The sequence below is a fragment of the Monodelphis domestica genome, chromosome 3, assembly GCF_027887165.1.
Source record: "Monodelphis domestica isolate mMonDom1 chromosome 3, mMonDom1.pri, whole genome shotgun sequence".
NCBI classification, from domain to species: Eukaryota; Metazoa; Chordata; class Mammalia; order Didelphimorphia; family Didelphidae; genus Monodelphis; species Monodelphis domestica.
Window position 1 is genome coordinate 70,984,207 of NC_077229.1, and position 142,091 is coordinate 71,126,297.

The 142,091-nt window shown below is 45.9% G+C and overlaps 3 protein-coding genes across 5 annotated transcripts; 1 reads left to right on the forward strand and 2 right to left on the reverse strand.

Moving 5' to 3' along the window:
* Positions 1 to 8,213: 8,213 nt before the first annotated feature.
* FGF22 (fibroblast growth factor 22) lies at positions 8,214 to 17,969 on the reverse strand. 2 transcript variants are annotated; one of them, XM_056822079.1, is made up of 4 exons: positions 17,194 to 17,969; positions 12,592 to 12,695; positions 11,409 to 11,622; positions 8,402 to 8,529 (listed from the first exon to the last, which is right to left on the reverse strand). In XM_056822079.1, the coding sequence occupies exons 1-3, from the start codon at positions 17,453 to 17,455 to the stop codon at positions 11,428 to 11,430; spliced, it is 561 nt and encodes a 186-aa protein (XP_056678057.1). In that variant the 5' UTR covers positions 17,456 to 17,969; the 3' UTR covers positions 8,402 to 8,529; positions 11,409 to 11,427. The 2 variants fall into 2 exon arrangements, with proteins under 2 accessions (XP_001375846.2, XP_056678057.1); XM_001375809.5 differs by having other exon boundaries at positions 8,214 to 11,622; positions 17,194 to 17,965.
* A 3,640-nt stretch (positions 17,970 to 21,609) lies between these two features.
* Positions 21,610 to 64,076, forward strand: POLRMT (RNA polymerase mitochondrial). 2 transcript variants are annotated; one of them, XM_056822080.1, is made up of 21 exons: positions 21,610 to 21,858; positions 23,380 to 23,469; positions 30,123 to 30,778; positions 31,678 to 31,808; positions 35,771 to 35,966; positions 36,644 to 36,790; positions 42,441 to 42,599; positions 53,086 to 53,256; positions 53,784 to 54,023; positions 54,538 to 55,326; positions 55,516 to 55,638; positions 57,579 to 57,701; positions 57,792 to 57,971; positions 59,648 to 59,734; positions 60,703 to 60,816; positions 60,922 to 60,974; positions 61,320 to 61,418; positions 61,869 to 61,941; positions 62,379 to 62,470; positions 62,926 to 62,999; positions 63,490 to 64,076. In XM_056822080.1, the coding sequence occupies exons 1-21, from the start codon at positions 21,756 to 21,758 to the stop codon at positions 63,537 to 63,539; spliced, it is 3,750 nt and encodes a 1,249-aa protein (XP_056678058.1). In that variant the 5' UTR covers positions 21,610 to 21,755; the 3' UTR covers positions 63,540 to 64,076. The 2 variants fall into 2 exon arrangements, with proteins under 2 accessions (XP_056678058.1, XP_056678059.1); XM_056822081.1 differs by lacking the exons at positions 62,926 to 62,999; positions 63,490 to 64,076 and having other exon boundaries at positions 62,335 to 62,451.
* Positions 64,077 to 65,769: 1,693 nt separating this feature from the next.
* HCN2 (hyperpolarization activated cyclic nucleotide gated potassium and sodium channel 2) lies at positions 65,770 to 87,971 on the reverse strand. The gene is made up of 8 exons (XM_056822082.1): positions 87,117 to 87,971; positions 77,832 to 78,255; positions 75,171 to 75,332; positions 72,098 to 72,316; positions 70,562 to 70,708; positions 69,742 to 69,982; positions 68,672 to 68,836; positions 65,770 to 68,472 (listed from the first exon to the last, which is right to left on the reverse strand). The coding sequence occupies exons 1-8, from the start codon at positions 87,884 to 87,886 to the stop codon at positions 67,658 to 67,660; spliced, it is 2,943 nt and encodes a 980-aa protein (XP_056678060.1). The 5' UTR covers positions 87,887 to 87,971; the 3' UTR covers positions 65,770 to 67,657.
* Positions 87,972 to 142,091: the final 54,120 nt, after the last annotated feature.

The following is a 142,091-nucleotide window of genomic DNA, read 5'->3' on the forward strand; positions in this document are numbered from 1 at the left end:
AGGTAAGGAAATTAAAGCTAGGAGAGGGAAAGTTAACTTGCCTCTGCCTTGCAATAGAACTTGTATTTTCTTAGTTCCCAGGTTTGACCCTGGTGATCTTATCAGATCTGGCCTACAACCATATAGTCAACACTTTACCCTCTCTCCTTTCCTGCCCTCCCCATGCCCCCCAACTTCTCCAGGATACACTGGGGTTTGGGAGGAGGGAAGCTCCTAAAGTTAGCAATTGCTCCTTCAGAGATTACAGGTGGAACTTTGAGATGAGGCTTCTTTTTCTAGAGACTCAAAAGTCTTGGAGATGTACTGGCTGCTGGTTGCTCTAGCCGATAACCAGGCCCCATCATCAAGACCCCCTGTCATTATCATACTTGAGAAGAAATCCCTCCCACCCACCCCCTGCTCCCTTTGTTGTCAGGTCTCCGGCTCTGCCTTCTCCCTCCCAGGTCCTGCCTTCCACCTGAACCCAGTATCCAGGCCTGGAAGCTGTCGGTATGGGTGTGTGTGTGTTACTTTGGGTGCCCTCTGTGTGCCATTTATAAAGAGCATCGACTTGATTTCTCTCTTGAGCTTCACAACAGTGCAAGTTATACAACCCTGCTTTATCCATAACTTATTTGAGGTTCAGTTTAAATGACTTGGCCAAGTTTGCAGAGCCTCACTCCTAAGTCCATTGCTTCTCGTGTTGTCTACAGCATTTGAGAATAGTCCAGCCAACCTGTCCATGAAAGGACATGCCTCCTGACACGTGTTTGGCAGGCAGCCACTCCAGGATTTCTAAATTTGGGGAGCCACCACCCCCTCCACTTTGGGGCAGTTCTCGTCTGACATCCATCCAGCTCTGCAGCTTCTCCCATTGCTCTTGGTTCAGCTCTCTGTGACCAAATAAATTCAGTATGAATTCTGGTCAATTGAAGGGCTTCTTCTAGTAACCCTTAGGGAAGCAGGCCTTATCCACATGATTCCAAGATTGACTGAGAACTTCTGTGCCACAGAGGAGGGCCCAACGTGGGCCCTAGAAATAATCGGGTGAATCGCGGTTCCCCCTTGTGTTCAATAAGGCTCTGACAATTACTAAATTCAGATGGAAAGGAGTTTGTCTCAACTCTTACACAAGAGCAAACTGAAGGAACTTGCCCAGGGTCCCATTTAGCCCACCGCACACGCCCTCTAGGAATGTCAGTTAGGATCGGAGACATGGAAGTCTGGGAACTGACAAACCCAATTCTCAGTCTCTCAGCAGACCTCTCACTGCATTTGATGGGCATGCTTTTTATTAAACGAGGGCCATAAGAAGATTGATCGAGGCAACTCATGCTGAGCTTGAAGATTTGTGAGCACTGGAGTGAGGAAACCAAATATGTGTTAAAGTTAGATTTTTAACACCCCCCCCCCCAAGATTTGGGATTAATGGGGTGGAATTAAAGGGGGCACGTCTAATGACTGTGAGGATACAAAAACCACCCAGTTCCTGCTTTCAAAGGGCTCCGTGTCTGTTGGGGACAGATTCCAAGATCTACAGAGGGCTGAAATCAAGGATGTAAGGGAACAGCTGCTGACTCCTTACATGGGTGCTCTCCCCATTATAGCCCCTCATGTGGGAGCTCTGTGGCTTTCCCACTCCCACACAAAAAAGAAATGAAAATGACTAAAAGTGAAAGAAGGGGCCCCTCCTGACCCCACATCTGGCTCCACGGCCACACTAACCACTGCTGCTCAAAATTGCAGCAGGGGTGTTGCTTCTGGGAATCCCAAAAGGTGGAACCTCAGAGAAGGGCGCCCTACTGTATAGTGGGATGGAGACAACTGGAAAACATCAAGAGAGATTCAAGCTGTATTCAGAATAAACAGACATCCTCTGCAGAAGCTCCATCTGGGAGGAATCGGTGAGAAGGCTGGGAAGCAGGAATGGGTCAGGGTACGAGGAGCTTTAAACGCCAAAAGAAAGGTTATGTTCCATCCTAGAGTTAATAGGAAACTATATGCATTTTGGGGGTGAAGGGGTGGGGATGATCAGACCTACACCTTAAAAAAGTCGCTGATTGTGCTCGTGCATCCCTGATGACACTCCTGCCTAGCTTAAGCTTGGGGATTCAGAGTTGTAGCAAGCAGAGCCTATTAATCGCCTGCTAGCACTAAGTCTAGCCCCAACATAATGAGCCCCCAGGGAAGAGAGGGCAACCAGGCTGCCCAAAGAGAGATGAATGTCCCAGCTCTGAAAAGGAGCAGGTGGCCATCCGAAGTGGGATTAGGCCTGTTAGGAGTAGCCACTCAACCCCATCCTGGATGAGATGGGGAGATCCAGCCTCAAAGGAAGAGGAAAATCATCTGGAGAGTGGAGTGGAGGATGATTTGGAGGGGGAAGAAGTTCAGGCAGGGAAACCAGTTATAAAAGGCAATTGGGGGGGGGCAGCAAGGTGGCAGAGTGGATAATGTGCCAGGTGTGGAACCTGCGCTCAAATCCAATCGCAGGCACTTCCTAGCTATATGACCCTAGGCAAGTCACCTAGCCCCATTTGCCTAGCCCTTGCCCTTCTGTCTTAGAATTGTTACTACGACAGTAAGGGTTTGTGTTTTGTTTTTTTAATGGCTATCACCCTAGTGCAGACGAGATGATGGGGGCCCAAACTAACAGCCAGGTGTTCCACAGCAGAATGAATTGCCTCATCCCTAGAGGTTTGCAGAGAGATGATAGAATCCTTACATAGTGGGGGGTGGGGTGAGGGGAAGAGGCTACAGTGGATGACTGAGGATCTGAGATGCTCGGATTATACTCTGGGGCCACCTCTAGGTGGCACCAGGCAGCTATAGGTGCCTTCCAGAGCACCATTTGGTCCTGGGGACTAGGAGGGGAGTCACCCAGTCAGTACTGGATGGGATTTTAGAATCCAAGTCGTCCAACTTTTCCTTCCCCCCCAAGTCTGCTCTTCAGATGTAAAGTCCCCAGATCTTTGTGTCGGTGCTCATCTGGCTTAGTTTTTAAGGCTCCTCATCTTCTGATACGATTCAGCTTGTCCATGTCCTTAAAGCACCCCCCAGGACCAAAGCTGCTTAGAGCGGGGCTCCTGTGTTCTCTCCCATCTCCCTCTTGGGGGGCACTAGGTTCCTCTCATCAGCAAGAGGGCTGCTTTTTTGGATGGTGTGGCTCCTCTTAATTCCCATTACTTTTTCACACTGCAGCCCCTACATCTTTTTTTACCCAAAACTCACCTAGTCAAGCTTATCCCCCCCATCTTGCACTTTCTTAAACCTTAATTCCACATTAAATTTGGCTCGCATTTTTAGTCCTTCAGTGCCTTTATAATCCACTCTATTAGCTGTCTGTCCCAACTCAGTCATCCACAGCTCTGCTAGGCACATTGCCCTCTTCTTTCATCCCAGTCATTGATAAAAGTGCTAAAATAACAGCGACAAAGACAGATCCCTGGTGCGCTCCACTCAAGAACCTCCGTGTTGGGGGCAGCTGGGTGGCTCACTGGATGGAGAGCCAGGCCTAGAGATGGGAGGTCCTGGGTTCAAATTTGACCTCAGACACTTCCCAGCTGTGTGACCCTGGGCAAGTCACTTGACCCCCATTGCCTAGCCCTTACCACTCGTCTGCCTTGGAACCAATGCATAGTATTGACTCCAAGACGGAAGGTAAGGGTTTAAAAAAGAAAAAAACCTCCGCGTTAACCCCCATCCATAGCTGCTCCTCTTTGGCCACTGTAGAGATCATCGGTGTTCCTGGATCCATCTACCCTGGCGTCATCTAGTCCCCAAACCTCTTCATCTTCTCCACAACGAGAACGTGCGAGATGCCTTACTAAAGTCGAGGTCAAACAATATCTACAATATTTCACTTAATGTCCCTGTTGAAGAAGTGAGTTGGGAAAAGCAGACGATGCTAGCTGGTCGAGAGGATTGCTTCTTTCTGAAAGGGTGGCTGGCCATCCTGATGCATTCAGAAGCCACAACCATTTCCCTACTGCCCTTTTTTAAAAGCCTGGAGATTCGTCTCTCATCCGTCATGTCACCCAAATTATGGGCTGTGAATGGCTCCCAAGTCACACGGAGAATCCTGTAACCGTGGGAAATGAAATTTTATTTAATTTAATTAAATTAAAATTTTCAAGAAAAAAAAAAGTTACCTGGAGCAGCTATTTAAGTAACGTGCAGTATTGATTGGCCCAAGTCACTTGGATTCATTGCAGGCAGTTGGGTAATGTAAAACTTAAATTAATATCCAATAACTCCAAGTATTCTATTTTATAAAGTGTATTAATAATCACTTGAAGTAGAAGAAATACAAGAAACAAAATTAGAAAGCCTAAGTAAAGAACACGTGGGTAAACTTCTCCTGCCTCTCACCTCATCCCACCTCCACAGCCGCCTTTCTGGGAGAAGAGAGAGAGAGAGGGCGGAGCTACACAAAAATATAACCTCCCTACGTGAGCACGTCATGTGAGAAGGAACATGGGAAGCTGGGAAAGAGAGTTTGGGGGAGCAAAATTCTAATTATACAGTGAGTGCTGTCTTGAGCTCCAAGCACGCTGATGATGAATTAATTTATTTTTGTTCTGTTCTTGAAAGGTTATTCTTGCCAGAAGAAAAGAGAAGCAAAAGACTTGCTATCCTCTATTAGTATTGTCCAGTCCATCCCGCGGAGCTTTCTTTGATCTATTTTTTTCTCAGTATCACTAAAAAGATACATTTTCCCCCTACCTTAGCTCGTTCTAAGCTTTCTCCTCCCTGCTGCTCTCCTTTGAAAATGGTGCCACACTTTACATTTGGCCTCCACAACCTGGCCTCGCTTCCACGTTTGTCTTTTACAGAATCTATTTTGGTCCATGAGCTAGTTCCTCATTGGGATCCTCGGCTGGCATCCTCCATGAGGAGCCTCGTAGCCACCCTCCTCCCTCTCACCATAATCGTGCCAATGCCGCTCAGAACTCATTACAAGAGATCTGCCCGCCTCGACCTCCCCCTTGGTAGCTGGCGTTGTGCTTGGCCATCAGAACTTCCTTCTCCCAGTCCGAGGCCGCCGGTAGACCTGTGTGCTTGGGATCCGCTCTGCCCTTTCTGCCAGCCCTTTGAAACCTGTGCTCCCCGAGAGGAAGGGCCCGGCCTTCCTAGGCTCCACTTCTGCTCCCTCACACACTACGGATGGGGAAGCTGACTGAAGCCAGAAGGGGCTGAGCAGTAACACAGCGGATAGTTCTGGGCTTGGAGTCAGGAGTCCGGCGTTGAAATCCTGCCTCAAGACACTTTTTGGCAGTGTTAAAAAGCAAGTCAGTTATTTCTCTCTCAGCCTCAGCTTCCTCATCTATAAAAGTATATAATATACATATTATAAACTATAAAAGTAGGGATAATAACTGCACCGAAATGAGATGATATACGCACACCTTAGAGAACTGTGTTAGACCTTATTAGCCCAATGCTAATGGGCCCTGCAATCCCAGCAGTGGGAGGGTGTCTTCCTCTCCTCCCCTCCTTCCTTCCCTTGCTTGCTCCATGGAAGAAGCATTAAACTTGTCCTGTTTGGGGGCAGCTGGGTGGCTCAGGGGATGGAGAGCCAGGCCTAGAGATGGGAGGTCCTGGGTTCAAATGTGACCTCAGACCCTTCCCAGCTGTGTGACCCTGGGCAAGTCACGTGACCCCCATGGCCTAGCCCTGACCACTCTTCTGCCCTAGAACTGATTTTTAGTATCCATTCTAAGACAGAAGGTAAGAATGAATAAAGCCCCCCAACTTGCCCCGTTTGTGGAGGGGAGAGGGTAGCGGTGGCAAAGCCATTTCAGACAGGGACTCTGGACCTGCTATTCTGTTGCCATGGTATCTCTGCTGGGTCTAACTGTGAAGTCTTGTTTCCTCCCTTAGGACAGATGAACAAAATGTCTGTGACCCGATTTAGTGCCCTGATCCAGGAGATTCACATCTAAGCTAGCGAACGGTCAAGAATTAAAGTCCAGAACAAAAAGAGCAAAAGACTCAGGAGCCCAAAGTCCTTGCTTTGTAATCTTGGGCAGACCTCTCCTTCTCTGAACCTCAATTTCCTTCTCCATACAAGGACAGAATTGGATTGAATGGTCTCTGAGAACCTTCCCTGGGCCGGCTAGATGGCACACTGGGTAGAGTGCTGTGCCTGGAGGAAGGAAGGTCTGAATTCAAATGTGCCCTCACAGGCTTCCTAGCAGTGTGACCCTGGACAAGTCATTTAACCCCTTTTGCCTCAGTTTCCTCATTTGGAAAATGAGCCAGAAAAGGAAATGACTAACTAGTCCAGGATCTTAAAACAACAAGGACCACCTAATACCTTCTGACTTACTCTCAGTTCTTCTAAGACAGAAGAGCAGCAAGGGCTAGGCAGTTGGGGTTAAGTGACTTGCCCAGGGTCACACAGCTAAGTTAGTGTCTGAAGCTATATTTGAACTGAGGTTCTCCCCTGTGCTACCTAGCTACCCCACCACTCCAGGATCTTTGCCAAGAAAACCTCAAATGAGGTCATGAAAAATTGGACGTGACTGAAATGACTCAACAACAAAAGAGATCCTTTCCAGCTGTTCTCCTCACATCCAGCTATACATCCTCTTGCTTTAAATAAGCAATTTATAGCGTGTTTATATAACACCCACTAGGTGCCGGGCCTGGGTTAACCTCTTTAATTATCCCTGGATATGTAATATAGTGGCTCACAACAAAACTTCAGATTCTTGAAGAGAAAGGCTTATTTCCCCTTAATCCTTTCTGGGCTGAACAACCTCATTTTGCTCAATTATTTCTTATCAGAACCTATGTTTTACCCCCTCAGAATAATTTTAGTTCATTCTTTACATTTTCTGATTTTTCACAGTTTTTTTTTTCAACTCTCACCTTCCATCTTGGAATCACTACTGTGTATTGGCTCCAAGGCAGAAGAGTGGTAAGGGCTAGGCAATGGGGGTCAAGTGACTTGCCCAGGGTCACACAGCTGGGAAGTGTCTGAGGCCAGATTTGAACCTAGGACCTCCCATCTCTAGGCCTGGCTCTCAATCCACTGAGCCGCCCAGCTGCCCCCTTCACAGATTTTTTTTTTAAACCCTCACCTTCCATCTTGGAGTCAATACTGTGTATTGGCTCCAAGGCAGAAGAGTGGTAAGGGCTAGGCAATGGGGGTCAAGTGACTTGCCCAGGGTCACACAGCTAGGAAGTGGCTGAGACCGGATTTGAACTTAGGACCTCCCGTCTCTAGGCCTGGCTCTCAATCCACTGAGCCGCCCAGCTGCCCCCTTCACAAATTTTTTAAAAATATACTTTACTGCTCTGATACAGAAGTGAGAAAAGTGATCATCTCTTTTCAAAGGCTCTGACAGGCCAATGATAACAGAATAATACAATTTTATATAGCTCTTAAGATTTGTGAAGAACTTTACATTCATCATCTCATTTGAGTCTTATGACAACCCTGGGAGGTGGATGCTGTTCTCCATTTTACAGATGAGGAAACTGAGGCTGAGTTTAAGTGACTTTCCTAGAGTCATCCCACCACTAAGTAGGTAAAGCAACATTTGATTTCATAATTTTCCAACTCCAAGTCCAGTGTTCTAGCTCTCTTTCTGCCTTCAGATACTATTCTAACCCATTTTGAAGAGAAAGGCTGAGTGAGTTGGTCATTTGTACCCAGGGCTTCCTAATACCCAAGTCCAACACCCTGTCTGCTCCCCACAACTTTCCGAGACAAGGAGTGACTCACCCAAGGTCTTGCAGTTTATTCAGCAACAGCACCAACAACAATAAGGCCCATGTCCCTGCCCACCGTTTCCATCATGCCTCCCACACTAGTAGACCAGCTACACTCATCACCAGAGACAGAGATAATAGAAGCAGCAGAGGGCTGGGTTCCAGAATGAGGATGAGCCCCACATAGGACTGGCTTCTTCAGTATCCGAAGGGTCCTTCCACCTCAGGGCCATTCCCTCCCCTCTGTCTCAGCTCACAGTGGATCCTAGGAGCCCAGGGACCCAAGAGGCCCGTCCGAGCTTGGAAACCTGTTCCCCCATTCCCTGTGGCTGAGCATTGGAGCCCCAGGAGTTCAGTCTCCAAAAGGGGGATGAGAACCTTCCAGGAGTCAGTATCAGAGGAAGCTTCCTGGCTTCCAAGACACTCATACATTATACCAATTCCGTCCAATTCCCAATCTGGTCTCCATAGCGAACACCCCTACCTTCAACAGGCTGCCTAGAATTAGGAATAAATCAATCGATCCATCAACATTTATTAAGCATCCACTGTGCTGGAAATACAAAAAGAGACAAGATGGTTTCTGCCCTCAAGGAGTTTACAATCTAATGGAAATGTGTGTGCTCGAGTCCTGAGTGCCAGTCAGACCTGCTGTTCCCAGAAGAATGGCTCCTCTTGGGCTCTTGCCACATGCTGCCATTCTCTCCTTGGGAAGGGCCTTGGCTTCTTGGTGATTCAGGCCCCAGGTACCCAAGCGCATGTCCTAGTCTTAATATAGGGTGTTTCCCTTTGGACAGAGTAGAGGAAAAAAAACATTCCCTTGGCCTCTCCCTTGAAGAGAGGAGAACAGAGTTTGAATTTAGAATTGAGGTAACGTATGGCCGAGTTCCTTCCTCCCTGCTAGCCTGAGCTCGATGTAGCTAAAGGGTAGGAAGGAAGGAGAAATGGGGGTGTGGAGGACCTTCCTGTCAATATCTCTTCCTGTTCAAAAACACTAATACAGATATCTTACCTGAAACCAAGAGCCACCATTCCCTGTATTGGCAATAAACTAGAAGCCTTTCCAATAAGATTAGGGGTAAAGCAAGGATGTCCATTATCCTCCTTTACTATTTGATTGATAAGAGTGCTAGAAACGCTTACTATAGAAATAAGGCAATAAAAGAAATTAGGGGAATAAGTATAGGTAAAGTGGAAATAAAATTACCTCTTGGGTTCTCCATTCCCCAGCTCCCTTCATTTGAATAGGCAAGAACTCCCAAAGGCATGTAAGCTCTTTGTGAAAAGGTTTTATTTTGGTTTTTGCCATGTATCCTTTGTGTCAAACTTTCCTTTGCACATAGTCAGCACTTAATAAATGTTTCTTGAAACTGAACTGAATAAGACCTATGGTTTTACTCAGATATGAGAAATAAGTAGTCTCTTGGATGAAAAAGGCCCTAGACTGGGAACTGAGTCTGAGGTTCTAGCATGAGGTCACAGTATGGCCATGGGTAGGTCCCTTCCCCTCTGTGGGCCTCAGTTTCTTCCTCTGTAAAATGAGCCAGACAATAATTCCTCTAAGGATTCTTCTTGTTTTAACATTCTTTTTCCTGTTCATCTTTCCCAACTTTCAGTAGCATCATGGAAGAGTAGTAGAAAGAGTCATGAATGTGTAATAGCCACCCATGTTTCTCTCATGAGCCCTTTAGAAAAATCACAACAACCATGTGAGGTTGGTTGGACTAGTTTTATCTCACACACACATTCCTTTAATGGAGAAAAAACTGGAGGCATAGAAAAGAGAAAATGGCATGGAAATAAGTGATGGAAGCAGGACTAGGAACCAATCCTAATTCTTGACTTGCCTCTTTTCTAGAAAATAAGACTCCTTAGTATTGTCTCTGCCACTAACTTTGACATGTGACTCCTTGGGCAAGTCCCTTCCCCGCTCTGGGTCCTCGGTTTACCTGTCTGTAAAATGAGGATAATCATCCATGTCCTGCCCCCCTCTGCAGGGCACTATAAGCATTTGGGAATAGAAGAGATAGCCTTTATTAAACTCCTATAGAGAAGGCCATTCTTACTCATCTGAGCATCTGACAATGGCAAACTCCCTTTGAGAAGGTATCTTTCAGGAAGGAGAACTTCTTATCCTAGGATGGCATCAGCTTACTACGTGAAGAGGGCTTAGCAGGGCTAAGGACCCCTCTAGCTCTGGTATTCTTTCTCCTATCCATCCCTTCCAAATTTCAGGAGCATTAGAGAAGTAGAGGAAACTCAAAGGAAAAAGCATTAGTATCTCCAACAAGGAGGACTATATATATTCACTGCATAGCTTGCCTTAGGGCCAATCTATCTCCTTGCCTGGGCCCAGCCTTCTTCTGGTACCTGGCATGGTGCAGAGGAAGCCAGGAGGCACCTCATTCTCAGCGCTTTGAGTCAAGTCCAGCCAGACGTGTGTTAAAGCTAGTTCAGCTCTCAAGAGCCGATTGTTAAATTTTAGAAATTGCCTATGACTACGTCAGCATTTGATTTATTGTTTTGCTGATTGTCTAGACTTAACAAAATGATGAAAAAAAGGTTAATAATGCAGACTAAACTTAAAAGCCCCCCTCGAAAGCTGGCTGTTAAACATTTACCACCATTTACTCTGGCCCTGTTCCAGATCTAGCCTGGGCAAGGGCCACTGAGAACTGACTGAGCTTGGGATTCTTTTTGGCAGATAGAGAGGAAATTGAATTTCTTTCAATTCAATTGAAATCTTTAAATTAAAGTCCTATTTCAAAGTTCCAAAGATCTTTTTATAAAGCATTATGCCCTCGTTTTCTTTTATGAATCTGGCTTTTCGTCTATTGGGTTTGCTCTCAATGCCATCTTCTCCTTAGAACGCCAGAGCTGGAGAGGACCTTAGAACCTAGGTCAGAGCAGGGACAGTTACAGAAAAGCAGAGTTAGGAGAGTTCAGCAAACAAAGGGTACAGAGTGTCTGAACCGCAAGGCCAGTAGAATAGAGACGGTCAACGCTGGAAGGTTTTTTTTTCGAAGAGAGACTATAGAATGTCAAGAACTAGAATGGCCCATAGAATAAAGAACGTCAACAACCACTGAGTCCAACATCTTTCACTGTACAGAAGGGAAAACTGAGGTCCGCAGTGGGGAAGGGCACAGTTCCATTTGTGAACTAGAGACAAAGTGAGCCTCCCAACCCATTGTGCCTCCACTGTGAAGCCCAGAGCCCTCTTGGGGGCTGGGCAGACGTATAAATGGAGATTAGGGTTTCCGTCCTGACTCAGCCATCTATAGCAGTGTGTGCCTAGGCACTTCACTTCCTTTTTCTGACCTCAGTTTTGTCCTCTGTAAAATGGAAATGATTTTACTTGTCCTTCCTACTCCACAGGTTTGTTGTGAGGAAAATACTTAGTAAGTCTTAAAGCACTGTAGAAATGCAAGTTAACAGGACTGCCCCCTGAACCTTGACTTTGTGTTCTCAGATAAACACAGGCCTTCTCAGAGGCCTGGATCTAGCAGCGGCTCCCCCTTCACTGGGAGCTGAGCATCCCAGAATCTTCGGGGGCCTCACATTCTCCAGCCAGACTTGGAGGATTCCCATAAGGCGCCAGGCATTTTCCCCAGGTCTGTGAAAGGAGGGCATCTTCCCCTCCCCTACTTGTCTTTTAAAAAATAATAAATAGAGAAAAAATATATATCTATATGTATATATCTACACACAGGGGCCCTTTGTCCAGGCTTAGGAGACCAAGATGGGCAGAAAGTGAGTGGAAAGGTGCTGCCGGCGTGTCCGGCCACCCTGCCGAGGGGCCCCCCGTCCATCCAGGGCCAGGAACATCTGCCGGCCTTCGTGCCTCCAGCGAAGGGAAGCGTACGTATTGTAGCCATTCTCCTCAATCCGTTCCATGAACTTGCAGTTGGGGCTGTACTCCCTCTGCAGGAGACAAAGACAGGATGGAAGCAGGAAGCCTGGAAGGGCTCCTTGGAATCCCCAGAGGGGAACAGAGTCAGGGCCATACCAGGACTCACCCTTCAAGGCTCATCTCCTCAGTGACCCAGTGCCTCAACATGAAAGGGTTCTAGAACAAGGTGTTTAAGGGCCACCCAGGAAGAACGAGGGCAGTTTGGGAATTCCATAAAGAGCCAGGTTTGGAGACAGGAGGTTCTGGGTTCAAATGTGACCTCAGATACTTCCTAGCTGTGTGACCCTGGGCAAGTCACTTAATCCCCCATTGCCCGGCCCTTATTGCAATGATATTTAGTACCAATTCTGACTGAAGGGTTTTTGTTGTGTGTTTTTTTAAAGACTAGTGATAATGCATGTATAACCCAGCTCTGGGAGGGGAGAGGAAAGAAGGGAGAAAGACAATATGGATCATATGATTTTGGAAAACTTATGTGGAAATGTGTTATTAAAATTAAAAAATAAAAGAATGGTGAAAAGGGCAGCTAGGTAGCACAGTGGATAGAGCATCAGGAATGAAGTCAGGAGTAGTGGTCTCAAGACACCCTCAAAATGCTGTGTGACCCTGGAAAAGTCCCTTAACTCCCATTGCCTAACTCTGGCTTTCAGTTAATTAACTTATTTATAAAAAACCCTCACCTTCTATCTTAGAATTCATACTGTGATTGGTTCTGGGGCTTCAGAAGAGTGGTAAGGGCTAGGCCATGGGGGTGAAGTGACTTGCCCAGGGTCACACCGCTGGGGAGTGTCTGAGGTCACATTTGAAGCCAGGACCTCCCATCTCTAGGCCTGGCTCTCCATCCACTGAGTCACCCAACTGCCCCCCTTTGCTGCTTTTAGCACCCATTCTAGGACAGAAGGTAAGGATTTCAAAAGAATGGGGAGACCTCTATTTACCCTGGGGCCATGTCTTGCCTGGCCCCCCAGAGGAGGACTCACCGTGCCATAAAGTCTTCCCCTGCGGTTCATGGCCAAGTAGAAGCCGGTGTAGACGGCTTTGATGGCCACCACGCCCACTCGGACTGAGCGGATCTCCACGATACCTGAGGAGAAAAGCACTGGGCTGGAGCTCGGCCGCGGGCCTCTCTCTCCCCCTGGGCGGCCCTGCTCGGCCCGGGACGCCTGTGGGATCTCGGGAAAGCCTTTCCCTTCTCCAATGGGGTCCTCCAGGGCCCTCCCATCCCCACAAGGCCCTCTGGCCCGGGCAGGCCATCCCTCCACGGGGGACAGTGACACCCTCCCCTCCTTAGGGAGAAAGGCACTCGGTAGACCTTCGTGGGAGCTCCTCCTAACAACAGGAAGGAGCCATTTCCTGGGGGCACCCGGCGGGGCAGGAAGCTCTCCCAAGGGGCTTCCGCCTCGTCCCAGCGCTCGGCTCCTGGGCTGGGGCAGGATGCAGGGAGGAGGCCAAAGCCGGCAGCCCATAGGGCAGGTTCTGGGAGAGCCCAGCTCCCACAGGAATGCGGGCAGGCCAGCAGGGCCGGACAGCCGGACCCAGGGCGTGGGAGCACGCTGGAATGCGGAGGGAGCACCGCGGGAGTCCGCTTGGGGGTGGCGGAGTCCCTCGACGTGGGGCGGGGGTCGCTGGGCGGAAGGGCTGCGGGGGGGCGTGACCTCCTCCCTGACCTTCCTTCCGCCTCTCCAACTCCTCTACTTGGCAGCTTTCCTATCAGATCGGGTCGAGCCCGAGGCTTTTATCCTGATAGGAAAGCCCAGGACCCGGTGAAGAGGCGTGGCTTGTCATCTTGGCCCCTCCTCTGTGAGCTGGAGGAAGCCCCTTCTCCCTTCTGGGCTCAGGTTCCTCCTCTGTCAAGTAAGTTCTGTTCAATTCCGCTGAAGCTGCGAGTGGGCCCAGCGGACCGACTGTCCTGAATTCAAATTCAGCCTCAGACACTTTGTGTGACCTTGGACCGTCACTTAAGTTTCCTCAACTGTAAAACGGAGATCACACCTCCCTCCTAGGATTGTTGTGAGGATCAAATATCAAATGAGATAGTTCAAAAGTGCAATAGAAATGCTATTATTATTACAACTTATTTTATAGCCCCTAAAGTATCTTCTGGGGCATAGTGGATAGAGCACTGGGCTTGGAATCAGGAAGACCCTGCCTTAGGGACTTCCTAGCTTTGTGACCCTGGACAAGTCACTTTACCCTGTTTGCCTCCTTTCCTCATCTGCAAAATGAATTGGAGAAGGAAATGGCAAACCACTCCAGTTGTCTTTGCCAAGAAAACCTGAGGCAGGATTTGAACCCGGACCTTTCTGACTCCAAATTTGGTTCTCTATCCACGAATATTTCTCTCCCTCTTCATCTGCCTATCTCAGGCCCAGAGAATCTGTCAGTCTACTCAGCAGAGCAAGATGGCCCAAAGAAGCAATGGGAGAAGGCGCCCCTGGGAAGTAGAACCCTGGAAGCCAGTACATCCTTCCTCAAGGGAGCATCACAGCTTTAAAGAGTCTCCGAGACCAGCATGGCTAACCTCTTCATGCCAGAGATGGGGAAACTGAGGCCAGGGAGGAGGAAGAACTAGGACTGAAGCTTGGGCCCGCTGACACGTCTACCTTCTTTTCCCCCTGAATCAAAAATTAGCAGCCACCATCCGCAGTAGGAAAGGACGGCCTCAATGACCTGCTTGCCTTGGTGGGAGATGGCTGTGTGCCAGTGAGGCAAAGGGACAAATCTCTAATAGAAAACACAAAATCCACTTGAATCCTCGCTTCCCCAGCTGCACGCTCACCACTGAATCGCTTCGGAACAGGACGCTGGAGTGTTTTCCTAAAGCTCTCGGGCATCTTGTAGGCGTCTCTACATCCCCCAGGAGGAAGTCCAAACTTGGCATTTTGGGGGTCCTGCACAGCTGGGCCTAATGCCCTTTTTCCTGCTCCCCTGTAGAGTGGCTGTACGCAGACCCTTTGTCCCACTGGGCTCGCTTCACGGTCCCCGAAAATACCCTGCGTCTTTCTGTGGCGTTACATCGCCCAAAGTCACCCAATCCGTGGGGAGCGAGTGCTCAAACCTTGGTCTTAAGAGGCAGCCACTGGACTGTCTCGGAGACCTTTTCCGCCCTGTATTTGTATTGGAAGGGGGCCTGGAACTTCCTAGCGAGGTGGCCTTGGGCAATCACTTCCTCTCCATGGCTCTCCGTTTTCCCCATCAGTAAGAGGAGATGCTGCTTTCCAGCTCTAAAGCCTACTCATCCAGGACCATAACCTCCCTATGGGCTCTGACATTCTGAGTCTCTTTGGGGAAGAGCTGTGGGGTGGAGGGCCTTCCTGGACGGGCCTTCCCTCCCCTCCTGGCCCCTGATCTCTCTCTCCCCTTCTCTGCCTCGTACACACCCAGCCACACCCTGTGGTATCTCTTCTGGAAGACATCAGCGGCCTTGACACCCAGGTCTGCCGGCACCAAAGTACCCTGTTTGCCCTCGCTCCGCTCCCAGGATGAAGAGATAGAGCCTGTTATCGGGGAAGTTTATCGGACTCCCCAGATTATCAGACTTGACAGGGCCCATAGAGAATATCATCTGGCAGAGGAGGAAGGCGCAGGGGCTTCAGGGGCAGGCCGAGAACTCATTTCGCCCTGCCTTGGCTCGTCCTGCCGTCCATTGCTGGTCTTCCCTAGAGATCACGGCAGGCATGGGGACTGGACAGAGCTTGGAGCTTTGGCTCGCAGAGCCCCGCTGGACGGCCCGTGCTGAGGGGTCACAAAGTACAGCCACCCTCGGCGGCCTCTGGCCTCTGCCCATTTCTGGAGTCCCGAGTCTCAGGGCAAACCTATCCTTTCCCCCAGGACTTGGCCCCCCTCCTCGGCCAGGGACACAGGCACTCTCTGCTGGCCGTGGCAGGCCAGGGCAGCCCTGAGCTTCCTGACCAGCTCCCAGTTCTCCACACGCCCTCAGCAGACGCACAGAACCTCGGCTCAGAGGGCACCCTGTCCAGCCTACACTGGGCAGAAAGTGGTCATTGAGCTCCAGCTGAAGAACAGCCGTGAGAAGGCATTCCCTACTGATGATTAGAGAATCGGGCTGGCTCTAGAGCAGAACAGGACAAGGCTTGTCCCTCTCCCCATGACCTGTGATCTCTGGCTCTCTCAAACTTTCCTGGACTGAAATTCCAGGTTCCTCCTGACCTCCTACGGCTCGGCCCTGGGTCCCATCCGCTTCCCCTGCCCTTCTCTGGGTACCTGCGATGTCCCTCCCAAGCAGTGTCTCCAGGACCGAGCATAGTACTGTAGGGGTGCCCTGAGCAGCGACGGTCTTGGTCAAACTTCACTGTATTTCTCTTCGGATGTGTGTAAGGGCAGAGATAATTAAAGGAGCCAGAAGTCTGGGGCCACCGGATGGACTTAAAGGTGTCCCTCCAGTCAGAGTTGACCAGCGGTCCCAGGGGTAGAGAAGGCTGGTTCTGGGAAAGCACAGCCAGAAGAGAACCCAATTCCCATCTCTGTGTCCTGGGGTGGGGGGAACTGCCCACCCCACCCCAGAAGTCAGGCTTGAATTTAAAAGCTTCCTGGCCAGATGTCCAGAGCATGAATGCCAGGTCAGCATCCATCTAGGGAAAGCCGAGGGCGTGTGGAAGGGCCCAGGACTCCAGTTCCCAAATCCCCTCAAATCCCTAGAGAGGGACCCCTCACAATGCTGACTGTCCAGGGAACCTTTCTCTTCGATCCAAGGGAAGCCAGATGCTTGGGTGCCAGCCACTGAGCCCACCACTGAGTCATCTGGTGAGCAAGTTGCCCCTGTCCTCTGTCCTCACCCAAGGAGGCACATAGGCTAATAAGTGCTTTGAGATCCCCAGATGAAAGGGGCCGGGAAGGGCAGAGGGTTATTATCCTCCTTAATTACGGTGATTACTCACTGGGTTCTCATTAAGCTCAGCAGCAGGTGATTAGCCTGGAGTCCAGTGATGGGGGTACTCCAATCCCCCAATCTAGGGCTGCTGGGTCTGGGGATTTCCCCCTCCCTCCTCACCACCATCCATCCCAAAGACCTAGGGGCCTCCTTTCCCTCCAGTTCACCCTTCAAGGACTGGTCCTTCTACAGTCCTCTTCGGTCTACAGATAAGGTTAGGGTGGCAACAAGTTCACCATCGCTGAAAACAAGGACACACGCCAATGCCTTGCCCAAGTTCTAGCCCAGGCTGGACAAATGCTCCCTCCTCTCTTAGCCTCCGTGTCTTCCTCCATAAAAAGGTCTCTTTTTAGATAAGGTAGTCTAAAAACATATGAAGGTGGAAGGACACCAACCCACCAAACACTTAGACCAAAGCGCCTCCATCCTTGGACTTGGGCTCTCTTCTGGCCACCCCTCAGGGCTTCCATGATCCATTCTTGCTCCCAGCAGAGACCCCCCACCCCCTTCCTCAGGCCAGCCACTGACATTGCCTTTGGTCCCTTCTCCACTTCTTTCTTCCCTTCTGGACTTGGTCCCTCTATTCATCCTTTTCTAAGGACTCCAGCACCCCTGGAAATCTCTGGCCCCCCTGTCATTCGGGACTGGCTACCCCATCCAGGCCAGGCCTCCTCCAGGCTGCCCTACTCACTGTTGGGGCAGTGGGGCTGCCGTGTGCCTTCGACCCTGCCACTGGGCCCAATGTGCAAGAAGAAGTGGGTGGATGAGTAGAGCCTCCGCCATCGGACGTCACCTTCCAGGTGATGGTAGCTCCTAGCACGTCGGGCACTGCTGACACCAATGGCCAGGTCACTGGGCCATGGGCGCTGGGTCCTCCTGGGCCAGGTACCCCAAGAGCTCTGGGCCCGGGCTGCAAGGAGCAAGGCCAAGCAAAGCCAGGGCCCTGGGGGCATGGTAGAGACTCGGTGGTTGGCTCACTCCTGTTCACTGACCAGGCCACAGGGCCTGGCTGCCCTTTGCTGGTGCTCCATGGCCCGGCCAGCTGGGGAGGTATCAAGTACAAGACAGATGAAGATTGGGCCCTGGGGAGCCCACGTTCAGCCTCTCAGTGTCCTCCCAGGCCCTGGCACCCTAAAGACTTCACATCCAGGAGGCTTGTGTTCTATTCTCCACTCACCATGGGTGACCATAGGCAAGTCCCTTTCCTCTTTCTGGCCCTCAGTTTCCTCCTCTATAAAATGGGCAGGTTGGACCCTCCGGGAGGTTATCTTCTGGCTCAGCAAGTATAGACAGATTTTTCTGGGAAGGTCCCACAAGGGTCCCCTGGTCTCAGACAACCACAAGGAACATAAGAGGGGTGTGTCTGGATCCCCAGCTTCTGCTGTCCCCACTTCCCGGTGGCTCCAGTGGCACCTCAGGCTTCTTCAGAGGCTTGTAACCTCCCAGGTTGGACTCAAACCAGTCCCTCCCAGGAGGGCAGGGCTTTCCCCACTGGGCCAATGGAGGGGAAGAGGGACGGGCCACACCACGCTGCGGGGAGGAGGGCCACTCATTCACAAAATTCTTGGGACTTTACTGGCCTGCCTTTCTTCCCTGAGGGTCCTGGTGAAGTGGGGGGTGGAAGTGGGGCAGCAAAGTGGATGGGAATTTGTGAGAATGAAAGAGGAAGATGGAGAGATCCAGGCACAGGCAGAGAGAGGGACACTGGTCAGAACAATGGGAATGGGGACTGAGAAAGGGACCAAACCAGGAATGGGGAGAGAAAGGAGGGAGGGAGGGAGGAAAGAGAGAAGAGAGAGGGATGGAAACAGACAAAGAAGGAGAGAGGGAGGGTGGGAAAGAGCAGAGACAGAAGAAACAGAGGGGGAAAAGGAAGGAGGGAAGAAGAGGAAGGGAGAGGGAGAGAGGGAGAAAAAGAGGGAAGGAGCGATAGAGGCAGAAGGAGACAGAGAGAGAGAGACCCCCAAGGCCATCCGGGTCAGAATGCAAAAAGGATGAGGGTGGGCTTCTATTAAGTGGGTGTCTCTGAACAACAGTGTATTTATGTGTGGGTGGGTGTGTTTGTGTGTGCGTGTGCCCAGCTGCAGGTGTGGCTGCCCAGTAGTTATGTAGGTGTGATGTGATCCTCTGGCGGGGGTGGGGGTGTGTGTGTGTCCCTCTCTGTCTGTTGGGCCATGTGTGTCCAAGACCGAATCTATCAGGAAGCGAGAGTCACGCATGTGTGCAGGATGTGTGTGTGGTGGGTATATCCGTAGTTAGAAGGAGCCATCTCCCCTCTACTTCTTCCCTTGGACTAGAGTCCAGAAAGTTCCCCCACAATCTCACAGGGCTGTGACCTCCTCACTCATTTTGCAGGGAGGGGAGCAGAGGCCTCAAAAAGGAGGGGCCCGGGCCAGGGTCAATGAGTGAGTCAGTGGCAGAGTGAGGGCTAGACTCCAACTTTCTTGGAGTGCAGATCTGGCCTCTTTCTATCAAGCCCATCATACCTCTTCTCTCACAGACAGGGAAATGGAATCCTGGCTCAGAGGCTTCCTGTGATCTTAAGAGAGCCTTGTCTGGCCTCTGGGTCTTGGTTTCCTCGTCTATAAAACGGACACGGTGATATCTGTGGTCCTCTTCGTAGGTCCAGATTCTTCTAAGCCCGGAGGAGAGTGAAGTATATAAGAAGGCTATTTGGGAGTCCTGGGTAGAGGGCTAGGGGACCTTGGGCAAGTTCCTTCTCTCAGCCTCATTTTAAAATTCTTTTTAAAATGGGTGGGAGTCATTAGATTAGAAGATGATATAGAGGGCAGTTAAGTGGCTCAGTGAATTGAAAGCCAGGCCTGGAGATAGGAAGTCCTCTGTTCAAATGTGACCTCAGCCACTTCCTAGCTTTATGACTCTGGGCAAGTCATTTAACCCCCTTGGCCTAGCTCTTACTGCTCCTCTGCCCTGGAACCAATATACAGACGAAGTGGTTCTAAGTTGGAAGGTAAGGGTTTAAAAAAAAATGACACAGAAGTGTTGCATAGTGGGAAAAACCCTGGATTTGGGAGGAGTCATCCATTCTGAATCCTGATTGATCTTCTTCCTGTATGGCTACAGACAAGTCCCTTCTGTTTCCTCGTCTGACATATTTGAGGATCGGACTAGATGCTCTCTAAACTCCCGGCACAGATGCTTCAGTTGCCTGTTTGTGATTCACACTGGCTAGCTCTGGGACCCAGGGGTGGGGCAAGTGCTAGGGACCATGAAAGGTCTGGGCTGCCCACTCCCCCCTCTTTGGGGGAGGTCCTTTAAATAGCAAAGAGGTGAAGGCATGGGTGACACCCATGAGTAGCCCAACCGGCAGAGTGGGATGGCAGGAGAACATCTCAGCAGCCCCAGGGAAGGTACCTCAGCTTTGGTGCCCAAGGCTCAGACAGTCTGGTACCAGGCCCAGAGGAGGAAACCAAGATGAGTTTAGGTGGAATAAGAAGCAATGCTAAAGGCAAAGCCTAGGGCTAAAAGTCCAGAGGCTTGTGGTCCCATCCTCCTTCCAGGCTCTTGGTACAGATTCCTGCACCTTTTTGGGTCCTCAGTTTTTCCATCTGTAAAATAGGATTAGCAATCTCTTAGATTTTCCATATCTCCAACAAGAGAAAGAATCAAAGGGAAGAGCTGAGGGCTGGACGTTGGTGTTAGTCTAAATGGGGAAGACCTCAGGCAATTGGGATATCTGGCCCAGGCAGTTTGGAGCTCTGCCCCATCTAGCCTTGTGGGAAACACTGGTCATTTGTTTATGTCTCTGATTATCTCTGCTCTGGGAGTTCCCGGTCTCCCCTCCCACCTGGGCTTATCTGTGAGTCCAGCATAATGATGGAATCCTTTTCCTTTCCCTGTCCCCACAAAAAACATGGAAGATACTGTGGCTTGTTTACTCACCCACTCATTCATCCTTTAGTGAGCACCTACTGTGTACTAGGAACTGTGCTCCATACTATCCATAGATATGAAAAATAAGTCCCTGTTCAAGGTGATTTCAGTCTAATAAACATGAACATTAGCTAAGTATAATTAGGACAAGATTGGTTGGGGCAGAAAGACCCAAAGTTCCTTAGGAATATTGGAGAACTAAGAGAACTCTCTTCATTTGCATTTATGAGGTAGTTTTATGTAGACTTTAAGCCCCTTAATCATTTGGTCCTCAGAACAACCTCATGAGGTAAGAGGAACTATTTAGTCCCACTTGACAGATAAGGAAACTGAGGCAGATTGTCACTCAGAGTGGAGTGTTTGAGTCAGGATTCAAATTCTTATCTTCCTGATTCCTAGTGCCACAAGCTATCTATCTTCAAGTCACCTAACTACCTTAAGATTTTCTGCCTGAGTTAAATTTTGAAGAGAAAAAGATGTATATTGCAGGTTCTGTGCAAATACACAGGGTCTGGAGCTGACATGTCTTTAAGAAACAACTAGTTTGATTGAATCATACTATGTAAAGAGTAAGTCATATGAGCTATTTGAAATGTTTAGTCCCAGACTGAAAAGCTTGTATTGTGTCCTAGATCATCTAATCGGAGTCTGTGAACTCACTCTCTCTCTCTGCCCTTTTCACTACTTTTTCTTTCCTTTGCCTCTTTTCTTTTACTCTCTTCTCTAACATTTTGATATTCATTTAATTGTATTTCAATATAACTACTCATTTTTGGTAATCCTATCTTTTATGTAATGCATTTAAGAACCGTATTCAGGAGAGAAGGGATTACCGCACTCCGACCAACCTAAAAACTCCGAGGCTAGAGGCACTCGGAAGCCCTTAGGGTACCTGAGTAGGGGAGTAACCAGGTCAGCCCCCCGCCCCAGGGAGATGACTGGCAGCTGTGTGGAGTTTAGGAGTACAGAGGCCCCAGAGAAAGCATAGAGACCACTTCAGGGACCTAGGAGTAACCCAGGGAGGAAGACAGAACTAGCAAGACGTCATAGGTGCGGAAATGGACTCTTCCGAAACAGACTTCCTAGTCTACGTCGCTCTCCTACTGCGAGCAGGATAAGCAGCCCAGCTAATCAGAAGCCGTTTTTCGCAACCTCCGCCCCGCCCCTTGCATGACCTTTCGGGATTTGTAGTGTGAGCTATCCCCGGCGTGCCTGAAAGTCGGGCTTCCTTACAGTAGCTGAGACCACGACTCCCAGCAGCCAGCGCAAAGCTCTGGCTTCGGCGTACTAGAGGCCGGTCGGTGGGGAGGGAGGCCTGGCAGGTCCTCGTGCTGCGCTGGGGCCCCCCGGGCCGCCGGAATGTCGGTGCTTCGGCTGAGGGCATCGCTGCTGAGGCGGGGGGCAGCGGGGCTCGGCCGGGCCCTCCGGACCGAGGACTGCCCCTGCTCTGGTCCCGAGAAAGGTAAATGGGAGCCCCTCACCTTCCAGTGAGGACTCTGGGTCAGTCACCTTTGACTCTTAGAAAGAGCCTCACACACCCCCTCACCACCCCTTTGACTCTTTACCCCTGACTTTACGAGGTATCCCAGGCCTTCCGCCCCCGAAGTTCAAGAACTTCTAACCCTTCACCCTTAACCACGAGTTCGAGGAATTTTGATCCTGCCTCATGATCCGACCTTTGAACCCACACACCGACTCTTTTACCCTCTGACCTTTAACCCCCTATTCTTCAAGTTCTACCCCCCCCCCCCCCTTTTTTGTCCTCCCCGGTATCTTTAACATTTATCTCGTGGCAGCTAGGACAAAGTACTGGTTCTGGAGTCAGGAAGACCTGGGTTCAAATTCTGCCTCATACTTACTTGCTCTGTGACTGCCGGCAAGTCACTTACTGTAGCTATCTCAGCATCCTGAGTAAATGTAAAATGGGGATAATAATAATAATAACAGCCCCTACCTCCCAGAGTTGTGGGGATCAAATGAGATAATAATAGTACAAGGCTTAGAACAGTGCCTGGCACATAGTAGGTACTTAATAAAGAAGTAGGTACTTAATAGTAGATATTAACAAATGATAAAGAGTAGAGACTTAATAAGAAAGCAGATATTAATAGCAGGTAAATACTTAACAGTAGGAACTTAATAAATAGTAGGGAAGTAATTTAATAAGTAGGTACTTAGGAAATAAATACTTAATAATGGACAGGTACTTAATAAGGAGTTGGTACTTTGGAAGCAGGTACTTGATAGTAGGTAGATGCTTAATAAATTATGGGTACTTAATAAACACTTCCTACTTGCTAAGTACTTTTGCTTTATCAACTCATTTCATCCCCACCACAGCTCTGGGAGATAGGGGCTGGGATTGTTTCCTTTCTTTCTTGAGTTGACCTCAGGGGTCTCTTGACTCAGTCATCTCCTAAGCTCCCAGTTTGGGCCTTTGGCTTGTCCCTGATTTCTGCCTGATTGGCCTGGCTGCCTTGGGAAACCTAGGTCTAGAGCTGGGAGGTGCCTTAGAGGCCTTCTGGTTTAACTCCTCCCATTTGGCAAATGAAAAAACTGAGGCTAAGTGGGGAGAAATGATTTGTCCAAAGTCACAGGTGCAGACAGAGTCAGGATTTGGATGCAGGCACTTTGACCAAGTCCTGCCTATCATTACCAATATAGGACATGAAGAGAAGAGTTCCATCCTGCCTCATTGTTTATACTACCTTTTTCTTTATACTGTAATAAACACTTACCTTTCACTTAGAGGAAAAAACCAAAACAAAAATTTCCCTGTTGATTCCAGGGCTCTGGCTCCTTTTCTCACCAGGAAAGGAAAGGAGCAAACATTTATTTATTTAAGTGCCCACTATGTGCCAGGTATTCTGCCAAGTGCTTTATAAATATTAAGGGGCCTGGAGGCCGAAGAGGACTCAGTCCTCAGGAACAGTCCTGCCACCTTCTAGGCCTTAGAGTTACTGTCTTTTTTTTTTCCCTACAGGGACTTCATGGACATGGGGCAGAATGTACTCTGTCAATGCCCCAGAGCAGGACAGGAGGAGGGATGCGGGGCAAGTGGAACTATTGGAAGGTAAGTTTAGGACCCTAGGGAGTTTAATGAGTTTTGGTGAGGAGAAGCTTACACAGGAAAACTGTTTTCTGAAAAACAAGTGAACATACAGTGGTTGCTGCCCTGAAGTACAGCTGTGGAAGCCCTAAAGGCTCCTCATCACTTTGAGGATAGTAGATTTCTCTGGTATGGAAAGCCCTGCACAGTTTTGGTTTCTGCTTCTATTTCTAAACTGACTGGGTTATTCTTCTCACAAACACTGAATGTTTGTCAGACTGGTTTACTTACCATTCCCATAGGCAGAATTCCCTTTCCTGCTCTGGAGGTTCTCCCCCAGGTCTGAAGTTGGGCTTCCCTTTTCCTTTCTACTTGAAGAATCCTTCATGGCAGAACTTCACCTGATATGGAGCTCCACCTCTTCCAAAAGGCTTTTTTTTTTCATTGCTCTCTTTGGGCCAGCCTCATTGAGCCTTCTTTCCTTTTTTTTTAACATTATTTTATTTGGTCATTTCCAAACATTATTCATTGGAAACAAAGATCATTTTCTTTTCCTCCCCCACACCATAGCCAACACGCGATTCCACTGGGTATCACATGTGTTCTTGATTCGAACTCATTTCCATGTTGTTGGTATTTGCATTAGAGTGTTCATTTAGAGTCTCTCCTCAGACATGTCCCCTCAACCCCTGTAGTCAAGCAGTTGCTTTTCCTCGGTGTTTTTACTTCCACAGTTTATCCTCTGCTTGTGGATAGTGTTTTTTAGATCCCTGCAGGTTGTTCAGGATCACTGCATTGACACTAATGGAGAAGTCCATTACGTTTGATGGTACCACAGTGTTTCAGTCTCTGTGTACAATGTTCTCCTGGTTCTGCTCCTCTCACTCTGCATCACTTCCTGGAGGTTGTTCCAGTCTCCATGGAATTCCTCCACTTCATTATTCCTTTGAGCACAATAGTATTCCATCACCAACATATACCACAATTTGTTCAGCCATTCCCCAATTGATGGGCATCCCCTCATTTTCCAGTTTTTGGCCACCACAAAGAGTGCAGCTATGGATATTCTTGTACAAGTCTTTTTCCTTATTATCTCTTTGGGGTATAAACCCAGCAGTGCTATGGCTGGATCAAAGGGCAGACAGTCTTTTATCGCCCTTTGGGCATAGTTCCAAATTGCCCTCCAGAATGGTTGGATCAATTCACAACTCCACCAGCAATGCATTAGTGTCCCAACTTTGCCACATCCCCTCCAGCATTCATTACTTTCCTTTGCTGTCATGTTAGCCAATCTGCTAGGTGTGAGGTGATACCTCAGAGTTGTTTTAATTTGCATCTCTCTGATTATAAGAGATTTAGAACACTTTTTCATGTGCTTATTAATAGTTTTGATTTCTTTATCTGAAAACTGCCTATTCATGTCCCTTGCCCATTTATCAATTGGGGAATGGCTTGATTTTTTTGTACAATTGATTTAGCTCTTTGTAAATTTGAGTAATTAAACCTTTGTCAGAGGTTTTTATGAAGATTATTTCCCAATTTGTTGCTTCCCTTATGATTTTAGTTACATTGGTTTTGTTTGTACAAAAACTTTTTAATTTGATGTAATCAAAATTATTTATTTTACATTTTGTGACTCTAAGTCTTGCTTGGTTTTAAAATCTTTCCCTTCCCAAAGGTCTGACATGTTTACTCTTCTGTGTTCACCTAATTTACTTACAGTTTCCTTCTTTATGTTCATGAGCCTTCTTTCCTATGTATTTATTTTTTATGTATCCTGATAATCTGTGAATATAACAACAAAAGCTGGAATTTATATAGTGTTTTAAGGTTTTCAAAGCATTTTACAGACATTATATTATTTGATCCTCACAACCCTGAGAGGGAAGTGTTATTAATTAACTCCATTTTTACTGATGAAGAAACTGAGGCAAACAGATTAGCCCAAGATTTCTTGGCTAGTAAGTGTCTGGGGCTGGATTTGAACTCAGGTCTGCCTTATTCCTAGCTGTCGAGTCTTCCAGTGGACAAGGAAGCTTCTTGAGAGCAGAGATTCTTACTTCTCTGTTTGTATACCCAGTTTCTAGCAAATAGAAGACACTTAAATATTGGTTTCATTTGTTCATTCACTTCAGATATTTGATTAAATGCTTCCTTTGTGCTAGGGCCTAAATTAGGTACTAGAGATAGAAAGATGAGACACAGAGCCTCCTTTCAAGCAGCTTTTGGCTTAATCAAAGCAACATCCTTCCTCCTACCTCCCCTCTCCTAACACCCCCCCCCCCAAAAAAAAAGGAGTCTAAAGGGAAATGAGAGAACATTTTGGCTAAGAAAGTGGAAGAGAAAGGGAAAAATCATTTTAGAGGGTCCTGGAGAAGGTACCTCCCAGGAAAGGTAGAGAATCCAGGATTATAGTCCCATACTTGGAGGTCAGCTCATCCATGAGCCCAAGAGAGTTTAGGGTTGCAGAGAGTGGGTAGTAGAATTAAAATCTGAACCCAAGTCCTCTTGACTCCAAATCCTGTGCTCCTCACAGGATAACACTGCATGGTTAAATCTAGTCTTGGCATAGAACTGAGGAGAGGATGTGAACAAAGAAGCAGAGAGGCATATGGGCAGGATGAGAATTGGGTCTTTGGCTGAAATGTAGGCTTTGAAGGACAGGAGGGGATAAACCTGGCAGTGTAAGGTGGTGTGCAGGATTTTAAAAGATTCTTGGATTTAGAACTCTTATTTAGTCAAAACCCCAACTTGTTCCCCTTCATACAGTCTTATGTTCCGAATTGGCCTACTGACTGTTCCCCTCTTGATTATTTGCTTGAGCTGTCTCCTTGTATTCACCATGCACTCACCCCTCACTTAGATTTAATTGGTTCCCTGGTTTTTTCAAGGCTCAGCCCCTTGATCTCCCCAGTTCCTAGCATCTCTCCTCCTTGCTCCACATGCTCCACAAATTATTTTACTTTTATTATGTTTACGCTTAAATGTGTTTCTATTTTTTCCTCATAGTAGAATGTTAATTTCTGGTGGGCAGGGATTTCCTTGGTATCCCAGAACCTTGCACATAAGTACTTATTTAACTCTTGCTGAATACATGAAGGAAAAATGGAATAAATTGGAGGTGCCCAGAAGGTCCCCCTCTTCCTCCTTTGTTCAGAGAGGCCTCCTGTCTTATTCCAGAAACTTTTCCCAACTGCCCAGAGCAATTTTTCCCTTCTCCAAGGCTCTGTACCCCTGCTCATCCTTACCACATAGTCTCAAAACTTACCTGCTTGTCTTCTCAGAAACAGAACTTGGGGCTTCAATCTGGCCCTTGTGAGCAAGGGAATCCTTTAGCTTCTTTTAATTCTTTGTCTGTAAAATGGGCATAATTACCTGTACTCTGTCCATCTCAGCAGTGCTTTTGAAATACCAGTGCTTTATCAATTGTGAACTGTTGTTTAAAGAGGCTGTGATTGTTTCTTGCCCATGATAACTTCAATAAAGAGATTGACTGCTATTTCTTTGGAACATGAGGGCTCCTCTCATTCTCTCAGGCTAGGCCAGGAGAGCCTTCCAAATGGAAAAGCTTTCCCTCACAGGCTTAGTTCCCAGAGTGATGGACTTTGTGCCTGTTGTTCAAGTACCTACCCAGCTGAGGTCAGAGAGAGGTATTGGCCAGAGCCAAAAGATGTTCTCCAAGACCTTTTGCCAAGTGGCTAGGGTGTCAGTGAGGGAGGGAGGACTGACACAGATGAAATCATGGCTCCTTGGAGTATTGGACTATCTCATCTCTACTGTAGAGTTCAGCAGGCATATATTAAGTGCCCCCTTTGTGCCAGGCCCTGGCTTCAGGGAGTTTACTCTTCTTGGGGGACATGATATGCCAATAGAAGAAGAAACACAAATTCATTTGAGAGGGAAGAAGGGAGCTCTTGAGCTTGAAGGAAGCTAAGAGTTGTAAGAGTGGGATTGAGGAGGTGGGGTATGTAGAGGGCTGGAGGAGAAAGATGAGACTTTGAATTTAAGAAACAAAAACAAGCCAGTTTGGCCCCTGCAAAAAGTACATGAAGTACTCTCCGTGAAATACATTTGGAAAGGCTGGATGGCTCCAGATTTTTTGAAGCCAAAGCAGGAATTTCATGTATTTTTCTCAGAGATAATAGAGAGCCAATAGAGATTTTGTAATAGGAGAGTGACTTGGGCAACCTTCTGCTTTTGGAAAACTCCTGTGGCCTCAGGATGCAAGGTGGTTTGGAGAGGGGAAAGATTGGAAGCCTTATCCATGTGTAGGGGAGAGGTGATAGGGGCCGGCACTAGAGTAATTGTGGTGTGAGTGGGAAGAATGGGGCTAACAGGCAAGATACTATAGACAAAGACCTAATAAGACCAGGGGACTGAATGGAAGTGAATGGAGAGGGGTGGGATAGAAGAGGACTAGTGGAAGGCTATAAAACCAAATTCCTGGAAAGATGGCAGTGCCCTCAACAGAGTATGAGAAGATTTGGGGGAAAGATTATAAGCTCCATTTTGGACATGTTGATCTTGGTAATCACATAGGACATAGAGGTTGCCAGCCAGTTCCCAGCTGGCAGTTAGCCAGAGGCCAGGACTAAAGACATCTGTGTGGATGGATCACTGAATTCATAGAAACTGATGAGTTGCAGAGAGAGAACAAGACCCAGGACAGACATTTATGTTTAGGGAGCAGGAAATGAGTGATAATTCAGCAACGAAATTTGAAAAAAGTCATTCAGAAAAAAAGAGAACCAGGGAGAGCAGTGTCATCACATAAGTCAAGGGAAATGGGGAGAGTGACCAGGAAGGGGGGAGATGAGCAGTATAAGCTTTAGAGAGGCTAATGAAGTTAAGGATACCATAATCAGATCAGTTGACCATCAAGGGCAAGAACTGTGCCTTTTCCTTTTTTTTGTATTCCCCTTGATATATCTAGTACAGGGTAACCTTTTGAGCTTGGTGTGTCAAAATTTGCCAAAAAACCCAGCATAACTTGGGTGTTGTGTCACTTTGAGGGAAAAAAAAAACACCACCATAATTTTGCGGTATTTATAGTTTAAATAACAAAAATGTGTAATTGTAATATATAACTGTATTTAATAAACCAATTATTTAACTTACCTGCTTAGTGACTTTGTTCATCTGTCAGTCAGTTTCTTTTGTTGGTCTTGATATTATTTAACTTGTGTGTGGTGCCTTGAACTAAGATAAGTGAGGGGGAGGGGAAATTCTTTAACTAACCTGCTTATTAGTGACTTTTGTTGCTGAATTTCATTGGCTAAATCTTTAATTGAAGGTTGGTATTTTGAACACTTCAAGCACAAGCAAGTGCTACTAACTTCATCTGTCAATCTGTTTCTTTTATTGATTTTTATATTATTCAATCCTGAGAATAAGGTCTCACAAAAGTACATAGAAGTGAAAATTGTGAGTAAAGCCATTGCTATATTTTTCAGGGTGCTTAAAGTGTCTGGTAATCAGTTCCATATGGGCTGGAGCCCCTCCCAGTCTTCTCCCAGCCCCACCCCTCCCCTCCCCAGCTAGCTGGCCCAGGGGTCCTTAGAGAGCAGTGGCTGCCTCATGCCAGCCAGCCTTCCTGAGTGTGATCCTTCCATGGGCTTGCTCTTCTTCCCTGCCCCTGCTGGAGCCCCACATACCCCAGCTGACTGGTGGGCGTTGCCCGCTGCTGGCCCCTGCAGCCAGTGCATGGAGCAGCCGCCCTCTCCTCCACCCCCACTCCCACCCTCACCCCCATGGTCCCAACCCCCCACTGGGGCATGACCTGCGGCTCTCTGGGCTGGCCCCAAGGTGCACTGAGCCCGCATGCAGCCAAATGTCATTGAAAATGACTATGCGTGTCATAGGTTCGCCATCATGGATCTAGTACAATACTAGGCAGAGATGTAGTAACTAGCCAGTTCTTGAAATGAATGGCATAAAATTAAAATGTTAAGAGATAAGGGGTGTTGGGGGGAGACAACTGGGTGGCTCAGTGCATAGAGAACCAGGCCTGGAGAAGGGAAGTTCTGGATTCAAATCTAGCCTCAGACACTTCCTGGCTGTGTGACCTGAGACAAGTCACTTAACCCTCATTGCCTTGCCCAGCATCAGGGAAGGTTTTCCTGTTGGAGTGCCCAGAGGGCAAATTCAAGCTGTCTGTGAGCCCCCAGCATTATGGAGAGAGCCTAGGGAGGAAGTGCTTGCTTTGGGCAGCTGGGCAGAGGGGCAGGGCATGCTGGGAAGAGGGGGAATGGATTACCCCCCCCCCCCCATGCTGCTTTGGGGGGCAGCATGTATGCCAAAATTTTACCAACACTGACCTAGCCCTTACCACTCTTTTGTCTTAGAACCAATATTGGTTCTAAGACAGAAGGCATGGGTTTAAAAAAGAATAAGGAGATGAATTACTTTGCACTCTATTTCATATCACCTCCAAGGCCTAATTGGGTTTTGACTTCATTTTGAAGTAAGAATAGAGGGCTGGACCTGAGCTCTTCAGAGATTCAGCCCAGATCAGATGAGGACCATCTAGAAGAGAATTGAACCTGGGGAGAGACAATCCAGCCCTCAGTCTTGGGGAGCTACTTAAGAGACATGTCCTGGGGATGGAGGATTAGGGGCTATGGGTCAGGTGCACAGCTGTGATTATGCCTTCTCTTTTTCTCCTTTCCCTGATCCAGTGCTTGAGGCCCGAGTAAGACAACTCCAGACTGAGAACGTGTCTGAAGTGACAATAAATCATGTGGAAGTGGCCCCCCTGAGGACAAGTAACCAGAAGGACTTGCAGGCCCTTGGACTGATGGAGGATGGAGCCAAGCAAGATGCCAGCAATTCTGCCCAGATGGTGCATAAGGTCCAAACCTGGTGGGTGGAGAAACTCAATCAGGAAAAGAGTGACTTGAACAAGAGACAGAAGGACCTGGAAGTCAAGCTGAAGAACCAGGACTTTTGGGAATCCCAGCTAAAGAAGAGAGAAAAGGCATTTGTTGCCAGAAAACTGAAACCAAAACCTTCCAAACCAAAGCCCTCTCCTTGTACAAAGAAAGCCAAAAGAGAGGAGCAGACCCCACCTCCCAAAATGAGACAGGTCAAGAAAGATCTGGAGCAAAAAAGCAGGAGTGCTATTAACTTGAACTCCTTCAAGCAGGTGCCTGAGAAGGTGGTTAGACCTTCTAGAAAACAAGTCTTCATTTTAGCCTGTCTAGAATGCTTCATCTCTCTGGACCAACTGGCACAAGCCAATAACCTGCTTCTCTCCTACTTCAATCGCCGGCTGGGCCAGAAGCAGCTGACACTGCCCATGTACAACAGCCTCTTGAAAGCTTGGGCCAAGAAGGTAAGACTGTCTCTGCCAGGGCTGCTTCCCCAAGAGGCCAGTGGTGGGTGGTCTCCCTTTCCCTTTGCCCAGGTTGCCACTGGTGCTTAAGAAATCCTGCCCTGGCATCTGGGCTGCGTGTTTGGGCAGCTTGGGTATCCTCCCAGGGTCAGTCAGTTCCTGAAGCCAGGGTAGCCCTTGGGCAACACTTTGTGCTTGAAGCTACTCTGAATCTGCCCCTTCCTCCTCCTTAGCAAGCTGTTACTGGGTTTGTTTTTAGAATGCACCCATATAATCTCCAAAAGCAACAGTATTCCCTTAAGTGTGTTGAATAGTCTTTGCTGTCCAAAATCCTTCCTTTTCCTTCTCATTAAGACACACAACAACTTTCTGAGGTTAATATTCCCATTTCACAAATGAGGAAACTGAGGTTCAGAAAACTTAATTGGCCCTTGCCCAAGGCTTCTTCTAAATTCTTGTCTAGAGCAGACTGAGAATTGTCCTGCCTGGGTAGTCCACTCCCCTCCATCCAGCCCATTTTTCCCACAGTGACATGCTATCTCTCCTGCCTTCATTGTGCCCATATCCACCTCCTTTAGGGAAGCTCCTAAGGTTGGGGGACAGATGGCAGCTCCATCATCAACGCAGTGGGCTCCCTGAATCTGACTCTAGTATGTTGCCTTCTTTCTCTTTTGGCAGTTCAGTGGGGCAGGTACTGTGGGGGGAATTACTAAGAGAGGTGTGACTTTGCAGTTCACAAGTTTGGTTAAGGAGGGAAGCAGGGTAAAGGAATCACTTGTTTGAGGGCCAGTGGACATGGAGTGAGGGGGGGTATTGTTGGAAAGGAGTGGTTCCAGGACGGCTTGGGCAGGGCTCCTGTGACTAAGAGCTTAGGGCTTTCCTTTTTCCCCTTCTCTCAGGGTTCCTTGCATCAAATAAGCACCCTGTTTTCCATGATGAATGAGTCAGGGCTGAATCCTGACTTGGTATCCTATGCTGCAGCTCTGGAGTGTATGGGCCGAATGGATGCAGACTTCAATCTTATCAAGAGGTAAAGCTACCCCTGGGCCTTAGGAGGGTCCCCACTTTGGTCAGGCATGTTTTTTCTCTCCCTGGGAAACAGTGCAGTGTGTCCAGCCCCCTCGTGCTGGACTGCCATTCTGGACTGCCCTCTGCTCAAAGATCTGGAGGTGATCACCTAGGCCAGTCCCTTCACTTTATACATGAGGAAACCAAGAATCAGCAAAGTGAAGTGACTTACCCCAGGTCACAGAAATCAAAATCCAGGATTTGAACCTAAGTCTTTTGACTCCTAAACCAGTGGGTCTCCCTTGAAGGGCCTTGGAATTAGACTATTTTAGACTATATTAGACTATTTCCCCAGTCTTCCAGTGCAATCTTTCCACATTTCCTATCCCAGATTTGAACTAGTTGATCTCTCCAGGTCCTGGTCTTCATTCTGATCTGGACTTACCAGCAGTTTACCCACTTAGCACATGTATTGGGCCTGGAAGGAGGCTTGCTTGATTCTTCTCACCTTCTTTGACCCTTCCTGTAATCCTGCCCAGACTTAGCTCTGGAGTCCATAAATCCTGAAGTCATCCAGGTCTCTATTCTCTGATCATTCACACTTTCATGCCCTTGTTTCTCCTTGAAAGGCCTTTTTAATGTTCTCCTCAAGGACTAATGTCAAGGGCTAGACCTGCTACATGGGTCTCCCTTTCCCACTTCAGAGACTTGTGATCCTGATCTTTACACCTTTTCCTGATTTATAGTTTAGTACTCTGGACACCAGGCCACACTGGGAAGTCTTCTTCCTTTTTTAACTTCTTTTTTTTCCCTTTAATTAAAATAAAATCTAAATTTCCCTCCCACCTATTGGGAAAGCAAAACGAAAACCTATTACAAGTATGTATAGCCGGGCAAAACAATTTTCCACATTAGTTGTGTTCTTCCTTGTTCCCTCCCCCCCAAAAAAAGGCAAGAAAAGAGAAGAAAATATACGTACATCAGTCTGCTGCCTGGATCCATCAGCTTTCTATCTGGAGGTAGTCAGCTTGTTTCAATACGAGTCCTTTGGAATTATGGTAGGGCCTTGTGTTGATCAGTTTTAGTAAGCCTTCCAAAGTTGATTTTTACAGTTACTATTTACAACAGGGGCATTTTATAGCATTGCTATTATGTAATAAATAATTCTGGTTCTGCTCCTTTCACTGTTTCAATTACTACAAGCCTTTTCATATTTTTCTAGGGGAGAAAAAGGGAAGGAGGAGGAGGTGTTCTTCCCCAAAACTTTTTATGAAGTGATATCCTTCTCCCACCCACGTTTCCCGCTCCCCCCGCCCCAGGCACAAGAGCAGTAAATGCTAGACAAATGAAATTAAATGACTTGCCCAGGGTTCCATACCTAGGAAATGTCTGAGGCCAGATTTGAACCCAGGTCCTCCTGACTCCAAGCCTGCCTCAGATCTATTGTGCTGCCTAGCCACCTCTGCAATGTAGTCTATCCCTAAGCAGGGGAGAATTAAAACACAGAAAGAAAACTATAAACCATCAACTAATGAAGTTGATGCAAAAATGTTAACTAAAATATTATTATAAGAAGACTATAGTAACATATCCCAAAGATCATACACTCTGATCAGGTTGCATTTATGCCAGGATTGCAGGGCTGGTTCAGATATTAGGGAAATTATGAACAGAATTAATCACATTAATAACAGTAGAACAAACAAAATTCATACTACAAATCAAGAAAAGCAGAAAACCTTCTGACGAGCTACATTTTAATTAAAGCAGAGGAATAAGCATATTTTTCCTTAAGATGGTGAAACCAAGAGCCAACATTATCTCTAATGGGAATAAGCAAGCAGGAGGCCTAGGGTAAAGCAAGGATGTCCCCTCCTGTCATTACCATTCTCTGGAGTGCCAGGAATGCTAGCTGTCACAGGAAGACAAGAAGAGGAAATTGAAGGAGTAAGCACAGGTAAAAAAGAAACAAATGACTTTTTTGTAGATAACATGATAGTTTACCTAGAAAATCCTAGATAATTAACCTTTTTGGCAAAGTTGCAGGATAAAAAAGAAACATAAAGAAGATCATATGTCTTATTTATTACTAGTGAAATCCATCAGGAAAAAAGAGAAATTCCATTTAAAATAACTGATATGTAACAGAAAGTACAAAATATTTGAGACTTTACCTGCCTAGACATATGCAGGAACTATTTGAACACAATTATAAAACACTTTGCACAAATAAAGGCAAATTTAAATAATTAGAGAAGTATTCATTGCTAATTAATAGAGCAGTGGGCCAATAGACTAAAAATATCTGTGCCGCCTTAATTTACTTACCAAGGATCATATTAGTCAAACTACCAGTGCCATATTAAACAGCTATCAACATATCAACTACCAATATTTTTAAAAGCTAGGAAAAAACACAATAAAATCCATTTGGAAAAACAGAAGGTCAAGAATCTCAAGGAAAGTAATGGAAACAAGTGAGAAGGGAAAAGGGCTTGGCATTTCTAGATCTCAAAATGTACTTCACAAAGCTGTAATCCAAAACAATCTGATACTGGTTAAGAAATAGAATGATTAGTAGACAAGATTAGAGATATACAGAAAAACATACATACAAACAAGCACAGTAACCTAGTGTCTGATAAACCTCAAGATCCTGGCTATTGGAGCAAAGACTCACTTTTTGACAGAAACTTTTGGGAAAATATGAAAGCAGTCTTACAGAAACTAGACCATTGTCTCACAGGATACCAAGAGAAGCTCCAAAGGGGTCTGTGAATTTAACATTAAGGATTATATCATAAATAGATTAGAGCAATAAGGAAGATATTACCTGCCAGATTTACGATAGAAGGGCTCATTATGAAACAAGGGGATGACGGTACTTTACCACACAAGGTAAAATTTAAAATCTTGCAACAATTTCTCCCTCTTCGTTCTCATCTTTTATAAACTTGGTCTTCCTTCTGGGCTCAGCTCAGGGGCCACCATCATGAAACTTCCCTAACTCCTTTAGCAAATACTACTTTTTTTTTCTCCTCAGGTATTCTTTTTTTTTTTTGGAAAATTTTTATTTAATCAATTTAGAATATTTTTCCATGGTTCCATGATTCACTTCCTTTCCCTCCCCTCCTCCCTCCCCCCTCCTGTAGCTAACAAGCAACTCCACTGGGTTTTTCATGTGTCATTGATCAAGATCTATTTCCGTATTATTGATATTTGCACCAGAGTCTTCATCCCCAATCGTATCCCCATCAACCCTTGTGATCAAGCAGTTGTTTTTCTTCTGTCTTTCTACTCCCACAGTTCTTCCTCTGGATGTGGATAGTGTTCTTTCTCATAAGGCCCTCAGAATGTCCTGGGTCATTGCATTGCTGCTAGTAGAGAAGTCCATTACATTTGATGTACCACAGTGTATCAGTCTCAGTGTACAATATTTTCCTGGTTCTATTGCTCTCACTCTGCATCAATTCCTAGAGGTTGTTACAGTCCCCATGGAATTCCTCCAGTTCATTATTCCTTTGAGCACAATAGTATTCCATCACCATCTGATACCACAGTTTGTTCAGCCATTCCCCAATTGAAAGGCATACCCTCATTTTCCCATTTTTTGCCACCACTAAGAGTGTGGCTATAAATATTTGCGTACAAGTCTTTTTCCTTATTATCTCTTTGTCTCCTCAGGTATTCTAAAAAGACTTTGATCTCTTAGCTTCACTCGCTATTCTAGATTCTACTTCTCTGTCTAGGTGTCTTTATATTGTTCCTCATGGGACAGGCAAGGACTGTTGTTCCCTTTTTGGCTTTTTATTTGTTGGGTAAAGCATAGTTCCTGGCACATAGTAGGAATTTGGTTACTACCTGCTGAATTAAATTGCCTTAAGGAGACATTACATGTCCAAAAACATAGGGAAGGAGGGAACTACTGCTCTGGGCTAATCATTTATCTTCATCTACACTGACACCCCCTTTTCTCTTCTATAGATGTCTGAATCAGATGGCTCAGGAGGGCCTGAAAGTGGAGAATCTTTTCCACCATCTAGCACTCCACCAGCAGAAGAAGATGATCATACTAAAAGCTATCCAGAAGGTGGAACCTGAATTTTCACCACCTCTGCTGCTCCCATCATCGTCCCACAACATCACCCAGTCTCCTCTGCTTAGAGACTTCTATTCCAAGGTGACTTGGGCACCCGTTTCATTCACTTTGCTCAGGACCAGGGTACATAGTTTATTGTTCTAAAGAGCATCCATGTTTTGAACTGGGCTTGTCTTGAGACCCTTCCCTTGGAGAAGATGAAGAGTTCCAGACCTAGATGTGGCGTTAAAGACCTGGGTGGAGTTCTGCCTCTGCCAATTTCTAGCAGTATCATAAGACCATTCCCCTCTCTGAGCATTGGGTTCCTCACCAAGGGGTTGGACCAAAGGAATTCTGTAGTCCTTTAAGCCTGTGAGAACTTGTGAATAAGAGAAGAAACTTTTGGTATCATTTCAGGATAGTGCTGATTAATACTGCAGAGACTCAGAAATGATTAGATAAAGGGGATAGATGACAGATCTATCGATGATTGTCATAAGAGCAATCCAGATTTCTGAGGGACACCCTAAAGTTTTCAGGGGCACTGTTAAGTTAGGAAGACAGTTGTGTTCCTTGGCATTTGGTGTCAGATGGGCTCCTTCCTGGGAGAATGATTCTTGTACTACTGTAGACTGACCCTTTGTTTTTATGCCATGAAAAACTACATCTAGCTTTGATTGGCTACCTTCTCATATCATCTGTGCCTCCCCTCTTTGGTGTGGGTAATCAAGAGTTGACTTCTGTGGTGTGTCATTGGCATTACTGTTTTGGATTTATAGGAAGAGCCTGTGTCTTACCCAAAGCTGTCACTGCCTCTGCTTGAGCTACAAGAACGCTTTCAGCAGCAGCTAAACTTGGAGTCAGCCATGACAATTACTATTGACTCAGTGGAGAAGAAACCACTAATAAAAAAGAACTTTCATGCGGTAAGCCTTTATTCTCCTGCAGCCTCTGTTCTCAGATACAATGTCCTGTCACGTACCTTTCACCTTGTGGCCTACCTTTGATCTAGAGGTTGTAGTCACTGTTGAGCTTGAGGGAAGCCCTCTGCTCTTCTAGGAACCTCACACATGTTCGTCTGCTGGCTGCTGAGCTCTCCCCAGGTCGACCAAGAGGACTGGCCAGTCTGTATTGGACCTTGTCTAATGATAGAATGATAGAATGAGGAGAGGGTTGGTGGCTCAGAGGCGAGAGAGGAAAGTGTCGGCATTTTTGGCTCCAGAGAAAGGAGAAATAAAGGACCTGGAAGATTTCAGGAGAACCTTTCATCATCCCATTCACAGGAAGCACAACACAGCAGAGCTGCCATTTGGTGCTTTTCCAAGGGGAGGAGAGGCCTGGTTATAGCCAAGGAGAGAGAGAAGGGAAGGCAGAGACAATATGAACTAGATGGGGCCTCCTCTGCCAGAGCTCTTCGAACGCATGTCCCAGGGCTGACATTGTTCTCCTCCTACCCTCTCAGTTCAACTGGGCATCCCTTTCCATTTCCCTATCTCTGCCCTAGCCCTCATCACCTTGAGTCTGGGCTGCTGTAGTAACCCTTCAGCTGAATGCTAGAATCTCAGGGTCTAATCTGTTGTGTGATCAGGAATACAACAAAGGGTTTGCCAGCCTCTACTTGGAGATTCCCAGAGCAGCCATTCTCTTTAGGAAGAGCTTTCAATATTATAAAGATTTTTCTTACATTGAATTGAAATCCGCTTCTCTGTACCTTTGCTCCTAGGTCTTCTCTCTGGGACAGAGTAGCAATGTTAGTTTGCCATAATGACCCTTAAAATATTTTCAGGTAGCTCTGTAGTCCTCCTTCAAGTCCTTCCTTCTGCCTACACAGCTCTGGTTTCTTCAACCAGTCATCATGGCCTGGTCTCCATACTATTTACCATCCTGGTCACCCTCTTTGGATGTACTTATGTTTTTCAGGGTTCTCCCTAGAATGTACTACACAGAATTGAGCACAGTAAGCCAGGGTAGAGTACAATGGGACTTATCACCTAATTCTGGATGCTAAACTTCTATTTATGCAAAGTAATCTTGCATTACCTCAGTGGGAGCGTATTGCCATTGGTGACTCATGCTTGTTGTTTTTCAGTCATTTGAATCATGAATGATTCTATGTGACCCCTTTTGGGATTTTCTTGGCAAATATACTGGAGCAGTTTGCCATTTACTTCTCTAGATCATTTTATAGATAAGGAGACTGAGGCAAGCAGGATTAAGTAGCTTGCCCAGGGTCACACAGCTAGGATATGTCTGAGGTTAGATTTGAACTCAGAAAAATGAGTCTTTCTGACACCTGGACCCGAACTCTATCCACTGTGCAACTTAGCTTCCCATTAAAAGCCCTAGATCTTTTTCATATGAACTCTTTGTCCAATTACACCTTCATGTTGTGGTTTTCCTGGTGTAAGATTAAAATTAAATATCCAAACACTCCAAGTATTATTTTTATAAGATTTATGAATAATAATAACTTGAAGTAAAGTGAGAGAGAAGAGAGCATTTTTCTAGCCGCATTAGCAGGAAAAAAAGACCCCAAAGGCATGGTTACAGAAACTTTTAACAACCCAACATAAAAACATGCATGAGGACACAGGAAAGGAATTCTAGGGAATGTAGCCCTGGGGTACTGTGAAGATTGGATTTAGCTATCTCCTGATTGTAACAATGAAAATACTTAGTCTGACAAAATCAGGAATATCTATACCCACACTTAAGGATTAAGTATTCAGGAGGAAGGCCTTTGATAAACATGTGCAGAAAACAGCTGACAAACCCTTGGGCTGTCCTAAGTGAAGCTTAAGCTACCATTAGTACAGATGAGACGCAGGAAAGTGATGTAAAACCGCCCATATATTTCACATCACTTCCTCTCTTCGGGCTCTTTCCCCGGAGAGGTGGATCTGGCTGGTCACTTCCTATGAGCAGGCCTGGGCGCCAGTTCGATCCTGGAACTCAAACCTGGAGGAGCTCCCTCAGCAAGCTTCCTTGAGACGGTCATGTGATGAGTGATAAGACTGACTCCCTTTCCCTTGGCTCTCAGGGGAGGCCCACTTGGCCAAGGGCTTGAACTACTGCCTGGCTCAGCCTGAGCTGGAGCAGTTTAAATTAACTCTCTCTTCTCTCTCTCTCTCTCTCTCTCTCTCTCTGTTCTCCTTAATTCCTTCTCACTATATTAATTAAAAATCACCATAAATTTCTAGCTGACTTGGGTATTTTATTTGGGATATCCCATGGCGACCAAAAATTAATTTAGTTTAGATCACAACCATAAAATTATCCTTACAGTACATAATTCCAACTACACATTGGTAATGTTTTACTTAGCGTTAATTTTTTTTTGAACTTGCATATATAGAACTTTACATTTCTTTCTATTTAGTTTAATGTTGCTAGATTCCTTATAGTGTTATAGCATGAGGTCTTTTTGCATCCTGACTTAGTCACCTAAGTTATTAACTGTCCCCCCTTTTGTGTAATCTTCAAATTTGGGGAGTTAACCAGCTGAGACCTCATCCAAGACATTGGTAAAAGTGCTGAACAATACTTAGTGTTGTTAGGGTATTGCAGTAGAACCCTTCCTACTAACGATAATCAGTTAATGACTACTCTTTGACTGGTCATTAAGCCAGCTCCAGAATCCTAACTCTCCGGTCAGTCGGCCTCTCTTTGCTCTATTTTGGGACTGTGAGATGTTTTGTCATTTACTTAGCTGAAATAAAGGTGCTCTAGACAGAAAAAAAAATTCCTGATGAATGGCTCAGTTATCTTTCTAGGAAAAAAAAGTGAGCTTAGTATGGCATGACCTTTTCTGGATCGAGCCATGTTGGCACCTTCTCAGCGATTCCCACTCCTCTTAAGCTCTCCCTTTTACAATACATTGTCAAACTTTGCAAAGAATTGAAATTAGGCTTACAGACCTAGAATTTCAAGGCTCTATCCTCTTGCCCTTTTTTGAAAATTGAGTTGACATTTATTTCTTTCTCACCAACCCTACCCTCTTTTTTTTTTTCAGATTTCAATTAAGGGCTCCTCAGCAGCCATATAATATATAGCACAGAGATGATATAGCTGGGAGGGTAATTAAAGATCTTTTGATGTAATTTCCTCCTTTTTTTTAACTTCTTGCCTTCTGTCTTAGAATTGATACTAGGTAGAGGCTTCAAGACAGAAGAGTGGTAAGGGCTAGGCAATTGAGGTTAAGTGACTTGTCCAGGGTCACGTAACTAGGAAGAATCTAAGGCCACATTTGAATCCAGGTCCTCTTAACTCCAAGCCTGTCTGTCTCTCCACTGAGCTACCTAGCTGCTCCTGTAATTCCCTTTTGAGGTAAGTGAAGCTCAGAGAAGTAAAATTATTCCCCAGGGTCACACAAGCAGTAAAGCTGAGCTTCAAATCCCAGACCTTTGATTCTAAGTCCAGGGTTCTTTCTATTGGGCAACTCGGCCCCCTCTGTTACAGTTAATTTCCCCAATTAATTTTGTCTCCCATCTTCCACTTCCACTTCCAACACAGCCACTCTTTGTGTTATTTCTATTGGCCCAGCTCCTCAGGAGCCACTTGGAGCCACTATGGGACAATTCACCCCCCGGGATGATTTCTCTTCATAATTGCACAATATAATATAGCCCTATACTCCTTAGCTTTTTCCTTTTTATTTTCTCAAGGTCTTGCACAGTTATTTCTTCTCAAAATTATGTAGGAATCCTTAGACTTAAGTATTGGGAGATGCTTAGTGATTAGTTAGGATGTTAAATGTTTAACTTTCTATTAGTCTCAATTCTAAGACAGAGGAGCAGTATGGTCTAGGCTTGTGATGGTGAACCTATGGCACATGTGCCAAAGATGACACGCAGAGACCTCTCTGTGGGTCTGCCCAGGGGCATATCCCCCTTCCCCCTTAGGCCAGCTGGGAGCCTGGCCTTTGTGTCAAGGAAGTTCATTCCCTCCCCCTCCTGAGTAGCTTGACCTGTCTGTCAAACATTTCTGACATAGCACAGTTGCGTCAGGTTTTGTGTCCATGTGTGTGCTGTACGTCAATAAGAGTCAAAGCTTTGGGCTTGAGGGGAGGGAGAAGCAAGAAGAGAACGAAGAAGGAAAAAGTTGGGAACAGAGCAGGCAGGTAAAGGGGGAAGGAGGAAGAGACTTGCAGGCTAGGTACCATGTGGTCAGGTTACTTAGAGGAATAATTATCTACCCTTTCTAATAAACTTTATAAAATGTATATCTGGGTAGAAATATTATTTCAATTCTTACACCCTGCCCCCAAATGCAGGGGTGGGGCATGCAGTGGGGGTAGATGAGGCATGTCATGGGGTCCCTAAAAAGTTCTGAAAGGTTTGCTATCGCTGGTCTAGGCGATCAGGGTTAAGTGATTTGCTAGGTCATATTGGTTTATACTATTAGGAAGTATCTGAGGCCAGATCTTTCCAACTCTAGGCCTGGTGCTGTATCCACTATGCTACCTAGCTCCCCTTCACCCCCCCCCCCCCCCCCCCCCGTTTGTTTTTTTTTTAATCCCAGTGATTTTTACAAATAAGGAAAAAAGAAACCAAGCTCTTTTACTCCAGGAAATAAGGTGAGTTTTAAGGGCCACTGGATATTCTCTTGCCTTTTCTTTACCTGGATTTCAATTCCCTCTTAATCTTGCTTGTTTTATCTTTCACAGTCTAATTATGGTTCTTTTTGATAGAGCAAAAGAATCTAAGCAGTGTCTGTATTGTGTAGATTTGCTGGCTCTTTTCCTTGTAATTGCCCATCCTCCCCACACAGCTATTCCTTGTTTGACCTCCGTTTTGGCACCCATTGGCAGACTTCCTTCTTGTCCTTGCCCTGCCCTGCATTGACTGGTAGGCTCATAATTCTGCAGCATTACTTTTCCATCAGGCCATCCCCTCTCATACCTGCCTCCAACCTTCCTTCTCTTCCAACTTCCTATAGTAGAAAATCCAACCTCCTCAACCTGGCATTCCAGGCCCATAGGAGTCTGTCTGGAGTCTGCTTTTCCTGATATGTCTCATGCCCTGCCTTCACATGTGCTCTCCACATAGAGCTCAGACTATTTTATTGTATCTTGAATCTGCCTCAGGCCTTCCTTTACATGTCCAAGACAATCATGGGTGCTCAGTAAATTCTTGTTACATAAATGCTTGCCTTTACTCCTCCTTTTCCTGCTTATTGGAACATCACTCTCTTGGCCCTAGCCCCTTAGAAGAAGTGTGACTTTTTCTTCAAGGCTCTGCTTCAGTCCTATATCTTCAGTGGCATTTTCTTTGACTGTTTTGGTTTTCATAGATCACCCCCTCCTCTGGTCTGACTGGGTCACTCACCTGCATGGACTCACCTCAGGAAATTGAGTCAGAGAACATCTGAGTGGCAAAGGATCTGGAATGCTCAGATAGGTGCTACTACCATTCTTTCAGACATTCTTAAACTAGCCTTATGTACTTTCTTCTCGGGTTAGTAAAACTGGAAACCTCTCAACAACAAGACTTGTGTTCCCAGCTACCATAGGAGCCTGCTCAGCAGGCCTTTTTTAGGCAATGTGAATTATAATGATGGATCTGTTTCTCTCTGCAGCACAGGCTTCTCACACGCCTTAAATCCTGGTGGCGGAAGTCCTTGATGAAGACATTCAGGAAGACCAAAGTCCACATGAGAGAACAGTCTGAAGAGATGAACCTCTACCCCTATTTGTGCCTGCTGAAGGATGAGGATTATGTGGAGCTCATGATGCAGGTAAGCAAGGTGACCTTCTCAGGCACTAGGCCTGTGACCCTGTGAGGTTATCTGTTGGTGCCTGTGGCATGGTTCCTATCCAGAAGAATCCCTGAGGGCACCTTTCCAGAGCAGTCTACCAGGGAAGAGTCAAGTGCAAGACCCTTCTGTTTTGAACTGTGGGTAGACAGCAGACCAGCAACTTGGGCTGGGCACACTTGAAGCCTTGGCTGAGGGAATCTGGCTGGCTTCCTTCCTTCCTAAATCTGTTTGTGGTAGGAGCAGGGGTGAGGGGCCAGGTGTATTTGGACTCACTGTCATGTGAGTCCTAGAAGGATTTTCCTTAAAAGATTTCCTCAGAGAGCAGCTAGGTGGTTCAGTGGATTGAGAGCCAATATACAGCATTGATTCTAAGATGGAAGATAAGGGTTTTTATTTAAAGAATATTAATAATTTTTAAAAAATCAAATAAAATAGGCAATCCAAGGCTGGAAAGGATGGTGTTCACAGGCCCCAGTCACTCCCTACAGTTTCCTGGGTGTCTTATTGTCCCCATGTTCCATGGTCTTCACTGACCCCAGCCCCTCTGGGATCCCAGCACTCCTGGTCCAGAAGAGAAATGAAATCCTCCTTGTCTTTGTCTCAAAAAGAAATAGAGGAGTTGCAAAGAAAGCACAAAGTACTTAAGAGCAAACTAAAGAAATTGGAGGAGGAGTCACTCAGAACAGCCAGTGGGTACTCAGTGCCTGCTATATGTTAGACTGGGGCCCAGAGACAGAAATGGAACTGTCTCTGCCCTCTGGAAGCTTCCAAACTCAACAGGTTCCAGTAAAGATAAGTTAATGTGAAGCAAAGAAAGCTTTGCTCATATTTGCAAAGGCCTAAAGTTGGTCTTTTCTTGGGCTCTTTGTGCTAAGCTAGGGCTCTTCCCCCACATTCTTTCCTTTTTTCCCAGAGGACTGGGGAGAGAATACCCTGGAGCAGCATTGTCTATACTCCCCCATCAGGCCATGGGAATTGAAGATTATTAAGGTTCTGATGGGGCTAAAAAAGGCATCTTAAAGTTACCCCATAGACACATTACACATCAGATAGTTCAGCAAGGAGTGATGGAGAAAGAGAGAAGGCTGGAGAAAAACACCCTGAGAGGAAATCTGGTCTCTAGAGACTTCAAGGAAGAGATGATAGAAGGCCCCACACCCAGAGCCTGATTTCTCTTCAGTAACTGCTTTGGTGGGCTGGATTTTAATCAATTCCCCACAACAAAGTCATGTAAACAAATAACTTGTATCATCCTTACCTGTGGAACAGTAACTTTTTTTTTTAATTTTATAATATTTTATTTGATCATTTCCAAGTATTATTCATTAAAGACAAAGATCATTTTCTTCCCCTCCCCCCCCCGTAGCCGACACGTGATTCCACTGGGTATCACATGTGTTCTTGATTCGAACCCATTGCTATGTTGTTAATATTTGCATTAGGGTTTTCTTTAGAGTCTCTCCTCTGTCATGTCCCCTCAACCGCTGTAGTCAGGCAGTTGCTTTTCCTCGGTGTTTCTACTCCCACAATTTATCCTCTGCTTATGGTGTTTTTTTTTCTCCTAGATCCATGCAAATTGTTCAGGGACATTACACCGCCACTAATGGAGAAGTCCATCACACTCAATTATACCACAGTGTATTAGTTTCTGTGTACAATGTTCTCCTGGTTCTGCTCCTCTTGCTCTGCATCACTTCCTGGAGGTCGTTCCAGTCTCCATGGAATTCCTCCACTTTATTATTCCTTTTAGCACAATAGTATTCCATCACCAACATATACCACAATTTGCTCAGCCATTCCCCAATTGATGGGCATCTCCTCGTTTTCCCGTTTTTGCCCACCACAAAGAGCGCAGCTATGAATATTTTTGTACAAGTGTTTTTGTCCATTATCTCTTTGGGGTACAGACCCAGCAGTGCTATGGCTGGATCAAAGGGTAGATATTCTTTTGTCGCCCTTTGGGCATAGTTCCAGATTGCCCTCCAGAATGGTTGGATCAGTTCACAACTCCACCAGCAATGAATTAATGTCTCTACTTTGCCACATCCCCTCCAGCATTCATTACTTTCCTTTGCTATCATGTTAGCCAATCTGCTTGGTGTGAGGTGATACTTCAGAGTTGTTTTGATTTGCATCTCTCTGATTATAAGAGATTTAGAGCACTTCTTCATGTGCTTATTAATAGTTTTGATTTCTTTATCTGAGAACTGCCTATCCATGTCCCTTGCCCATTTATCAATTGGAGAATGGCTTGGTTTTTTGTACAATTGATTTAGCTCTTTATAATGGCTTGGTTTTTTGTACAATTGATTTAGCTCTTTATAAATTTGAGTAATTAAACTTTTGTCAGAGGTTTCTATGAAGATTTTTCCCAATTTGTTGTTTTCCTTCTGATTTTAGTTACATTGGTTTTGTTTGTACTAAAGCTTTTTAATTTGATGTAGTCAAAATTATTTATTTTACATTTTGTGATTCTTTCTATGTCTTGCTTGGTTTTAAATCTTTGCCCTCCCAAAGGTCTGACATGTATACTATTCTGTGTTTACCCAATTTACTTATGGTTTCCTTCTTTATGTTTAAGTCATTCACCCATTTTGAATTTATCTTGGTGTAGGGTGTGAGGTGTTGATCCAAACCTAATCTCTCCCACACTGTCTTCCAGTTTTCCCAGCAGTTTTTATCGAATAGTGGATTTTTGTCCCAAAAGCTGGGATCTTTGGGTTTATCGTATACTGTCTTGCTGAGGTCGCTTTCCCCCATTCTATTCCACTGATCTTCCTTTCTGTCTCTTAGCCAGTACCAAATTGTTTTGATGACTGCTGCTTTGTAATATAGTTTAAGGACTGCAAGGCCCCCATCATATGTGTTTTTTTTTTCATTATTTCCCTGGATATCCTTGATCTTTTGTTATTCCAGATGAATTTTGTTATGGTTTTTTCTAAATCAGTAAAGAAATATTTTGGTAGTTCAATGGGTATGGCACTAAATAGATAAATAAGTTTGGGTAGGATGGTCATTTTTATTATATTGGCTCGTCCTATCCATGAGCAGTTAATGTTTTTCCAATTGTTCAAGTCTAGTTTTAGTTGTGTGGAGAGTGTTTTGTAGTTGTGTTCATATAGTTCCTGTGTTTGTCTCGGGAGGTAGATTCCTAGGTATTTTATTTTGTCTAAGGTGATTTTGAATGGGATTTCTCTTTCTAGTTTTTGCTGCTGAGCTGTGTTGGAGATATATAGAAAAGCTGATGACTTATGTGGGTTTATTTTGTATCCTGCAACTTTGCTAAAGTTGTTGATTATTTCAATTAGCTTTTTGGTTGAATCTCTAGGATTCTTTAAGTAGACCATCATGTCATCTGCAGAGTGATAACTTGGTCTCCTCCTTGCCTATTTTGATGCCTTCAATTTCTTTTTCTTCTCTAATTGCTACTGCTAGTGTTTCTAGTACAATGTCAAATAGTAGAGGTGATAATGGGCATCCTTGTTTCACTCCTGATCTTATTGGGAATGCATCTAGTTTATCCCCATTGCAGATGATATTAGCTGATGGTTTTAGATATATGCTGTTTATTATTTTTAGGAATGACCCTTCTATTCCTATGCTTTCTAATGTTTTTTTTTTTAACCCTTACCTTCTGGCAGAAGAGTGGTAAGGGCTAGGCAATGGGGGTCAAGTGATTTGCCCAGGGTCACACAGCTGGGAAGTGTCTGAGGTCAGATTTGAACCTAGGACCTCCCATCTCTAGGCCTGGCTCTCAATCCACTGAGCTACCCAGCTGCTCCCTCTAGTGTTTTTAATAGGAATGGGTGTTGTATTTTATCAAAGGCTTTTTCTGGGTCTATTGAGATAATCATGTGGTTCTTGTTGGTTTGCTTGTTGATATGGTCAATTATGTGGATGGTTTTCCTAATATTGAACCAGCCCTGCATCCCTGGTATAAATCCTACTTGATCATGGTGGATGACCCTTCTGATCACTTGCTGGAGTCTTTTTGCTAGTATCCTATTTAAGATTTTTGCATCTATATTCATTAGGGAGATTGGTCTATAGTTTTCTTTCTCTGTTTTTGACCTGCCTGGTTTTGGAATCAGTACCATGTTTGTGTCATAAAAGGAGTTTGGTAGAACTCCCTCTTTGCTTATTATGTCAAATAGTTTGTATAGTATTGGGATTAACTGTTCTCTGAATGTTTGATAGAATTCACTGGTGAATCCATCAGGCCCTGGGGATTTTTTCTTAGGAAGTTCTTTGATGGCTTGTTGGATTTCATTTTCTGATATGGGATTATTTAAGAATTCTATTTCTTCTTCTGTTAGTCTAGGCAATTTGTATTTTTGTATATATTCATCCATATCACCTAAATTGGTGTATTTATTGCCATATAATTGGGCAAAGTAATTTTTAATGATTGCCTTAATTTTCTCTTCATCGGAGGTGCTGTCCCCCTTTTCATCTTTGATGCTGTTAATTTGCTTTTCTTCCTTCCTTTTTTTAATTAGATTGACCAGTACTTTGTCTATTTTGTTTGTTTTTTCAAAGTACCAGCTTCTTGTCTTATTTATTAAATCAATAGTTCTATCACTTTCAATTTTATTAATTTCTCCCTTAATTTTTAGGATTTCTAGTTTGGTTTTCTGCTGAGGGTTTTTAATTTGATCATTTTCGAGTTTTTTTATTTGCATTTCCAATTGATTGATCTCTGCTCTCCCTAGTTTGTTGATATATGCACTCAGGGATATGAATTTACCTCTTATTACCGCTTTGGCTGCATCCCAAAAGGTTTGAAAGGATGTCTCGCCATTGTCATTTTCCTCGATGAAATTGTTAATTGTTTCTATGATTTCTTCTCTAACTAAGCGATTTTGGAGTATCATATTGTTTAATTTCCAATTAGTTTTTGATTTGTTTTTCCATGTACCATTACTGAACATTATTTTTATTGCCTTGTGATCTGAAAAGGCTGCATTTATTATTTCTGCTTTTCTGCATTTGTGTGCCATATTTCTGTGACCTAACGTATGGTCAATCTTTGTGAATGTGCCATGTGGTGCTGAGAAGAAAGTGTACTTCTTTTTATCCCTATTTATTTTTCTCCATATGTCTATTAATTCTAACTTTTCTAAGATTTCATTCACTTCTTTTACCTCTTTCTTATTTATTTTTTGATTTGATTTATCTAAATTTGATAATGGTTGGTTTAAGTCTCCCACTAATATGGTTTTACTGTCTATTTCTTCCTTCAATTCTCCTAGTTTCTCCATTAGAAATTTGGGTGCTATATTATTTGGTGCATACATGTTGATTAATGATATTTCCTCATTGTCTAAAGTCCCTTTTAACAAAATATAATTACCTTCCCTGTCCCTTTTGATCAGGTCTATTTTTGCTTTGGCTTTATCAGATATCATGATTACCACTCCTGCCTTCTTTCTGTCAGTTGAGGCCCAGAAGGTCTTACTCCATCCTTTAATTCTGACCTTGTGGGTATCAACCTGCCTCATGTGTGTTTCTTGAAGACAACATATGGTAGGGTTTTGGATTCTAATCCATTCTGCTATTCGTCTACGTTTTATGGGTGAGTTCATCCCATTCACGTTCAAAGTTATGACTGTCATTTGTGGATTCCCTGGCATTATGATATCCTTCCCTAATTCTAACCTTTTCTTCTTCAGCTCTACCTTTTAGTCCAGTGATTTACTTTGAATCAGTCCCCCTTGTCCCCTCCCTTGATGTTTCCCTTTTTAGTCCCTCCCTTTTTGTTCCCTCCCTCTCCCCCCTCTCTTTCCCTCCCTTTTTGTTTTCCCTCCCCCTTATCCCCCTTGGTTTTCCCTTCTCCCTACCCTTGTTGGGTAAGATAGAATTCAAGATCCCAATGGATCTGGGTGTTTTTCCCTCTCAGAGTTGATTTCCCTGAGATTAAGGTTTAAGTAAAAATTCTCTTCCTCTCCTTATAGGAGTTTCCTTCCCCTCCCCTTCCCATGTGAATCTTTGTGTGAGAAAGATTATTCTATTTGGTCTTTCTTTTCCCCCTATTTAAACATTACATTTTCCCCACGTGTTAGTATACATAGATTGATATAAATGTAGTCCTTATAGAAGAGAGTTTGAGTAAAAGAGGAAGATAACATTTTTCTCCTTTTCCCTTTCCTTCATATTTACCTTTTCAGGCATTCCATGCTCTTTGTTTTTCTGTGTCAAACTTTCCACAGAGCTCTGGTCTTTTCTTTGCAAAAACTTGGAAATCTTCTATTTTGTTGAATGCCCATACTTTCCCTTGGAAGTAGATAGTAAGTTTTGCTGGATAGCTGATTCTTGGTTGAAGACTCAGCTCTCTTGCCTTTCTGAAGATCATGTTCCATGCCTTACGATCATTCAGAGTAGAACTTGCAAGGTCTTGTGTGACCCTGCTTGGCATTCCTTTATATCTAAATTGTCTTTTTCTGGCTTCTTGTAGGATTTTTTCTTTTGTTTGAGAGCTTTGGAATTTGGCAATTACATTCCTGGGAGTTGTCTTTTGGGGGTTTAGTATAGAGGGTGTTTTGTGAGCTCTGTCAGTGGCTGTATTGCCCCCTTGTTCTAGAATCTCTAGGCAATTTTCTTTGATTATATCTTGTATTACAATGTCGAGTTTGCTGTTTATTTCTGGCTTTTCTGGAAGTCCAATTAATCTTAAATTATCTCTTCTCCCTCTATTTTCCAAATCTGTGACCTTGTCAGTGAGATAATTTATGTTCTCTTCTAATTTCTTAGCCTTTTGGTTTTGCTTTATTAGTTCTTGCTTTAAAGCCTGGTTTTCCTTTTCAGTTTGGTCGAACTGGTTTTGTAGATGCGTGAATTTCTTTTGCATTATTTCCCACTTTTCCTCCCAGAAGGCTTCCATCTTTTTGATCATTTCTGATTCATATTCTTCATGGGTTTGTGGAGAGTTTCCATTTCCTTTGGAAGGTTTCGGAGCATTTGCTTGTGTTTCCTCTTCTATCTCCTCTGTGTTTTGTATTTTTGCTCAATAAAATGTGTCCAAAGTCGCCCCCTTCTTCTTGTTTTTTTTTTTTTTTGAATTTTGGGTTTTTTTGTGCTTCTGTGGAGTTTGCCATCTCTATCTGAGTGGGGAGGATTAGCTTTTCTTATCTCTGTATGGCATTCAGAGGTTTTAGCCCTAGGCAGATTGTCTGTTCTATGGCTTGGCCCTTGTTTCTGTGCCTCAGTGGGCTGGAAGAGCCAGCACTCTGAGGGGGGAGGTGCCGTGGCTTCCTGGAGCTCTGAGGGCTGGTGATAGGATTAACCTCAGACTGAGTATGCCCTCAGGCAAGGACCTTCAGTGAGACTCAGATGGAAGGATCTGGTCAGGGGGCTACAGGCTCCTCCTGTCTCTCTCTGTTTCCCTGCTGTCTGGGTGCCCTCTGGACTGGGTCAGGTTGTTTTCAGGATTCGGCCTTCAGCTCCGAGGCCCTTTTGCCAGCCCTGAGGGTTACTGTTTTTTCAGATGACCCTGCACTCTGAGGGGGGAGGTGCCCTGGCTTCCTGGAGGTCTGAGGGCTGGTGATAGGATTAACCTCAGACTGAGTATGCCCTCAGGCAGCGACCTTCAGTGAGACCCAGATGGAAGGTTCTGGTCAGGGGGCTACAGGATCCCCCCCTCTCTCTCTGCCTCCCTGCTGTCTGGGTGCCCCCGCGACTGGCTCAGGTCGTTTTCAGGGGGGTGGCCCTCAGAACAGCCGGCTCCCGAGGCCCCCCTGCCTGCCCTGAGGTTCCTGCTGCTGCCTCGGACTCAGCACTCTGGGTTGGGGGGGATGGGTCCTGGGACCTTCCCTTTGCCTTCCCCTTAGATCCGAGTGAACTCGGGCTCCGACTCTTGGGGGGGCAGTACCTTTTGATCCAGGTCCAGGAGGAGTGTTTCTGGGGTCTATTCTGCTGTTTGTTTTGAATTTCGATGCCCTAGGAGCATTTCATTTGAGATCGGTAAGGAAGGGTTTCTGGAGCTCCTAACTTTAGCTTTCTTTAAGCTGCCATCTTGACCGGAAGTCCGAACAGTAACATTTTTAAAAGAATCTGTGAGTTGGGGGTGGGGGTAGGCGGAAATGTTTGATTTTTAAATGGTGGGAATGGTAAGGATCATAGTTGTAATTGAATTCTCACAAAATTGTTTAAAATCATTTTTAATTACCAAAATCTTAAATTCCCATCTCTTTTTTTCAATCCAAAATGCCAAGAACAGAGAACTATCATAATATATTAGAGGAGAAAAGGCAGTAGTGGGTAATATATGTATAGCCTCTGTGTCCGATCTATCCCCCTCCTAGTTGTGTAACTGTGAGCAGGCTACTTGATTTTTCTGGTGCCATTTCCGCATCTGTAATGTTTTCAAATGGGAATCAATGGGTGATGGTCTTTGAGACCCAACTTTAAAGTCCTTCACTAGAACACTGGAGGCATCAGCTAGCACTCCAAGCTGAAGTCAGAGCATCATTGGATGCATCCAGAAAGCCAAGAGATGGAGAAAGATGGGAAGACGTGTATGAACTGATACAAAGTGAAGTGAGCAGCACCAGAACTATTTATACAATAGAAGGAATATTAGAAAAAGAATCAGCTTTGAAAAACTCAGGAACTCTGATCAATACAGTGACCCACCACAGTTCTAAAGGTCACATACTGAAACTTGCTCACTTCCAGATGGAGAGCTGATGGACTCAGAGAATAGAATGAGGCATATTTTCTTCTCTTTTTTTTTTCCCCAGACATCGCTAATGCTCGATTTATTTTGCAGCTCTACGTATTTATAATCGATCTTGTTTTTCTTACCTTCTCAGTGAATATGGGAAGGTGGGGGAAGGCAAAGAAGTTAGAACTGAAAATAAAATGAAATTGAATCATTAAAGAAAGAAAGCCAAGAGATAAGGAAAATACTCTGAGGTGGCAGCTGTTAGGGGTAAAATTTAGGGTTGAGACTGAATATACTATATTAGTGGTCACCAGGGATTTAAATTCAATCCCAATGAAATACTGAAGTCAGTGTAGGATTTATGGTGGTTTATTTACAATAGAAGGAAGAAATCAAGAAGAAGCAGAAGAGGGAAATGGTAGAAGAAGATCTGCTCCAGTCTGGCCTAAGCCAGGGGGATTTCAGAGGCCTCAGCCAAGGGGCCTTTTCAGAAGACTAAATCTAGCTCAACTTCCAGTCGTGAGGCCTCCTCCAAAATGAGGGGCCTCCTCGGAGGCTAGTACCTTCAGAAGGTCAAGGAAAAGCCAAAAGCTCCCAACACCGCCGAGCCACTCACAGGAAGTGACATGAAATATATAGGCAGTTCTTTACATCACTTCCTGTGTCTCACATGTACCAATGGTGGCTTAAGCTTGGCTTAGGACAGCCCAGGGGGTCAGTCATTTGTTTCTGATTTGTCACTTGCTAGCACATGGCTGGTCATAAGCCATCCTCCCCTTAATCCTTATGTAGGAGGGTATACATTCCTGGTTGCTAGAATTCTAAAGACTAAGCAGGGTGGAGAAAATCTAAAATTCACACAGCTGAGGAGAGTTCTCTTTCAGGCTGGCCAGTGACAGCTGCAGAAAGAGTCCCAGCTTTCTCTCTCCAGGTTTTTCAAGGGGTTGTCATCAGAGCATGCCACCAGCAGCTCTGACTCCCCCCAGCCAACACCGTCCAATGAAGGAAAGGGAAGTGGAAGGAGATGATCTTGTGTCTCCTATCAAAAGTTTCTGGTGGGAGCAGTTGATTACTCCAAGGTTTAGAGGTATAAGTTTCATATGAGGGAGGTCTAAGAGGATAGCCCTTGATCCCCCTTAATTTCTAGTGCTTTCCCTCCATTGATTATTGCCAGTTTATCTTGTATAGATATTAATTGTGGTACCTTCCCTATGTGATGACATTCAGTTTATCCTGCCTATATCTCATGTTCTCTCCTTTGAGAGTTGGGACTGTTTTTTTGCCTTTTTTTTTTTGTATACCTTGTGTTTCACATACTAATAAATTCTTGTTGACTGACTTCACTCTGTATCAGTTCATACAAGTCTTCACAAGTTTCTTTGAAACTCTCCTCTTCTTCATTTTTTATATCTCATTAGTATTCTTTCATATATCTTAACTTGTTTAGCTTCTTCCATTTGATAGGCACCCTCTTAGTATTCAGTTCTTTGCCAACACAGAAAAAGTTGCTAGAAATAGTTTTATAGAACCTGTGCCCTCATCACACTGGACACCTGGTAAAAGCACCTGGATAGTAGGTGACCAACCTCTTGTGGGGTATCTCCTGCAGTCAGTTTGCAAATTTTTGCATTGGGTTTCCCTAGCCCTCAGTTAGGTACCAGCCAACTCAGACTTCTTCAGGTATATTTGCCCTCACTGGGAAGAGGGTACAAATAGTTCCAACTCTGGGTTTTCCTCATAGCCCTGTCTGCTCCTTAGAACCTGATTTACTCTGCTTTTGTTCCCTCACCCTCTTCTGTCCAGGCCCTCTTCAACTTGCCTCCACATGGAGATTCCTTAGTCCACCTAGTCATGGATCTTGGGATGAAGGTTTACAACAAAAATTTAATCCAGATGAATATGAAATCCTTTGTATTAGATGAACTAAAAAAGAAGTATATGAATTATCTACATCTTTTGGCCAAGGACACTCAGGTAAGAGGAACTCCCCCACCCCCACCCCCACTCCCCAATTCGAACTCAGAATATAGAGGATCAGCAAGGCCCCATATCTGAATCTAAGTCTAACAATGGATATAGTTAACAAGTTTTCCAGTGGTTCTATGAGGAAATGCTCTGGACCAAAATGGATAGAGGGATCCACTACCCAGGGTGTGTGTTTGTTACAAAATATGAAATCAAGGTTTCTGGGAGAGATCTTAGAACATATACAGTGTCAGATGTGGGAAAATTTTTGAAGAAAATCAAAGCTAAGCTAGGAGGGCTTTTAGATCCCAGAATATCAGAGCTGGGATGACTCTTAGGACCCAGGATGTCAGAGCAGGAGGATCCTTAGGACAAACCCTCATAGAGCCCTTGAGCTAGAAGTTATACAAGAAATTTATCCATCATTGCCTTCACAGAAGAAGAAATTGAATGGGGGTGGGGGGACTGCCTGCTGAGTGTAAGAGTGGTTGGCTGGATGGAACTTTCTCCCTGATGATTCTCTCTGGGATTTACAGCTGGACTCCTGCCTGCCTCGGGAGCACTGGGAAACCTTGGAATCAGAAGGTACCAGCTGCTCCAATTTCCTCACTCAAGAGAAAGTCTGGCCAGATGTACTATTGGTGCGGCTGGGAACCCAACTTATTGAGATCCTGGTGCAGTCCATCTACATGCCCAACAGTTTGAGCCCCTCCCAGGCAACGAAGAGATTCATCCCCGTGCTGTACCACGTTTATTCCTTCCTCTCCATAAAGCAGGTAAGGATGCTACAGATCTGTTGTCCTTCACACTGTCTCCCAAAACTAATATTCCAGACCCTATTGACTTCATGCTATAGTGAACCAGACTTTGGATTTGTAGCCAAAAGCCCTGAGGTTGAATCTAGGCTTAACTATCCAGGGAACTAACCATTTCCCATCATATCTCTCATCCTTGTCTCACTTATCTCAAGTCACCAAGCATTTATTAAGTGCCTGCTGTATATTAAGTTCAGGTTACCTGTCACCTGGAATATTCTATGTCCTTTGGACTCTCCCACGAACCCCATGCCCAGGTTCTTTGTCTCTTGTTCCAGCAAAAGATTTTCTACAGAAGAAGGAAGAATGATCCCTAGGTTTGGCCATCTTAGTTTTGATTTGATCTTTTTCTACCTTCTTGTTAGATAGATGAGTTGAGTGGGAGGCCTAGGCTTTGAAATTCTGGATGGGAACCTTTTCTTTGCCCTGTTGATTTTAAGTCTAAAGATTTCACTTTGTTTCATTGATTTCCCAGATTGGTTTCATTAAACCCCACCCATCCTTCATTCAGCTGGTGGATGAAGCTGCTTACACTACCCTGACCTTCGATGTCTCTGTCATGCCCATGCTGTGTCCCCCCATTCCTTGGACCTCGCCTAACTTTGGGGCCTATGTCCTCCACCCCACCAAGCTGATGCGCTGCCTGGACGGGACTGTCCAACATCAGCAGCTGCTGGAGAGCTGCCCTCAGGGGCAACTTAACGCAGTCCTTGATGCCCTCACCCAGCTGGGTAACTGTGCCTGGAAGGTGAATCAGCCTGTGCTAGACCTCGTTATCTCCATCTTCAATGCTAAGGGCAACAAGAAGCTGGATGTGCCCCCGCCTGTGTCCGAGGCCCCCACACCCCCATCCTACGAGCTCTCCAAAGGGGCCAGCTCTTCAGAAAAGGCAAAGCTGCGGCGGGAGATAGCCCAGTGCCATAAGACCGCCCGGGAAATGTATAGCCTGCGCATGGATGCCCTGTATAAGCTGTCCATCGCCCACCACCTGCGAGACCAGATCTTCTGGTTTCCCCACAACATGGACTTCCGGGGCCGCGCCTACCCTTGCCCACCGCATTTCAACCACCTTGGCAGTGACATGACCCGAGCGATCTTGCTTTTTGCTGAAGGCAAACCCTTGGGGCCCAATGGCCTGGATTGGTTAAAGATTCACCTCATCAACCTGACAGGACTTAAGAAGAAAGAGTCGCTGCAGGCCCGGCTGGCCTATGCCAACGAGATCTTGGAGGACATCCTGGACTCGGCAGACAATCCACTGACTGTACGTAGGTGAAAGTGACTGTTGAGCCCAGTGGGAGAGGTAGGGTGGCTGGCAGCCTCCGTGGTCTTCCCCTTATTGAGAATGAGTGAGTCAAGACGAGGGGACTGTGCTAGCCAGCATGCCCATTTACTCCACTGGGGGGTAAGCCAGCTTCAACCCAGAACTTACTACAGGCTTTCCTCTCCCCAGGGAAGGAAGTGGTGGATGGATGTCGATGAGCCCTGGCAGGCCCTAGCCTGCTGCATGGAAATTGCTAATGCCATCCGGTCACCAGATCCCACAGCTTACATCTCCCATTTCCCCATCCATCAGGTAAGAGAGAATAGTGGTGAATGAATGGTTCTGTCCATGGCAAAGGTAGGAGGCCTGCCTGGTGGACGAATATGGGGAAATTGCTGGGAAGTAGACGAATCCCCTAAATTGGAGCTGTTCTATAAGACAGCAGACTGCCTCAGGAGAGAGGGTGTTTCCAGGCCCTGGAGACTAGGTGATCACTCATGGAGAACATGTGTTCAGAGTCTGAGACTCGGAATGCATGGGACCTTTCAGGTCGGTGAGCAGTTATACGTACAAGGAGTTTCTGTTCAGATGTAAGTAGGACCAAATCCCAGTGCTTCCCCTCTTAAAATTCTGTGGGCAATTATGGAAACCAGCCAGATTTCCCCTCCCAGCCTCAGGTAGAAAGGAGGAAGGAAACAAAACTTTATTAAGCACCTACTGTGTGCCAGACCCTGTACTAATAGGCACTTTACAGTGATGATCTCATTTCATCCTCACAACAACCCTGGAAGGTAATTGCTGTTCTGATGCTCATTTTACAGTTGAGGGAACTGGAGCAGACAGTTGAAGTGATTAGCCCAGGATCACCCATCTAGGAACTAACTGTTGGAGGCTGGATCTGAGCTCAGGTCTTTCTGAATTTAGGCATAGAGTTCTATCCACTAGCCGCCTAGTTGACTGTGGAGTTCAGTGATAGGTTTTAAGGGCCTTGCATCCTCACTTTTCTGGGAGCAGTGAGTCTGGGCAGAGCACCTGACAGTACTGTCCCCACCCCCCAACTGACTCTGAGGTCTCAGTTAACCAGCATTTAGGTGTGCCTCTGTGTGCCAGGCACAGGGGATAAAGACAGAAATGAAGTCATCCTTGCCCTAATTCCTAGGGGAAAAGAGCTCACAAATATAAAATATATCCACATCAGTACAAAATAATTTTTTGGGCAGTGGGGAGAGCACTAACAACTGGGGAGCCTAGGGCACCTGTACTGAGCCTTGTTAGGGAACTGGGGATTCTAGGAGGCTGATGTGAGCTAAGGAGAACATTCCGGGCATGAGGGACAGATGCCCAGAGGAGGGAGATGGAATATTATTTGTAGGGAATAGCAGTCAGGCTGGTTTGGCTGAAGCCTAGAACCCATGAAGGAGAATTATATTAGAGCAATCTAGAAAGAGACTGGAGCCAGCTTTCCAAGATCTCTGAATGTCAGGAATTTGTATTTTATTCCAGAAGTGATAGGGACTCCTTGAGCCTTCTGGAGCAGAGGTATGTGCATTAGAAAGATCTGTTTTGCAGCTGAATAGAGTGGAGAGGGGAGAGTTCAGAAGAAGAAGGACTCTCTCTAGGAAGTTCCTCTTGTGTCCCTGGTGAAAGGCAATAGGAGCCTAGCCTGGGTGATGGCTGAACAGCAGAAGTGGGCCTTGGAGCCAAAGCAGAAGAGCTCTTCACCAGACAGGAATCCAGACTGAACTGATGGAAGGAGATTGGACAAAGCTGAACCCCTCATGCCCTCACTCATCCTCCCCTCCAGGCAGGGGGCCAGGCGTTCCATATCCATTACAAGAGATTTTCCTTGATCCTGTTATGTGATCAGATGGGCTCAACAGGGTTTGCTGCCTACAAAGATGAGGGATCTTTCACTCTCCTAATGATTGTGATAGTATTATTCTAGGACAGGCAGACCAAATGGACTTCCTTCTTGCTTTCTTCCCTCCCCCCAAACTTTCCCTGATTGTATTTACTTTAGTTTTTGTCAGAAGCTGCTCTTTTCTTCCTTTCCATGGAGTCTTCACAACCCTTCCTTGTCCCCAACTTCATTTTCTTTTGGATTTAAAGCTGGTACCCCTTACTCCTCTTCCTATCAGACTAACCCCTTTTATACCTCTCATATTTGTCCTGGCTTGCCTGATCGGTTTTCCTCTGTAGTGTTGGCTAAGATTTTCTCTGAACTCTTCTCCAAGCCTGGTTTCTCTCTCTAGGATGGTTCCTGTAATGGGCTCCAGCACTACGCAGCTCTGGGCCAAGATGTGATCGGGGCCACCTCTGTCAACTTGATGCCCTGCGACGTTCCCCAGGATGTATACAGTGGAGTGGCTCAGCTGGTAAGGCAGCTCTGGTCCCTCCCTCCCGATTCCTCATTCAGGCCCCCATTAGTGGGGTCACAGTCCCTCATGCCCCTCTCCTCCACATAGGTAGAAGAGCTGCGTAAGAGAGATGCTGCTGAAGGGAAGTCGATAGCCCAAGTCCTGGAGGGCTTCATCAACCGCAAGCTGGTGAAGCAGACAGTCATGACAGTGGTCTATGGGGTGACAAAGTACGGTGGCAGGCTGCAGATCGAGAAGCGCCTGAAGGAACTGGATGACTTCCCCAAGGTCAGTCCTTGTAGGGTGAGGAAGCCCTGCTTTTCCCCTCCACACTTGGTCCAAGCCCCCCAGCCTTCCCCTCAGAGGCTCCCAGGCAGTTTCTCCAGCCCTGGCTCCACCCCACCTGGGATTTTTTGTGATCCTGGAGGCCACACCAGTCACATGTCTCCTCTGAGCTCTTCTAGTGCAAGTTTGTAAACAGGGAGGTGGTGGAGGCCACAGCGGTAAATGTGGACAGGTTTATGTGTGTAGCATTCCTGGAAGGAAGGGACTGCAGATGGGCAGAAAGTTGGATGTGGCCCAGCAAAGCAGGGGCCGTACTCTTCAGTGTCTCCTGACAGACGTATGGGTGTATCGCTGTTTATTCTTGGTGTTGTTTCTGTAGGCCTTCCTTCCGCTCTGGCCCTGGGGTCTGCATCTAACCCATTCCCCTTGCCCCTCCCCTGGAACAGTCTCCTTCCTAACGGATCTTCCTGCCTTCAGTCTTCCATAGCACTGCCACTGTCACCTGGCACAGGCCCGCTCTACCCACTGAAGCAGCCTGCAGAAGACAGTGCAACCTTCTTGGCTCCTTTTTCTCCCTGTGGCCAGCAGTCATGTCCTGCGCTGGGAGGTGCCCCAGACACAGATCACAGGCCATAGCTTTTAGGCCTAGGAAGGACCTCGGAGGACACTGAGTCATCCCTCTTCACATTTTAAATGAGCAAACTGAGACCTTAAGAGGTTAAGTGGCCTGCCCAAGACCACGTGGGTGATGGCAGAGCTCAGCCGACTGAATTCCAGTTTCAACACTGCTGCTGTTTTATTATTGCCTTGTTGTGGTCAAACCGGCCTGACTCAGGGTGAGAGGGTTTGTGGGGACTGGGAAGAGGTCCCACATATGTTTAATGCTAGTCAAATGTTTCAGCAAGGGCCCTGGGCTGGCATTGACTTGAGAGGTCTGGATTAGGGGGACCGGCAGCGCCTAACATCCCAGGTGAGCCTGGGCAAGTTGCTCAGAGTTAAAGCTGTAAACCCTTTGAGATCACCTAATCCTGCCTCCTCATTTTACAGATAAAGAGACTCAAGTTCAGGGGCTTGATCCAAAGTTCCCCAGCCAGTAACCTCCCCTCTTAGAGCCTCAATCTTTTCATCTATAAAATGGAGAAAATAACCCCTGCTTGTGCTTTGTAATTGTGACCCACCAAAGATACAAGTAATGATCATTGTCTTGATGACTCAGCAAGGTTCCCTCCCGCATCCTTGAATTTCTCCTTGAGCCTTACCTAGGTTCTGTCTTGCTTCATGGGAGTCCACAGATTTACTGACTGCTATGCCATGAATTTAGGGTTAGGCTTTCCTGATAAGTTTAATATCTCTTTATTCTCTTAAAAGTTCTCAAAAGTCTTTCAGGCTTCTAAGGGTCCCCTCAAGTCTAGCATTTGGTGATCTTTTCCATTTCACCCCCTTTAGGCCTGCCTGGTTTGTGGCTGTACCCCTATTTCCATCTCAGCCTTTCCAGCAACTTCATTGTTCTTGTTCAGCTGCTTCTCCATTCCTTCATTTAGTCATTCAACTAATCATAAATGCCTGCTGGGTACAGATAGTGCCCTCGACCTAGTACTGCTGGGGATCTGCTGCTGGCAGGCAGCAGCATCCTTGTACTCTGACCCCATCAGCTCACTGCCTCCTTTTCCCCTTGCCAGGAGCACATTTGGGAGGCCTCCTTGTACCTCTCCCAACTGGTCTTCAGTAGCCTCGGTGAGATGTTCTCCACAACCAGGGAAATCCAGGTACTTTTCCTCTTCCCATTCATGCTGCGTGGCTTCTGTCTGCTTACAAGATTACAAGACGGGCATCAGGAGATCTGGGTTCAGATCTCTTTGTCCCAGCAGGTACATGAGCACAAAGAAGCAGGTCATGGGGCCTTGGCAGTAAGAATCCTTGCACTGTCTGTCCCCAGAGTGTTAGGAGGCAAGCTCTCCGCAGACCTTCAGAAGCTTTCAAGTGGGCGATGTCAGGGTTGCCCCAGTATACAGGCTGACTCCCTACGGTGGGCCAGCTTCATTCCCCCTCCCACGTTCCACGGCTCAGATGCTGGTGCCCTCTTCCTAGCAGCCTTTGGAGACAAGACTTCACACTGAATTAATGAGCAAGGTTCCCCCCGGACTGACAAGTCGTGCCCAGGACCCGGGGCTGAGCCCCCTCTGGAGTGCCCCAGCCTTGCTGGCCAACGATGGGCTGATTGGTTAAGCAGGAGGTCTGGGACCATTGTCTTCCTCCTTCAGGCATGACGGCACATCTCTTGTCTGTCTGTGGAGTGCTTCGATCACTCTTAACAGCCTGGGAGCTAGGGAGGCTAAGGAAGCCTGAGAAGGCAGGAGGCAGACTGGGGCAGTGGGAAGGCCTGAGTTCAAATCTTCAGCTAAGTCACTCCCTTGATAGGCCTCAGAAGGAGGGAATTGGTCTAGGGGACCTCTGAGGCCTTCTGGTTTTAACTCTGGGGGCCCGTGACAGTGACCAGGGCCCCAGCCTACCCAGGTGCAGGAGGCTCATTAGTGGAGGACTGGTCCCAGACAATATGTGATCAGTGTCTGTGAAGAATCATGGGTCTTTGACGTGCAGATGAGGAGAGCAAGGGAGGCAGCAGAGACTTGTCCGAAGTCTTCTGACCCCAAGGCCAGTCATCTTTGTGTTGTTCAAACCCTTTTCTACAGCCTTCAGCTCACACTTCCCCTCTGTCCTGGCTCTCTTTCTGTAGGATTGGCTGACAAAAAGTGCTCACGTCATCTCCAAGTCCGGCTCTGCTGTGCAGTGGGTCACCCCTCTGGGCCTTCCCATCATTCAGCCGTACCACAAGACCCAGAAAATGACTGTAAGTGACATATTCCCTGAATATATTGCTGCCTCTGCCTGTCTGTCTGTCTGCCTGTCCATCCATCTGTCTATTCTAAGAGTGACTTCCTCGCTCTCTCCCCAGATTCCCGGGAATCTGCAGTCTCTTTGCCTCTCGAGTTGCTCTGATGTCAACCAGTGAGTAGCCTCCCTCTACAGACACAGGAAATAGTGTCCATCTCTCATTTAAGACCCTAGCACCAGCCGTCCCCTATACCCCGCTCAGAACACCCTCCCCTCTGGCTTCTTCCTCACCAGCCTCATGCCAGGAGAACCAACTGAAGGCTGAGGCCCTGCATCCCCGGCCCTGATTTCTTAAAAGTGCTTGGTGGGGACGGCCCTGTCCGCCCTGTCCGCAGCCTGGGCATCTGGTGCTGCTTCCACGTTGGGGCTGGGGCTTTGCATACTGGCAGCTGTTGGGAATGAGGAGGAGGAAGTCCGGAAACCAGAGGGACAGGTGGCCCCTTTCCTTCGTCATTGCAGGAAACCAAACACCCTGAAACAGAAGAATGCTTTCCCCCCCAACTTCATCCACTCTCTGGACTCCACGCACATGATGCTGACGGCCCTGTCCTGTCACAGGTGAGCAGGCGGCTCCTGGCGCAGGGTGCACAGTTGGCCCCACCAGCAGCTTATAAGAAGCAGCCCCTGTCCCCCTGCCTAAAAAGGCTTGATTCTGTGGCCCTTCCCTTCTCCAGGGCTGTCCATGGTGGCCTGGTCACTGTGGGGGCAGGAGGAGCCTCCTCTCTAATTTGCCCTGGTCAGCAGACTCCTGGCTCCCCCGTGCTCCCGAGGGCCGCTCGGGGCCCCTTGAGTTTTATCCTTTAACACGTCTTGAGTCTTGGCAGGGAGGGAGCAGTTTCAGGTGTAGATGACGTCGCCCAGAACTCGGGGTGGAAAGGGGCCCCCGGCAGCCATTCTCCTGGGCCTTGTGTCAAGTGACAGTCTCCAGAGGGCTCATTTGCTCTTCCTCCCCCCGGGCCCTGCTCGTTCCGTAACTCCAGCCCCCCACTCACCTCTTCTGCCTCTCAGGAAGGGACTGACCTTTGTGTCTGTGCATGACTGCTTCTGGACCCACGCCTCCACTGTGGACATCATGAATGAGGTGAGTGGCCTTCCTTACCCAGTGCCGGCCCCCGTGGGAGGCCCAAAGGGAATTCCTGCACGGCTAGACCAGTTGTGAGGGCTCTCCTGCTTGAACTTCCTTTTCCCCTCCCTCACCCCCTTCTCCCTGTGCGCCGTCAGTAACCAGGGCAGAGCCTCGGGGGCTCTTGCGGTGTGTTTCTTTATGAAGCCAACTCCAAGGTAGCAGGTGCCTAGAGAGTCCAAAAGCCCGGACGAGGCCTGCTCTGGGTCCCCCTGGTGCCGTGGCTCTGAGGAGGCTGAGCAGGGCCGGGCCATAGTCGGGGCCATCTGCTGACAAAGGCTACCGGCGGGGCCCGAGGGAGGGGGGAGCTCTCAGTTGGGAATCTTCTTCATTTCTCCCCCAAACCAAAAGGGGCAAGAAGGAAGCTGAGGCCGCAGTTTCCTCCTGCTTTCCAGGTCTGCCGTGAACAGTTTGTGAATCTGCACAGTCAACCCATCCTGCAGGACTTATCTAAGTTCCTGGTAACGAAATACTGCCCTTGGTCCTGGTAAGTATCTGCTTCCTCCAGTGGCCAGAGGGCCTCCGCTGACAGGGAGAAGGCTCGCTCAGTCCCCTCAGCTTCAGCCTTCTCCGGAAGGTTGAGAGAGCAGACGGGCCAGGGCCTTGGCATTAGGACTCTCCTCCCTGAAGCTGCAGGGCAGAAACCCCTGGGGTACAAGAGCCTGACCCAGTGACCAAGCTCTAGCAGTCACTTCAGGATCATCGAGGCCAAGTGCAGTCAGAGCCTGGAACAGAACCCAGGTCTCCACAACTGCCGTTTAACAGTGTTTCCCGGGGGAGGATCACGTGCAGGCCACCTAAACCCGAGCCCAATCCCAGAGCCCTGTACATCCCTCTGGCCCTGCCCAGCTGCTCCTCATGGTTGCTCTGACTCTCTGGGTCCTCAGTCGGTTTGTTGGTCATTCTCAGCTGTTGCTTTTCCTCTCTGGACTTTGATTGTAGGTCTCACGAATCTGAAGAAATGTCTGACAACCAGAAATTGATGCTGATGATACTGTCTGATGTGCCTAAACTAGGTAGGAAGGCCGGGTGGCCCTGGGCTAGGGGCGGGATGGGGAGGAGAGGAACTGAGGAGCATCTCGGGCCTCCGGCCTGTCCGCCCGGGGGTTGGGCATCCCTCCTTAGCAGAGCAGAGCCCCAGGGATGAAGAAGGGGCATTGTGTGTGTAGTGCCTGGTGGCTGCCCACCCTAGATTCCTCTGCCAGGTCGGAGCCTCTTCCCTGATTCATCTGTCTCCAGCTCTGGCCCGCCTCCCACGCCCTACCCCTTCCAGAGGAGACGCGGTGCACCCTGCAGAGAGCTTTGGCTCCAGCCCCTTAGCCCCTGCCCCGAGTCTCACACACAGGGGCCTTTGTGCAGGCTCAGGGAAGGCTGGGCACCTGGGAAGGGGACCCAGGCCTGTTGGTTGGCAGTCTCACTCTTCCCTCAACTCTTGAAAGCCCTTCCCTCTGGGATGCTCTGAGCAGTGGCCCCACCGGCTCATTCTTTTCTCCATTCCTCCCATAGGAAATTTAGATCTTCAAAAGGTGAAGGAATCCACTTACTTCTTCAGCTAAAGGTGCCCTGTGTGTGCCAGATGCCCCTGAGGGCACCAGGGCCCGGTCTCAAGCCTGGGCATCCCTGCAGCCTGAGGATTTGGAGATGGGGTTCCTCCTGGTCTGTGCCTCTTAGGCCCTCTGCATCCATCCTTCCTAGAGCCCATCCTGCTTTAGGCCAGGGTTGTTCAGGCAGGGGGCTGATCCCTCCAGGCCTGGGCTGGCAGCCGTGGTGCAGGGGCTCACCTCCTGTGAGGGATAAGCGTGCCCGGACTGTTTGCCAGCCTGACCTCGGGGAGCCTCTCCTGTTGTCTCTCAGCAGATGGAGGCCAGGCCACATTCCTCCACACCTCAGCTTGTAAGTCCCAAGGAACCGGTGTCCTGTGGGCCAGATGATGCTCTGGGCCTCCTGTGGAGTTGGGACTAGACAGGACCTCCCTTCCTCCCAGAGGACTTCAGGATTTTCTATACTTTTCCCTGTTTGCCCATTCTGGACTTTCAGAAATCTCTGACCCGTGTACAGAAGTGTAAATAAAAAGCTCTTATCCCCAGGGAGAATTCATGCTGTGTGGCCTCCATGTGTGAGGGACCCACAGGGCAGGGGAAGAACCTCCCAGCTGGACCCCAAGCTGTTGGGTGTGGGGAGAGAAGCAGCCTTGAGGATCTCTGTCTGATTTGGTGGTATCAGAATGGATTCCCCACAAGACTGGAGAAAGCAAGGGAAGCCTGGAGCCCACATTTCTAGGCCTCCTTGTTCATTCTCGCCTCGGCTGTCCTTGGGTGTCTTGCCACTGGAATCCCATCTGGGGCTCCTTTCTCCCGAGCAATGTGGTTTTTTCAGGGTTTTCAGAGGAGACGCTGGCAGTTTTGTGCCAAGGGCAGGCAGGAGCTTCAGTGCAGGGGGAGATCACCTCTGGGGTTGGGGCTGCCTGGATTTTAGGCCCAAGAGCTTCCCGGCTGCCCCCTAGAGCTGCAGGGCTAGTGGGAGAGGATGTCAGAGGCCTAGACGGGCGGTGCTGTAATCTGAGCCTGAGATCACGGGAGATGGGATGGTGGAACCCACACTTTCTTCCTCCTCCTGCTGTCAGGCTGGCAAGGAAGGCTGACCTGGCTCCTGCCTGGGGTACAGGGGTTCGGCCTAGTCTATCCCCGCCTTGAAGCCATCCCTCCAGTGGAAGAAGCCCGACCTCTTTCTCCCAGGCTCCTCTGGGAACTGGAAGGAGAGCAGCCCAGGACTAAAAGCAAGCCCTAGCAGCCTCAGTAACCAAATAGCTACTCCCAGACTCTGAATGGGAAATAGTCTCTAAGAGCTTCATGAAATTTGGCTAATAGATCCCCAGTGAGCACTAAAGGAAGACGAGGCTGTCCAGTGTTTGAGCCAGCCTCCAAGGTTCAATCTTGGAGGGCGGCCCTAGCGTCTCCCTACAGGCCAAAGGGACCACTGCTGGGCCTCTGCCTCTGGGGGCGCTGGAGCCCAGAACACCCACTCTTGCCTCTGGACTTGGTGGTTGCTGACTCCAGGGGGAGGTGGTGGGGCCCTTTGCTCACCGAGAAGCTCCTCAAGCCCCTGCCCGGGAGGACAGCATTGCTCCCACTAGTGCACGTGAAGCACACGGTCTCTTTTCTAGTGACTTGGTTTCCTTTCCTAATCCAACCTATTTTATGCACTTGAAAGCATTCTGAGGGGTTGATGGGCCTCCCCAGGCAGCCGGGGGGGCCCATGAGACAAGGTTAAGAACCTTTGAATCGCCAACCCTTTGAGTAGATCAGGAGATCATCTGCCCCAGCTATTACGAACAGGAAGTGGTAGAGATGGCTTCCAGGAGCCCTTCCTTCTGCCCCAGCCGGAAGTCTCTGGTCCCTGCCAAGCCCAAGAACGGAAACGTTTAGTCTTGGGTCTGGATCTACACGTTGGGGAGTCCAGAGTGGCCTCACGAGGCCATAGAATGGAGAGAAATCTATAAACAAGGGTGGTTGTCTAGCTCAGCTGGGCTCTCCTCTCCAGGCGAGAGGCCTCCAATTCTGTTTGGAGCTCGCCGCCGTCCCCATCTCGAGCTAGCCTCTTTCTTTGGCCCGCGGAGGGGCTCACAGGGCCGTGAAGTTGTAGGATTCTCATCTGGAGCCTTTGGGCCCAACTCTGCCTGGGCTCCAGTTCAGCCCAACTGAGGGGGACCCCCCAGGGCTGCCGCCATTTCTTCCTGGGGGTGGGGAAGAAGGGTTGGGTTGGAGGAACCAGACGGAGGCCCAGGAAGCCAATGCACTCATGTTTATTGCACGGGATGGGGTGGAAGTGGGCGGGGGGTCTCCCGAGGGGCCCCCCAAGGTTAGTCGGAGACAAGATTGGAGAGTTGCTACCTTTTTGTCCTATCGTCAGTTATACATTCAACAGAATGGCAGCAGCTGGGTGGGTGAGGGAGTGGAAAGTGATGCCCGCCCACCCAGGGAGGGAAGCCTCAGGGAGAAAGGCTGCACGATGAGGGAACGGGCTGAGTGATCTGATAAAACTCAGTGTGGGCCGAGGACCCCGAGCCAAAGGTTCCGCAGCAGCGCCCCCTCTCCCCCCTCCAAGGAACGAGCAGGCTCCGGCGGAGGCAGGGAGGTCCTCCTTCTGTGCCCAGCTCGGAGCCTCTGGCTGGGAGCCGCTGCTTCCTCACTCCCCACCGATGAGAAATGGGAGGCTGGTGGGCAGAGGGGGCCTCAGAGCCGGGCTCCATCCTCCAGCCTTGCCCACGCCGCTTGGAGCTTTCCCCCTAAGCCATCCTGTCTCCCCATGTCCCCTGAGCTCCAGTATGGCCGGACTGTGGGTTCTGAGTTCAAGACATGCAGACGCCACACGCACACACGCACGCACGCGCCACAAGCACACCAGGACAGACAGCATGACCACGCGCTGCCCAGAGGGCCGTGGTGCCCTCCACAACCCGTCTCAGGGTCACCAGGCAAAGGCAGGGGCAGTGGGAAGGCAGGGCGGCAGCTCAGTTGGGCTGGACACTACGCTTAACAAAAAAACAAACTGAGGAGGGGACACAGACCTAGGGAAACACACCAGGGCAAGGGGGCCTCTGCAAAGCTGCCTGACCTCCTCAAAGTCCCCAGAATAGTGGGACAACCCGGGTCTTGTTTGGGGTTTCTGGGAAGAGATCCAAGGGACCAGCAGCCAGTGGACCACCACCCCTTTGAGGATCCCCAAGCACCTACCCTAGGAGAGGCAGGGTAGCATTCTTCCCCCATTTTACAGATGGGGAAACTGAGGCACAGAGGTGACATAAGCCCCCCTAACCTTGATGCCGAGGGTGGCTCAGAGGAGAAAGGAAGGAAAGCAAGGGGCTAGAGTCCCTAATATCTTGGAGGGGTCAGGGACGAGGAAAGTGGAAAATTGGTAGGGGGCCCCTTCTCATGTAAAAAAAATTATTTTTTATTTTTAGGGGAGCAGGAAACCTACCAACCTAGGTATGGCAGGCGGCGTAGCACGAAGGAAAGAACCGCAGTCTTGGACTCAGACTTGGGCTCTGCCACGACCTCGCGCAAATCCTTTCCTTTCTGTGACTCAGTTTCCCCATCTAAAAAAATGAGGGACTAGCCAGTCTCTCCGGCCCTTCCCGCTCCGGCATTCTACGTTTTGGGGTCCCTCCCAGCTCCCATAGCCTACGGTCTACTTTCTACATTGTACTCTACGTCCTATAGTTCTCTAGGAGAGGCAAAGCGAGGCCTCGAGCCGGGGATGCACAGAGAAGCCTTCTCTCGGGGCCAACCAAGAGCGGGACAGCAGGGGGCGGGGAGGGGTCCCGCGAGGGACTGGGCCACGTCTCCTTTGCCCGGGCTCGGGCCCCCTCACGCACACGGAGACACGCACACGGACGGACGGACGGACGGACACACGCACGGATGTCTATGCTATAGGTCTATGGCTTCTATGATGCAGAGGAGAGGGCCGAGGCGCTCCCGACATGTCAGCAGGAATGAGACAGGGCTTTGGTCTTGGATGACAGGACGGAGCCGGGCCGAGCCGGGCCCAGCGGGGGGCCCCCGGGTCCCGGTGCCCCCCGAAGCTCCCCTCCGGGTCCCCTCAGTCCTGGGGAGGCGAGGGAGAGAGGAGGCCGGGAACGGCCGCCAGCCCCGTCCCAAGGCCCAGGCGAGGGTCACAAGTTGGAAGACAGCCTCGATCTGGCCGAGTCCGCTTCGTGGGCGCTGGCGGCAGAATCCTTTCGGGCGGCCCCCGAGTCCTGGACCGGGGCCGGGCCGGGGCCCGCGTACACGGAGCCGCTGGACAGCTGGTGCGGCAGGGCGAGGCGCGTCGGGCCGGGCCCCAGGCGCGGCGTGGAGCTGCTGGCCTCCCGGGAGGTGCTGGGCGGAGGGCCCGGCGTGGGGCCCGAGGGCTGGGGCAGGGACGGCTGGGAGGCCGACAGAGGCCTGGACTCGTGGCTCAGGCAGGGCGTGTGCAGGGCTTGTGTGCTCTTGTGGGCCGCGGGCCGCTGGGGCGAGCCTGGGGCCCGGGCCGGGCCCAGGGACAGCTGGGAGCCCGACTCGCCCTTGGCCCCGTACGGGAAGGTCCGGCTCGCCCGCGGGCTCTGGGAGGGGGGGCTGGCCGCAGCCGGGGGAGGGGGGGGCTGCGGCGGCGGCGGGGCCTGGAACAGGATGGGCGACACCGAGAAGGGGCTGGGCACGGCCTGGGCGTACATCATCCGGGGGGAGCTCAGGGCCAGGGGACCCACCAGGGGGCTCGCCATCTGCGGGCAGAAGCTCATGGCCACGGCCTGCTGCAGGGTGGCGATGGCCGACGTGACCTGCGGCTGCGCCGCGGGGTAGAGCCCGGCGTGCTGGCCCAGCTCGGCCTGCTGGACCATCTCCCGGTCGTACTTCACGATCTCCTGGATGATCTCGTTCTCCTGGTTGTTGAAGACCCCCGAGTGCAGGTCGTGCTGCACCTTGTGCAGAAGGATCGAGTTCTTCTTGCCTGGAAGGGCCGGAGAGGCGGGGCTGAGCCAGAGCCGGGGGGCCGGGGAGCCCCCTCTGCTCCTTCGGCCCAGCGTCCCCTCTGAGCCCCCTCTGGACCGCCCCGCCGCCCTAAGGGCGCTGCTCAGGCTCCCTGTGCTGGGACAGCCTTCGGGCTGGCGGCTCGGCCCCCCCCCCCCCCGTCCCCCCGCGGCACTGACCGATCCTGTCCAGCCGGTCGATGGCCACCGTCTCGAAGGCCCGCCGCATCATGGGGTACTCCTCCAGCACCTCGTTAAAGTTGTCCACGCTCAAGGAGTAGAGGCGGCAGTAGGTGTCAGCCCGCACGCTGGCCGTGCGCCGGCCCCGGGTCAGCAGGCAGATCTCTGCGGGGGCCCCGGGATACGTCAGGGTGGGCCTCGGCCTCCCCCCCAGAGCCCAGGGCGCTCCCCGCGGGGCCTCCACAGGCCCGACGATGGGGGGTTCCCTGGGAGGGCTCCGGGGGTACCGGAAGTAGAAACGCCCCCAAGGTCCCCGGGAAGCCCCCAATACTCCCATCAGTGACTAGCCCTGCTGGACAGGGAGGAGCCAGGGTTAGGGCAGGGCCCGAGACGGAGGCCGAGCCCGGCGCGTCCTGCTTCTGAGCCAAGAGGCACGGGGCACACGGGGGTGGGGGGCGAGACCCTTCCTAGCCGGGTGACCCTGGGCAAGTCACTGAACTCCCATTGCCTGGCCCAAGGCAGAAAGGAAGAGTTTTCTGGATTCCTGGCCCGGCACTCACACTGTGGCGCCTCCTCCATGCCGCTGAATAGTAGTGACAGCTCACGCTTAGGGCTCCGAGGGGCCGCCCTCCCCATGGCCTTGGGGTAGGGAAGGAAATGAGGGCTCTTCCCCATGCTGAGGTCATTAAATAGGCCAAATGGCCGATGGGCAAAAAATGGCGGTTTGCCATTTCCTTCTCCGGCTCATTTTACAGAGGAGGAAACAGAGGCAAACGAGGCGGAGTGACTAGGCCAGGGTCATGGAAACTGAGGCTAGAAATCCCTCTCGCTGGACGCCTTCCAACAGAGGCTGAAGGACCCCACGTGGAGGCCGTCGGGGGAGCCCGGCTCCTGCCAGAATCGGAGCCCTGTCTACAGACGGGCAGCTGGTTCCTCAACAGCCAAAAGACCTTTCTAAGGAGGAGGGCCATCCGGCCTCAGGAGAGGCCCCCCTCCCCCAGATCCATCGTGCCCCCCTCCCCCCTGCTCGGGCAGCCAGGCCCGGGGGGCGGGGGCGGGGGGAGGCTCACCCCCAAAGTAGGAGCCGTCCGAGAGCTTCATCTCCTTGTTGCCCTTGGTGAGGACGCTGACCACGCCGTGCTGAATGAAGTACATCTTCTTGCCGATGGTGCCCTCCCGGATGATGTAATCCCCGGGCTGAAACACCTCGAATTTGAGCTTGGTCAGCATGGCCGTGACAAAGTTGGGGTCTGCGTTGGCGAAGAGCGGCATGGAGGCCACCAGCTTCCGGCAGTTGAAGTTCACGATCTCCTGCGAGGGTGGAGGGGGGCACCGGCCGTCAGAGAGGGGCAGGGCTAGGGGAGAGGGCGGCGGGCGTTCCGCCGAATTCAAGGAGGACCTGGTCAGGGCCTCCGGGGTGCCGGGCAAAGAGGAAAGCCCTGGAAGCCCTCAAGACGCTTCCAGTCTATGAAGGAGACAAGGGACAAAAATACGCAGATGGGTGAGACAAATGATAGGAATAAGGGGTGGCTGGGGGGCTCCGGGTTGGAGAGCCAGGCCTAGACATGGATGGCTTCTAATCTGGCCTCGGACACTAGCGGTGTGACCCTGGGCAAGTCACTCCACCTCATTTGCCTCCATTTGCTCATCTGTAAAATGAGCCGGAGAAGAAAATGGTACACTAGCGGTGTGACCCTGGGTAAGTCACTTAACCCTGTTTGCCTCCTGGAGGCTGGAGAAGGAAATGGCCAATCAGTCCAGGACCTTCGCCAGGAAGATCCCAAATGGGGTCAGACACGAGGGAAAGGACTCAACAGCAGTAACCCACATGAACAAAAGACGATGGAGAAAAAGGAAGAGGGGGCCTCCCCTCGGTGCCCAGGGCCTCACCTCTCGCAGGGGCCCATTCAGCTCGCCCAGGATGCTGTCCTCATCGAACATCTTGCCTTGGTACCGATGCTCATAGTAGTCGTGAATCTTCTGCCGGAAGTCAGCGGGCAACTTGTGGAAAGACATGTACTGCTCCACCTGCTTATACTGGGGGTCACCAGAAGAGGGAGAGAGGTCAGGGCCCGCCTCTTCGAGGCCCATCCCACCCTGACCCCCCAATCCCAACTGCTCCCCAAGCCAGCCCCTGGGGACCCCCCCATCCTGCACCGCCATCATCACACCGAAGACGGCCTTCAGTCTATCATCTCGCTGGATTCTCCCAAGAACCTCTGAGGCAGCTGCTTTTATTATTTCCAGTTTTCAGATGAGAAAACTGAGGCTAAGGAGCCAGGTGACTCTGCTAGGGCCATTTCTCCCTGGGACAGCCTCATTGGGAAGGAGGCCTTCTGGTGAAATATTTCTAGGAATCTCCTTCCTGAGAAGTGGCAGGAAAAACCAAGTGCCCCCCTCGGGCCCAGGCGCACAGGGGGCCAGGCAGCCGCTTAAGGAGTTTCCGAAGAAGAAAAGAAGCCTGGACATTACCGGAAACTGCCAAGACGGGCATCTCTGTTGGCCGCCTGGGGGTGGCAGGCTGTGCCAGGAGTCGGGGGGATGCCCAAACATATGTCCTGCTCCCTGCCCCCCGTGCCCAGTGCTGGCCCCAGCTGCAGCCTCCCTGAGGTCACCAAGAACCCGTGATGGCTGACCGGGTGGTGCCACCCCCTCATTGTTTGGGTGTGAGGTACCAGCGTGGGCACGATGCCCAACCATGAGCTGGGAGGTAGGATTAGGAGAGAAGGCAAAAAGGCAAAGAGGTTCAGGCCGGAGCTCATCCCGGCTGGCACCCCTGGGCACCACGAGGAGCTCCAGCGTGAGGGCCAGCTGAGACATTCCTCATCCCAAGTGGGCATCCGATGTTGGAATGCCAGTGCCCATGGGCCGATCCTCTCTCCCAGGCTGTCCCGACTGCGGGGAGAAGGCAGTGCGGGTCGGGCAGACCATTCTCTGGACAACACTGAAAGGCTTCGTGGCTGGAGGACAGGAACACGTCAGATCCAAAGCTGTCGCGGCCACTAACTAGTTCTGTGACCTTGGAAAAAGTTACTCCTAAGGGCAGCTGGGTGGCTCAGGAGATGGAGAGCCAGGCCTAGAGAGGGGAGGTCCTGGGTTCAAATCTGGCCTCAGATACTTCCCAGCTGTGTGACCCTGGGCAAGTCACCTGACCCCCATTGCCTAGCCCTGACCACTCTTCTGCCTTGGAGCCAATACACAGTATTGGTAAGGGGTTTAAAAAAAAAGGAGAATTCTGCAGGCCAAGGACAGGCGCTGTCCATGTTCCCAAATGCCAGGGATTGGACCTGGCCCAGATGATTTGTCCTCCCTCCTCAGGTGGCTGCTGACAGGGCTTTGCCTCCTCCTTCCCTTGGTGGGCTCCGGGAGGGCAGGGCCCGCCTCTATCGCCTCCCCACCCCCCCAGCACCAATTACCCAGACCCACCTTCTCCTGATACTGACGCCTGGAGGAGTCCAGGGACTGGATGAGGGCCGTGGCGTGGCCAATGAACATGGCATAGCAGGTGGCCCCCACGATCATGCTCAGCATGGTCAGCCAGATGTCGGTCATGCTCTCGGGAGCCTGGCGCCCATACCCAATGCACAGCATGTGGCTCATGGCCTTGAACAGGGCGAAGGAGTAGAGCTCACTCCAGGAGTGGTTCTGAAGCAGGAGCAGGGGGAGAGCCGTCACGGGGGTGGGCTGGGTTCCGAATCCCCTGCCAGGGCGCAAGGCCACCCGCCCTCTGCACCCCACTCAGGATCACCTGTCTTTCCATCCACACACTCAGCCTCAGAGTCACACTACCAAGGACTGATTGCCACAGGGGCTCTGCCCCTCCCCCCTCTTGGCCTCAGTTTCCCCATCTATCAAATGAAGTAGTTCACTCAATTATTTCTAAGGTCCCTCTTAGCTTGGACCTGATCTATTCTAAGATTCTTTTCATTTCTGACTTTCTGTGTTCTAGAGACCCTCTTGGCTCTGACATGTGTTCTCAAGTCTTTTCTAGCTCTGAATTCTAAGCTCTAAGGTCTTTGTTACTCTACTATTTGGGGTTTTTAAATTCAATCTCTGACATTCTGGGTTCTAAGGACCCTCCCAGCTCTGACCTTCTCTGTTCTAAGCTCCCTCCCAGCTCTGACCTTCTCTGTTCTAAGCTCCCTCCCAGCTCTGACATTCTCTGTTCTAATGTCTCTCCCAGCTCTGACATTCTCTGTTCTAAGGGACCCTCAGCTCTGACATTCCCTGTTCTAAGCTCCCTCCCAGCTCTGACCTTCTCTGTTCTAAGCTCCCTCCCAGCTCTGACCTTCTCTGTTCTAAGCTCCCTCCCAGCTCTGACATTCTCTGTTCTAAGCTCCCTCCCAACTCTGACATTCTCTGTTCTAAGCTCCCTCCCAGCTCTGACCTTCTCTGTTCTAAGCTCCCTCCCAGCTCTGACATTCTCTGTTCTAAGGACTCTCCCAGCTCTGACATTCTCTGTTCTAAGGACTCTCCCAGCTCTGACATTCCCTGTTCTAAGGGAACTCCCAGCTCTGACCTTCTCTGTTCTAATGTCTCTCCCAGCTCTGACATTCCCTGTTCTAAAGTCTCTCTCAGCTCTGACATTCTCTGTTCTAAGGACTCTCTCAGCTCTGACATTCTCTGTTCTAAGGGACCCTCAGCTCTGACATTCCCTGTTCTAAGCTCCCTCCCAGCTCTGACATTCTCTGTTCTAAGCTCCCTCCCAACTCTGACATTCTCTGTTCTAAGGACCCTCCCAGCTCTGACCTTCTCTGTTCTAAGGGAACTCCCAGCTCTGACATTCTCTGTTCTAAGGGTCCTCCCAGCTCTGACATTCTCTGTTCTAATGTCTCTCCCAGCTCTGACATTCCCTGTTCTAAAGTCTCTCCCAGCTCTGACATTCTCTGTTCTAAGGACTCTCTCAGCTCTGACATTCTCTGTTCTAAGCTCCCTCCCAACTCTGACATTCTCTGTTCTAAGGACCCTCCCAGCTCTGACATTCTCTGTTCTAAGCTCCCTCCCAACTCTGACATTCTCTGTTCTAAGGACCCTCCCAGCTCTGACATTCTCTGTTCTAAGCTCCCTCCCAACTCTGACATTCTCTGTTCTAAGGACCCTCCCAGCTCTGACATTCTCTGTTCTAAGGGACCCTCAGCTCTGACATTCTCTCTTCTAAGGTCTCTCCCAACTCTGACATTCTCTGTTCTAAGGACCCTCCCAACTCTGACATTCTCTGTTCTAAACCCTCCCAACTCTGACATTCTCTGTTCTAAGCTCCCTCCCAGCTCTGACCTTCTCTGTTCTAAGCTCCCTCCCAGCTCTGACCTTCTCTGTTCTAAGGACCCTCAGCTCTGACATTCTCTGTTCTAAGGACCCTCCCAACTCTGATATCCTCTGTTCTAAGGTCTCTCCCAGCTCTGACAGTCTCTGTTCTAAGCTCCCTCCCAGCTCTGACATTCTCTGTTCTAAGCTCCCTCCCAGCTCTGACCTTCTCTGTTCTAAGCTCCCTCCCAACTCTGACATTCTCTGTTCTAAGGACCCTCCCAGCCCTGACATTCTCTGTTCTAAGGGACCCTCAGCTCTGACATTGTCTGTTCTAAGGTCTCTCCCAGCTCTGACATTCCCTGTTCTGAAGTCTTTCTTAGCTCTGAATTCTAAGCTCTAAGGTTCTTCATTACTCTGATATTCTGCATTTTAAAATTCCACCTCTGACATCCTGGGTTCTAAGGGTCACTTGGCTCTGAATTCTATGTCCTGAGGTTCTTTTCAGCTCTGACACTCTCTGTTTTATGAGACAGAGAAGTAAAAGTCCCAGAGCTGGGGAAACAGATGGCAGCAGGGACAGAGAGAGGCTGGAAGCTGAAGGAGGGCCAGTCAGAGAAATGAAGGGAGACAGAGAAAAGAGGATGTGGTCAGTGGCCAGAGGAAGAGAGACTGGGAGGGGGTCAGGGACGATGCAGCGGCCCCTCCCCGGCCCTGCAGCTGTGTTCCTGAGGAGTTTCGCCCTCCTGTGTCCTCATTTGCCCTTCTCAAGGGATGGGGGTTGGGGAGAGGCCATTCAGGAAAACTGTCCTCTGTGTGTAGGGCTGGAGAACAATGGCTGCAGCTGGCGCCTGGTTCCCAGATCCTCCTCGGACACTCCTTCCTTTGCTCTTTCTCTGCCTTCCTGCTCAGGCTGCCCACCCCCACGCCTGATGTGGGCCCCATCCCAGGCTCTGGACGCTGCCCCTATATAACCCGGGCCTGGATTTCGAGACGTGATGAAGATGGAAGGGATGGGCTTGGGGGATCTGGGAGGAATGGGGGTGGGGATGGCCCACCCAGGAAAGTGGCCTGGGAGGATGGAGAGATGGGAGGTCTGGGCAGCCAGGCTCAGGAATGAGGAGCTTTAGGAGCATCTGGGATGGCCAGTCCAGGATTAAGGCTTGGGAAGTGTTTATATTTTTTGTGGTTTTGGGGGGGGTCAAGCCCAGGGATTAGGAGGTTTGGGGGGATATTGGGGAGTCTGAGGACTTACCACCATGCCATTGATGGAGACCCAGCAGTTTTTGGGGAAGTCCTGTAGCATGGGTACCAGGAACTGGAGGCAGCCATCCCAGTGGCACAGAAGTAGCATCATGCTAATAAGGTTGAAGATACGCATGACAGCACTGGCCAGGTCATAGGTCATGTGGAAGATCTAGGGAAGAGGTTCGAGAGAACCAATGAGGGAGAGGTAAGGAATGTCCCACCCCTCATCCCCAGGCTGATTTCTCCAGTACAGGTCTCACTCAATGCCCACTTTCCAGATGGGAAAATTGAGACCATTTCCCCAAGCCACACATGAAGCTGGAACCTAGGTAGGGCTCCAGGGTCTATTAGATTGGGACTTAGCACAGACAGGGGCCAGGCAATGCATTCAGAGGCAAACATTGTGGGAGAGAGAGAAAGACAGAGACACAGAGACAGAGACAGAGACAGAGAGACAGAGAGAGACAGAGAGAGAAGGGAGGGGGAGAGAGAGAAAGAGAGAGAAAAGAGGAGAGAGAGAGAGACAGAGAGACAGAGACAGAGAGAGAGACAGAGAGACAGAGAGAGAGAAGGGAGGGGGAGAGAGAAAAGGGAGGGGGAGAGAGAGACAGAGAGAGAAGAGGAGAGAGAGACAGAGACAGAGAGAGAGAGACAGGCAGAGAGAGAGAGGGAGAGAGAGACAGAGAGAGAGAAGGGAGGGGGAGAGAGAGAAGGGAGGGGGAGAGAGAGACAGAGAGAGAAAGAAGAGGAGACAGAGACAGAGACAGAGAGAGAGAGACAGGCAGAGAGAGAGAGAGGGAAAGAGACAGAGAGACAGAGAGAGAGAAGGGAGGGGGAGAGAGAGAAAGAGAGAGAAAGAAGAGGAGAGAGAGACAGAGAGAGAGAGACAGGCAGAGAGAGAGAGGGAGAGAGAGACAGAGAGACAGAGAGGGAGAGGAACAGCACCCAGAGAGAGGTCCAAAGTCACAAGTCAGAAACACCCACAGGGGCAGAGATCCCTAGCAAAGAGAGCAGAGCCCAACAGAGACACCCAGGGAGGGCCCAGGAGACACGAACGCCCAGACGTGAGAAGCAGCACCCCGCTAGCCATTCCTCCATTGAGCCCAGCCCCCCTTGAATCTCCAAAAACACACAGAGACTATTTAGAGCCTGGTCACACCCCCTGGCTAGACACCCAACACCTACACACACACAGAGGAACAGCCCTCTCGGAGCCACCTCAGACACGCCAAGCTATTTAGAGCTGTGCCATGCCCCCCTGACTAGACACCCCCCTCCCCGTCCCTTTCTATTCATCCAGAGACACACACAGAGCTCTTCGGGGGGCTGGGAGGGAAGAGCTGGGCCAGGCTTGGGAGGAGGAGATCCTCAGGGGGCTCCATCTCTCAGCAGAAAGCTCTCCCATCTCTGCAGCCCCAGCTCAAACTCGACCTCCTTGAGGAAGTTGCCCTGGATGACCCCCACAACTACCCCACCAACCAAGGAGTGATCCTTTCCTCCAAGCCTTCAGGGTTCTTGAGTCTCTCCCACAATCTTGCTCACTTATTGACCATTGGTTGGTTCATTGAAAAGAACCTAGAATCCCAGATGTCCTGAGTTCTAATCCTGCCTCTGGACCTCAGCTTCTTAGCCGTTATCTGCCTGACAGGGTGGTTGGGGGCCAAGCCCTTTAGAAAAACTAAAGGGTTTAGAAGCATGGTCTGGCCTAGAGACAAAGGAGTTGCTATTATTCTGAATATCCATTAAACCCTAAAGATAGCATCAGAATGGGAGCAATGACTTATTATGGTAATTCCTGTCATTTCTGGATGTAGCTTATGTCCTCTGCTAGACTGTGTAGGGAGAGAAGCTTATCCATCTTTGTGAATGGCTCAGCTCAGTTCAGCTCAGCTCAGCTCAGCCCAGAACACAGTAAGATCTTAACAAACGTTGGTGAGATAGTGGAAGGCAGGGAGAGACCAGACAGCATGAGGGTGGGGTGGGGGGAAGAACCAAATAAAGAAAGAAAAGGAGAAAGGGAAAGAAAGAAGCAAGAAGAGAAAGGAGGAATGGAGATGGGGAGAGTGGAATGAAGAGAGAGGAGGATAGGGGAAAGGAAGGAAGGAACAAGGGAAGAAAGGACACATGGAGAAAGGGAGAGGAGAATGAAGAAAGGGAATGGGAGAAAGCTAGGAAGAAGGAAGAAAGAGCAGGAGGGAAGGAAACCCATGAAAGCAGGGAGGAATGAAAGAAGGGAGAGGGGAATGGAGGGAGGTGGGAACAGAGGAAACAAGGAAGAAGGGGAGGGGAAAAAAGGAAAATAGAAAGTAATGGAGAAGTGAAGGGATAGGGGAAGAGATAGAAGGAAAGAAGGTAAGGAGGGAAGAAGGAAGCTGGGGAAGGAGGGAAAAGGCAACAAAAATAAGAAAGAAAAGAGGACACCATATAAAAGTAAAAGAAAGGAAAGGAAAGAAAGAATAAGGAAGGAGATCTACCAAGGATCACAGGAAGGAGACAAGAGGGAAGAAAGGAAAGGATGGAAAGCAAAGGCAACAGGAAGGAAGGAGAGAGGAGGGAAGGAATGTTCTCATTCTGTTTTCTTCCTCTCTCCCTTGGGGACCAGGGAGCAGCTCCAATTCCCCAATGTGCTGAGGTGCCAAACTCCCTCTAACCAGGTCATGGGCCTCACCTCTTCCCACTGGTGGATATATCGGATGAGGCGGGAAAGACGCAGCAGGCGCAGGAGACTGAGGATCTTGGTAAAACGGACAATACGCAAGGCGCGGGCAGTCTTGTAGACCTCTGAGTCGATGCCCTTCTCTACAATGAGGAAGATGTAATCCACGGGGATAGAGGACACAAAGTCCACCACAAACCATGTGCGAAGATATTTCTTCTTGATCTTCTCAGGGTCCAGGATGATTTCAGTGTTGTCCTCTATGACGATACCAGTGCGGAAGTTCAGAACCAGGTCCATGAGGAAGAAGGTATCTGAGACCACATTGAACACTATCCATGGGGCTGTGGTCTCATCCTTGAAGAAGGTGATGCCCACCGGAATGATGATCAGGTTTCCCACCATGAACAGCAACATTGTGAAGTCCCAGTAGAACCTGTGGGCCAGGAAAAGGGGCAGTTGGTCATAGCATTCAAGTCTCCAATTCTGTCTCCAACCCTATTTGTCCCTTGTCCCTGAGAAGAAGCTTCCTCCACTCCCTCTCATAAAAGATGACAGTTGGAAAAGGAGTGAGAGACAACCTTTCTGTTGCGGAGATGGGGAAACCGAGGCACAAAGAGGGAAAGGAGATGTCCCAAAATGAGTGAGTGGAAGAGCTAGGGACAGAATCTAGGTATCTTGTCTCCTAGTCCAGAGTGCTCCACACACCACATTTTCCTCACGATTATAGTTAATCAAAAGAGAAACAGAAGGAACAGTTAGATGGCTCAATGGATAGAAAGCCAGGTCTAGTGTTGGGAGGACTTGGGTTCAAATGTGGCCTCAGATACTTCCCAGCTGTGTGACCCTGGGCAAGTCCCTTAACCCCCATTGCCTAGCTCTTAACAGCTTTTCTGTTCTTTTGATTTGTTTTGTTTTCTAAAGAGGAATGGAAATGGAGAGAGAGACAGAGAAAGAGAAAGAGACAGAGAGCCAAATAGAAAGGGAGGGAGGGAAAAAGGAAGGGAAAGGGAGAGAGAAAGAGAGAGAGAGAGAGAGAGAGAGAGAGAGAGAGAGAGAGAGAGAGAGAGAGAGACAGAGACAGAGACAGAGAGAGAGACAGAGAGAGAGACAGACAGACAGAGAGACAGAGAGAGAGACAGAGAGAGAGACAGACAGACAGACAGAGAGACAGAGAGAGAGACAGACAGACAGAGAGAGAGAGAAAGAGAGAGAGAGAGAGAGAGAGAGAGAGAGAGAGAGAGAGAGAGAGAGAGAGAGAGAGAGAGTGAGTGCAGGAGTGCTCCTCATTACAGAAGATATATCCCAGTGGAGACCAAGTGAGCTTCCATAAGAAAGCCATAAAGGGAGTTCCTGCACTGAGAGCAAGGTTGCCTGAAGACAGCCATGGAAGTCCCTTCCAGCCTTTAGTTTAAATGGGTTCTTAATCTCTTTTGTATCACAGTCCCCTTTAGAAGTCTAGTGAGGCCTTTTGACTCCTTCTTGCTTTTAAATGCATTTAAATGCTTTTAAAGGCATAAAAGAAAATACATAGGATTACCAAGGAAACCAAATATATTGAAATGATTATAAATATATAAAATATATGTTTCAAGTTTGCAGATCCTAGGTTAAGAACCCTTCAATAATATTCATCAGGAATTTAATGTCTGAGGTAGGAAAGGTAGCAGGTCCAACATCCTCATTTTACAGATGAAGAAACTGAGGCCAGAGAAAAGAAAGGGACTACTTTCCTGTGGAGCCCTGATCCATCACCAACAGCTCTTCCCAGCCGAGGGGGACATTGAGAAGGCAGAAAGCTAGGAGCCATGGATGGCTTTCCAGTGGACTTCTAGAAGACTATAAGGTGACAAAAGCGGGATGTGGAAAGGTGAAGTGAAATGCCCAGGAGGGTCTTGGAAGGACCAAAAGAAGAGCCAGAGGATTTGGGTGGGTTTTCCCAGAAAAGCAATCTTGGTTTCAAACACTCCCCAAATTAGACATCAGCATTTCCATTGAGGCCGAAGCTGGGGGAGGAAAGGGATAAGCCTCCAATAACCTAGGCCCCAGATCCTAGCTCCCAAGGACCCATTCTAGTCCCCATCCTCTTGGCCTCCCCATGACCTTTCTCAGGATGTTGCAAGGTCTCAGGCAGCCACGGCAAGGACAAGATGAACTAAAGAAGTCTTGTTTCTCCCTTCAGCAAAGCAGAAAAATCAGGAGGGACACTCAGGAAGATTTTTCTGCCCTGCTCCACCCTCACCCTCAATTAAAACTTCAATGCTCCCAGGATGTGAATTCCTTAGAGGCAAATCTTCAAGATGGGTCAAGAACTAAGCTTCCTCTTCCTCTTCCCCAAGGCCCTGGGATCAGGATCCCAGCTACAGAGGGGACCCTGGAATGCATCAAGCCCCCTCATTCCCTTGCCAAGTCTCTCACTGATTCCCCCTTTCCCCTTAGTAAGCCCTCATCCTCCTCAATCCTCAGCCTCCAGGATCCACACCAGCTCTCTCACTGATTTTCCTCTTTCTTGACTTCAAGTCCAAATGGCCTCCTCCATTCCACCCTCACCTGAAGCAATACATGACTGAGATTTCCCACGGCAGAGAGCTCACTATCTCCCATGGCAGCCTTTTCCACTTTGGGACAAGTCTGATTGTTAGAAAGTTTTTCCTTACATTGAGCCAAGATCTGATTCAGCAGAACCTACACTGCACTTAGTTCTGGTCTCTGGGGTCACGGAGAAGTCTATTAGTCCCTCTTCTAGGAGGCAGCCTTCTAATACCTAATGACAATTCTCAGAATCCTCTAAGTTTTCTCACTGTTAAATCAACCCCAAATCCTTCATGTGGCAGGATCACGAGGCCCCACTTCTTAAAATATGACCTAGAGCTGGACATAATACATGGCAGATAAGGCCCGATCAGGGCTGATACGTCCAGCCCTGCCCTTGGATTTAGCACAGGATTGCTGCCCGTCCTGCTGCCCTCCACTACACTGTGGTGCTAGGGGAGTTCCTGCTGCCTTTCTCACTGCAATCCCAGGGCGCTCCCTGCCTCAACTGGACAAAGCTACTCCGTTTTATCAAATGTCCTCAGCTGGCCCATAGCAGCCCTGGAACTGAGCCATGCCTGATCAAGCACCCATGTCGATGCCAGCCGGACCAGCCTCAGGCTGGGGATCCTGGCTCCAGCCCTGGGATCTCATCCTTCCTGCTGCTAAAGTTAAGGTAGAAAAAGCCCTGGATAGGGAGTCAGAAAGCGCTCACTCTGTGACCACAGACAAGATCCTTCACGTCCTTCATTTCCCTGTTTGTAAGATGAAGAAGCTCAGGTCCCTCACAGATCTGAGATCCTACCAGCTAGGAGAGAAATGGAGGAATGGAGAAACCTGCTCTGGGCAATTGGCACTGCTCTCCTCAGTACTCACAAAACTTTCTGGGAATCCTTCCAGGGCATGGAGTGTCATTCTGAGCCATTTCTCACAGGACACAGTTCATCCACCTAAAAGGATCTTCTCTGCTCAGAGCCAAAGGTGACAGAGGTCAAATGGGGGCAATGACAAGAAAGGAGACAAACTTCCCCAACCAACCGTCAGGAAAACCACAACCAGGGCCAGGAATCATTTGTGGTTAGGAATCTGGGATCATTTAAAAATTTTAAATTTATTTATTTGTTTATTTTTAGATTTAGACATTTAAAGATCACGAATCAAGGATTAATGGGATTTCCCATCCATTTCCCACCTTCTTCAGAGCACCAGAAAATGCTAAGGAATAGCTTTGGTCAGACACTCTTGAGTCTGGGAAGAAAGTGAATAGTCCAGCAATGTTGGGATGCCTAGGAGAGAAAGTCCCAGCACTCCTGATTCAGAACCACCCCTGAAGCGAGCTTTGTTCCTTCACTAGGCAATGTCTTAGAAGAGCTTGGATACATCACTGGCCTCTGGAGGCTTGTTCTGACCCAGTGAGAGGGAAACTCACAGGTAGGTGCCACTTGGTCAGCCTCCAGGGCTATGGGCATCAAGAGACTGGCAAAGATGCCCTTTGCCCAGGGACTCTTTTGGCCACTCAACCATTCAAGGAGGGGAAGATGCAGTAACAGCTGCCACCCACTTCCTTAGACTCATGAAGCAAGGATTCTCCCTCTTCCCTTCAACCCCCCAAGCATGAGAACTATGGCTCTTTCTAGCTTAAATCAGACCCCACACCACCAGTTGCAAGTTAGCCCGGGCCTCAGTGACAGGATGGGAATGTGGCAGAAGACAGATTAAGCATCATTCCTGTAGGTATTGCTCACCCATTGATATTGTGACCTTGCAGGCTCCCTTAATCAATCTGAGCCTCAGGCTTCCCCATCTGGAAAATAAGTCTATCATTCTAGGCATAGATAGGCCATCTATAGAAAATGCAGCTGTCTAGGAGAAAGGAAGCTAAGGCCCTTTGGAAACTCGTGGGGCTGGGTTATTATCTCTAAAGCCCCCATCTCTCCCTCCCTTGAACTGGAACATAAGGGGTGAGGGGGAGAAGCATTAACTCCATGATTCATGTCAGCTCTGTGGTTTATCCCAGAGATGCTAATGCAGGAATTAATTTCCCAGGGATTTGTAAATAAGGTTTCTGGTTTGACCTCCAACCTTGTGATCGGCTGATCTCTACAGCCATCTGGGGAGAATTTAACCCACCCAAGATCAAGTCAACCTTTGTTAAGCAGCTGATCATAGAGTTTCATGAAGGACCTAGAATCCCAAAGGGACTCGATCTGTCTAATGAATCAAGCTAGATGCCTAGCAGGGACTGAGTAACTGTGTATGGGAGATGGCACAAAAGAAGCTTCTTCCACCTAGCAGACAGTTGGACTAGATCAGCAGCTCCAAACTTTGTTTTTAATTGCATAAAACAAAATACATAAGATTAACAAAAACAATTTAATTGAAAAAAACAATTCTCTAAATATTAAAAACAAAAATAAATTCACAGACCTCAAGAACTCCTGGATGAGATAATATTGAAGGCACTTTACAATTTTGACATTTTTGTATTCTAAAGTCTTTCCATGTAAGATATTTCTCATCCTAATAGTCTCTCCTCTGTATTCTAAATGCTTTCCTAGCTCTGACAGCCTGGGTTCTAAGGGCCCCCACTAGCAATTCTGTGGGTTACAGATCCTTTTCTCCAGTTGGCTGGAGGAGGTGGGATACTATTTGGGAGCCAGCAAATGCCCCACCCCACTCCATCCAAGTGCTACACAAGAAAAGGGGCTACACTGCAGCAGGTCACCTAAGTACCTAGCTGTGTCCACCACTTTTAAGCTTTACAGCCCACAAGGAATGGAGATGATAAGGGTTCTCTCCATTTTACAGAACAAGAAATTGAGGCCCAGAGATGGAAGGGACTTGCCACATGGTGGCAGAACCATAATCAGAATCCAAGTCTCCTTATTGCTAACCAGAACTCTATTCTCTATATCCCATTACAAGGCTATCAAAACCCTTGTGTGGGAGGGGAGAGGGGAGGTAGCTGGGTGGCTCAGTGGATTGAGAGCCAGGCCTAGAGATGGGAGGTCCTAGGTTCAAATCTGGCCTCAGACACTTCCCAGCTGTGTGACCCTGGGCAAGTCACTTGACCCCCATTGCCTAGCCCTTACCACTCTTCTGCCTTGGAGCCAATACTCAGCATTGACTCCAAGATGGAAGGTAAGAGTTTAAAAAAAACCCTTGGGGGGGAGAGGGCAGCTAGTTGGTTCAGTGGATTAAAAGCCAGGCCTAGAGACAAGAGGTCCTGGCTTCAAATGTGGCCTCAGAGATACTTCCTCACTGTGTGACCCTGGGCAAGTCACTTAACCCCCTCTGCCTAGCCCTTACCACTCTTCTGTCCCAATACACAGTATTGATTCTAAGACAGAAGGTAAGGATTTTAAAAAATCCACCAAACCCTAATTTCCAGAATGCTAGCCTCTTGCTCAGGATAACTCTTGCCTTTTCTCTCTTCATTCCATCAACTCACCCCTAAATATTGGGTAATAATATTTGTTTACAAACATATAAGTAAACACAATACCTGCAACAGAATAGAAGTCCTGGGTGAGCAGACTAATTGGAGAAAGGAATGGAAGAGAGGATTCCAGGAGGCAGGATGCCTGAGTTTAGGACCTGGCTCCACTGAACTGGGGAACCTGGCAGAATTCCTCATGAATACTGGGAGTCGTCAGTGGCTTCTTTCTCCGAGCCATTCCCATCGGCCTCAGGAAGAAGTAGACATGTGTAGGGGGTCCTTCTCTATTTACAATCAGAGGTCATCTTAGGACAGGAGTGGTACTTATATGTCTCCTTGTGAAGGGTGCAGGGTCATTCCACACCTTGATGTCTCTAGTACCTGTCACTAAGAGACCCAACCTTTTCCATACATCTGAGCCCCCTCTCTTATCCCCTCCAGCTGTGAATCAGTTGCGATCAGAGCTGGAAGGGGCTTTAGAACACAGAATGTCAGAGCTGGGAAGGCCTTAGAACATAGAATGTCAGAATTGGGAGGGATATTGGAAAATAAAGCACAGAATATTAGAGTTGGACAGGACTAACTACTCTAATTCCTTTCTTTTAGAGAGAGGGAAACTGAGGCTTACATGGAGGAAGGGACTTGTCTGAGGTCACATGGAAAACTAAAAGCACAACTATAATACTAAAGCCCAGGTTTCCTGACTTCAGAATCAGTCCTCCTTTTATTATACTAAATCCAGACTTCCTGGCTCTCTAATCTCTTCTCTCCCCATCCCTGCTTCCTTTCCAGGAAATTAAGTTCATCCTGGAATAGTTTAGTTCAGAAAGTTTGGAGCATCAAGGGAGTAGACAAGGGAAGTGGGATTGTTCTGGGTGGTTCATCTCCCTAACTCAAAAGCATGGAACTCTGACAATACCCAACTGTCCTGGATTAGGGAAGCCCACTGATGGGAGGGACTAGATTGAAGGGTCTCTCCATCTGTAGGGAACATTCTTCCCCTAGGGACCTCCCTCAGTCTCTTGGCTAAGGAGCCCTACCCATAACCAGATACCCTAGGAATAGACCTCACCCTAAGGAACCATCCAAGGCTGGATGTGGGACTGGGACCGTCTGGTCAACCCACACATCGAATGGTTGGAGACAAATCCACTTTGGAAAGGGGGTGGGGGACATTCTTCAAAGAGAAATAATAATTCCTTGTCCCTCCCTGCTGGTGTCTCTAAGGAGTGCCAAGCATCCATCAGTCATCCTCTTGACACCCCCAAAGGGAAATATTCCATCCATGGTTTTTTTTTCCTCATCCATGTTGTAGAAGGGCAAATTGAGGCCCTGAAGAGAGTGGTTTGAGTAAATTTCTTCAATGAAAATAAAGGATGCTTTGGCCCAGAACAAGTGTTCCATATTCCCATGATCTGTGTTTTCTTCACTATTCTCAAGGAAAGGTTTGTCTAGAGAGAACTGAGCAGCTGAGACATCCTGCCCCCCAGGGGAAGATCAGGCACATGCCCCCAGATTTAGAACATAACTAAAGAGACTGGGTCACTAAGATATCTTCCAGAAGAAAGAGGAGCATAAGGAATTTACTTTCCCCAAGGCAATTTAACCAATCCTCCATCTTGTTTCTGGGACCCCTCTCTCCCCTCAAAATAAACAAACAAAAGGGGAAAAAAAAAACCTTCTCTACACCTTTGAATCACAAGACCCAGAACAGTAGAAGAAAATATAGTCCAACTCCCTCACTTTTCAGATCTAGAAAAAGGAAGGGACTCTCCAAGGTCACACAGGTAACCAGATCTGGAATTCAAACCTAGGTTTTCTGACTTCCAAGCCTGTGCTCTTTTCACAGCACAATGCCTCACTCCTCTCCCCAGCTCAGTAGGTCTGGGACAAAACAATGGTGAAGTTCTGCTCCTGAACAGAGTAGGGATGGAGGCCTAGAAGCACTGATAAAAGAACAGGGCCCAAGCACTCCTGTCTGTCCTGGACCCCTGATCCTCAGATTCCCCTTAGAACAGCCTGTTTAGACTCCTAGAGACAGGAGAGGAAGCACACAAGGTGGAAGGAGGAGACAAGATTTAGGGGGATTTCTATCTGCCCTAAGCAGAGGGAGAGGGCAGGGATGGATAGAGGAAGGCAAGCAGAGAGGACAGCAGGAGACGGAGCTGCCCAAGGCCCAGCCCTGCGGTAGCAGAAAGGTGGTTACTCAGGCGCGAGCAGGCTAAGTGACTGGCTGGATCCCTGAGAGAAGTGGCCTCCGCTGTCCTTGGTGCTGAAAGTCTCCGAGCCCTGGGACTCGGAGAAGGCATGGGAGACTTTTTTCTGCCGGAGCTGTAAATCCAGCCCTTTCATCTTATAAAGGAAGAATGTGAGTGTCACCCACTGCACTGACACATGGGTACATATTGACACACCACCACACAAACAACTCACTGATAGAGCTAACACACAGGCACACACGGATACACAAACTCACAGAGAAACCGCCCATTCACATAGACATACACGTCCCCGAGAAAAGCCACAATGACACATGGTCACACACAAAACAGAGGCAGGGGCCTCCCCCTCTCTGATTCAGAGCCAGACTAACATGGTGGAGGGGAAGGGCAGCTCTTAGACCCGCGTCCTTGAGCCTCTGTTCCTCCACCCCTCACATCCCTCCTGAGGCCGGCGCACCCCTACCAAACCCCGACCTGGGAGCCCTGGCGTCCAATCCCTCCCAGGGAATCGAGGAATGTTGCCCCCGCCCCTTCCCCGTCCTTCTTCAGTGCCCGCTTTGCCCTAGCTGTTCCTGCCCAGGTCTGGGCTGGGCGGGTTCCTCCAGAAGACCCGGGCCTTCCCAATTCCCTGACCTTCCCCTCCATTTGTCCTTTTCATCGACCTCTCCACTCCCTCCTCCTCCAAATATAGAGGTACTTCTCAGGTCTCTTGGGATCTCTCCTAGATCCCTGGATCTTGACGTGTTCGCACACCTGCTATGCGGCTACCCCGACCCTTCCCACTCCATTCACCACATACCGCTCTCTGACCCCCAGCCACCAGACCCTCGACAACACGCAGCTCTCCGAACCCCGCCGCTCCCCGCCGCCCCCGCCCCAAACAATATGCCCCTCTCTAACTCCAGAGGTCAGCGCTCCCTCTCACCACCTCCCCCTCCTTCTTCACCTCCCGAGGCCCTGTAGGGTCTCCCAGCACAACTGCAGACACCCCCCCTTCACCTTCAACACCTTCAGCAGGTCCCCCCTCCCACCCACCCCCAGCGCCCCCTTCAGGCCTGCCCCCGCTACTGCGCTCCCTGCCCCGGTGTCCCGGGCAGCGGGCACCTGAAGTCGCTGTAGGGGTGGATGATCCAGGCCCCCGCCGACTTGACGCGCTCCTGCTCCCTCTCCACGGCCTTCTGGCTGCCGAACATGCGCAGGGAGAACTTGTTGACCCCGGGCTGGAGCATGGCCCCGAACTGGCGCTGCAGGAAGCTGGCCTGGCTGCCCCGCGCCTCCCCGCCGGGGCCGGCCTCGTCGCAGTCCCCGGGCCCCGCCTCGTCGCCCGCCTTGAGCACGGGCCCTGGGGAGCCGGGACCCGAGGCAGGGCCGGAGCCGGGCGCGCATGAGAAGGAGACCTTGGGGCCCCGCGCAGCGGCGGCGGCGGCGGCCACATCCTCCGAGGGGCACGGGCCGGGGCCGGGGCCGGGGCTCGGGCTGCACTGCGGAGGCTCCCCTCCGCGTCGGCACTCGCCGTTCGGGCTGCCCTTGGCCGCGGCCGAGCCGGGGGGCGGCTTCCCGGGCCGCGCGCCCAGGCTGCCCCGGGCCCGGCCGCCAGGCTCCGGCTCAGCCACGGGCTCCGGGCCCCCGGGACTGCCGGGCCCCCCGGAGCCCCCCGGGCCCGGGCCCGGCTCGCGCTCTCGCTCCCGCTCGGGCTGCGGCGGCTGCGGCGGCTGAGGAGGCTGCGGCTGCGGTTCCGACTGTGGCTGCGGAGGCTCCGGCTTAGGTGGACACTGAGGCTGCTGCGGAGAAGGCTGCGGCGGAGGCGGCGGCTGCTGAGACGCGGACGGCCCCTGGCCCTCCCCGGGCCGCGCGCTGCCCGCCCGCCCGTCCATGGCCGCGCAGAGCTGGGCAGTGCGGAGCCCGCCCGGCCGCCGGGAGCCCGAGGCGGGGAGCCGACCGACAGACCCCCGGGAGGGAGGGGCTGGCACAAGCGCCGCCGCGCCGGGAGGAGCCGGGGGAGGAGCCAAAGGCGCGGAGGGGCGGAGGGGCGGAGGGGGAGCTGGAATCGCCGAATGTCAGAGCTAAGAGGGACCTCAGCACCCAGAGTATCCGAGATGAAAGGGACCTCAAACCTAGGGTGTCAGAACTGGGACGGGGAAGGGGAACCTTCGAACCTAGAACCCAGAATGTCAGCGGTGAGAAGGACCTAGAGCATAAAATGTCAGAGCTGGGACGGGGGCGTGCTGTGAGGAGTACCTGGGAATGTAGAGCTGGAAGGCAGAGGAACCTTGGAACTCAGAACTCTGAACGTCAGAGAGAAGAGAGACCCAGGGCATAGTGTCAGAGCTGGAAGAGACTTTGGAATCCAAGATGCCAACGCTTGGAGTGTAGGGACTAAATCTTTGGAAAGGATGTTGAACTGGAAGGAATCTCAGAGCCTCTCCAGCCTAATCCATTCATTTAATAGAGGAAGAATCTGAGGCCCACAGGGGTGAGAAGATTCAAACAAGATCCTTCAGATACTTCGAATCTGAACTGGAATTCTCCAGTCAATGCTCTCTCTCCCCCCCCCCCCCCCCCCTTCAGTACTTGGGTACTTAGAAGAGTGAATATCAGAGTTCTGAGGGATCTTAGAACACAGAATATTCTTCTTAAGACTCTGGCCCTACAAGTTCCTGTTGCTTATTTCATGACTACCTTCATCAAGCAGGCTGTTTCAGGGGTAGGCAAAGGACTGGACCCCACCCACCCACCTACTCAAAGGCTCAGCTGCTGGATCTCTTCATTCTTCAGATTGACAGGAGGGGAAAAGACAGTCCATCTGGCTTCCCCCAATCCCAATGGCTGATGGCAGCTGAGGTCTCCTGGCCTGACTTCCAATTGGCAGCTCCCAAAGGAACTGAGAAACTGGGACAGCTAAAGCTAGATTCCTTTTGTCTTTCCTATCCTTTTCCAGCATCAGGTGGAAATAAAAAAAGGGTTGGGTGCGTTGACCATTGCTTTCCCCAAACTAGGGGTTGGGTTAAGGGCCCCCTATTCTGTGATCATCTGTAGGATAGAAGCAGAGGCAGCATTTAGTAGAAAAGGAGCCCTAGGCAAATGGGAAACAAATCACCAAATATCAGAGCAGGAAGGGACTTCTGATCCAATCAATTACTGAATCATTTCCACAACATCCTTGGCAAGGATCTTCCTTTAGCCTCTGCCTGAAGACTGCCAGTATGGGGAGAACCCACTATTTCCCAAGGCAATCCACACCACTTTTGAGACACTCATTGTTGAGAAAGTTTTGTTGATGTTTAATCGTTCAGTAGTGCCCAACTCCTCACGACCCCATGGACCATAGCATGCCAAGCCCTTCTATCCTCCACTATCTCTCAAAGCCTGTCAGAGTTTATGTTCATTGTTTCCAAGACACTATACATCTTGTCCTCTATCATCCCTTTTCCTTTTGTTTCCATCTTTTTCAACATCAGATCTTTTATCAATGAATCCTTTCTTCTCAGTATGTGAGCAAAGTATTTAAGCTTCAGTTTCAGTATTTGACCTTCCAGTGAATAGTTTGAAATAATTTAAGTATTGTCTGATTTGATCTTGCCGTCCAAGAGACTCTCAAAAGTCTTCTCTAGCACTGCAATTCTAAAGCATTGATTATGTGGTGCTCAGCTTTCCTCATAGTCTAACTCTCACAGTTATACATTATTATTATTATTATTGGGAAAACCATAACTTTAACTAAAAAGATCTTCATCAGTAAGGTGGTATCTCTGCTTTTTAGTATGCTGTTCAGATTTGCCATAACATTCCTTCCAAGGATCTTCCTATCATCAAACCTAAATCCAACTTTCTGAAACTAATATCTGCTGGTCCTATTGTTTCCTGTTTGGGCCCTCTGGGGACACACAGAACAAAGCCAAACTCTCTTCCTCATTCAACTCTTCAAATACATGAAGAAAGCTATCATCTTCATCTCCCCCTCATGTCTTCTCTAGGCCAGCAGTGCTCAAACTTTTTTATCTCAAGACCTCTTTGTACCCTTAAAAATTATTGAGCACCCCAAAGAGCTTTTGTTTATATGGGTAATATTTATTGATATTTGTCATATTAGAAATTAAAACTTATACAATTTTAAAATGTTTAATTTATTAAAATAATAATAAGACCATCATATGTTAACATAAACCATATTTTTATTTAAAAAAATAACAATGTTTATCAAAGAGTAGAACTATTACATGTTTTTCCAAACCTCTTTCATATCTGGCCTAATAGAAGATAGTTGGATTCTCCTATCTGCTTCTGCATTCAGTCTATTGTGATGTATTGTTTTGGTTGAAACATATGAAGAAAATCTGGCCTCCTACACATATGTATGAAAAAGAGAGGAGTATTTTAATAGGCAAATGATACCTTATTAATATTATTAAAAGTTGATCTCTGGGCTCCCTGAAAGGATCTTAGAAACCCCTAGAAAACCATAGACCATACTTTGAGGAATACTGTTCTAGATTAAATATCTCCATTTCCTTTATTTCATTATTTATTTCTTAAAGTTTTGGGAAATTTTACTTAATTAATTTATAATATTTTTCCATGGTTACATCTTATTCTTTCCCTCCCCTACCCCTCCCTCCCTCCCATAGTCAATGTACAATTCTACTGAGTTTTACATGTGTCATTGATCAAGACCTATTTCTACATTATTGATGTTTGCACTAGCATGATCATTTAGAGTCTACATCCCCAATCATATCCCCATTAACCCATGTGATCAAGGAGTTGTTTTTCTTCTGGGTTTCTATTCCCACAGTCCTTCCTCTGAATGTGGATGGTGTTCCATTTCCTTTAAACCATTCTTATATAACATTTTCTCTAGTTCTCTCACTATCCTGACCATACTTTTCTTTACATCAGCTTCATTTTGTCTCTGTCTTCTCCAAAGCTAAACACTGTCCTTCAGATGTGATCTTAGCAGGGCATAGCATCAAAGAATCTCCTTGATTCTGGGTTTATCCTTCTCTTAAGGCCACTTAGGATACTTCTACCCCCTGATGGATCTGGGATCTGGATGCTATGAGTGTTCCCATCAATGATGTAGATCACACAGTCCATTCCATCCATGCCTCCCCATCTTGTGCATGGCCTCTTGGGAACTCACTATAGGTCTATTGGTTATCTTTTTTGGCTACCACGTGACACTATTGACTCATTGACTGAACTTACATTCCATTGAAATCCCCAGATTTTTTTCAGATGAACCATTGTCTAGCCATGCCTCCCTTGTCCTATTCTTGTGAAATTTACCTATCGAATCCAAGAATACAACTTTACCTATATCTTATTAAGTTTTATCTTATTAATTTCTGCTCATTGGTCTAGACTTTTGAGCTCTTTCTAGATTATGACTATCAACCAACATGCTGACTATTCCTCCCAGCCTTCTGTCATCTGACAAGTGTGCCTGCTAGGAGGTCATCTAAGCCATTCATACAAGAGCTGAATACCACAGGAACAATGACAGATTCTTGGGGAATCCAGAAACAGCCTCCAAGTTGATGTGGAATCATTAATGGCAGCTCTGTGTGAGGTCAATTCAAGAAGTTCTGACTTTACCTCACTCTACTATTGTTTAGATCATGGTTCTCCATCATGTCAAAAAGGATAGTAGGAATGAATGAAAGAAAAAATGAATGAATGAAAAATTAATGAAGAGGACATCATTCACAAGGACAGCATGAGAGATTTTGCCAAAGACCTTGCTGAAATCCAAATGTCCTATGTCAACAGAATTATTCATTCTAGTAATAACCCCGTCAAAAAAAGGAAATGAGATTAATCTAATCTATATTCTATGACTGGATCAGCCAAGAAGACTTAGTGTGACTTTGGACAAGGCACAGGATCAGACAACATGAGAACTGGAAGAGACCTTAGAGACCACCTAGTACCTGAACAAAAACTTCTTCTACATGTCTGCCAATTGGTTGTCCTTCCATAGCTTGAAGATATCTGGTGAGAAGTCTCTGGAGCCACACAAAATAAACAAATCTAATGCTTCTTTCCTCTTATGGCCCTCCAAATACTTGAAAGTGGCTATTGGGTCTTCTTTCCTCCAGACTAATCAGCCACATTTCTTTTAACTCATCCTTGCCTGGCACAATCTCATTCGTTTATCAATGGAATTTCCTTCTTCTGAATGCTCTCCAATCCACTCTTCCCCTGTCAGAGTCTCAGTTTCCTGATCTTTAAAATGACAAGATGGGACTAGATAATTATCAAAGTCCTTCCCAGTTCTAATAGTCCATGTCCGAATTCCATGGTTTTCCATGTTGCCTGGTTTCTTCCAGCTCTGACATTTTGTGTTTTATATTTCCAGGTTCCTTCCAGCTTTGACCTAATATCCCGTCCACCTGTGCCAGCCAGACAGAGAGACAGATGGGCTTTTGGACAGGCAGAGCCAGGCTGTCTGTGCTGGAGCTGTCCCTGCTTGTAGCCCTACCACAGGGGTTAGTGCCTTGGCCTGACTGGGTTAGACCTATGCTGGACCTTTTTGGACCTGCGGAGTTGAGAGAGATGCTAAATAGAGGTTGGGGCTGATCCTGCCTTAGAGCAGGCTCTGCCAACCTGGGACCTCCTAGGGACTGGCTTAGTGTTCTGGCTGAGGGGGATCTATTCAAAAGGTCTTTGATCTGAGCCTTCAGAATATGTCACCCTGGGCAAGAAGCCAGGACTCTGGTGTCTGGAGCAAGTTGTGATTATGAGAAAGGTAGGAGAAAAGATGTTCCAATCTTTCCTCATAGGGGCTCACTGCATGCACATGGATGCCCTGCAGAGACTTGAGCTCATGTTCTCTTCAGTGTTTAGAGTTAGACTCTGACCCTGAATATTAACTAGGTTATGGGCTAAGTAATCCAGTGCTCAGGATCTTGAGGCTTCCTTAGGAAGTATCCACATAGCCTGCCTACCCAAACTCTACTCCTTGCCCTTGGGCACAGGCTCCATTGCCTCTCAGCTTCCACCTATGAAAGGGAAGAGGTGTAGGACAATGCAAGGTCCAGGGTTCAAGAATAAGATACCTTAGAGAAAGAATATAGGATGGATTTTTTATTTCTACCAGTTGTGATGCACCACCCCAATCTCTCACCCTCCTGACTATATATTTGTTCTTGTTGGGATTTTGGTATTTATTTTTGTTCATTGAATTTATTTTTTTCAATTACACATAGAAACCATTTTAAGATGTTTAAATTTTAATAACAAATTTTTCACATGAGTTTTCCATAGTTATTTAATACAAATTTCCTCCCTCCCTTCTTCCCCCCCCCACTCCCTGAGCTGGCAAACAATTCAATCTGGGTTAAATATGTATTATCACACAAAATACATTTCTATATTAATTTTTGGGTTTTTTTATAAAAATGTTTTACAAAAATGATAATTTTTCTAAATGAATAATCTTATAAAGCCCAAACCCCCAAAATAAACCCAAATAAACAAGTGATGAATCCTATGTTTTCATCTGCATTCCTACTCCAATAGTTCTTTCTCTGAAGGTGGAGAGCATTCTTTTTCATAAGTCCCTCAGAATTGTCCTGAATCATTGTATTGCTGTTAGTAGCAAAGTCTGTCACCTTTGATCATCCCACAATGTTGCTGTTACTATGCACAATGTTCTTCTGGTTCTGCTTATTTCACTCTGCATCAGTTCACAGAGGTCTTTCCAGCTCTTTCTAAAATCATCCAGTTCATCATTCCTTACACCAATAGTATTCCATCACCATCTTATACCACAATTTGTTCAGGCATTCCCCAAATGAAGGACATCCCTTTAGTAGAAATAATTTTTGACAATTGGTTTCTGACATTTTGCAGTTTAGATTCTTTCCTTCCCTCCTTTCCCCAGGCTTTAAATAATGACTATATGTCTTTTTTTCCCTAAACCCTCACTTTCTATCTTAGAATCCATACTGTATATTGATTCCAAGACAGAAAGGTGGTAAGGGCTAGGCAATGGGGGTTAAGTGACTTGCCCAGGGTCACACAGCTAGGATGTGTCTGAGGTCAAATTTGAACTCAGGACCTCCTATTTCTAGGCCCAACTCTCCATCCACTGAGCCACCCAGCTGCCCTGTGACTATATATTTGTGAGAAGATTCATCGGCCTATGTGGGACCTGTCTGAGGGCTAAGCAGGTTCTCTTCCTCAGACCACAGCCTTCTATTAACTGTGGAAAATTTTTCTCTCCTCTCCAATTCTTACCCTCATAGTAGGGGACTCCAACATGCATATTGACTGCCCTTCAAATACTAAACATTCAGTCCCTCAACCTATTCACTTCCTATAACCTACTTCTCCACTTCACTTCAGTCACAAAGTGGTCACAACCTTGATCTTGCCATTAATCACAAATGTGTCACCCCCATGTTGAAGAATTCCAAAATCCCCTTATCTGACTCCATCTGTTGGCTTTTCACCTCTCCCTCTACTTTTCCTTAGGACCCTCCTCTTCCTCTGCACCATGACCTCCAATCCCATGGCCCCCAAATTCTCTCACAGGCCATCACCCCTTCACTAGCCACCATCCACCCTTTCCCCCATCTTGCCCCATTGGAGGTCTTCCTCTCTTGAATCCCTAGACCCCTTCTCATTTTGCTGATTCCTTTAGCCTTGCAACCATCTGTCCTACACATACACTGCTGAAAGAAACTGAAGAAAATCGCAAAAGGATACTCACTGGGTCTACTACAAATTCATATTCATAATCTCAACTGGGCTCTTGTAACTACTATGCAATTCTTCTAAACCTCCCGTTATCAACTCATTATCCCACTCACCACAGTGACTCTTCCAGACCTTTTCACTCCTCCTCAAATCTCCTATGGCTCTCCCTCTCTATGTGTACTAGCTCCTTCCCTACTACCTACAAACATGTCTCCCAGACCCTTAAAAAAAAACCTACAAGGATGTAGACTCTAAGCGATCACCCTGGTGCAAATATTAATAATATGGAAATAGGTCTAGATCAATGATACATGTAAAACCCAGTGGGATTGCTCGTTGGCTATTGGAGGGGTATAGGAGGAGGGGAGGGAAAAAACATGAATCATGGAACCACAGAAAAACTTTCTAAATTAATTTTTAAAATAAACTTTAAAAATAGTACAGAATACTCAAAAAAATACAAACTACAAAAAAACCCACAATTCTTTTGTCTCTAATAACTATCAACCTACATCTTTTCTGCCCCTCTGGTTAAACTCCTCAAAAAGATCATCTATAAGGGGGCAGCTGGATGGCTCAGTAGATTGAGACCCAGTCCTAGAGATAGGAGGTCCTAGATTAAAATCTGGCCTCAAACACTTCCTAGTTGTGTGACCCTGGGCAAGTCACTTCTCCCTCATTGCCTAGCTCTTACCACCCTTCTGCCTTGGAACCAATCCATTGTATTGATTCTAAGACAGAAGGTAAGAGTTTTTTTTTTTTAAAGGTCCTCTATAATACAGGTCTCCACTTTCTGTCTTCTCACTCTCTCCCTAACTCCCTTCAATCAGGCTTCTGACCTTTTCATTCCACTGAAACTGCTCTCTTACCAATGATATCTTAATTGCCAAATCCAGTACCAAATCTTTTTTGTTTCTACATTTTTTGAATTTTTGCTTTCAGTTACAAATCCTCTTCTTCCCTACATCCCCTTCCCCACCCAATTAAGAAGGCAAGAAATAAGGCATTCATTATGCATATGAAGTCATGCAAAACACATTTCTACATTAGTCATATTACAAAAAAGAAAGAGAAAAAATGCTTCAAACTGCATTCAGAGTTCATTCATTCTCTATTGAGGTGGATAGCATTTTTCAACCTGAATCCTTTGAAATTTTCATGGATCACTGTATTGATCAGAGTTGCTAAGTCTTTCAAAGCTGAGTAGCATTACAATATTGCTATTACTGTGTACTGTGTTCTCTTGGTTCTGCTTACTTCCAGGGTTTTCCAAAAACCATCTCCTTCATCATTTATCATAGCTAAATGGTATTCCATCACAATCATATACCATAACTTGTTGGCTTCCAATTGACGGACATCTACCCAGTCTCCAATTGTTTGCTACCATAAAAAGAGCTGCTAAAAATATTTTTGTATATATGGGTCATTTTCCTTTTTCTTTGGACTCTGGAATATTGATCTAGTAGTGATATTGATGAATCAAGGGGTCTGCACAGTTTTATAGCTCTTTGATTAGATTTGTCTGTAGCTCCACCAACAGTGTATTAGTGTATTAATTTTCTATCATCTCCTCTAACATTTGTCATTTTCCTTTTCTGTCATCTTAGCCAAACTGATGATATATGAGGTGGTACCTCAAAGTCGTTTTAATTTACATTTCTCTAATTATTAGTGATTTAGAGCATTTTTCATATGATTATGGGTAGTTTTGATTTCTTCTTCTGAATACTACCTATTCCTATCCTTTGATCATATTCTCAATTGGGGCATGGCTCTTATTATAAATTTGACTCAGTTCCCTATATATTTGAAAAATGAGACCTCTATCAGAGAAAATTACTTTTCAAAATTCAGTGGTCTCTTTTCAATCCTTATTCTCCTTGACCTCTCTCCTCCTTGACACTGTCTTCTCTCTTCCACTCTTCCAATTCTTCTTCTATCTATCTGACCACTTCTTCTCCATCTCTTTTGTTGGAACTTCATCCAGATGATATGCCTCTCAGAATTCCTTCAGGGTTCTGTCCTGGGCCCTCGATCTCTTTTCCCTTTATTTTACTCTACTTGGTAATCTCATCAACTTCCATGGATATAATTACCATCTCTATGCAAATGATTCTCAAATCTACCTAACTTCTCCCAAACTTTCTGCTGACTTTCAATTTTGCATCTCCAACTGCCTTTCAGACACCTCAGTCTCCATGTCCACTAGACATCTTAAACTCAATATGTCCAAGAGGGAACTCATTGTTTTTCCCTGTAAACCTTCCTCTCTTCTTATTACTCCATTACTGTAGAGAGCACCTCTATCCCAAAAGATGCTCTGGCTCACATCCTGGAACTCATCCTGGGCTCCTCTCACTCACTACCATATCCAAGCCATTGCCAAGACCTGTCAATCTCACCTCTTGCAAAATCCTTCTCTCCTCTGACCCTGCCATCCCTCTGATTCAGACCCTCATCACCTCACCCCTGGACTACTTGCAGATGGGTCTGTCTGCACTCCAATCCATCCTCCATTCAGCTATTAAAGTGATTTTCCTAAAGGACAGGTCAGATCATGTCATCTCCATAAACTCTTCGTGGCTCCCTATCACCTCTAGGATGGAATACAAAATTCTCCTTTTGGCATTCAAAGCCTTTCAGCAAGTAGACTCTTCTTACCTTTCCAGTCTTCTTATGCCTTACTCCCCAACACAAACTCTTCAATCCAGACCCTGGTTTCCTGGCTATTTCTCAAAAATGATGCTCCTTCCCTTAGCCCCAAACATTTCCTCTAGCTGTTTCCCACGCTTGGAATGCTCTTCCTCTTTATCATCTCTGTCTACTGACCTTCCTGGCTTCCTTAAGTTCCAACTAAAGTCTCCCTATCTGAAGTCTTTCCAAACCCTTCTAGCAACTTTCCTTTTTAAAATCACTTCCTACTTATTCCGTATGTAGCGTGTTTGTGTATGTTTGTTGTTGTTGCCCTCACTTGATTGTAAGCTCTGTGAGGGTAAGAACTGTCTTTTGCCCCTTTTTTGTATCTCCAGCACTTAGCGCAGTGCCTGGCATATGGGAGATGCTTAATAAATGTTTATTAATTAATTAATTAATTGACTGACTAGCAATTAATTGTCCAGCCCAGAAATAACCAGAATAGAGCCCAGATGGAGTGGCAGCTGAGGAAGGCACAATGAATCCTAATTGAAGGATGAATGCCAGAGACCACTGAACTTGAACAAGAGTCTGTAATACAGTATGCTTATCTATAACTGTAGAAGAGTGGCATGAATGCTAGACTCCTGTAAGGCTATCCATGGCCGAGAAGGGAGCCTGGCTTTGGGCTGGTGCTTCTGGTCATTCATTCACCCTTTCTTTCTTTCTTTTTTTTTTTTACTCCTTACCTTCCATCTTGGAGTCAATACTATGTATTGGTTCCAAGGCAGAGAGTGGTAAGGGCTAGGTGATGGGGGTGAAGTGACTTGCCCAGGGTCACACAGTTGGGAAATGTCTGTGGCCAGATTTGAACCTAGGACCTCTAGACCTGACTCTCAATCCAACCTTTCTGTCTTTCTTGACAGAGTTACTAAATGAGAAGATCAGATGCTGTACAGAGAATTCACCTGGATCCTGAGAATCACTTTGTGAAGGATCTTACAATGTACTTGTGGAAAGCCAGAGAGCTATAGTCCAGAATCCACCTACTAATAGATATAATCTATCTACTCAGAGAAACAGGAGGTGACTTTAGAAATGAGTGACCGGCTATGTTCAAAGGCCTGGCATTAATAGTTAAGCTCAATGTCAACTTGGCAGGAGTGTCTCAGAGCTCTGTGCTTGTTCCCGCACTATTTAACAAAATCATGAATGGCTTGGCTTTAAAAGGAAAAGAAGAGTTTATAATGGACCCTGGAGGTAAGAGGGAGCCACCAGAGTTGATGGAATAAGGGGGCAACAAGGGCAGACTTGTCCTTTAGAAAGCTGAGTGAAGGGGGCAGCTAGGTAAGTCAGTGGATTAAGAGCCAGGCCTAGAGAGGGGAGGTCCTAGGTTTAAATCTGGCCTCAGCCACTTCCTAGCTGTGTGACCCTGGGCAAGTCACTTGACCCCCATTGCCTCACCCTTACCACTCTTCTGCCTTGGAGCCAATACACAATATTGACTCCAGGACAAAAGGTAAGGGTTTAAAATAAAATAAAAAAGGGGAAAAAAAAGAAAGCCGAGTGGAGAATAGCCTGGACTGAAGAGAGACTTGTTGCAGCAGCCCAACCAAGAGGCTGCTCTAGGTACTGAGGTGAGGAGAGCCCGTGCTAGGGCGGGGGCAGTGTCAGAGGAGAGGAGGATGTGTAGAGAAGAGATGTTACAAGGTAAAAAAGACAGCATTTGGCAACTGAGTGGGTACATAGGACGAGAGGAAAGGAGGAGTCAAGGCTCCCACCAACATGGTGCATCTGAGTGACTGTGGGGATAGCTGTGCCCTTGAAATCCACAGGAACAAGAGCGCCTGGGTGGCTCAGTGGCTGAAGAGCCAGGCCTGAAGATGGGAAGTCCTGGGTTGACAATTGAAAGCTGTGTGAGCCTGGACAATCCACTTGACCTCCATTGCCTAGTGTGAATCTTAAAATTGCTCAGACTGTACCTTAGAAGATTTGGTTAAGCTATTCCCCTTTTGTAACAAATGGAGGTACTTGATCAGGAATGTATTGGGAATTTTAAAATTACTCCACCCTACTCATGACAGTGCCTTAGGGGAAGATAAAGTTGTAAACTCCTTACTGAACAATGAAAAGTCCCCAACTCATACATATAGTGAAGCTAAAACCTTAAGCTAGGTCTATTTTTAGACCTAATACAAAGGGGTGCTAGGTACCTATAAAGGTTAAATTAATCACTAAAAGGTCAAGCAACTTACAAAAGGCAACCTTAACAAAAGAGGTGTGAAGTTTTAGTCTACCCAGAGAAGGTGAGAACAAAAGAAGATGTGAACTAAGAATGGACAGTCCTGGGGAAAATGTCTACTGTGATTGGTAGGTGTGAAAATTTAGGGGAGGTGACATAAGAGAAATTTCTCTTTCAAAGGATCTGGTCTCTCTGAATTTAGTTGGAGTTTGGATTTAGCTGGAGGAGCTGGGTCTCTGAACTCAGTTCAGGAGTTGAGGATTTCAGTGAAGGACTAGAGTTTTGCTTTAGGATGATCTTGTGGTGAGTGATTAAAAGACTGACTAGTCTCTCTTAAGACTCAGGCCTAGGCCATTTGGCCTAGGCTCTTCATATTATTTTCTCTTATTCTCTCTCTCTCCCTTTCCTTAATTCCTTCATTTGTATTAATTAAAATCTTCATAAAAGTCAGCTGACTTGGGTATTTTCATATTTGGGAATTTTTCCTATGGCAACCACTTATTTTTTATTTAAATCAAGACACTAAAAATTATCTTTACAGTTTTTGTAATTCACAGTCTTGAAACCCACATTTTTGTGGTTACACTAGCCCTTACCACTCTTCTGCTTTGGAACCAATACATAGTATTGACTCCAAGATGGAAAGTAAGGATTTTTTTAAATTCCATAAGGATATTTAGAAGAAGGTCGAGTTACTTTTCTGAGAGTCTTATGAGAAAGAACACTATCCACATCCAGAGGAAGAACTGTGGGAGTGGAAACACAGAAGAAAAACACCTGCTTGATCACATGGATCAATGGGGATATGATGGGGCGTGTAGTCTAGACAATCACCCTATTGCAAACATCAATAATATGGAAATAGGTCTTGATCAATGACACATGTAAAACCCAGAGGAATTGCATGTTGGCTACAGGAGGGGGCTGGGAGGAGGGGAAGGAAAGAACATGAATCATGTAACCATTGAAAAATTCTCTTAATCAATTAAATAAAATTTTTTTAAAAGAAGGGAGAGTTTGGGGAGAAAGATCATGAGTTTGGTTTTGGACATACTGAGTTTAAGATGTCTATGGGACATCCAATTTGACATGGCCAATAGTCAGTGGGAGATGTGAGCCTGGACATTAGGAGAGACTTTGAAACTGGACATTAGATCTGAGGACCATCTGCATAGGGATAATTAAATCTGTGGGAGTAAATGAGATCATCAGCTGAAATCATATGGAGGGAGAAAAGAAGAGGGCTCAGGGCAGAACTTTTGGGGACATTCAGAGTGAGGAGGCATGACCTAGATGGAGATCCAGCAAAAGAGACTGAGAAGGAGCAGTCAGCCAGGTAGGAGGAAAACCACGAGAAAGCAGTGTCCTAGAAACCTGGAGAGGAAAAGGTAGCAAGGCAAAGGGTACTGGACAGTGTCAAAGGCTGCAGAGAGCTCAGAAAAGGATTTTGGATTTGGCAATTTAAAAATTATTGGTAACTTTGGAAAGGGCAGAGCTTTTTTCTTTTGTTAAAATTTACTTATTTATGTAATTTAGAATATTTTTCCATAGTTACATGAATCATGTTCTTTCCCTCCCCTCTTCCCACCCCCTTCCCATAACCATCAAGCAATCCCACCCGGTTTTACATTGGTCAAGACCTATTTCCATATTATTCATCAAATTAATATTTTTTTTATTCTTTTGTTTATTTTAAAATTTTAATTATTTATTATTATTATTTTATTAAAACCTTTACCTTCCGTCTTGGAATCAATACTGTATCTTGGTTCCCAGGCAGAAGAGAGGTAAGGGGTAGGCAATGGGGATTAAATGACTTGCCCAGGGTCACACAACTAGGAAGTATCTGAGTCCAGATTTGAACACAGGACCTCCCATCTCTGAGCCTGACTCTCAAACACCTAACTGCCCCCTCAAATTAATATTCTTTTTTAAAAATATTTTATTTGATCATTTCCACGCATTATTCATTAAGGACATAGATTATTTTCTTTTCCTCCCCCCTTCTCCCCCCCCCCCGCCATAGCCGACGCGAAAATCCACTGGGCATTACGTGCTTTTTTGATTTGAACCCATTGCTATGTTGATAATATTTGCATTAGAGTGTTCATTTAGAGTCTCTCCTCTGTCATGTCCCCTCAACCGCTGTAGTCAGGCAGTTGCTTTTCCTCGGTGTTTCTATTCCCACAGTTTATCCTCTGCTTATGAATAGTGTTTTTTCTCCTAGATCCCTGCAAATTGTTCAGGGACATTACACCGCCACTAATGGAGAAGTCCATTACGTTCGATTATACCACAGTGTATTAGTCTCTGTGTACAATGTTCTCCTGGTTCTGCTCCTCTCGCTCTGCATCACTTCCTGGAGGTTGTTCCAGTCTCCATGGAACTCCTCCACTTTATTATTCCTTTTAGCACAATAGTATTCCATCACCAACATATACCACAGTTTGTTCAGCCATTCCCCAATTGATGGGCATCCCCTCGTTTTCCAATTTTTGGCCACCACAAAGAGTGCAGCTATGGATATTTTTGTACAAGTCTTTTTGTCCATTATCTCTTTGGTGTACAAACCCAGCAGTGCTATGGCTGGATCAAAGGGTAGACATTCTTTTGTCGCCCTTTGGGCATAGTTCCAAATTGCCCTCCAGAATGGTTGGATCACTTCACAACTCCACCAGCAATGAATTAATGTCCCTACTTTGCCACATCCCCTCCAGCATTCATTACTTTCCTTTGCTGTTATGTTAGCCAATCTGCTAGGTGTGAGGTGATACCTCAGAGTTGTTTTGATTTGCATCTCTCTGATTATAAGAGATGTAGAACACTTCTTCATGTGCTTATTAATAGTTTTGATTTCTTTATCTGAGAACTGCCTATCCATGTCCCTTGCCCATTTATCAATTGGAGAATGACTTGATTTTTTTGTACAATTGATTTAGTTCTTTGTAAATTTGAGTAATTAAACCTTTGTCAGAGGTTTCTATGAAGATTTTTTCCCAGTTTGTTGTTTCCCTTTTGATTTTAGTTACATTGGTTTTGTTTGTGCAAAAGCTTTTTAATTTGATGTAGTCAAAATTATTTATTTTACATTTTGTGATTCTTTCTATGTCTTGCTTGGTTTTAAAGTCTTTCCCCTCCCAAAGGTCTGACATGTATACTATTCTGTGTTTACCCAATTTACTTATGGTTTCCTTCTTTTTGTTCAAGTCATTCACCCATTCTGAATTTATCTTGGTGTAGGGTGTGAGGTGTTGATCCATTCCTAGTCTCTCCCACACTGTCTTCCAATTTTCCCAGCAGTTTTTATCGAATAGTGGATTTTTGTCCCAAAAGCTGGGATCTTTGGGTTTATTGTATACTGTCTTGCTGAGGTCGCTTTCCCCCAGTCTATCCCACTGATCTTCCTTTCTGTTTCTTAGCCAGTACCAAATTGTTTTGATGACTGCTGCTTTGTAATATAGTTTAAGGTCAGGGACTGCAAGGCCCCCATCATATGTGGTTTTTTTTTCATTATTTCCCTGGATATCCTTGATCTTTTGTTATTCCAGATGAATTTTGTTATGGTTTTTTCTAAATCAGTAAAGAAATATTTTGGTAGTTCAATGGCTATGGCACTAAATAGATAAATAAGTTTGGGTAGGATGGTCATTTTTATTATATTGGCTCGTCCTATCCATGAGTAGTTAATGTTTTTCCAATTGCTCAAGTCTAGTTTTAGTTGTGTGGAGAGTGTTTTGTAGTTGTGTTCATATAGTTCCTGTGTTTGTCTCAGGAGGTAGATTCCTAGGTATTTTATTTTGTCTAAGGTGTTTTGGAATGGGATTTCTCTTTCTAGTTTTTGCTGCTGGGCTGTGTTGGAGATATATAGAAAAGCTGATGATTTATGTGGGTTTATTTTGTATCCTGCAACTTTGCTAAAGTTGTTGATTATTTCAATTAGCTTTTTGGTTGAATCTCTAGGATTCTTTAAGTAGACCATCATGTCATCTGCAAAAAGTGATAACTTGGTCTCCTCCTTGCCTATTTTGATGCCTTCAATTTCTTTTTCTTCTCTAATTGCTACTGCTAGTGTTTCTAATACAATGTCAAATAGTAGAGGTGATAATGGGCATCCTTGTTTCACTCCTGATCTTATTGGGAATGGATTTAGTTTATCCCCATTGCAGATGATATTAGCTGATGGTTTTAGATATATACTGTTTATTATTTTTAGGAATGACCCTTCTATTCCTATGCTTTCTAGTGTTTTTATTAGGAATGGGTGTTGTATTTTATCAAATGCTTTTTCTGCGTCTATTGAGATAATCATGTGGTTCTTGTTGGTTTTCTTGTTGATGTGGTCAATTATGTGGATGGTTTTCCTAATATTGAACCAGCCCTGCATCCCTGGTATGAATCCTACTTGATCATGGTGAATGATTCTTCTGATCACTTGCTGGAGTCTTTTTGCTAGTATCCTATTTAAGATTTTTGCATCTATATTCATTAGGGAGATTGGTCTATAGTTTTCTTTCTCTGTTTTTGACCTGCCTGGTTTTGGAATCAGTAACATGTTTGTGTCGTAAAAGGAATTTGGTAGAACTCCCTCTTTGCTTATTATGTCAAATAGTTTGTATAGTATTGGGATTAACTGTTCTCTGAATGTTTGATAGAATTCACTGGTGAATCCATCAGGCCCTGGGGATTTTTTCTTAGGGAGTTCTTTGATGGCCTGTTGGATTTCATTTTCTGATATGGGATTATTTAAGAATTCTATTTCTTCTTCTGTTAGTCTAGGCAGTTTGTATTTTTGTATATATTCATCCATATCACCTAAATTGGTGTATTTATTGCCATATAATTGGGCAAAGTAATTTTTAATGATTGCCTTAATTTCCTCTTCATCGGAGGTGCTGTCCCCCTTTTCATCTTTGATGCTGTTAATTTGCTTTTCTTCCTTCCTTTTTTTAATTAGATTGACCAGTACTTTGTCTATTTTGTTTGTTTTTTTCAAAGTACCAGCTTCTTGTCTTATTTATTAAATCAATAGTTCTATCACTTTCAATTTTATTAATTTCTCCCTTAATTTTTAGGATTTCTAGTTTGGTTTTCTGCTGGGGTTTTTTAATTTGATTGCTTTTGAGTTTTTTCATTTGCATTTCCAATTGATTGATCTCTGCTCTCCCTAGTTTGTTTATATAAGCATTCAGGGATATGAATTTACCTCTGATTACCTCTTTGGCTGCATCCCAAAAGGTTTGAAAGGATGTCTCGCCATTGTCATTTTCCTCGATGAAATTATTAATTGTTTCGATGATTTCTTCTTTAACTAAACGATTTTGGAATATCATATTGTTTAAATTCCAATTAGTTTTTGATTTGGTTTTCCATGTACCATTACTGAACATTATTTTTATTGCCTTGTGATCTGAAAAGGTTGCATTTATTATTTCTGCTTTTCTGCATTTGTGTGCCATATTTCTGTGACCTAACGTATGGTCAATCTTTGTGAATGTGCCATGTGGTGCTGAGAAGAAGGTGTATTCCTTTTTATCCCTATTTATTTTTCTCCATATGTCTATTAATTCTAATTTTTCTAAGATTTCATTCACTTCTTTTACCTCTTTCTTATTTATTTTTTGATTTGATTTATCTAAATTTGATAATGGTTGGTTTAAGTCTCCCACTAATATGGTTTTACTGTCTATTTCTTCCTTCAATTCTCCTAGTTTCTCCATTAGAAATTTGGGTGCTATATTATTTGGTGCATACATGTTGATTAATGATATTTCCTCATTGTCTAAAGTCCCTTTTAACAAAATATAATTACCTTCCCTGTCCCTTTTGATCAGGTCTGTTTTTGCTTTGGCTTTATCAGATATCATGATTACCACTCATGCCTTCTTTCTGTCAGTTGAGGCCCAGAAGGTCTTGCTCCATCCTTTAATTCTGACCTTGTGGGTATCAACCTGCCTCATGTGTGTTTCTTGAAGACAACATATGGTAGGGTTTTGGATTCTAATCCATTCTGCTATTTGTCTACGTTTTATGGGTGAGTTCATCCCATTCACGTTCAAAGTTATGACTGTCATTTGTGGATTCCCTGGCATTATGATATCCTTCCCTAATTCTAACCTTTTCTTCTTCAGCTCTACCTTTTAGTCCAGTGATTTACTTTGAATCAGTCCCCCTTGTCCCCTCCCTTGATGTTTCCCTTTTTAGTCCCTCCCTTTTTGTTCCCTCCCACTCCCCCCTCTCTTTCCCTCCCTTTTTGTTTTCCCTCCCCCTTACCCTCCTTGGTTTTCCCTTCTCCCTACCCTTGTTGGGTAAGATAGAATTCAAGATCCCAATGGATCTGGATGTTTTTCCCTCTCAGAGTTGATTTCTGTGAGATTAAGGTTTAAGTAAAAAACCCCTCTCTTCCTCTCCTTATAGGAGTTTCCTTCCCCTCCCCTTCCCATGTGAATCTTTGTGTGAGAAAGATTATTCTATTTGGTCTTTCTTTACCCCCTATTTATACATTACATTTTCCCCACATGTTAGTATACATAGATTGATATAAATGTAGTCCTCATAGAAGAGAGTTTGAATAAAAGAAGAAGATAACATTTTTCCCCTTTCCTTAATATTTACCTTTTCAGGTATTCCTTGCTCTTTGTTTTTCGGTATCAAACTTTCCGCATAGCTCTGGTCTTTTCTTTGCAAAAACTTGGAAATCTTCTATTTTGTTGAATGCCCATACTTTCCCTTGGAAGTATATAGTCAGTTTTGCTGGGTAGCTGATTCTTGGTTGAAGACCCAGCTCTCTTGCCTTTCTGAAGATCATGTTCCATGCCTTACAATCATTCAGAGTAGAACTTGCAAGGTCTTGTGTGACCCTGATTGGCATTCCTTTATATCTAAATTGTCTTTTTCTGGCTTCCTGTAGGATTTTTTCTTTTGTTTGAGAGCTTTGGAATTTGGCAATTACATTCCTGGGAGTTGTCTTTTGGGGGTTTAGTGTAGAAGGTGTTCTGTGAGCTCTGTCAGTGGCTGTATTACCCCCTTGTTCTAGAATCTCTGGGCAATTTTCTTTGATTATATCTTGTATCATGATGTCTAGTTTGCTGTTTATTTCTGGCTTTTCTGGAAGTCCAATTATTCTTAAATTATCTCTTCTCCCTCTATTTTTCCAGATCTCTCACCTTGTCGGTGAGATATTTTATGTTCTCTTCTAATTTCTTGGTATTTTGGCTTTGCTTTATTAATTCTTGCTCTTTTACACGATTGTTGTCTTCCAGTTGCCTTATTCTGGCCTTCAAAGCCTGGTTTTCCTTTTCAGTTTGGTCACACCGGTTTTGTAGATGCGTGAATTTCTTTTGCATTATTTCCCACTTTTCCTCCCAGAAGGCTTCCATCTTTTTGGTCATTTCTGATTCAAATTCTTCATGGGTTTGTGGAGAGTTTCCATTTCCTTTGGAAGGTTTTGGAGCATTTTCTTGTGTATCGTCTTCTATCTCCTCTGTATTTTGTATTTTGGCTCTGTAGAATGTGTCCAAAGTAGCCCCTTTCTTCTTATTTTTCTTGGGATTTGGGGGCTTCTGTGCTTCTGTGGAGTTTGCCATCTCTGAATGGGGAGGATTAGCTTTTCTTATCTCTGTCTAGTGTTCAGAGGCTTTAGTCCTGGGCAGATTGTCCGTTCTATGAGCTTTCCCTGAGTTGAACTGAGTATGCCTTAAGGAAGTGACTTTCACTGGACTTGGAATGGAAGGATCCGGCCAGGGGGTTACACTCGATCCCGGCTCTCTCTGTTTCCCTGCTGTTTGGGTGCCCCCTCAACTGGGTTGGGTTGCTTTCCAGAAGTTGCCTTCAGAATAGCTGGCCCTAAGGCTGTCTTGCCGGCCCTGAGGGTTACTGTTATTTCAGAGGACCCTGCTCTCTGAGGGGGGAGGGGCCTCGGCTTCCCAGAGCTCAGAGGGCAGTGAGTTTCACTGGGCCTCGGATAGAAGGCCCTGAGGGTTACTGTTGTTTCAGATGACCCTGCTCTCTGAGGGGGAGGGGTCGCAGCTTCCCAGAGCCTTGGACTCTGAGCTCCTACCTCTTAGGTCCGAGTGACCTCTGGTTCTGGCTTTTGAGGGGGGCCGTACCTTTTGATCCAGGTCCAGGTCCAGGAGGAGGATTCCCAGGGTCTATGCTGTTGATTGTTTTGAATTTCGGCGCCCTAGGAGAATATAGTTTAAGATCGGTAGGGAAGGGTTTCCCGAGATCTGAACTTTAGCTTTCTCTAAGCCGCCATCTTGACCCGGAAGTCTCAAATTAATATTCTTAAAGCACAGATCTGACTGCAAAACTCTCTCACTCAAAAATATTCATGGACTCCCTACTGCCCTTAAGATACAAAATACAAACTTCTCAGCCAGGCATTTAAAGCTTTCTATAATCTGACTCCCATTCACCTTTCCAGACTCTAATTGAACTTGTTCCTGCCAAAATGGACTACCACTGTTCCCTAGTCTTGACATTTTCTCTTCAGTCTCCCTGAACAAACAGGTTGTCTCCCTCATCTCCATCTCTTAGAAGTGTTTTGGAAAGGGCAGTTTTGATAGAATGATGAGGTCAGAAGTTAGTCTGCAAAGAATTAAGAAGCGAGGGAGAGAGGGGGTAGATTGAGGGCGAGGCTTAGAGAAAGGGGGTTGGGGGTTCAAATGGAGCTTCAGGTTTTTCCTAGCTGTGTGACCCTGGGCAAGTCACTTAACTCCCATTGCCTAGCCTCTAGACCTCACTGCTTTTCTGCCTTGAAACCAATAAATAGTGTTGATCCTAAGATGGAAGGTTAAGGGTTTTTAGAGAAAAGGGGAAAAAAGAAGAGAGTGCCAGCTAAGGAAGTGGAGGCATCAGTTACCGATGACCTTCTTTAGGAATTTAGCCACAAAAGAGAGGAGAGATTGGGGGGGAGGTTAACAGGGATGGATTTATCAAGTAAGGATGGGGGGACACATATCTGTGTTTGTAGGGAGCAAAAAAGAAGCCAGGAGACAAGAAAAGGTTGAAGATTAGTGAGGGAGGAGGGAGAATAGAAGCAATGTGCTAGAAAAATTAGAATGGAATGAAATCCCTCGTGCCTGTTGAGGCATTATTCATTTTGGCAAGGAGACAAGCCACTTCCCATGAAACAGGGTGAAGGAAAAGATTGTGGTCAAAATAGGAGGAAGGGAGAAGAGGAAGATCTGGGCGTTTGGCCTCAATTTTTTAGTGAAAAGTGAGGCAAGACTCTCAACCGAGAGGCTGGGGAAAGTGGGAGCCTTGGGAAGTTATGGGGGAGGATGAAAAGATTTGGAAGAGCTTCCTGCAGAGCTGGAAAGTGAATGGATAAGGGGAGATTGCTTTGCAGCAGTGAGAGCCTTGTTAAAGTTGTATGATGTGAATTTGAAGAGGCCTCCATCAGGGTCTTTCACGATTTTCTGTTTGAGGGAGTATCAGTATGTAGGTTGAAGTCCTCTAGGATGAGGGCAGGAAGGAGTTGGGGAAGAGAGGAAGACTATGAGCCAGCACACTCAATTACACAAATCAGTAACTCAGAAACTCCCTAGTAAAAACCCTGAAAAATTATCAGTCTAAATTTGAATTGTGTTCCCAGTTCCCCTCAACCTCAATGATACGATTGTTGAATTGTCTTTTAAGAACTGTTGATTAATTATTCCATTTTATTAAAGACAATAAGTAATTTTCCTTGATTGTAAGCTCAAAACTTCTCACAGGGTAATGAGAAAATTAAGCCACTTGTGTAATTGAGTCACTGAGGCATATTGAAGCTTGATGTACTTGTACTTATTGGATGGGCTTCTATGATTGATTTGTGTGCTGGCTTCATGAGAATAGGTTTCTGTAAAAGTTTTGGCTTGGCCTGTAGCTGTGGTTTCACTGGGGATTATGTACCTAAGTAAAAGTTACCCATGATAGTCTTTTTGGGATAAGGTTTGAGGGTCTGATCTTTTGTTGACGTTTTAGAGAATTAGGGTGCAGGTATTTTGCTCTTGCATTATTCCTTTTGAGACTAGGGGGAATAATAATCATGTCAATTTCATAGGTAAGGGACATTGATGAGAGAGGACATGTAAGGGGGACTGAGTGGGCAATCACATCTTGTCAAGGACCACTCTGTGGCCTCCTTAGCTACCCTGTGTGACTCTGTCAAGGCGTTGTAGCCTGATGGCTCCTAGCAATATACGATTCTAGGAACCCTAGAAGAATAGCCATCCAGAAGGTTACCCTAGGACCCTTAGAGTACTGAAAGCCATCCTCTCTAGGGATCCAGCCAGCCAGTGATGAGTGTGAATTGATCAAGTGAGACTGAAAGGGCATCACATGTGAGGATTCATTCTCCTAAATGCTGATTCACAATCCTCTAATGGTACTCTTTCCTTAAATAATCAGCCTATAGAATCAGTCTTTAGTGAAGGCACTGTAATTTTGGGGGACTCACACTCCTTAGATGGAGAAATAAGGGTTGAAGGCAGTGAGGAAAGGGTTGATGAAAATGGTTTCCCTCACTACACCCTCCCTGAGTCCCTGAATTACTTGAGGGAGACAAAATGGAGATCTCCCCTAGGTGAAGGCTTGCCCTTTGATGGCTGTGTCAGCCCTCAAAGGTGGCAGGGAAGTCTTCTCTACAAGGAGAGGTATGTGGGACCTCAATCCAGATATGTGATGTTTTGGGGCACTCACAAGTCTCCCCCTCTTGTCTTTTTGAAAACTGACAAGATGGAGTTTGCCAATGGGCTTACTCTCTAGATGTAAATAAATGAGACTGAATTTGCTGACTGCTTATTTGATTTAATTGTTGATTGGGGCAAAGGGTAGAGGTTAAAGGGGTTGTGGGTTGCCCTAAATCTCTTTCTAAATAAAACTAATTACAGAAGTACTAGGTTTTCTTGTAAGCAGGGGAGAGGTAGAAAAAGGGAAGAGAGCACTACTCACCGATTTGAGTCCAGTATCTCAATAGTTCATGGAATGAAAGTCTTTGAAGAAGTTAGGTTTCTTGACAGGAACCTGCCAGTGTCAGAAATCCCCAAATGTGACTTGAATGGCTCTTTTTTCCTACTCCCCATCATTACAGCATTTACCCAAATGATATCATAAGAATAATAGACAAGGTCCCCCCACACTAGGGGCACACTATCCCACAAATTTACCCAGGGTCCAGAAGGAAAGCTGAGTAAGATGAGTTTAAAATACAGCAGTAGTGAAATAAAACCAGGTGGAGGATACATGTAGCCAAGACAGCTGAAGACTCTGAAGGGCCTCAGTGTTCTTGTATCTCTGGAAGAGGCTCAGAAAACTTTATGACTTGCTCTTTTTTTCCTTTATTTTTTTATTATCCTACAAAACACACTTCTGTATTGGTCATTGTGTAAGAGCAAAGTCATGCATAACCAAAACCTCAAAATAAAATGAAAGATCCACCGATGTGAAAGGTGACTCCAACAGTTCTTTCTCTGCAGGTGGAGAGCCTTCCCGGTCATAATTCCGTCAGGATTGTCCTAGATCATTGCACTGCTGAAAGTAGTCAAGTTTTCACAGATAATCACCATCCAATATTGCTGTTACTGAAGTGCCCAGTGAATCAATACCAAGGATGAAACAATGACCAACAATGTAAAATGCAAGAGGGAGTTGATTAAACAAAGTGCAGTTTGGGCTCAGCACTCCAAGATGGCAGGAGCCCTGAGTCTGGGGCTCGAAGGTCTTTTATACACTGGAGTTAACAGGAACTTCTGTGGTAGGGGAAGGGCACAGGAATTTCTGGGGCTGGGGTTGCTATCAGTTCCTGGCATATGTCAGGCTGATGTGATGACTTGCCTGCAGGGTTTTTATTGGGGTGAGGGGGACAGGGAGGGAAAGAATAGGTTTGGGAGCTGCTTCTTCATTACCATGTTCAATGTTTTCCTGGTTCTGCTTATTTCACTTTGCATCAGTTCCTGCAGCTTTCCAGCTTTTTCTGAAATCATTTGATCATTTCTTATAGCACAATAGTATTCCATTACCATCATATATCACAACTTGCTCAGCCATTCCTCAATTGATGGAGATCCCCTCAATTTCCAATTCTTTGTTACCACACAAAAAGCAGCTATAAATATTTTTGTACAAATAGGTCCTTTCCTCTGTGTGTGTGTGTGTGTGCACGCGCGCGCGCGTGCGCGAGTGAGAGAGAGAGAGAGAGAGAGAGAGAGAGAGAGAGAGAGAGAGAGATCTCTTTGAGATACAGTCCCAGTAAAGCTATTACTGGATCAGGGGGCAGCTGGGTAACTCAGGGGATTGAGAGCCAGGCCTAGAGATGGGAGGTCCTGGGTTCAAATTTGACCTCAGACACTTCCCAGCTGTGTGACCCTGGACAAGTCCTTTAGCCCCCATTGCCCAGCACTTACCGCTCTCCTGCCTTGGAACCAATATACAGTATTGACTCCAAGACGGAAGGTAAGGGTTTAAAAAAAAAAAAGATATTACAGGATCAAAGGGTATGCACAGTTTCATAACCCGTTGGGCATAGTTTCAAATTGCCCTGCAAATCAGTTATATTAATTGTCTGATGTTCAACAGGAGTGCAATCTTATCTGCTGGCTCTTTACCAGACTAGGCTGGGCAAGTGCCCAGCAGTGGCTACTGAATGGGCCAGGCAGACCCCTCTGCCATTGGTCAGTTGCTAGCTCCTGGAGTTCTTTAGAAAGTCTAGCATTTCTGCCAGACACGTTAGATCCTTTGGTTTCCCCTGCTCTTTCTTGATCAGGAAGCTGCAGTCTTTTTTCTATCTTCAGCCAATGGCAGGGCTGGCCAAGAAGGGATGGAGGATTTCCTATATTCTCTTTGGCTAAGTCAAGGACCTTTAGTTTAGGATTGACAGGTGAGAGAAGGCTTTTACCTCTCTTTCTCTCTCTTTTTTTTTTCTCCAAAGTCTTACCTTCCGGCTTAGATTATGAGAGATAAGAGCTAGGAAATGGGAGTTCAGTGACTTGCCCAAGGTCATACAGCTAGAAAGTACCCTATCTGAAATAAAATTTGAACCCAGGACCTCCCTTCTCTAAACCTGACTGAATCTAATAAGCCACTTAGATGCCAATGGGCCTCTCCACTTGACATAATCTTCTGGGATCCAAAGCAGCTTCTCTCCTCAAGTGTTGCCTTAGGGTAATTAGCTTCAATTCCTCCTTGTTCTTTCCTATACTCCTTTGACTAGGACTGAGGTGTAAATTCAGCGTATGCCCTGAAGGCAATTTATTAGCTTGCATAATCAGTTAAAGTATTCATACCTCCCACCCTTTCTGGGTCGGGAATAGCTATTTTGCATCTGGAGGCTTTTCTCCTTCACTTTCCCAGGTAGCTGCCTTTTAGCTCCTCCAGACCTTCCAGCTTTTGCTGACCTCTCCCCGGGGTGTCCCTCTTACGTTTATTTTTGTTCACCCTAGTTAGATCCAGCCTACTGCCTCCTGCCAATCTCATCGATGTGATATTTCACGGGGTGATCTGGGGAATCCAAATCCTTTTCTCAGGCTCAGTTTCCTATTCTAGCCTGTAAAAGCCTTGCCTTCCTTCACCTGACAGAAACGATGACAAATACCACCTAAGCTCCCCAGATCTTGGCTTTCTGGCCTCTGAAACCCCTCAGATTTGCTCAGTTATCCTTCGAACCCTCCACTCTAGAGCTCTAGAGCTCCCATCTGGCTCCACTAAAAATGGTCATCTTCATTCCTTCTCCAGCCCCATCTAAGCCAAGAGCGATGGAGGAAGGCAGAAGCCTCCAGCATGAGGACAGATCTTTTAACGTTGCTCTGGACTCAAGCGAGTGATTTTCAGAGAATTAAGAGGCAATACCTCAATCCCATTCATTCGCCACCATTTAGCAGGAAATGCTCTCCAAACAGGGGGTTAGACTGTAAAGATACCAGCATGCCAGAGAAATGGATTGAAGGCTACAGAGGGTCAATCGATTCTTGAGAGAAGAGCAAGAGGGAATTGCAAACTTGTTATAGCTCCCCCCCCCCCTTCTTCCAGATGACACAGATATTCTTTTATTTTTTAATTGAAAATTTTATTTATTTATTTAATTTAGAATATTTTCCCTTGGTTACAAGATTCATGTTCTTTCCCTCCCCTCTCCTCACCCCCTCCCATAGCCAACAAGCAATTCCACTGGGTTTTACATCTGTCATTGATCAAGACCTATTTCCATATTATTGATATTGGCACCAGGGTGAACCTTTAGAGTCTACATTCCCAATCATATCCCCCTTGAACCATGTGATTCAGCAGTTGTTTTTCTTCTGATGACAGGGATAGTCTTATCTGACCCTGTAAGATGCTTCCCCAACAACTACTGGCAGCTGGGTGTGCATGTGTGCGAGAGAGAGAGAGAGAGAGAGAGAGAGAGAGAGAGAGAGAGAGAGAGAGAGAGAGAGAGACAGAGACAGAGAGAGAGAGAGAGAGAGAGAGAGAGAGAGAGAGAGCGAGAGAGAGAGAGAGAGAGTGTACCAGTATTCAAGGAATCATTCCTAGGATCGCAGAAGCATTAGAGGCCACCACACTGATTGGCTAGGAACAGGCAGATGCTTGGGGGTTTAGAATGCAAATTCCAGACCATCTTGGGCTTGGGGTCTGGGAAAAAGATCCCTCTTTCTTTCTATTATCAAAGCAGAGAGACCCTCTCCCTCTTCCATGCAGATGGCCATTCTCTCTTTGGTTTTAGGAATGGCAGCCTGGGACAGAAAGCAAGAACAGTAAAGACGGGAAATGCTATTAAAACAGTTAATAAAAGGAGGATTTGTGAATAGGGATGCAGGAAGAATTCATATCCAGCCTCAGACACTTCTTAGCTATGACCCTGGGCAAGTCACTTAATCCTACTTACCTCAGTTTCCTCACCTGTAAAATGAGTTGGAGAAGGAAATGGCAAACCACTCTAGTATCGTTGCTAAGAAAACTCTCCCAAAACAGGGTCTAAAGAGTTGGGCAAGACTGAAACGACTGTACAATGACAACAATTAATCTATATAGCTAAACAAGCCCACTGTCACATTCACATGTATAAATACATATATGGTATTTGTGACCATTTAAATTCCTTCCCAGGTATCTTTGGGTCAAGTGGTTTGAGTTCTGCCTTCCTTAAGCCCTTAAGAAGATAGCACATCAAAAAACATGGCTGCAATCTAGACGCCACACGCTTCTTCTCCCCGGCACCAAACGAAATAGACTACCTCAAAGGAGCATAAAAATCACCTTTGGAGAAACAGAAGGACTCCCCAGTACCCCAAAGAGGCGAAGGTATGTGGGGTTTGAACATTTCCACACTATAATAAGAAGGAGGAAAAGCTTGCACAGAAACGTGAACTGAGCTGCCCTTCCCCCCCACCTCCCCCACCAAACCAAAGTGAGCTACCGGAGCGCTCACTGGGACAGTGAGTGAGTGGGGAATGTCTCTGTCTGGGGGGGAGGGCACTCCAGGGTCCTTGGGATCTGGGGGCTGCCAGGAAACAACATCTCAGGGCAGTTTCATGGGAGAATCCTGCGCTGAGCACAGGGGCCGCGGAGTTGTACTCGGGGTGGTTGCACTGAGTATCTGGGCGGAGCTAAACACCAGGGGCAGACCACGCACTGATTATCTGGGCAGAGCTGAACACCTGGGCAGTTTGGCTGTGATCAGGGCCCCAGTGCTCTAAGAAACCTCAGAGGCTGGGAAGAACTAGTCTGAGGCAACCTAAATTCACAGAAAACCCGCCCAAAAAGTGGAATAAAACCACCAAAGGGATGGCTCACATGGCCCAAAATCAAGCCTCCAGGAAGAAAGGGAAAAAAGGTGACTGTTGAAAACTTTTATGGTGGGACTACCCAAGGAAAAGAAGAGAATGAGGATGAAATCCAAAAAAAATCAGAACATACCTCCCAAAAAAGGAAACTATCAACAAGCTCTGGAAGATCTCAAACTGGAGCTTACCCAAAAGATGGAAACCTTCTGGAAAGAAAAATGGGAAAAAGAGATCAGCAGTCTGATAGATAAGACTGCACAATTGGAGAAAGAGCAGGAAGCATCCAATAGAAGGGCAGACAAAGCTGAAAAGCAAAACCAGTCCCTAATGACCAGAATTAAGCAACTTGAAGAAAGTGAGATCATAAAACAGCAAGAATCAATAAAGCAAAGCCAAAAAATTAATGAATTAGAAGAAAACATAAAATATCTCACTGAAAAGGTCACAGACTTGGAAAACAGAGGAAGAAGAGACAACCTCCGAATTATGGGTCTCCCAGAAAAAACAGAGATAAACAATAATCTAGATGTTATTCTACAGGAGATTATTGAAGAAAATTGCCCACACGTTCTGGAGCAAGGGGGCAAAATAGAAATAGAAAGGGTTCATAGAACACCCTCTATACTAAATCCCCAAAAGACAACCCCCAGGAATGTAATTGCCAAAGTCAAGAGCTTCCAAGAAAAGGAGAAAATTCTACAAGAAGCCAAGAAGAGGAGCTTCAGATATAGGGGGGCTCCCATAAGGATCATACATGACTTAGCGGCTAACACACTAAGAGACCGCAAAGCATGGAACACGATATTTAGAAAGGCAAGAGAGCTGGGTCTCCAACTAAGAATCAACTACCCAGCAAAACTGACTATATACTTTCAGGGGAAAGTATGGGCATTCAACAAAATAGAAGATTTCCAAGCATTTGCTAAGAAAAGACCAGAACTTAGTGGAAAATTTGATATCCAAGCACAGAAAGCAAGAGAAACATGAAAAGGTAAATATGAAAGAAAGGGAAAAGGAGATAAATCCTATCTTTTTCTTTAAGTCAAACTCTCTTTTATAAGGACTACATTTACATCAAATTATATATATATATGAATATGTGGGGAAAATGTTTTGTGTAACTCTCAAAAATTGTATGCATCATAAGAGTAGTTAGAAGAAACATGCATAGGGAAAGATTGGGGCATTAAGAAGATTTGGTGAAAGTGGCGGCAAAGAAAGGAAAAGGGAGGTGGGGAACCATTGATAATACTAAGATTCACTTCAAGAAATAGAGGGGGGACTTAATAGAATAATCTTTTCCACATAAAGATATACATGGGAAGGGGAGGGGAAGAACTCTCATATGAGAAGGAGAGGAAGAGAGCGTGAAGTGGAATTACTTAAACCTTACTCTCAGTGAAATCAAATCTGAGAGGGAAGAACATCTAGATCCATTGGGATCCTGAATTCTATCTTATCCAACAGGGCAAGAAAGAAAGGAAAATTAAGGAGGGGGAGAGGGAAGGGAGTATCAAAAGGGAGGGAAGGAGAGGGGGGAGGGGAAGGGAGCATAAAAATGGAGGTGCTAGAAAGGGAAGCATATCAAGGGAGGGGACTAGGGGGACTGACCCAAAGTAAATCACTGGTTTAAAAGGATATAGCTAAAGAAGAAAGGCCAGAACTAGGGGAAGATATCAAAATGCCAGCAAATCCACAAGTGACAATCATAACTTTGAACGTGAATGGGATGAACTCACCCAGAAAACGTAGACAAATAGCAAATTGGATTAGAATCCAAAACCCTACCATCTGTTGTCTTCAAGAAACACATATGAGGTAGGTCGATACTCACAAGGTTAGAATTAAAGGTTGGAGTAAGACCTTTTGGGCCTCAACTGATAGAAAGAAGGCAGGAGTTGCAATCATGATATCTGACAAAGCCAAAGCAAAAATAGACCTGATCAAAAGGGATAGGGAAGGTAAATATATTCTGTTAAAAGAGAGTATAGACAATGAGGAAATATCACTAATCAATATGTATGCACCAAATGGTATAGCATCCAAATTTTTAATGGAGAAACCAGGAGAATTGAAGGAGGAAATAGACAGTAAAACCATATTAGTGGGAGACTTGAACCAACCACTCTCAAATTTAGATAAATCAAACCAAAAAATAAACAAGAAAGAGGTAAAAGAAGTGAATGAAATCTTAGAAAAATTAGAGTTAATACACATATGGAGAAAAATAAATAGGGACAAAAAGGAATACACCTTCTTTTCAGCACCGCATGGCACATTCACAAAAATAGATCATACACTAGGTCACAGAAACATGGAACTCAAATGCAGAAAAGCAGAAATAATAAATGCAACCTTTTCAGATCACAAGGCAATAATAATATTGATCAGTAAGGGTACATGGAGAGCCAAATCAAAACTTAATTGGAAATTAAATAATATGATACTCCAAAATCGATTAGTTAGAGAAGAAATCATAGAAAGAATTAATAATTTCGTTGAGGAAAATGACAGTGGCGAGACATCCTTTCAAACCTTATGGGATGCAGCCAAGGCAGTACTTAGAGGAAAATTCATATCCCTGAGTGCATATATTAACAAATTAGGGAGGACAGAGATCAAGGAATTGGAAATGCAAATCAAAAAACTTGAGAACGAACAAATTAAAAACCCCCAGAAGAAAACCAAACTAGAGATCCTACAATTTAAGGGAGAAATTAATAAAATCGAAAGTGATAGAACTATTGAGCCAATAAACAAGACTAGAAGCTGGTACTTTGAAAAAAACAGACAAAATAGACAAAGTACTGGTCAATCTAATCAAAAAAAGGAAAGAAGAAAGGCAAATTAACAGCATCAAGGATGAAAAGGGGGATCTCACCTCCAATGAAGAGGAAATTAAGGCAATCATTAAAAACTATTTTGCCCAGCTATATGGCAATAAATATACCAACCTAGGTGATATGGATGAATATTTACAAAAATATAAATTGCCTAGACTAACAGAAGAAGAAATAGATTTCTTAAATAATCCCATATCAGAAAAAGAAATCCAACAGGCCATCAAAGAACTTCCTAAGAAAAAATCCCCAGGGCCTGATGGATTCACCAGTGAATTATATCAAACATTCAAAGAACAGCTAACTCCAATACTATACAAACTATTTGACATAATAAGCAAAGAGGGAGTTCTACCAAACTCCTTTTATGACACAAATATGGTACTGATTCCAAAACCAGGCAGGTCAAAAATAGAGAAATGAAATTATAGACCAATCTCCCTAATGAATATAGATGCAAAAATCTTAAACAGGATACTAGCAAAAAGACTACAGCAAGTGATCAGAAGAATCATTCACCATGATCAAGTAGGATTCATACCAGGGATGCAGGGCTGGTTCAATATTAGGAAAACCATCCACATAATTGACCACATCAAGCAAACCAAGAAAAATCACATGATTATTTCAATAGATGCAGAAAAAGCCTTTGATAAAATACAACACCCATTCCTATTAAAAACACTGGAAAGCATAGGAATAGAAGGGTCATTCCTAAAAATAATAAACAGTATATATCTAAAACCATCAACTAATATCATCTGCAATGGGGATAAACTAAATCCATTCCCATTAAGATCAGGAGTAAAACAAGGATGCCCATTATCACCTTTATTATTTGACATTGCATTAGAAACACTAGCAGTAGCAATTAGAGAAGAAAAAGAAATTGAAGGCATTGAAATAGGCAAGGAGGAGACCAAATTATCGCTCTTTGCAGATGACATGATGGTCTACCTAAAGAATCCTAGAGATTCAGCCAAAAAGCTAATTGAAATAATCAACAACTTTAGCAAAGTTGCAGGATTCAAAATAAACCCACATAAGTCATCAGCATTTCTATATAATTCCAACACAGCTCAGCAGCAAGAACTAGAAAGAGAAATCCCATTCAAAATTACCTTAGACAAAATAAAATACTTAGGAATCTACCTCCTGAGACAAACACAGGAACTATATGAACACAATTACAAAACACTCTCCACACAACTAAAACTAGACTTGAACAATTGGAAAAACATTAACTGCTCATGGGTAGGACGAGCCAATATAATAAAAATGACCATCCTACCCAAACTCATCTATCTATTTAGTGCCATACTCATGGAACTTCCAATTTTTTTTTACTGATTTAGAAAAAACCATAACAAAGTTCATTTGGAAGAACAAAAGATCAAGGATATCCAGGGAAATAATGAAAAAAATACAAAGAAAGGGGGCCTTGCAGTCCCAGATCTCAGACTATATTATAAAGCAGCAGTCATCAAAACAATCTGGTGCTGGCTAAGAGACAAAAAGGAGGATCAGTGGAATAGACTCGGGATAAGTGACCTCAGCAAGACAGTATATGACAAACCCAAAGATCCCAGCTTTGGGGACAAAAATCCACTATTTCATAAAAACTGCTGGGAAAATTGGAGGACAGTGTGGGAAAGATTAGGTTTGGATCAACACCTCACACCCTACACCAAGATAAATTCAAAATGGGTGAATGACTTGAACATAAAGAAGGAAACTATAAGAAAATTAGGCAAACACAGAATAGCATACATGTCAGACCTTTGGGAAGGGAAAGACTTCAAAACCAAGCAAGACTTAGAAAGAGTTACAAAATACAAAATAAATAATCTGGAATACATCAAATTAAAAAGGTTTTGTACAAACAAAACCAATGTAACTAAAATCAGAAGGGAAGCAACAAATTGGGAAACACTCTTCATAAAAACCTCTGACAAAGGTTTAATTACTCAAATATACAAAGAACTAAATCAATTGTACAAAAAATCAAGCCATTCTCCAATTGATAAATGGGCAAGGGACATGAACAGGCAGTTCTCAGCCAAAGAAATCAAAATCATTAATAAGCACATGAAAAAGTGTTCTACATCTCTTATAATCAGAGAGATGCAAATAAAAGCAACTCTGAGGTATCACCTCACACCTAGCAGATTGGCTAACATGACAGCAGAGGAAAGTAGTGAATGCTGGAGGGGATGTGGCAAAGTAGGGACACTAATTCATTGCTTGTGGAGTTGTGAATTGATCCAACCATTCTGGAGGGCAATTTGGAACTATGCCCAAAGGTTGATAAAAAACTATCTGCCCTTTGATCCAGTCATAGCACTGCTGGGTTTGTACCCCAAAGAGACAATAAGGAAAAAGACTTGTACGAGAATATTCATAGCTGTGCTCTATGTGGTGGCAAAAAAATGGAAAATAAGGGGATGTCCTTCAATTGGGGAATGGCTGAACAAATTGTGGTATATGTTGGTGATGGAATACTATTGTGCTAAAAGGAATAATAAAGTGGAGGAATTCCATGGAGACTGGAACAACCTCCAGGAAGTGATGCAGAGTGAAAGGAGCAGAACCAGGAAAACATTTTACACAGAGACTGATACACTGTGGTACAATCGAACATAATGGACTTCTCCATTGGTGTCAATGCAATGTCCCTAAATAATCTGCAGGGATCTAAAAAATACTATCCACAAGCAGAGGACAAACTGTGGGAGTAAAAGCAACTGCCTGACTACACGGGTGGAGGGGATATGACTGAGGAGAGACTCTAAATGAACACTCTAATGCAAATACCAACAACATGGAAATGGGTTAGAAACAGGAACACATGTGATGACCAGTGGAATTGTGCGTCGGCTATAGGAGAGGGAAAGGTGGTGGGAGGGGGGTGGGAGGAAAAGAAAATGATCTTTGTTTCCAGTGAATAGTGTTTGGAAATGACCAAATAAAATAATGTTTAAAAAAAAAAAAGAAGATCGCACATCAATAATACATGTATAACCCAGTGGAATTGCTTGTCAGCTCTAGGAGGGGGGAAGGAAGAGGGGAGGAAAAGAACATGAATCTTGTAACCTTTCAAACCTTTAAAAAATGTATGTATATATATATATATATATATATATATATATATATACATTTGCTGAAAACGAGTAGAAAAGAGAACAAAACAAAAGAGGAATATATACTGTGATTACATTTTTAAAAATAGTCCCCAAAAATTGCTCATTGGCTGGGGGGAGGAGGGGAGGGAAAGAACATGAATCATGGAACCATGGGTAAATATTCTAAATTAATTAATTAAATTATTTTTTTAAAAATAAAATAAGTAAATAAATGATTATTCTATTGAAATAGTAATAATATGGAAATAGTTTTTGACCAATGATACATGTATATATATACTTTTTTTAAGGCTTGAAAGTGCTGTATATGTTTTTTTCTTTTGGATCCTCACAACAACCATGTGACATAGATGCTATTATTAGGAACTTGACTGAACAAAGTTAACATCACAATTAATATATGACTAAGGTAGAATTTGCATTGGAAAAAAATTTTTTAATTGAATTATATTTTTTAAAAAGCACATCACTGTAATACTTATCCAGTGAAAGAGTGCAGCATCTGAGCTGACCCCCAGCATGAGTCACAGTGACCAGTTAACCTTGGTGCTTGTAAGGGATTGCCTTCTTTTAAAAGCTGCAGAAGTGTGACGTTATTGGCAAAGACAAATATCAGAAAAATGAAGAGGATAATGGAAATATATGAAGAGTTGAAAAGAGAACAAAATAGAAGAAGAGGAATATATACTGAGATTGCATTTTTTAAAAAATAGCCCAAAAATTGTTGGCTGGGGGGGAGGGGGGAGGAGAGGAGGGAAAAAACAGGAATCATGTAACCATGGGAAAATATTCTAAATGAATTAATTAAATAAATTATTTTTTAAAAAATAAAATAAGTGAATAAATAAATGATCGCTCTACTGAAAATAGTAATAATATGGAAATAGGCTTTGATCAATGATACATGTAAAACCCAGTGGGATTGCTTATTTGCTACAGGAGGGGGGGAGAAAAAGAATATGAATCATGTAACTGTGGGAAAATATTCTGAATTAATTATTTAATTTTTAAAAATGTTAAAGCCCCAAAATTGGGGGTGGGGGCAGTGGTGTGACTTAGTGGATGGAGAGCCAGACCCAGAGACAGGAGGTCCTGGGTTCAAATTTGACCTTAGACACTTCCTAGCTGTGTGACCCTGGGCAAGTCACTTAACCCCCATTTTCCAGCCCTTGTCACTCTTCTTGCTTGGAATCAATACACAGTTTTAATTCTAAAACGGAAGGTAAGGGTTAAAAAAAAAGTCAAAAAATCCAGAGAAAAAAGTATCAAGTAAAACAAATCCAAAAGGAGCTCAAAAGCAGAGGATGTTTACATGAACACACAGGGATGATTCACACATTTTCAAACAAATTGTGAACAATGGGGAGTTTGTGATTTTGCGTTTGTTTATTTAAATGATTTTTGCTGTTAGTGGTTGCTAAAAAAAAGCGGTTTTCCTAAGGCAAAAAGTCAAATAAAATAAAATCAGAGTTGCAATACCGCCACTAGCCACAAGAGGGGACTAGGTGGTTACTGGCTAGGACCAGAACGAGTGCAGAGGATGAAAGGAAATGTTGCTCCAAATTTTAAAGACAAAATCTGGCTTCTGGTCAGAGTTTGTGAGCTGATACCCCGGCTCTGCCCTTTTCCCTCGGTTCTCTGGTCTCCTCCATTCATGGCCTTGAGATCTTAGCATACTTGATTTTATAGCTTATCGAAAGGGGGGGGAAATGAAAGGAAATAGGTTGAGTGTAAAATAGAGGTCTGGGATACACAGAATGCAAGCATCACATGCACTTTGCTTTTTTTTTTTTTGACCCTTACCTTCCGTCTTGGAATCAATACTGTGTATTGGCTCCAAACAGAAGAGCAGTAAGGGCTAGGCCATGGGGGTTAAGTGACTTGCCCAGGGTCACACAGCTGGGAAGTGTCTGGGGCCAGATTTGAATCCAGGCTTCCAGTCTCTGGATCTGACTCTCAATCCACTGAGCTACCCAGCTGCCCCCATCACTTGCACTTTGGATCATGCACTTTGTCATTGGTCCTGGTTGGTTGGTCATTAAAGGAAGAGGAGCTTTGGGGCCTTCACAAGGCACTCCAGGACCAGAACTCTGACCTTCTCTTGGCTCTCTTTCTCTTGTCTGGAAGTGTTTTAAAAAATAGCCCAAAAATTGTTGGCTGGGGGAGGAGAGGAGGGAAAAAACAGGAATCACGTAACCATGGAAAAATATTCTACATTAATTAATTAAATAAATTATTTTTTAAAAGATAAAATAAGTGAATAAATAAATGATCGCTCTACTGAAAATAGTAATAATATGGAAATAGGCTTTGATCAATGATACATGTAAAACCCAGTGGGATTGCTTATTTGCTACAGGAGGGGGGAGAAAAAGAATATGAATCATGTAACTGTGGGAAAATATTCTGAATTAATTAATTAATTTTTAAAAATGTTAAAGCCCCAAAAGGAAAGGAGCAGAAAAGAGAGACAATAATGAAAAGGGAAAGGCTTTTGTCCCTTCCCACTTGGGATCAACCTGTGTTGATGGTAACACATTGATCCCAAGCCTCATTCTTTGTCAAGGCATTTGTTCTTTTATTTTAGATGACTTATTTTATTAGATGACTCTATTTTAGATGATTATATTAGAGACTAGCCTCTAAAGGTTGGGAGAAGGGCAGGTGGATAGAGAGCCCAGCCTTGGAGTTGGGAAGACCTGTGTTCAAATGTGACCTCAGATACTTCATAGTTGTGAGACCCTGGGCAAGTCATTTAACCTTGATTGCTTAGCCCTAGCCATTTTTTCCCCCTTTTAAACATTATTTTATCTGGTCATTTTCAAACATTATTCATTGGAAACAAAGATCTTTTTCTTTTCCTCCCTCCCTCCCAACACCCCTCCCATAGCCAATGAGCGATTCCACTGGGTATCACATGTGTCCTTGATTCAAACCCATTTCCATGTTGTTGGTATTTGCATTAGAGTGTTCATTTAGAATCTCTCCTCAGTCGTATCCCCTCCACCCCTGTAGTCAGGCAGTTGCTTTTCATCGGTGTTTTTACTCCCACAATTTGTCCTCTGCTTGTGGATAGTGTTTTTTAGATTCCTGCAGATTGTTCAGGGACACTGCATTGACACTAATGGAGAAGTCCATCACCTTCGATTGTACCACAGTGTATCAGTCTCTGTGTACAATGTTCTCCTGGTTCTGTTCCTTTCGCTCTGCATCACTTCCTGGAGGTTGTTCCAGTCTCCATGGAATTCTTCCACTTTATTATTCCTTTTAGCACAATAGTATTGCATCACCAACATATACCACAATTTGTTCAGCCATTTCCCAATTGAAGGGCATCCCCTCATTTTCCAATTTTTTGCCACCACAAAGAGTGCAGCTATGAATATTCTTGTACAAGTCTTTTTCCTTATTATCTCTTTGGGGTACAGACCCAGCAGTGCTATGGCTGGATCAAAGGGCAGACAGTCTTTTGTCGCCCTTTGGCCATAGTTCCAAATTGCCCTCCAGAATGGTTGGATCAGTTCACAACTCCACCAGCAATGAATTGGTGTCCCTACTTTGCCACATCCCCTCCAGCATTCATTACTTTCCTTTGCTGTCATGTTAGCCAATCTGCTGGGTGTGAGGTGATACCTCAGAGTTGTTTTGATTTGCATCTCTCTGATTATAAGAGATTTAGAACACTTTCTCATGTGCCCATTAATAGTTTTGATTTCTTTATCTGAAAACTGCCTGTTCATGTCCCTCGCCCATTTGTCAATTGGAGAATGGCTTGATTTTTTGTACAATTGATTTAGCTCTTTGTAAATTTGAGTAATTAAAACTTTGTCAGAGGTTTTTATGAAGATTGTTTCCCAATTTGTTGCCTCCCTTCTAATTTTGGTTACATTGGTTTTGTTTGTACAAAAACTTTTTAATTTGATGTAATCAAAATTATTTATTTTACATTTTGTGACTCTTTCTAAGTCTTGCTTGGTTTTAAAATCTTTCCCTTCCCAAAGGTCTGACACGTGTTCACCTAATTTACTTATAGTTTCCTTCTTTATGTTCAAGTCATTCACCCAATCTGAATTTATCTTGGTGAAGGGTGTGATGTGTTCATCCAAACCTAATCTCTCCCACACTGTCTTCCAGTTTTCCCAGCAGTTTTTATCAAATAGTGGATTTTTGTACCAAAAGCCCTAGCCATTTTTTTTAAATCGTAGAATGTAAGGATTTAAAAAACAAAGTGCTGAAAGAGTGAACCATGAGAGTGGCCCAGGAGTGGGGTCCTTACCAGAATTTTGAGCCCAAGGGAGCAAAGAGCAACTTTTGGGATCCTGCCCAGAGTTAGTGAAGGCAAGGATTCATCCAGAGATGCTGTGTTTGGACATGAACTTGGTGGGAACAATGCTCCACAGAAACTGTCTTAAGTCTGCGCCCATTCTCCCCAGGGACATTGGTGGTAAAAGGGAAAGTGTGTTCCGAAAGTGACCTGAGGGAAATGTTTATATATCTGTTATTGCTCTATTTTCCTTTTTTTTATTCCCTCACTTTCCATCTTAGAATCAATACTGTGTATTGGTTCTACGGCAGAAGAACAGTGGGGGCTCAGCAGTGGGGGTTAAGTGACTTGCTCAGGGTCACACAACAGGTCAAATTTGAATCCAGGACTTCCCATCTCTAGACCTGGCTCTCAAACCACTCCTGCTATATTTTCAAAGAAAATACCCTTTTGTTAAATCTAATCAATGATGCATAGTTAAATAGAACTGGTGGCTAACAATGGAAGAAAGACACCAGCATGGGGACCCAAGTTGATGGTATCAGAGAAGAGATACCCCCACCTCTCAAAGGGTCCTTTTAGAGTCTGGGGGGGGGAGTTGGGGGGACAGATATGTGGCCAGAATTCTCAGTAGAGCTATCTATCTCTAGCCATCTCCTAAAGCATCTCCTTTTTGCCCTCCTACATCTTCAGATTTGGTCAGTTAACTTCTCAAACTATATTATAGCTTGTGGAAAAGAAATAAGTGAAAGGATGTGTATCCAGAAATCCCAGGACCACCAAGTAAAAACAAAGGGAAATCTGATAGAGCAGGGAGAGAAATGAGTCTTTCCCTCGAGCCCAACATCCCAATGGGATTCACACAGTCCTGGCACTTGGTATCTCTCCTCACAGCTCTTGCTTTTATCTCTGTTCTAGGAACTGATTTCTATCTGCCACACTGGTCTCCAGCAGTCTTAGCCACTGGCCACTCAAGTTCTGGACTGAAAAAGAAGCAGTCAGTATAGTCAGTCTCATTTGCTCCAGTCAACTTCACAGAGAACCAAAAGTCTTAATCTAGTAGCAGTGATTGTTCATCCCCATCACCCACATTAAAATCAAGGCATCTCAAGGGCATCAGAAGGGAAAGAAATGGGGGCAACTGGGTGGCTTTGTGGATGGAGAGCCAAGCCCAGAGACAGGAAGTACTAGGTTCAAATCTGGCCTCAGACACTTCCCAGCTGTGTGACCCTGGGCAAATCACTTCACCCCCACTGCCTACTCCTTACCACTTTTCTGCCTTGGAATCAATAAGCTAGAAGGTAAATGTTAAAAGAAGAAGGATGAGGAAGAGGAGGAGGAAGGAGAAGAAGAAGAAGAAGAAGAAGAAGAAGAAGAAGAAGAAGAAGAAGAAGAAGAAGAAGAAGAAGAAGAAGAAGAAGAAGAAGAAGAAGAAGAAGAAGAAGAAGAAGAAGAAGAAGAAGAAGAAGAAGAAGAAGAAGAAGAAGAAGAAGAAGAAGAAGAAGAAGAAGAAGAAGAAGAAGAAGAAGAAGAAGAAGAAGAAGAAGAAGAAGAAGAAGGAGGAGGAGGAGGAGGAGGAGGAGGAGGAGGAGGAGGAGGAGGAGGAGGAGGAGGAGGAGGAGGAGGAGGAGGAGGAGGAGGAGGAAGAGGAGGAGGAGGAGGAGGAGGAGGAGGAGAAAGAAGAAAGACTCAGTAATTCTTTCCTGCCTTTTCTCTGTTCTAGAGAAGCCTAGAGCACATAGTAGCTACTTAATGAATATTTATTGACTGATGGATATTTGCTTATACATCAATATTATACATGAACTATTTCTTTGTGTACCTGTTAATGCTTTTGGGGCTGTTTTATACTTCTCTGTTTATGTTCTGAGCGTATACAGGATATATGTAGAGAGCAGTTTAATTTCCAGGATCTCACAGATTATTTTCCATCTATATCTCTCTAGGGAGATGAAAAGATCCTACAGAAGCTGTGAACCTTAAAAATTCTCAGACCCTACTTCAGAAGATTTGGTTAAGACCATTCCCCATTTAAACAATGAAGGGACTTAGATCAGGAATGTGAGACCTCTACTCCACCCCTACTTAAGCATACTTTAGGGGAGATAAAGTTGTAAACTCCTTGCTGAACAATGAAAAGTACTTAAACCCATACTTATAGTAAGGCAAAAGTTCTTAAGCTGTGCCTATTTTTAGATCAAATACTAAAGGGTGCTAAGTACCTATAAAGGTCAGGCAACTTGTAAATTTACAAGGAGCAAAGAGGTGAGAACTTACTCAGAGATTTTAGTCTACTCAGGTGTGAACTTAATCAAAAGTTTAGTCTACTCAGGTGTGAATTAAGAATGGTCAGTCCTTTGGAAAACTTCTACTGTGATTGGTAGATGTGAGAACGTAGGGGAGGTGACATAGGAGAAAATTCCCTTTAAAAGGAGGTCAAAAAGGAGGTCTCTGGAGATTCAGCTGGGAAAAGCTGAATTGGAGGAGGCAACTGGCCAAAGCTGCCTTGAAGGGCTTGATGGCTGAACTTGATTGAGGCTAGCTGAAGCTGAACTGGTGTCTCTCTGAACACTAGAATCTTGCTTGGGACAAATCTTGTGGTGAGTTGATAAAAGACTGACTGATCTCTCTCTTAGGGTTTTCAGCCTAGGCTGGCTCATGCTGGCCTAGGCTGGTCTATCCCTTTTCTCATTATTTCCTTTCTCTCTCTCTCTCCCTTTCATTAATTCCTCATTTGTATTAATTAAAATCTCTATAAAACCCAGCTGACTTGGGTATATTTAATATTTGGGAATTTTTCCCTGGCGACCACTTTATATTTGATTTAAAACAAGACAGTGTCTTGAAACCATATTTTCTGCGGTCACAATTTAAGCCAACCACTCTTTTATCTGCCACAGTTTATGGCTTCCACTATTTTAATTATAACAAAGCACTTGCTACATTCCTCCCCTATGCAGAATATTTTGCAGTCCCTGCAGAAATCACTCAAGGTATAAGTGAACACCAGCAGATACGCATCATAAGCATCATAATAATTACCAGCATTCCATTCATTTAGGGTTATTATTCTAACTTCACAGATGATAATCCTGTTTACATCAGATTCCCACCATTAATATGATCTGCAAGAAACACAGCATAACAAAAGGCATCTTTGATGGGTTACTTAAAAGACCAGATGAAATTATCTGCAGGACATACTCTGTGTACCATTTCCTGTGGTACATACATACCTTTAGAATATAAACAAACAAAAAAAAAGTGTAATATAGCTCCCAAAGCAAAGCTAACAGGCATACACAGAAATAGTTCACATAGGACAGTGATGCATAAGCAAATGCCAGTCTTACAGTCAAAACATTAATTAAGCACTTACTCTGTGCCAGGCACTGTGCTAAGTGCTAGAACACAAAGAGGGTAAGTAAAGAGAAACAAAAAAAGAGAAAAGAGAAAGCGTGCAATGATACTAATATGAATTCTGGGTTTTCCTTCAGATGAACCCAAAACAACAAAAACATTACTATTAATTAATTGGATTGAATTAAGATTAATTACTATTAATATTCTTGATTACCTCAGCTGCTCATGCCTTCAAAACTTTACATTTCCATACAAGTACATACACGTACAGGAACACAATGTGTATATATCTACATACCTATGTACATACATGTATATGTGTGTTGTCATATGTGTACATACACAATGTCTTCCCAAACTAAATGATGGTTTCTTGAGGGCAGGAACAATTTCTTTTTTCTATTCTTTTTGTTGTTACACCCATATCTTCCATCTTAGAATCAGTATTGGTTCCAAGGCAGAAAAGTGGTAAAGGCTAGGCAATGAGGGTTAAGTGACTTACCCAGGGTCACACAGCTAGGAAGTATCTGAGGTCAAATTTGAACCCAGGACCTCTAGTCTCCAGGTCTCTCTCTATCCACTGAGCCACCCAGCTGTCCCCAGGAACAATTTCATCATCCAGTATTTTCAACTCAATATTTTTGTATATTTTCAGGGCTTTTCCCTGATGGTACTTAATATAAATGCTTATTAATTGATTGACCTGCATCATAATAGAACACCCTATAGAGTCATAGCTGAGTCATCATTTACCTAGATAAGCTGAGTGTGGTTATGCAGCACCATGAATGAGCACTTTGCCTACTTTTCCTGCAACATAAATAAGTTGACTCAAAGGTGGGATGGTTCTAGTTCTGGGACTCCCTGAGCTTTTTGCACCTTATTATACCTGTAGCTGATGGTCAGGGCCTGCGGTCTCTGAATTTCTTTGATGCCACTGAATATGTCTTGTCAATTAAAAAAAAAAAGTTGTGCATGCACCTTCAACAGAGGAATTCTTATAAATTAACACATGAATTTGTACTATCATGCTAGGATGTAGATGATCAAATATGTACCAAAATAAAATGGGACGCTAAAGGCAAAATAAAACTTTCAGATAAAATAATAAAAGTAAAAATAATAATCTGTTCTATTTATCAACAGCACAAAAATATCTTTTGTCCTTTATTTCCTGAGAGCAGTGTGATTGAATACACTGGATTTTAAAATATATATCTTCATTTAACCCTTGGTGATCTAGTGGGTTTCTTTTTTAAAAAACCTGTCCTTCCATCTCAGAATCATTACTAAGTGTTTGTCCCAAGGCAGACGAGCAGTAAGGGCTAAACACCTGCAGTTAAGTGACTTGCCCAAAGTCACACAGCTAGAAGTGGATCTAGTAGATTTCAAAGTGGTTCTAAGTTCAGCTCATTCTGATATTTGATTTTAATGAATTTCACGGTTGAAAGATCTCTCAAAAAGCTTGCACTAGCTAGGTAGCTCAGTGCATTGAGAGCCAGGTCTAGAGATGAGCAATCCTGGGTTCAGATCTGGCCTCAGACACTTCCCAGTGGTGTGACCCTGGACAAGTCACTTAAACCCAATCACCAAATCCTTACCCCTCTTCTGCCTTGTGATACTTAATACAGATTCGGAGGCAGAAGATAAGGATTTTATTTTTTTTAAAAAAAGACTTCACTAATTCAACCATATTCATTTAAAAATCAATCCAGCAATTATTCAAAGTTTTTGGTTGAAATTTAGCGATGACATTCCCAGCTTCCTTGATGGCAATCAGTTGCTCTTGTCCACAGCTGTTGCCTTTTAATTTAATATTTTTCCACTTCTTTTTATTTTATTTTTTAATTGAAAATTTTTAACTAATTAATTTTGAATATTTTTTCCATGGTTACAAGAATCATGTTCTTTCCCTCCCCTCCTGCCTCCCCCCCTCCCGTAGCCAGTGAGCAATTCCACTGGGTTTTATATGTGTCATTGATCAAGACCTATTTCCATATTATTGATATTTGCAAAGGGTCATTGTTTAGAGTCTACATCCCTGATCATATCCCCATTGACCATGTGATCAAGCAGTTGTTTTTCTTCTGGGTTTCCACTCCCACACTTCTTCCTCTGGATGTGGATAGCATCTTTCTTATAAATCCCTCCGAATTGTCCTGGATCATTGCATTGCTGCCAGTAGTGAAGTCCATTACATTTGATTGTGCCACAGTGTAAACCTTTTAATATTTTAACAGACAAAAGGATCCTAACCCCACTGAAGTTCTTCAGGAAGATTATTTTTCTTTTTCTTTTTTTCTTTCTTTTTTTTTAACCCTTACCTTCCATCTTGGAGTCAATACTGTGTATTGGCTTCAAGGCAGAAGAGTGGTAAGGGCTAGGCAATGGGGGTCAAGTGACTTGCCCAGGGTCACACGGAAGATTATTTTTCTAAGCAAATTAAGCAATTCTGTGTCCTAGGTTTTTGTTTTTGTTTTTGAAGTGTAAATCTCTGAATCTGTATAGATGAGATGCTTAACATTTTTGCTTTTTGTCATGAAAAATGTAGTTGTTAAAAGATGTTACTAATTGTGATGGCTTAGACTATCATTTGTTAATAGTCAAAGTGCTGGATGTACTTTGTTGACATTCATTGTTAACAATAATGAGTGTAAGTCATTATTTCAAATAATTTAGAGTTATTTTATCATCTCATCAGATATGATTGGACTGTAATTAGATTTAACCTTTTAATGTGGTTGACGGTCAATAAACATTTATGTGCAGGGCACCGTGTTTAGCCCTGGAAAGGATTTGTAATTGAAGTGTGATTCCCACTATTCTCTTGTGGTTACTTTGTGTGCAAATTATTATCTTCTTCAATTCATGACTTTGAGAGAAGGAATCTTTTTTGCCTTTTTTTTTTAACTCATATTTTCTGTCTTCTAGGACAGAAGGGCAAGGGTTAGACAAATAGGTTAAATGACTTGTCCAGGGTCACACAGCTAGGAAGAGTCAGAGGCCAGACATGAACTCAAGTCCTCCTGACTCCAGATCTGGCTCTCTATCCACTGTGCTATCTAGCTGTCCCATTAAATAGGATTAAAATGGAATTTGCCTCTTATTCTTTATGTGTCCTTGAGTCATTTGCTCTCAATGTCTATATCTGGGGCAGTAGACTCTGGCAGGGAATCCATAAACCAAGAAATACTTAAGCCACATTTTTTTTAGCAATAGTAGAAGCTTCCTGGCTCCTGTGTGTGCGTGACCAGCGAACTCATTAGTCACTGGAATATCAGCTGCTGTTTTGTTATCTCTTTTCAGAGATTTGAAGTCCACATGAAGGTCTGCTCAGAGGAGTGCTCCCCATCCAAATCACACTCACCTCCTGGGGCACAGGCAGAAGCACGGGTTTTAAACCCTTACCTTCCATCTAGAATTGAGATTAGGTATTGGTTCCAGTGTAGAAGAAGAGCTGTAAGGGCTAGGCAATGGGGTTAATTGACTTGCCCAGGGTCACACAGCTAGGAAATGTCTAAGACAAGATTTTTTTAAACCCTTACCTTCTTTCTTAGAATCACTGCTGTGTATCAGTTCCAAGGCAGAAGAACAGTAAGGACTAGGCATTTAGGGTGGCATGACTTCCCCAGGGTCACATAACTAGCTAAGGCCAGATTTGAAAAGGCAAAGGATTAAGGGGAAAGTGTTGCACCTCTGGAACTCATTGCATTTGGTTCAGTAAGCTGGCAGAGAAAATAAGTGCCAGGCTTTGGGAATACCCTCCCACTTGGTTTTACTATAGCTGGGGTCTCATGGCACCTGCCAGTCCCATTCAGATGGACTCCAGCCTCCTCATCACAGGTCCTTCGTCTCTTCCATCCCCAATGCCTTGGCCCTGCCTCTCTTCTGGATCTGTGCCCCAACTGCCACGGCTCAAGGATCTGTGCCAGCTTATTGGCCCTGGCGCCCAACTCATGCTGGAGCTCCCCGTTGCAGCCGAGTCTTCCCAAACTCAGAAAGCTCTCTCTTCACAAATAAATGGAAGGAAAGACTTAAGAAGGCAGGCCAAAAGGCTCTTCGAGGGCAAAGACAAGAAGAAACTCAAGGACAATGGAAAGTGCCCGTTAACACGCATTTATTTCCTAGTGGCTTTGCTATTTCCTCCAGTCATTTTCCAGGAAGCATCGGCAGCCTTGGGGACGCTGTGACCTCCAGCCCAGGCTTAAGATCTCTCCTCCATCTTAGCCCATGATGTCAAGGCATTTTGGGAAAAAGAAGGCTGGCTTCCCAGTCCTTGCCCTGGCCCCACCTCAGTGGGGCTCCCATCCCCAAAGTAGCTTTAGGAGCATGGCCCATAAGGTGCTTAGAGCCGGGAGCTGAGGATTCTGGAACAGGCAACCCTCCCCACCAAAGTGTCTTCTTGGCTCTGGGTCAACATGGATCCTCTTTTCTACAAAATGGGGAAAGACAGTCCCTGTAGTGCCTCCCCCCCAACTTGAGGACAAATAAGAAAAGGTTCCCAAGGCACTTGGAGGATCTCAAGGAAAGGTTCATGTTAGCCACCCGGGTCTAATAATTAAAATTATGAGGTTGAGAGGAGCTTAATAACTTTATTAAACCCAAGTGATAGGAGTAGTAAAGAGAAGGAAAGGCAGGAAAGAGGTAGAGAGATACTTGGCTTTCTAATCTATTGGCCACCATGGTGGGCCTGTGGCTAACTCCAACAAGGGTTGTACTCTTCCGTGGCCCAGTTCTCTCTGCTAGGAAGTACTACCCTCTGCTGGCCACCAAGGGAGGGACAGAACCTCAGTCTTGAAAGAGACCTGGGAGATCACTGATTACGGCTGATATCTGAACAAGACCTCCAGGGAAGAGGAACCCATTATGTCCCAGCTCCTCAGCCCCTTTGGGGTAGCTCTAATACTTAGTAATTTTGTCTTTATCTTAAACTTAAATTTATCTCCTTAAATTTTCTAACCATTTCTTCTGGTTCTGCTTTTTGGATTCAAGCAGAACAAATCATCTTGGGTTCATAGAACCAGAATGGCCCTGAGAACCAATCTAGTTAGGAGGTAGCTGGGTGGCTCAATGGATGGAGAGCTAAGTCCTGGGTTCAAAGCTGGCCCCAGACACTTCCTAGCTGTGTGACCCTGGGCAAGTCATTTAACCTAGCCCTTACTGCTCTTCTGCCTTGGAACCAATATACAGTATTGATTCTAAGTCAGAAGGTAAGGGTTAAAAAAAAAAAGAATTAATCTAGACCAGGCCCCTAGAATCATTTCCCAGATGAAGAAATGAGGCCCGAGATGCTGAATTTTTAGAGTCACACAACTAGTAACCTCTCACTACAAATCCAGTGTTCTTTCTGTGGCTGCACAGTGCCTCCTAAACTCTATCAGCTTTTCCTTGGCCCTGCACTAGGTAGTGTGTTTCCCAACCCTGCTTTGTACTCACCTAGTATATATATCCCATTCAAGTGTAACTTGTTCCAAATGTTACATTAAAATAAAATGTAAAAATGTCTCAAGCAGGAGTCCCTTCTACAACATATGTGACGAGGGCTTATTCAGCCTCCAGGGAAGAGTAATTCAGGGCTTCTGAAGGAATTCATTTCACCGTTGGACAGCTCTGATACCTGGGACACTTTTCTGGAAGTCAAACCATGTGATGGACTCTCCTGGCATGATGGGTTTAGGCTTTGGGAACCCCTCATTTTTTTGACTTGCTGTCCCTTCCCAGATCATGTGGGAATTTTGTTTCTGGTATTCCCCAAAGATTCCTGACAATAATTTGGTATTTATATGGTGCTTTCAGTTCTGCAAAATGCTTTGCATGGATTCTTTGCTTTGATCTTCATTCTAGCCCTGGGAGGCGGGTTCTATTATTATTCACATTTTACAGATGGGAAACTGAGATTGAGAGAGATTAAAGTGACTTGCTCAGGGTCACACAGTGAGTATCTGAGCTAGGATTTGAACACAGGTCTTCCTGACACCACGTTCAGGGCTCTGGTTACAACCTCATCTAGCTAACATCTTCTCCTGCCCTTATAAGCATAAAGATTATGTTTTGCATAATAATATATGTATAAACCAGATCAAATTGCTTACCATCTCTGGGAAGGGGAAGGAAGGGAGGGAGGGAGGGAGACAATTTGGATCATATAACTTCAGAAAACTTATGTGGAAAATTGTTATTATATATAATTGGCGAAATAAAATCTCTTTATACAATTAAAAAAAATAAAGTGGTACATGTATAACCCAAATGGAATTGTTTGCCAGCTCTGGGAGGGGAGAGGGCAGAAGGGAGGGAGACAATTTGGATCATATGATTTTGGAAAACTTATGTGGAAATGTGTTATTAAAATAAAATAATAAATTAAAGTGGTAAAAGCACGACTCTCAAAATTCAAAACATGACTAGCTTTTTTTACGTTAATAGAAAGATAAGCTTCGTCATTCTTTGACCACCCCCATGTTCAGATTGATTCTATGACTTCAAGTGCTGTTCTGGGAAGGCCTTGAACTTCTACCCTCAGCATGGGGATAAGAAGAAGGGCAGGAAATAGTCCCTGCCCTCCAGGAGCTCATAGTCTTATGAGGGAGAGAACATGTAAATAATTATGTACATATAAAATAGAGAGGGCTGTTTAGGCATTTTCAGTCATATCCAACTCTCCTCAACCCCATTTGGGACTTTCTCCAAAAAGATCCTAAAATGATTGGCCATTTCCTTTTCCAGCTCATTTTACACATGAGGAAACCAAGGCAAACAAGGTGAAATGATTCGCCCATGGTCATACAGCTAGTTTGTCCTTTCCTTTTCTAGCTCATTTTACACATGAGGAAACTGAGGCAAACAAGGTGAAATGATTTGCCCATGGTCATACAGCTAGTTTGTCCTTTCCCTCTCCAGTTCATTTTACACATGAGGAAACTGAGGCAAACAAGGTGAAGTAACTTGCCTAGGGTCAAGCAGCTAGGAAGTGTCTGAGGTCAGATTTGAACTCAGGAAGTTGAATCTTCCTGAGTCCAGGGCCAGAGCTCTATCCCCTGTGTCATCTAGCTGTCCAGGCTGGGCACATGCAAGCTCTCGGTGCTCTTGGAAGGGTCTGATTCAGGACAAAGTCTTATCACTTAGCCCATTGGTCTAAATCTGAGCAGATGTAGACGACTCCTGGGCTCAGCCCCAGTTAGTGAGCTGGAAAGCTCTGCTGGTTCAGGGTGACAGAGCTGGAGGCTTCCTTTGGTTTGAGATTCCTGCTCTGGCTATTCTTCCTCAGGCTTCAGACTTAGCTATGCACAAGTTGGACCCGAGACCCTGCTCTTTTCCTAGGATCTGAGCCACACAACTGTGGCTTTCTTCTAACCTGGTTCCTACCCCAGAGAAAGAACTGTTGGAGTCGGCTGGATGTGGATCAAAGCAGACCACCTTTCGCATCAGTGTATCTATGGCTCTACTGGGGGGTTTGGATTTGTATGAGTGTCCTCTTACAACAATGACTTCCAATATGGAAGTGTGTTTTGGATGATAATAAAATTAAAATTTAAAAATTTTATTTTTAATTTTTTAATATTTTCCCATGTTTCTATGATCCATTTTCTTTCTCTCCCTTCTTCCCTCCCCCCCTCTGGGAGCCAATAAGCCCTTCCACTGGCTTATTCAAGTGTTATCACTGGAGACTTATTACCCTATTATTCATTTTTCAATAGAGCAATCTTGCATTTTTAAATAAATAAATAAACTTGTTCCTAGCTTAGTGTATGTCCTAGGACCCATGGCCTCTCCTCACCTTCAAACACAACCCCAAGGCATAGGTCCTCTCCTCCGTCCTCTTTGGAGCTTCCATCTAGAACTGGAAAGTAACTAACAGAGCTACCCATTGGCCCTTACTTCCTCTCCATGGTGGATCGGGACCTCTTCTTCCCCATGTCTGAACCTGATCCTGGCCAGACTCCTTCCTTGGTGAGTTCAGATCTCTCTCTGTCTCTCTCTATTAACATAGACTAGAAAAATTACTCAACAGTGATTTTTTTCCTCTTGGATTTCCCAACCAGCATTTGATCTGGGATATATTTGAAATCTGTCTAGAGGAGTCTGGAGAAAGAGGGGCGCTTTCCCCCCCTGCTATTCCATCATCTTGGCTCAGACTGGAAAGGTAGAAGGGGGCCAGGGTAAAAAAAAAAAGGTTTAAAATCAAGAGGTTTTGAAGTTTTGATCCTGGGGGTAATAGGGAGCCACTGGGGTTTCCTGAATGATCAGGTCTATGCTTTAGGAAGCTCAAGGGGACAATGGGAGAGAAAATGGAGGCAGGGAGACCAGCCAAATGACTATTGCAGTCATCCAGGAGGAAAGTGATACAGGTCCATTCCAGAATGGTTGCAGTTTCAGAAAAGAAGAGAGGGGGACACACATGAGAGGTATAGAATATATACCTATACGAATACGTGAGAGGAGATAGAATCAACAGTATTTTACAATAATGATGAGAATTGAGAGTGTGAGAAGGGTTATATCTAGATGGTGAATCTGGGTAGCTGGGAGGAAGACGGTACCCTTGACAGTAACAAAGAAATTGGAAGAGTTGGGGATAGGGTGGGAAGATCGTTTTTTTTAATATATGTAGAGTTTATGATGGGTACAGTTAAGTGACCCAGAGGATAGAGTGCCAGGCCAGGAATCAGGAAGACTCATCTTCCTGAGTTCAAATCTGACCTCAGACATGACCTTGGGCAAGTCATGCAACCCTGTTGGTCTCAGTTTCCTCATCTGTTAAATGAGTTGGAGAAGAAAATGGCAAAACCATTCCAGTATCTTTGCCAAGAAAACCCCCAATGGGGTCATGAAGAACTGGCCATAACTGAACAACAACAAAAGAGTTTCTTGTGTCTGAGACATCTAGTTCAAGATGTTCAGTGTTGGGGATATGGAAGGCAGGAAAAAGTTTAGAGTGAAGCAAAGAGATATGAAAAGATGATCATTGAATCAATGGGAGTTGATGGGGTTACCAGGTGAAGCAGGATAGATGAACCAGAGAAGAGGGCCCAGGGCAGAGGCTGGGGGACACTGGTACTTAGTGGGTATAATCTGGCGGAAGGATTTTCACTCCCTTTAGGGATCCCCTCCTCTGTGGCTCCCTTTTCTGTCTTCCCTGGCCTCCTTCCCAGCCAGCTTCCCTCTTAGTGCTCCTGCAAGTTGGTCCTCTCCTCTGTCCCAATGAGTGGCAACAACTCCTTCCTGCTGCCCAGCTCTTCTGCAGTGCCTGGATCCAGTGGATGGAGTGACCCACTCTTCTTCTCCTCCTCCTCCTCTTCCTCCCCCTCCTCTTCCCCCCCCCTCCTCTTCAAACTCCTTCCTTCTTTGAATCAATACTGGGTATTGGCTCCAAGGCCAGGCAATGGCAGCTAAGTGAAGTCTCATCTTGGCTTTTGCTGCTCAATTCTGGTTTGACTGCATATTTTCTGCAGTTTGGCTCTCTTCCAAAAGATGGCACTCGTGCCCTTTCCCAGGGAACCAGCGCTCTTCCCTGTCTGTGAAAGGGGGCCAGTAATCAAGGCTCTAGTATTTTGGGACAGCTAGCCACCCCTCCCCCTGTTCTAGTTTTCTTCAGCTTTACTCTGTACCCAATCCCGACCAGCCCATAATGAGCCTTTTTTGGAACCGTGGAGGAGGTGGCAGGACCATGGGATCTGCTTTTCCTGCTCACCACAAGTGAACCTGTTTCCAACATTTTGCAGACTCATGGTGAATCAGTGAGTCGCTGCCTCTGCCTCTGTGTTGGGGATCACGAGCATCACTTGTTGGGGCTTGAATTTGGGAGAACGCTCCCTCTCCTTTCCCCCTTTCCTTCTGTCACCATCTTTACCCAGGGTCCTCGGACCGGCTGATTCCACTTACCCAAGGGGGTGCTTCTAGAATAGCAACCCCAACCCCAACCAGAATCTACAAGGCATTTGAAGGTTTACAAAGTGCTTTACAAGTATTGCCTCCTTTCATTCTCACAACAATCCTAAGAGGCAGATGCTATTATTTATCTCCATTTTACAGAGGAGGCAACAGGGCAAACAGAGGGTAAGTGACTCGCCCAGGACCACAGAGCTAGTAATAACGTCTTCCTGACTCCAGATCTAGCCTTCCTAGAAGGGAAGGGGCGAGTGACCCAGTGACATTGGGAGGGGGCAGGATCAATGGTCCCTGCTATTCTTCAACACACCGATACATTATCTTGTTGACATAGCTGCTCCCTCCAAAAGCCAGATTACAAACTATTCATCCCTGTCTTCTCATTCTAGGCAACTCTGGTTCCAAACCTCTCAGAAAGTCTCCTGGATTTCCTTGGTGTGTTTTTCTTGGGCATTGAGGTCACCAGGAAATCCCTTAGGCTGTCTCCCTTTCATTTCCTGACTCTGGGAACCTGTGGGTCCATTCCCTTTTTCAATCATATATTTCAGGAATGAGGTTCCTGATTCCATTTGGGTGCAAAAGACCACTGGGGATGTTCTGGTCTGGGCTCATGAGCCTTCTCTTCACTGGCCCACTCAGATCTCTGCAAATGTGACTTTTCAGAAAACATGGGATTCCACCAATCCCAATCATACTAAATCCCAGACACTAAAAGAATTGATTATTTCATTGGGAGGATGCTCCTTTAATGAATGTTTTGCAGGCTACGGTTTTAGAGTTAACAGAAGACTATCCTCTCCTCTCCTCTCCTCTCCTCTCCTCTCCTCTCCTCTCCTCTCCTCTCCTCTCCTCTCCTCTCCTCTCCTCTCCTCTTTTCTCTTCTCTTCTCTTCTCTTCTCTTCTCTTCTCTTCTCTTCTCTTCTCTTCTCTTCTCTTCTCTTCTCTTCTCTTCTCTTCTCTTGTTTTCTTTTCTTTTGAAGGATGGGTTTTTGTTTCAGTAAGCAGCTCTACAAGCTCCCAAATACAATCCAGTTCTCTGTCCTCACATTCAGATCTGCGTCCAGCTCATCCTTACCTTCTGTAATGCCTGTCCAAGATACAATCTCATGAACTAACTAAATGAGCCACTCGTTCAACTTTTGTCATAATATAGATATTTTTCATCTCTCTGGCTTTTTCCTCTGTGGGAGGCGAGGCTGAACTCTTGGAAATGGTCATGTATCTCATTGGGAGAGTCTATGTAAGCCATAAGCAGCACAGTGTCATCCTGTCTAAAGGAGTTCACCATTTAGAGGGTGACCATCTTCCATTCTGAGTTCATATCTGGCCCCAGACCCTTAGCTGAGTGACCCTGGGCCAGTCACTTAACCCCATTGGTCCCCTGGTCTGAGGTCCACAAGTTCCTGAGCTGGGTTTGGGTCTGCTGGGCTCGACCACTCTCAGCCAGCTAGGAAGCATTCTTGGTTCAGAGTGACACAATCATAGGTTTCCCTTTGGTCTGAGGTTTCTGCATTAGATATTCTTTTGTCTGTTCCAGACTGAATTAGAAGCTAGAACTGAGACTCCACTCTGCTCCTGCTTGTTTCTGAGCTTGCTTCTTGGATCATTCACAAGCTAGGACCTAAGAGCTGTCCTCACCTCTTGACACAGGTCCTCTCTTCAGCTCAGCATGGATCTGTGACCCAGACTGGCTGGTGAGTGACAGAACTGCAATTTGGCAGCTGTTCCCACACCCTCCCCAAGTTTAGACCCCTCCAGGCTGGATCTGGGATCCCTTCTTGCCTGGTATCTGGCCTCTCCTTACATGGGAATGCTCTGAAATGCACGCTCCTAGCCAGACTCCACCCCAGTGTTCATGGGCTGATCTTCCTGTGCTGAATTGGACTCCCTCTGATTTCTTCTTAGATTTCTCAGTCAAGATTCTATCTGGTGCCATTTCTAGATCTGTTTGGAGGAGTTTGGGATGGGGATACTTATTCCTGCTACTCTACTCCCTTGGTTCCACCTCTGCCTTTACAGCCTTTACCTTCCATCTTGGAATCAATACTAGTATCAATTCCAAAGCAATTGGGGTTAAGTGACTTGCCCAGGGTCACACAGTTAGTATCCAAGGCCACATTTTTTTAACCCCTTCCTTCTGTCTTAGAAGCAATATTGTATATTGGTTCCAAAGCAAAAGAGCTGTACGGGCTGGGCCATAGGGATTAAGTGACTTGCCCAGGGTCACACAGCTACAAAGTATCTGAGACTAGATTTGAACCCAGGATCTCCTATCTTTAGGCCTGGCTCTCAATTCACTGAGCCACCTAAATGCCCCCCTGCCCCTTGCCCCTTTGCATTTTAACCATTGCTCCCAGTTCAGTTCTTGGGGCAAAGCAAAAGAATTTGAGCCCTTCTGATGGCCCCTCAGATATATGACAACCAGAAGTTCTCCCCTAAGTCATCGCTTTTCTAGATTAGATATTCCTAGTTTCTTGAACCAGTAAGTATGCCCTTCAGCACCTTGGTCCACCCTTCATCTACACCTCCTTCCAGGTGGACCTTCAGCTTCCATTTGATCTCTTGAAGCAACCCCAAATTGTTAGGCAGCCCTCCTTGTCCTCCCTTGGAAGCAAAATCTGCCTTCTTTTTTTTTTCTTCTCCAGAGCTAGATGGTAATCTAATCAGGCTAGCTCAGTTCTGTTGGTTCCCTTCTGTAGTTTCAGAAAGGCCCTTCAGTGGGGCCCACTAGCTACCGGAATCACCGGTGCTGGATACCAGGAATAAGAGCCTGGTAGGACAGCCAGGTCAGCTGTCTGGGCAGGAAACAGTTCTCTATGTCCTCCCTTACATAGCCAAACTAGGGCAGAAAAAATCAAACAACTGTCTTCACTCATTATTCTCATTATTCCCATTTCCTTTCTTTCCCCCCACTTTCCTACCTTTATTAGAAATATCTACAAGCCTCAAAAATACCAATCCTTTCATATTGTATTTTTTTAACTCTTATCTTTCATCTTGAAATCAATACTGTGTATTGGTTCTAAGGCAAGACAGAGGTAAGGGCTAGGCAATGGGAGTCAAGTGACTTTTCCAGGGTCGCACAGCTGGGAAGTGTCTGAGGCCAGATTTGAACTCTGGCTCTCCATCCACTGAGTAACCTGCTTTGTTTTTTCCCCCTAAATACTCACCCTTGTTGACTTTTCTATATTTAACACTGTTAAGTCTCTCTTCCTGGATGCTGTCTCCTATCTGCATCACT

Excerpts from the sequence above, each read along its gene's own strand:
- FGF22 (XM_001375809.5), bottom strand. The coding sequence starts at position 17,455 with ATGCCCCCAGGGCCCTGGCTTTGCTTGGCCTTGCTCCTTGCAGCCCGG. Across the intron at positions 12,696-17,193 it reads GCAGCCCCACTGCCCCAACA|GTATCGTGGAGATCCGCTCA; the intron begins GTGAGTAGGGCA and ends TTTTCTCCTCAG. Across the intron at positions 11,623-12,591 it reads GGGGAAGACTTTATGGCACG|AGGGAGTACAGCCCCAACTG; the intron begins GTGAGTCCTCCT and ends TGTCTCCTGCAG.
- POLRMT (XM_056822080.1), top strand. The coding sequence starts at position 21,756 with ATGTCGGTGCTTCGGCTGAGGGCATCGCTGCTGAGGCGGGGGGCAGCG. Across the intron at positions 55,327-55,515 it reads CGGCAGACAATCCACTGACT|GGAAGGAAGTGGTGGATGGA; the intron begins GTACGTAGGTGA and ends TCCTCTCCCCAG. Across the intron at positions 63,000-63,489 it reads GTCTGATGTGCCTAAACTAG|GAAATTTAGATCTTCAAAAG; the intron begins GTAGGAAGGCCG and ends TTCCTCCCATAG.
- HCN2 (XM_056822082.1), bottom strand. The coding sequence starts at position 87,886 with ATGGACGGGCGGGCGGGCAGCGCGCGGCCCGGGGAGGGCCAGGGGCCG. Across the intron at positions 78,256-87,116 it reads CACCCCTACAGCGACTTCAG|GTTCTACTGGGACTTCACAA; the intron begins GTGCCCGCTGCC and ends CCTGGCCCACAG. Across the intron at positions 72,317-75,170 it reads TCTCCATCAATGGCATGGTG|AACCACTCCTGGAGTGAGCT; the intron begins GTAAGTCCTCAG and ends CTCCTGCTTCAG.